The sequence below is a fragment of the Podarcis erhardii genome (genome assembly GCF_964252035.2).
Source record: "Podarcis erhardii genome assembly, chromosome: 8".
Classification (NCBI taxonomy): Eukaryota; Metazoa; Chordata; class Lepidosauria; order Squamata; family Lacertidae; genus Podarcis; species Podarcis erhardii.
In genome coordinates, this window is record NC_138499.1 from 26,361,789 (window position 1) to 26,505,967 (window position 144,179).

General features: G+C 41.8%; 3 protein-coding genes and 1 long non-coding RNA gene across 9 annotated transcripts; 1 reads left to right on the forward strand and 3 right to left on the reverse strand.

The window, feature by feature from the left end:
• Positions 1 to 1,932: 1,932 nt before the first annotated feature.
• TMEM67 (transmembrane protein 67) lies at positions 1,933 to 34,493 on the reverse strand (the record flags this gene model as incomplete). Of its 3 annotated transcripts, none has more annotated exons than XM_081874089.1 (28): positions 1,933 to 2,030; positions 4,498 to 4,640; positions 6,192 to 6,294; positions 6,834 to 6,938; positions 8,579 to 8,695; positions 9,312 to 9,428; positions 10,034 to 10,114; positions 11,173 to 11,313; positions 12,447 to 12,586; positions 13,480 to 13,579; positions 15,218 to 15,304; positions 15,691 to 15,789; positions 17,916 to 18,014; positions 18,124 to 18,180; positions 20,461 to 20,566; positions 21,043 to 21,166; positions 22,147 to 22,306; positions 24,742 to 24,807; positions 25,606 to 25,692; positions 25,928 to 26,036; positions 26,147 to 26,301; positions 26,606 to 26,668; positions 27,767 to 27,841; positions 28,528 to 28,597; positions 30,474 to 30,573; positions 31,720 to 31,813; positions 31,929 to 32,017; positions 34,277 to 34,493. In XM_081874089.1, the coding sequence occupies 28 exons, from the start codon at positions 34,491 to 34,493 to the stop codon at positions 1,950 to 1,952; spliced, it is 2,985 nt and encodes a 994-aa protein (XP_081730215.1). In that variant the 3' UTR covers positions 1,933 to 1,949. The 3 variants fall into 3 exon arrangements, with proteins under 3 accessions (XP_081730215.1, XP_081730216.1, XP_081730217.1); XM_081874090.1 differs by lacking the exon at positions 34,277 to 34,493 and adding an exon at positions 33,070 to 33,284; XM_081874091.1 differs by lacking the exon at positions 1,933 to 2,030 and having other exon boundaries at positions 4,522 to 4,659.
• A 154-nt stretch (positions 34,494 to 34,647) lies between these two features.
• Positions 34,648 to 45,437, forward strand: RBM12B (RNA binding motif protein 12B). Of its 3 annotated transcripts, none has more exons than XM_081874222.1 (3): positions 34,648 to 34,786; positions 37,384 to 42,447; positions 45,301 to 45,437. In XM_081874222.1, exon 2 carries the CDS (start codon positions 37,980 to 37,982, stop codon positions 40,251 to 40,253), a length of 2,274 nt encoding a protein of 757 aa, XP_081730348.1. In that variant the 5' UTR covers positions 34,648 to 34,786; positions 37,384 to 37,979; the 3' UTR covers positions 40,254 to 42,447; positions 45,301 to 45,437. The 3 variants fall into 3 exon arrangements, with proteins under 3 accessions (XP_081730348.1, XP_081730347.1, XP_081730349.1); XM_081874221.1 differs by lacking the exon at positions 34,648 to 34,786 and having other exon boundaries at positions 34,812 to 41,905; positions 42,298 to 42,447; XM_081874223.1 differs by lacking the exon at positions 34,648 to 34,786 and having other exon boundaries at positions 34,812 to 38,890; positions 38,930 to 42,447.
• Positions 44,413 to 59,529, reverse strand: CIBAR1 (CBY1 interacting BAR domain containing 1). Its single transcript, XM_081874918.1, has 8 exons — positions 59,382 to 59,529; positions 57,566 to 57,800; positions 55,888 to 55,956; positions 52,458 to 52,559; positions 49,322 to 49,426; positions 46,913 to 47,026; positions 45,287 to 45,406; positions 44,413 to 44,626 (listed from the first exon to the last, which is right to left on the reverse strand). Exons 1-8 carry the CDS (start codon positions 59,411 to 59,413, stop codon positions 44,552 to 44,554), a joined length of 852 nt encoding a protein of 283 aa, XP_081731044.1. The 5' UTR covers positions 59,414 to 59,529; the 3' UTR covers positions 44,413 to 44,551.
• Positions 59,530 to 90,363: 30,834 nt separating this feature from the next.
• LOC309348522 lies at positions 90,364 to 100,306 on the reverse strand. Of its 2 annotated transcripts, none has more exons than XR_014159445.1 (4): positions 99,977 to 100,306; positions 93,500 to 93,578; positions 92,576 to 92,691; positions 90,364 to 90,553 (listed from the first exon to the last, which is right to left on the reverse strand). It is a non-coding gene; the product is annotated as an uncharacterized lncRNA (long non-coding RNA). The 2 variants fall into 2 exon arrangements; XR_014159446.1 differs by lacking the exon at positions 99,977 to 100,306 and adding an exon at positions 94,203 to 94,264.
• Positions 100,307 to 144,179: the final 43,873 nt, after the last annotated feature.

A 144,179-nucleotide genomic window follows, 5' to 3' on the forward strand; every position in this document is an offset into this window, starting at 1 on the left:
GTGTTCTTTATATGAACTTTTAAGCATATGTTGTAGTGGCATTTGCCAGAGAGATGTCGTTTTCCAAGGGCCCCAAGCCTAGTATGCATGGCATTCTGAATTTAATCTACTTGATGACTCATTGAAAGTACAAGGCACAGGCAGGAACTCTGCTGCAGTGGAAATGCTCATTTCCTCAATTACTCATAAGTAAAATATGTTGGGAGCACAGCCTAGTAAATGTATTAGGAATGTGAAGTTTACTCTGCCAGAATTATTTTAAAGAGGCACTGAACGTTTTATACTGAATGGGAAAAAGGAAAGAGCCAGTTGTTATAGTAAGCATGCACACAGAAGCAGTGTGAGGAATTGATTGAAATGCAGTCTGATGGAGGCTGTTTGCATGAAGTGCCTCTTGGTGTGCTTTCTAAAATTCTCACCTTGCTCTTGCAACGGCTTCAAGGCAGGGGGAGAAATTCAAGTGGCCATCTTCACAACTGCTAGCAAATAAAAAGCAACCCTAAATAATCTTTTTTTTTAATATACAGCTTGTATAGACTAATGCATGCTCTCCAACATGAAAAAAATTAAAATGGGCCGAACTCTTTGGAAACCCAATTCTGTAATCTGAACACACTGTTAATGGTGCACATGTAAATATTGCCACCATAAATTCAGTTCACCAGATTTCAATGAGTTTGCATTTTAGTGTGCATTGCTGCAGAAAGTCTGCAGAAAGTTTTGAGAGTCACTGGTTGTAATATTCTCTTTCTGTTAGGTCAGGCATGCCCTGTTTCTAGCTCTTGACTCCTGCAGTGTTGGCCTGTTTTGTTGCCCAAGCCACATCTATTGTTTAATTAGATCAGCACATTTTTATACATGTTAGCATTTTTTCTTCTGTTGAAGGTGAAACCCTGTACTCCTTCACCTAATGGATCAGCAAAACTGTCAGCTAAAAAGCCAAAATTCCAGAATCCTTTTGTACATGAAGCCGATTGGGAAAATACACACAACATTCTTGTTTATACGAAATACAGGAACAGTAGCTAGTCAGTCATGGATATATGAACTGTGTTTTTCCACTTCAAAACTGTTTTTAAGAGACCTCCTGATTTATTCCATCTGTGGTTCAAGCCCATACAGCAATAGCAATAAGAGAGAGAGAGTGATGAGGGCTGTCCCACACAGGATTAATTTCTTCTCTCATTAAATCCTGAAATCAGGAAGTGCTTCAAATGCTCCTCTTACAAACTGGACAAGAGCAAGGCTTCTCTTGAACTTTATGAAATCACACCTACCTCTGAAACTCTGAAAGCACAGGAACTGTGTATCTACATGCAGTTTGCTTCAGTGCCTCCTGTACTCAATCCAGAAAATTCATTGTACACAAGAACCTGAATCCTCTACCTTTTGATCATTTTCTCCATACACATGCAGCTCCTACCCACAAATCTTAAAACAATGCACAAGAGATGTACACATACAGTGGTACCTCGGGTTACATATGCTTCAGGTTACATACGCTTCAGGTTACAGACTTCGCTAACCCAGAAATATTACCTCGGGTTAAGAACTTTGCTTCAGGATGAGAACAGAAATCGTGCAGTGGTGGTGCAGCGGCAGCAGGAGGCCCCATTAGCTAAAGTGGTGCTTCAGGTTAAGAACAGTTTCAGGTTCAGAACAGACCTCTGGAACGAATTAAGTTCTTAACCCGAGGTACCACTGTACACATAAAATATCTGCAAAACTAATTCATGGGTTCAGCTTTAATACTGACAGTGACATCTCTCTGTATCTTGGCATCCCTTTTAAGGCATGTGAATAATCACTATCCATTACAAGTACAAATTTATTTAATCCAAAACAGCAGTTTTCAAGTACACAATATGAAAGAAAAATTCTACACATGAATATTTACAAAGTACTGCAAGCAAATCCTTTGTGTATGCGTGTGTTCCCAGAAAGTCTTTTCATATAAGAAATCTTTCATCCACCAAAGTTTTAGATGCCAAATTCTTCTGTCCAACTGTATTACGAATGAACCTAAAAATCTGAAAAGATAAAACCAACTTCAGATGTTATGGCATAAATTGTACAAAACACTCCATGTGTAGCATCAAATCCTTATTTGACAGGATGTTAAGCTAATGCTAGATGCTCTTTAATCTCATCTAAGGTTACTGTCTTAGATTTGTCAAGTATGATCAATCCAAGTTAAGCACCTCACATAATAAACAGTAACTGGAAAAAGCTGAAAATAAGACTTGTTGTTTGGTCACCCCAACAGTAACCTGAAAGCAAGCTGCTCTTCATAGTGAGGGAGCTGTTTACAATTTATTTCCAGACCACTCTTATAAAAAAGAAACCACAAATTTAGTATAACAGAGCTTGTTATCAATTTCAAAACTGTGCTGTCAACTTCAAACATCTTTATTACTGGAAGATCTTCATAATGATTGTCCAGTTAATGTTACAATAGAGATGTGCAACAAAAACCAACCAGCCAACCGACCAACCAACCAACCAGCCAGCCAGCCAACCAACCAGTGTTTCTATGGTTTTATTGTTACTTTGGTGTTCGTTGTCAAGGGAGCCTAGAAGAGATGCATCAAAGTGGGGCTATTCTTTGGCCTGGTCTGAGGGTCCAGCTGGTGCAAAACATTGCGACTAGACTGTTGATGGGGACAGAATATGGTCAGTGCATAATTCCAGTGCTCAAAAGCTTGCACTTGTTGCCCATAAGCTAGTGGTTGAGTTCAAAGTTCGTGCATTAATTCACAAGGCCCTGAACAACTTGGGTCCAGAATACCTACTCCCTTATACAGTAGAACCTCTACTCATGACCACAATCCATTCCAGAGGCCCATCCTTATGGCAAAACGGGTCGCTGGGAGAGGCGCCAATGTGCGCATGCACGGGCAGCGATTGCCCGTTCCTGCTCATGTGCGAATGGCGGCAAACCTGCCGGTTACTCCTGGGTTTGCCCTGGTCACAACTTGGAACGTCTGCAAGTGGAGGTGGTTGAAAATAGAGGTTCTACTATATCCATATTTAATCACAGAGGTCTTTAGGGGAGTCACTGTTAGTGGTTCCTCCACAGCTCAGATGCATGGCTCGTATTCAAGAGGAATGGTGTGTTCAGTATTGGTGGCCCAATTTTGTGGAACAGGTTGAGGTCAGACAGCCCCCCCATTGAATTTCTTAAGGTTTTTGTTTTTAAATTTCAGTGGGCATTTTAATTGAAACCTGATTTTATAGTTTTATTGATTTTTACATTTTCTGTATTGTATTGCTTACACACACCATTTAGAGGTTGTCATAGCTAAACAGTATAAATGAAGGGGGAAAAACCCCAGCTTTATGACTGACCATTGTGCAGTATGTACTGTATGCCCCAGTGGTAGATGATGGGGGCCTCAGCATGATCTCATCACCAGAAATGAAGAGAAACAGCCACCAATCGTAGCAAATGCTCCCTTTCATTTGAGTCTGCCTGCAGGCAGTATGCAAGAGGCCTGCCAAGGCTAGAACTGGTTGCAGTGCCAGCACTGAATTGTGTTATTGTACTGAGATTCGGGCTCTGTTTTATAAACTGTTTTGTCTAGGTCAGGCTAATGGGCCTGATATCCTTTCGAAATTTGGAAACTAACAAGTTTAGGAATCAAAGTTTTGAAAATCCTAGAAGCCATGTGGTAAAGCATTTTAAGAGTCGGTAGGAACTACAGCAGTCGTGCACCTTTGTTGTTTGAACAATGCGGATTTTATTGGAAAGTGGGGCAGTGCTAGACAGTTCTGCACTAATTGCCAGTTTGCACTAATTGACGAGCAGAGGGTGATGTTTGCAAAAGCCTAACTGAACTTACAATATCTGCTAGCACAGTACTTGAAGCAAGAAGTGGAATGATGAGATTCTAAAAATATCCTTCCTTGGGAGAGATAAATTAGCTGGGATGATAGGCCTGATACACACATACGTTCTATCTTGCATATATTAGTCTTCAATGGTAAAAGTCATTAAATTTTACCATAGACCCTTTTCCTATCTTTTCCAATGTATTTTGGGTTGGATGCAGGTTTGCAGTGAGTAGAGTTCTGTTTACATGAAATTCCACTGGAGGGGGAGAGATGATTTTTGCTTATTTCTCCTTTCCCCTATATGCCCTGAAAAGCAGCTCTGGAGGGTTGGGAGATATTTGGGAGCAGCTTGGGAGGTGGTGCTGGTGTGGGTGGGTGGGTGGGGGGGACAGTAAAAAACATCTCTCCTACACTGCCTCCAGTAGAAACTTCCACAGCACTGGAGTCCTGTTTTGTTCCAACATGCAGTGTTTACTCTTAGGACTGCAAGTCTGCAGCACCTGTTTTGTTTTTTTAACAGTGCCTAGCAATCTTAGGAATAAATAAACAAACAATTATCTGTTATGCCTAATAATACATTTTGTAGATAACTGAGAATACAAACTACTATATGCTATCATTTTAAAAAAACATTCTCTACTCCATTCCAATAAAGAGGCTTACCTCTTGTTGCAAATACGTCAGGACAGCTGCTAAAACAAAACTTTGGCTGGCCATATCCACGATGGTGAAAAACAGCATGTCGAAGATGAGAAGTGTGGCTTCATTGCCATAATACAGCACATCACTGAAAGAATGTCCTTCATCTGCAAATAAGGAAACAATCTGTTGAAAAACATGTATAATATCTGCATCAAAAAAGCTGTACAATGGGAGAAAAGCTTCTAGAGAATGGATAAAAACAACAAAAGTAAAACAAGTAAACTGAAACAAAAAGTTAGTCTATAGATACAGTTATTTCATTCCTTTACCGTGAGAGCTGTAACAATTTTATAAAATAGCTTTGTATTGTATGACATCCCGTTGTGCACAGATGTCCATTAAGTGCTTACTGTTTAAAAATCAGAAGCGGATTACCAAGACTCATTCTGAACAAGAGGCACATTCTTACTGATCTCTCTCTCTGAGTATATTTTATTATATAACTTAGAACAACAAAAAAACAACTCCACCTCAAAATCATATGTTTAAAGATACCAAATCCAGCATGACTAAATCATGAGCTATGCACATAAATTTCAGAATTATAGGACTAAGAATTTAGCAACCAATAAATGCCATCTAAACTTTATGGTGTCTTTATCAACTACTGTTATCTGGTAACCCTTAGTTATCTGGCCAGTGTAACTGTCTCAGGAACTTCTACCAGAACATTGCAGAGATTCAAGACCTTTCTGAAAATCAGTATCTATAAAAATACAGTTTGGAGCATCTGGTTTCCATTGCTTTGATAGACTTTATGGACAAAAGTATAGTAGTCCAACTACTCTGGACATCAGCTTTGGCTGCAGCAGAACAAGTACTGAAACTAATGGCTAACACTATGACAAGTGAAACTTCTTTTGTTATGCCTGTCAAGTGCAGTGTTGGAAGGACTACAAAGTTCAAGATGAAACAGGTTCTGTCTAAACAAACACTGTGGGATAAGACACCTTTGACATCTAAGCGGAAATTTCAAGTCCTGACATCAAGTTGAGAGAGAAGGCTGGGAATGCTGTGGACATAGTGTATTTTGATCTCAGCTATCTTGATCTTGATCTCAGCCAAGGTTCTGACAAAGTCCTCCATTATATTCTTGCAGAAAAGCTAGTAGAATGTGGGCTGAGCGAGGTTACCGTTAGGTGGATTTGTAGCTGGTTGACTGATTGAGCCCAAAGAGTGCTTATTAATAGTTCCTCAAAAGTGACAAGTGGGCTGCTGCAGGATTCTGTCCTGGGCTCCTTGTTGTTCAATGTCTTGATAAATGACTTGGATGAAGGAATGAGGGGATGTGCATCAAATTTGCAGAGGACACCAAATTGGGACTAGATGAGCCGCTGGCCTTATCCAGCAGACTCATATATTCTTAGTGAAGCTTTTCTTACATGGATGAATAACTATGTTTTTTCCTATTTCAGATATACCTTCGCTTCTCCTACTATTATGTGGTTCATTTATTTGTGGGCAAATTTCATTTCTCCTAGGTACTGGAGAATTTAAACTCCATATCGCATGCTGCATTTCTGGCATGCTTCAGTAGCATTCAAGTGCTTGGTCAAAAAATAAACCACAGAAATTGCTGGGACTCTTGTAGACACAAGCCATTAGGATTCATCTGCTCACCTAACATAAAAATTTAACATCTAGATTGATAATACCATTGTAAAAGATGCTCTTTTCCATTGGTTCCATGAACTCCATTCCAAGGATTTTCTCCAGCAGCAATTTGTCCTTTACAATGTAATCCATCTCCTTATGAACCTATAAGTGGAAAAACAAAACAAACATTTCATTATAAAAGAACTTCTAAGACACAAACAAAGAAAAGCACTATTTTATTTATTTAGGGATTTATAACTCACCTTTGCACTTCAGAACAAAGAACTAAAGACGGCTAATGTAACAAATTTAAAGCAAACAACAAGAATATAGCAACTTTAGAAATACAACACACATCGAAAGCAGCGGAATAGAAAACTACAAAAAGAAAAAACATTTCAGGGAGGAAGTAAAAAAGAAAATGAAAATAAAAGGATCAGGCAAAAGACTTTCCAAAAGCAAAGAAACAAAATTTATCAAAAGGCACTGGAAAATCAACAGAGAGTAAGTAAGGTGATCTTGTACCAACTTGTTTTACAAGTGATCAACTTCTGTGGTGTTGACTGCAGGGCAGTGTACCAGCATCTGCACAGCACAATCTCTACTCTACAGGACCACACGAAAACAGAGGCTAAATCACAACCCCTTAATATCAAAAACATTATTCAATCTTTTTATTAAATGTTAATTGTGATACTTACATGATCAATAAATGAGCCTAGAAATTTATTCATGGTATGATATGCTTTGGTACTCTGCTCAAATGTAGTCGCAGATGAATTCAAAAGTCTAACAGGACCCTGTTTCTGGGGAGAAAAATACAAATGATTTTAAAATGCACACAGGGTCTCATTTGACATAATGGATGTGTAAAATAGCTGGAAATATCCGACTGCATTCACGCTCAAAGACACTTATGGCTTGCAGTAAAATACCTGATTGAAAGATACCCTTAAGGTTATAGCCCTCTTCAGGTGCTTGATATTTGTGTTAATTTAAAACGCAAGACATACTAGTTCCAGTTGCCATCATGATCAGCCTGCACAAGTTTAAGGACAATCTTTGGAAGCAGTGAATTTCCTGTTCTTCTAGAGGTTTCCCATGTGTTTTGGAATCCTAGAAAATCCAGGCTCGAAAACTCACAGGAAGTCTCTGTGAATACAGGAGGCTCCCTGCTTCAGAAAATTGCCCTTAACGTCATATAAGAGTGCACAAAATTATAAACCACGCACTGTACCCAATAATCCACTGCACCAGAAGATGGTCCTAGTAGAAGAAATTCACAGAAACACACAGCTGAAAATACAGGAAGTACTATCAAAGTCCAGTTGTGATCTCATTTTTTAATGTCTGGTGGTATGAATACTTGTTGACTGATTTAAAACATTTCTGTACAAATGTTTCATCAAAACTGATTCCAGGATGGAATCAATATTTTTTATAAAACCTAATAAAAGGTAAAGGTAAAGTGACCCCTGACCATTAGGACCAGTCGTGGCCGACTCTGGGGTTGCGGCGCTCATCTCGCTTTATTGGCCGAGGGAGCCAGCATACAGCTTCTGGGTCATGTGGCCAGCATGACTAAGCCACTTCTGGTGAACCAGAGCAGCACACGGAAACGCCGTTTATCTTCCCACCAGAGCGGTACCTATTTATCTACTTGCACTTTGACGTGCTTTCGAACTGCTAGGTTGCTAGGAGTAGGGACCGAGCAATGGGAGCTCACCCCATCACGGGGATTCGAACCGCCGACCTTCTGATCGGCAAGCCCTAGGCTTTGTGGTTTAACCCACAGTGCTACCCACGTCCCTATAAAACATAATACAATATAGCAAAACATTCACACTAGAAATTATAATAAAAAACAGCAGATACAATTATAATACAGACTAAGGGGTTGTACAAATTAAAATTCATGGGTAAATAAACTGTAGTTCTGAGGGCAACACTTAAGACCAGGAACTTAGCCAAAAATGTTAAGACATAGGCAGGCTGGTATGTGAAGGGATGACCCCTAAGGTAGTTTGGGCACAAGTCAAGAAAGGCTTTAAAGGTATGTACTAGCACTAGAACAGCATTCTACACCATGTGTCATATCTTCAATTTCAGTTTTTGGACATCAAGGTTCTGCCACACGGATACTTAAAGGACCCAGACACAAAACGATACTCATAGACAAAAGGCTCTGCTGTCCTGGGAGGCCACAGTTCACATGCAAGCATTCCACACACAGATGCACAATGTAAACTTCACTCATATCGTCTATTTTTGTCTGTGTGTGAATGATCCATATGCACACTGCATGGTCAGAAGAATGAAGATGCACTGGCAGTAAAGGACATATAAGATTAAGAAAAATAGATGTGGAAGATTCTATGTCTTCTTGAACTTGAATCCATCTGGACAAGGACATTCAGCACAGCAAGTCTGCCAATAATATACATACCCTTGTTAATGTTTCGTGGATTCTGTCATACTGCTGCCTCATCTTGCTTGAAATGGAAATCTGAAAAGTCTGACCATCTGTGTTTGGTAACAAGCCTCTTTGACTACACAGATTTTCCTAAGGAGATGACATAAAGCAGAATTGCTGGAACAACTTGAACAAGGAATGAACTCAAGAATTTATTATCCATTCCGCTGAACCTGAGCAACATCTGCTTTTACCCTTTTGTACTGATAGTTAAGTTGTAATAATAATTATTACTGCTGTTCTGCCCAAAAATGCTAATTACAAGCCAGAGAAAAAAGAGAAGAAAAAAGTGAAAAAAGACAAACTTAAAAAAATTAGGGCAAGGATACAAAGGACAAATAAGTTGGGTGTGTAAAAGGGTGGTTTCTATTTGTTTCTCTGAAACATCAATACCCATTCCGGTGTGATAGATTGTTTATAAAATGAAGAGGAGTTTCAGATGCAGTTGTTGATAAAGCATGGGAGTCAGTTCAAAATTATAAGCAAGAAAAAATATGAGGGTGTAAAAAGGATTCTAGAAAATGCAACCAATTTTATTGCTTGACCTACTTTTAAATCTCTCTCATCCCCACCCCCCAAGAGTGGCAACAGTTAAGCACATATTGAAGTACTGTACAATGAAATACAAAATAACTAAAGTTCTTGTGCATGGATTCTTGATATATAAGTGAGTTTTGGGATTCCCCTTCCTAGCTGTTTTACATACCGCTTCCCTCTTTAGGTTCATATTCATCTCTTCCATATTGGTATCTGAATGCCCATGCACAGACCGACCGTGAATATAATAGCCAAAGCATCTGTGTGACAACAGAAAGACTGAAATCTACAAGGTAAGAAAAATAAAATTCAGCATCTTAAAAGATACAGATTCAAATAGTAATATAACTTTACAGTGTTTCTTTTCAATGGATATGAAGATTCTTTGCACAAGAAAGCAAGATTCTGGACAACTAATCTATTTTGCAGTTATTGTTTATGAGTTACGTTCCACCATGATGCAGTTAGTGAGATACAATATATTTTGAAACTGGGCATATCTTTATTCTAGGCATCTATAAACCCGTGTGTGTACATCTGTGAGAAAGAGGATGTGCTTGTAGATCGTTCACCGCCCCCCTTCCCCACTTGACTGGTGGAGTGAGGATGAGAGGTCTGGGTTGATTCTCAAATAACTGTTGAGGGCCCTGAGTCTACCAAACTATATATAGTATTGTCTTCTCCTTGTTATACAAGTGAGGAAAACATCAAACCCTGTTGAGATTTCGGCAAAGAACTGGTGGAATAAAGAGCAGCAACTCTGGTTTATTTATTGCTATACTATGCTAACTGTTAGAGCAAAACTAACTACATCTTTATAGCATTCTAAAGCGTTAACATACTTCACAGAGAAAGGCACTAATTGGAAGCATAAAATGATCGAATACTTACATTGCTCATACAGCACAAGTCAACAAACTGCCTTATCTTATCTTCTATAAATCTTTCGTAGAAGACAGAAAAGTATATCACCTGTAATAAATCAGATTTACTAATGAGTTAAGGACATGCAACTTCAATTTTTCTGCTTTAGGAGCCAGTTTTAAACAGAGTCATAAGAGTATAAGCCACGAGCTGCCTGTTATGCCACTGTTTTATAAAGTCCAAGGCATTCTGCCTCCTCCAAAGAAGATGGGGGTAATTTAGAAAAGAAGCAAAAGCTGGGATGTAGTGTGTTGATCTCAAATTACTTCAGCCTGGGATGCTGGGCAGTTGTATATGTTTTGTCTGCCCCTATGTTGTTGACCAGGCATAGGCATAGGCAAACTCGGTCCTCCAGATGTTTTGGGACTACAACTCCCATCATCCCTAGCTAACAGGGTCAGTGGTCAGAGTTTGCCTATGCCTGTTGTTGACTAATCATCTAGAGGTGACTTAGCAATTCTGTTTTTTTGTGCGTTTTTTCCTTTCTTGAGAAATCTGGAAACTGCACTCTCAGTTGAGCATTCCTGCTGCTGCTGCTCCTCACCTCCTTTGTTTTTATTCTCTTTCAACTATGTGTGAAAACTGCAAGGAGAGGCCCATTCTTTGTTTTGTCTTCAATAATCTTCCCTTATCTGCAGATTCTGTATGAACTATTTCCAATAGCACATGTATTTCAAATTGCAATTAGATATTTTAAACCACTTTTTTCAAGTATCTTTTGAATTTTCCAAAGTTCAAATCCACCAATAGAATTCCAGTGGAAAGTTGATTTTCCACTGTATGTTCATAGGTATGTCACACAGCATGTATGCTCTTTGTACACACACGTGTACAAACAAGTTTTGTTAGAGCAGATCACTAACACCAATTGAGATCTTTTATGCTAATAATTGATGGATGTCAACTTCCACGTTCTTCCCAATGAAAATAGATCTCCAAATAATCACCTCTAAAGAAAAATATAGAAACACACAAATACTTAGTTTGTGCCTTTCCAAGGACATCCAATACAACCAGAATTATAATCTTTTAACAACAACAAAATCAACAAAAAATCTGTATAACTTGAAGACAGTTAAATATATAGTGGCAATGGAAAGGTCTACCTGTATTATGGCAATCACTAGCCAAAGGACAGCAGACACGCCAAATCTCAGAATACGACTCCAGGGAGCTATGTAACTTTCTGGGCTCCTTTTAAGACTGGAAGAAGAATCCATTAAGGCCAGATTTGAAAACCCCACAACCTGAAAGCGTAATTTTGAAAATACCAAAATATATCTCATTAGTAATCTGCATTAACAAAGATCTTCTAAATTGCTGGACTTACTGTGTTCTGTTATTTTAGTGTATATATTTGACCATGAGGTATTATTTTATTGATCTATACTTTTATTCAAATAAAAATAATAATTCTACGCTTATGGTACAGAAAGACTTGCAGTGATGATGCAGATGTAGTGGATTATGCTGGATAAAACCGGAAGTGGATTCTATAAAATCAAAATATAACAATTTCATGAGCTGTACTTTCAGCTCCCTTCCAAAGCCAGCTGAGCCATTGTTAGTTAGGACTTAGCAAAAATTAAAACTAGAACAGGATAATTTTAGCTCCGGAACTTAAAGATTTGACCATTCCAATGAATGAACATTGATTGTAATTCTGCTTTATGATGTCAAGTATTTAGCTGAGCAGCTTGCTTCACTTCCTGCATCATAAATATCACTTGGCAGCCAAGACCCGAATCTACAAAGTATTGTTATGGAAAAGCGAGTCTAAAATGAAGGTAATACTAGTAATAGCTCTGCAGGTTGCACAGAAACAGCATTAACAGAGCTCTTGTCCTGTTCACTAATAATATATGCACAAGACAATTAGTCCTCACCTGCCTTCTTATTATGTGTGCAGGAGAAAGCATTTGCTAACCATTTAATTCAGCTGGAACAAGTATTTCAGCTGATGCTGCATGATGAATAGATTAAAACTGATGCCTAGTTGTGCCATGCTATTTGTTTTTAAGATACAACTTCTGTGGCTCACATATATACACTAAGTACATAGATAACAGAACTAAACCTGAACTATGGGAGCTCATAATAAAAACAGAAGAAGCACAACAGCACACAATATAACCATTGGGTTGTATCCAACCAAGTTGCCCTGTTAACACACATACTTCCTATAAATCTGCTTGGGAAAGGTTGGGGAACCCCCAGAACAGTTGGGGGATTGTACAGAAAGAGCAGAGGGGAAGTCCTGCTGTGCAGGCAGAAGTCCCTGCAGAAATGGGATGACTTCATTGGTTACATCCCATCAGCTTACCCAACTGCTTTAGAAAGATCAAAAATCAAATGAATGATAATGAAATCTGAAAGTCACCTCTAAGAAGAAGAGAATAGCAAGCACTTGGAAGAGAGGATTTATTTTCCTGATGGTTTGAATTTCATTCCACTCATTTGCTATGAAATACGTTCTCCATATGCTGACAGGTGCAGAAATACTTCTTACGCCATTTTCTCCTGTGGAGAAGCATAGTTCAAACTGTAAAGATCTTAAATGTTATTTCTTTATATCCTGCTTTTCCAGCTTAAATAGCTTCCACATAGCAGCTTGCATCTATTAAAATACATTTTAACACAATATAATAAACAGTAATCTCAAAAGCAAGCTATAATATAAAAACTTATAAAATACATTAAGACAGGAAAACTTAAGACAGAATAATTGAAAATATCCCAATCCAAATAATGTAAAAGACTGAGAAAGAAACCGTAAAAAAACTTCAAACCATTATCAGTAATTAAAAGCAGATAGGAATAAAAAGGTATTTAATGCCTGCTTGAAAGCAATTAAAAATAGAAGGCCAAACATATATCCCAACAATAGTGTGTCTGTGAGCAGGGCTTCTGGAGCCAATCTTAGGGCCCCAGCCAGTTTATATAGGTCGCAAATCATTTAGTGCTTTAAAAGGAAGTCATAAGCACAGGAACATGGCCAGTTATTATCGGCAGCACAAGGGGTGGTATCCAATGCAAAAGTTCTTTTAGCACAGGGACTTCAGACTCTGCAAGGAAACTCTCCATTTTCTCCATACACCCCCTAAATGTCTTCTGCAGAGGGTGCCAGGGGCACACTGGGAGAAGAGGCGGGGGGGGGGGGGAGTTCTCTTGCACAGGTGGAAATCCTTGCGTCAACAGCGCTACTTCGTTAGATGTTGCCCACATTCAAATAAAACAGTATCTTAACTGACTATAGCTGGGATATGGAAATGTTCCTACTTTCTTGGGGCTATTCCACACATTCACGTAGAAAAGGGATGGTAAGCCTGTGGCTATCTGGATATTGCAACTCCCATCACCCCTGGCCACTAACAATGCTGGCTAGGGCTGACAGAAGTTGTAGGAACACATACCTTCAACTGCTTTAAGAACTTTTCCTTTAGGACGCTCCCAGTCAATGAAAAAGATATCTACCGTAAGTTGGGAAACAAGCAGATGCAAAAACTGCAGTGCCTGAGGAAACCATTTAATGAAACAAAAATAAACCTAAATTAGCATTTAGGACAGGAAGACAACTAATTAAAAACAGGAAGTCGGCATTCAGAATTGTACAATTTCTGTTGCAATCCAGAAAACCTGGCTGCAGAAATAGGATAAAAATGCATTCCTGATTAATATTTCCACTTCTTATATCCATCAACAGGAGCTGGCTGCATTAGGGTTGGTGGGGGCAACTCAAGATCATGGGTAGTATATTAAAGTGTAGTTTCACTTGAAAAACCTGCTGCTAGTTTGGCAATTTAACTCATCCCTGCTCTGAAACTATCACAAGTTTGTAAACAGGGTCAGTTAAAAATTAGGAACGCTTAACTTCCAAAGGTTGCTGTGAAAGAACATGTGCTTACACCTGTCCCGCTGAAAACTATGGGACTGTCACTGTGCAAATCCTACTCACATGGAGATGCAAGTTCCATTGAGTTCAGTGGGACATAAGATCATTAGAAGACCACTACTGGATCTGACCAAAGGCCTCCTTAGTTCAACATCCCCTAGCTCCAAGGGGCTAACCTGATGCCCATAGTTTGCAGTATAGCTGTGGTTAGACAGTGGCATTTCTCCCTCTGCAAAAACAGACTGGATATTGGGTTGCATCCAATGTTCTTCCTCTACTCTTCCTGTGCCCTTGAAACATCTGGAGCAGATTTTGAGAGAGCATGGGGTGCTGAAGGGAAGAGGAGAGGAGCCTTTTGTTGCCCAAGTGGAAATCTGCTGCATTAGTGGGACAGCAATGTTGGATACGAAACATTCTATTCCAACTCAAGTTTTATTTCATTTGAAAAAAACATTTTTGTTTAGCTTTAAAACACTGAAAGACAAATGTGCCCTGGCAGTGTCAATAACCCATTATTTCTATATTGTAAGGCAGCAGCTGGGGTGGGGGTATGAATGGGAGAGTGTGGCTTGCAACAGTCCTCCAATGTAGTCCATTGTAAATACTACAGTTTAGAGGCGGGGCTGAGTCTGGCTTGGATTTCTAGTCAAAATTCTGCATACAAGTCCCCTCTCAGGTTCTAGCAAAGGCTAGTCTACTTAATTTGCCTGTATCTGATGTTAGGTCTCTCTTTTTTAAATCTTTTGCTATTGGAAGACAAATAAAGAAGTGATACCTTACCACTGAAACCATTTTTCTTTTTCCAGAAAACAGAAGAACTGGAGCTTGTGCTAAAAATGCTAACCCTGATATGATTTCTCATTTAGAAGACAAAATTAACCGCAGTATCAGATGGGCAACTTAATTATTAGGGCTCTGCACAAGGCTCCCCCTACCCTTGAGATTTGGGTGACCCTCCGAGGGCTAACCTGGGAGACACTCACCCCACCATGGATCCAGTTCCAACATAGTTTGGGGGCAAGGCTTATGTTTAATTAGTTAAAAAAAACCTAATAAAACATTCCTCTCCCAACTGACGAGGGAAGGGATCTGCAGAGAATTTGCTTGCAAAAGAGTTCCCTTTGTCAGGAAGTATTGGTACCTCTGCTTAACAGCAAGAGGCTTCTCTGTATCCGACTCATCTGATGCCTGAGTCCCTCTGAGCAAGCCGGTTTCTGCTCAGGGCTCAGACAAATCCAGAGCATGGCTCTACTGCTTACCTTAAGAGCAAAAGCACATCCAATGTAAGAAACAAAATTGTCTTCTTGACTTGGTAATGGTAAGAGAACAGAGACATACTGCTGTGCCTGTGGAGTGAAGGGTCTTCATTAAATCAAACAAGCTGTAACTACATGTATGTTGAATCATATCATACAATTTCTACAACTGAATTTAAAATAATGGTTGCTTTTGCTGAAGTTACCAGAGCTTGATGAAAATTAGGATTTGGAGCATTTTTTTTTTTTAAAACTAGCTCTATTTACTACTGCATGCACATTTAAAGTTAGAGGAAAAGGTAAAGTATAAAGGACAAATACAGAGAATATTTTACAGGTACAACTTGCCTCAATGGTCTGGTGAGAAAAGCAAAAAGGGAAAACAAAACACACAAACATTTAGATGTCATATCTAACATTTATATGTACACAATTGTTTATTCATCTTTAAAGAAACACAATACAATGAAACTTACTTTGAAAAATATAAGCCAATATATCCCTGTTCCCACTGAGATGATGAAGAAAACATTTGCAAGGTCGCCAGAGTAGAACAGCAAGAACTTCAGAACTGTCTACAACATCAGAGTACAAATGTGTTAGGTGCAATGACAGAAAGGTGTCCCAACAGAGACAGACAGAAATGCTATTCTTACACAGCGTCGCTACACCTGTATCTAGTAACTTTATGCAGTGATTCAGAAAATGGAGAGGCACTTGACTTTGGAACTGTGTTTAGACAACAGTTACCCACACTTTTTACTGGAGCTTTTGTGCAATGAGCCAATGTGATGCACAGTTATATACTGCTACACTGGCCATGTGGATTTCATCACCTGCAGTAATCCTTCAGTGAACTGAGTCACACTGGCAACTTGCAGGGACAGGCAGAGGTGCTGCTTCAAAAAAAGTTGTCCAGACATGTTCTTAGGTAACAGAACATGGTTATTAACAGAAGAGCTAACTTAAATTTGCTGTGCTCTATCAGCTGATAATTAATCTTCAATTGGAAAATGTTGTTAGCTATAGCCTTAAAAATGAAATAAAAAATCACTCCCTGAAAGACTCTGCATAGTCTCTTTTTATAAAAGCAACCACTATCAAATAAAAAGAGGAGCTGCTAAAGAATAATACAATTATTCTTCATTTGTTTTGAATTCCAAGGATGATCTGCAGCCATCACTTCATTGTTATAACAGTAAGACAAAGAAAGTCAGGATTTTCCCTAGTCAAAACAAAATAAAAAAATTCCTTCCAGTAGCACCTTAAAGACCAACTAAGTTAGTTCTTGGTATGAGCTTTCGTGTGCATGCACACTTCTTCAGATACCAGAAGAAGAAGTGTGCATGCACACTGAAGAAATGTGCATGCACACGAAAGCTCATACCAAGAACTAACTTAGTTGGTCTTTAAGGTGCTACTGGAAGGAATTTTTTTATTTTGTTTTGACTATGGCAGACCAACACGGCTACCTATCTGTAACTGGAACTATGGAAGGATTTTCCCTGTCATCCTGATATGTGTAAGCATCATGAACAAGTAGTATGGATCCAGTGCCCAACTATTTATTTCCATAAGCCACCAATATAGCAGATCTTCATTAGCAGAAGACTCAACCTTCCCTGACCCACCGGACCTACTTGGTTATCCCTGACTGAACCCTTCTACTATTACTATTATGATTTTAATTTATTACCTGCACGTCACCCTACAGATCCAGGGTAGATTACAACAATTTATAATACAACGTTAAAAACAGTTTAGAACAGCTTACAATCACAAAAAGACTAGAAGGTAAAAGCTTGAAGGTCGGGTTCAGTGTTTTTGGCTCAGGCTCCCATTTTGTGCTTCTTAGCTTTTCTTTCCTCCCAGCCTACCTCTAGCCTGGGGGAGCTCCGGAAGTCAGAGGCAGAGAACAAACTGCATGCAGAAAGCCCCAGAATTTATTCCCAGCACCTCCAGGTAAGACTGGGAAAGACTCTGGTCTCAAACCCTGGGAAGCTGCTGCCATTTAGAATAACAATATTGACCAAGAGGGACTGATTTGACAAAAGACAGATTTCTGTGGTCCATTACTCCCCACTTGTCAGTCTCTGCTTCCTTAGACTATCTGCAACTTTGGCTTCATTAATCTCTGGCTCTCCTTCATACAACTTACTATGATGCGACCATCTTTCTGGTTCACAACCCTGACTTTTTCTGGCAATAAACTGTTTCCCAGTGGGTCTCCTTCCACATTTCACCAAAACCCTCCATGATCATGATCTGTAAAGATTCTCAGGGGTTCAAACCAGATACTCGGGCCGTATAACAGCCATATTCTCCCAACATCTCCCTAGATCTATTTACCCAAGTTAAACCCCAGTATCTACTCTGACGCTTTCCTCAACATGAGACATGAAAGGCACAGAAGAAGACCTACGATCGGAAACATATATCCTGCAACAGTTGGTATGGTGTAGTATAGTGGTCAAGTGTGTGTACTACTTAAGTCCTCAGTCATTAACACGCTAGGATTTAATTAACCTTTGCCCTCCCCATCCACTATATAGGAATAATAATAATAATGGCCAATTTACAAAAATTGTAAAGATTACTGGGGTTATGTACATGAAGAACTTTGGATACCTCCAAACTGATATAAAACTGTAAATATTATGTGCAAAAAGTATTATCTGCTAGGATTCCCAATCGTTCATACCTGTAGGTCAATCATGGGGCTCCCTATACGCCTCTTCCAGCCAGCAGTCTTGAGAAGGGACCATAGAACTGCCAAGCCACCCAAAACACCTAGAGCTATCTGCAGGAAAAGATAAATAAATCAAGAGTTATGCTTCTGCTGCATTTTGTACAGAAATCAGCAAGCATACAGTAAAGGAATTAACATTTGATGAGGAGAGAAAACTTACATCAGTCTGAATGCGAGCCTCTGACTGGTTCATTTCATAGTTGACTGAGAAGGAAACCTGAAGAGTGAAACAATTCCATTAGCACTCCAATAAATCATTCTATCCTGAATGCCACATTTCATGCTGCATTAAATTACAATACCTAAAAAATAAATAAGTAAAACAGAAGGTTAAGTTAAGGGTCGCTAATTCAATGTGTTGAGCACTTTTAAAAGTTTTGGCACAAGAATTTGATCGCATAAAAGCATGAAAAGAGGGAGAATTGCATTAAGAAAAGCTGTGGTTGCATAGCTTTTCCAGTAGAAACCATGAATTTTACTGAAAGGAATGAATAACACAGTCATCGACAACAGAGATACTAGCTTTGCATGAAAATTGCCTGCAATTGTATGAAATTCTTTTTAACCAAGGAATGAATATAGCGTTGGAAATACCTGCCAATATCTACGGTCTACATACAGAATTTTATCTGGGATCTGGAAGATACTACAACAGATCACTTATGCCAATACTCAGTAAGTGAACTTTGCAAAACCTGTAGCTAGTTTGGTTTGCGAATTATGGAGTTAATTTGCTTCCTAATGCCAACATTAACTGGCAGGTATTCACTTCAGGAGGCATTAAAAGTATGGATTTCAGGTAGTCTGACTTGCAGAGGGAATTAAGATTGAAGTGTACTTTCTTGATGTTTGGTTTGTTTGTGGATTGGGATATAAGAAACAGGGTAGCCTGGAGAGATAGAGAGGTGGCTCCCAGGAAGATCTGAAGAATTTCAAGCTCCCTACCAGAATTTTAGCCAGCAGGAAACCTATTAGATAAAATTAGCTTGATCTGTTCATCCTGTTTTAATTATCCTTTTGCTCTTTTGGAATTGATTTGTGTGCTTGCAACCATTCAGAAGATAATTTTTTTACCTAAGAATAATCTCCCTGTTAAGTAAGCTTTTAAATTTGGTTCATAAAGCCATATGGTCTCTGTGTGTCTATGATGCCACGCTACCTAAAGATGATGTCGTCAAGACCCAGGAAAGCTTTGGGCTGTTTGGTAGAGGCAGCCACTGGTAGCAGTGAACCAGGGTGTAGCTGGGGACATGTGACACCACTGCTCAAGCCTATCTAGCAATCACTGCTCCTGCAATGAGTAACTGCTGGTTGCAATTATATGGCTGAGCTTTTATTATTATTTTTGGCAAAGTTAAGTTTTTAACCTATTTTGGGGAAAATAAAACAAAAAACAAAAATACACAACACTTCCGATATGGGCTGCCATACAACTGGGTTTCCCTGGATATTTCAAGCAATTTTCGAAAATTGCACCCAGACACCATTTTTGAAGGATGAATCCCAGCTTTGTCCAGGAAATTCTGGATGCAGCCCTATTTAGGAACCAAGAAGTAAGAGGAGGAGAGGACATGCACATGAGAATGTAAGAAAAACCTCCTGAATCAGGCCAAATGTAATCATGCAGCTGGTCCCCACAGGCCAATCAGATGCCCATGGGAAGCCCAAATGCAGGACGCGAGTATAACAGCACTCTCCCAACCTGTGGTTCCCAGCAAGGGGTATTCAGAGACATGTTGCCTCCAACACAGCTACACACATGGGGAAAGCAGAAACTACTACTTGTTCATCAGAACCATTTCTTCCCCAATAAGTTTGAACAAAGCTGAAGAATCTTCATAGATGAATTTGCTGCCTTTTGGACAGTCATCAGGCAGGCAGGGTACAAGAAGTAAAGGACCCCTCACCATTAGGTCCAGTCGTGACCGACTCTGGGGTTGCGGCGCTCATCTCGCTTTATTGGCTGAGGGAGCCGGCGTACAGCTTCTGAGTCATGTGGCCAGCATGACTAATCTGCTTCTGGCAAAACCAGAGCAGCACACAGAAATGCCATTTACCTTCCCGCCGGAGTGGTACCTATTTATCTACTTGTACTTTGACGTGCTTTTGAACTGCCAGGTTGGCAGGAGCAGGGACCGAGGAACAGGAGCTCACCCCGTCGCGGGGATTCGAACTGCCGACCTTCTGATCGGCAAGTCCTGGGCTCTGTGGTTTAACCCACAGCGCCACCCGCGTCCCTAGGGTACAAGAAGGAAGGGCTTATTTTTATTCAGTATATTCTTACACTTTTAAAAACATGCCCAATTTTGCTGTTAATTTAAAATGTGAAATCTGTACCGTTATGGCCCTATTATTTTTGCTAGTTTGTAAATAGTGTTCATTATTCGATTCCTTGGCATTACGTACCTCACCTATACCTTTTTCATTGACTGACTGAGTTACTGTTGAATGATGCCAGGGAAATTCAAGTAATTGCTGGAGCTACATAGAAACTCACCACCACATTCTCAGCACTGGGATTCTGAACCAGAACATCACTGTATGCAATTGTAATCAGAGGGGGATAAATGGCTCCTCTCTGAGTGTTAGGCACAAGACGAATACTGCAGAAATATACACAACACAATGTTAACACGGAAATAAAAGGAGATGAGAAATTAGACACTAAACAAAAACCCAGATCTCTGATCAATAAAACTTTATTTTAACAATGGTTATAATAATCAACTGCGATGTGCATACACAAAGTCAAAAATTAAATTAATTTTAGTCTGCCTTACAGTAAAAGAACTGTTAATTTTCTGCAGTGAACCATATATACAGAATGGATTTTCCTTTTAAATTGTCTTCCACTCCCAAAGAGGCAAGATGCCATTAAATTTTAAAAGCACATTAGTTCTGAGCCAACACATGCAGGATTGCATTGTTAGTATGCTAAGTGCCTTGCAAAATTTATTACATCTTTTCTCACAACAAATAAGGTAAACAATGATAACAAGTAAATTATACGTTAATCATGGTAATGTCAAACTTATAATTGGGAAGCTATAGCGGGTAGTATCTTGTCATGTGATCTCACCTTATTGTTATTTCACTAGCAATTCTGATTATTCTTGGCTGGTTTCCCAAGTCATTTTCTTGTCCACTTAAAGTATCCACCAAAAACATTCGACGTGTCAAAAGCCAATTGTTCATATTGCTACCTTTTTTTAAAAAAAATGTAAAATTAAATTGTCAAGGTAAAAAACTTAAATATAGAACAGTAGCAGTGTAATGAAGAAATAATGAAACATGCTTTAAAAAATATTAACATGTGAAAATGATAAGTAGTAAAGAAACTAGGGCAAGTAAATTTTCAGAGAGAAATGAACATTTCCTTGTTTTCAAATGCAGGTTTACTATATCATGCTTCTAATTCAACAGGGAAAGCTATAATAAGAATGATCTATCAAAATTCTGACTCATTTCAGAATCAACAGCCTCTTCATATAAACTACATTTCAAATTCTCCTTGAAGTCAATGAACTTGTTTGGACATAACACTAAATTATGGTGTAACATTATGTGAATTAGCCTTAGGATTGTGTGCCTCCCCCCATCCTTCCTCTGCTGAGGCCATGAGAAAATCAAACAAACTGTGGTTAGTTTTAACTATGCTTTACTGAAACTATCAATTTAAAGCAGTGGTTCATGAAGCTGGCTTCTTTAAAAAAATAGTTTAGAGTTCACGTGCAACAGTAAATTGCAATTAACTGAAATCGGAAGTGAAAGCTTTTTTTTAGTGCTGCACTGGAAGAGAGGGGAACCTGAGGCTTCTTCATGTAATACTAAAATTAAGATTATTTCCACCCAGCACTCACTCTCTCTTTTGTTAGATCACCACCACCACACTTTCTTTTGTAAGATTATGGGGAGCAACAAAGAATGTTGCTTAGCTCTGGTACCACCAATTGTCAACATGCATTACAATGAACTGCAGTCCTTGGGAGAAAAATGGTTTGTGACTTTGCCGCATTATGTTCAAACAAGGTGACTGTTTACAAAAGGAGACTTGTGTGATATTACATCACAAATATAATTATAGACACAGTGAAACAATACGTTGCCAAAAACCTAGAATTATTGCATGTAACAGACGGTATATAATCTAAACTCACTGAAACTAGAGACTGAATGTTCTTACCTCGGTTCACAAACATTTCATTATACTGAAGATTTAAGTTTAACACTGGCACTGCCCAAAGGTACTGTTGTCCATCTTCTTCATCATAATATTCAAGGAACACATCATAAAATATAGGATTAGAATAATCCTTTAAAATTTTGGAAACCGATATTGTGCACTGTAGAAAAAGATCATAAAGGTAAAATGAACTAGAATAAAATATGTATCTTCACTGTTCCAATAAAATCCCTGAAAAACTCAGAAGCTGCAAATTGGTCCCCTGGAATTCTTAATAAAGTCTACCCTTTCACAGAATGAAAAGTATACATCTGCAATTGCTTTCTAGTGACCGTACAGAGAAATGATTCAATCTGCATCAAAATTTATGTTTCAGAGCAGAGTATCAGACTTGAAAAGTAGCTGCATTTCTCCTCTTAAGAATGTAAGAAGAGCGCTGCTGGGTTAAACCGATGATTTAACTAGGGAAGTATATTGTCTCCCACAGTGGCCAACAAGATTTCCATGAGGTGCCCACAAGCTGGGCTTGAGGGTAAATAGCCCTCTGTTGCTTTTATTCCCCAGCAACCATAATTCATAGAAAAACTGCCTCTGAGCCTGGAGGTATGATATGGCCATCCTAACTAGTAATCACTAAAAGCCTTCTTCTCAATGAATTTGCCTAATCCCCTTTTAAAGTCTTCCAGGTTGGGAGCCATCACTACATCTCGCAGTAATGCATTTAATAGTTTAATAGTTTCACTGTTGCTGGAGGAGACTCTTGAGAGTCCCATGGACTGCAAGAAGAACAAACCTATCCATGCTTAATAATAATAATAATAATAATAATAATAATAATAATAATAATAATAATAATAATAATTTATTATTTATACCCCGCCCATCTGGCTGAGTTTCCCCAGCCACTCTGGGCGGCTCCCAATCAGTATTAAAAACAATACAGCATTACATATTAAAAACATCCCTGAACAGGGCTGCCTTAAGATGTCTTCTGAACGTCAGGTAATTCTTTATCTCTTTGACATCTGATGGGAGGGCGTTCCACAGGGCGGGCGCCACTACCGAGAAGGCCCTCTGTCTGGTTCCCTGTAGCCTCACTTCTTGCAATGAGGGAACCGCCAGAAGGCCCTCGGCGCTGGATCTCAGTGTCCGGGCTGAACGATGGGGGTGGAGACGCCCCTTCAGGTATACAGGACCGAGGCCGTTTAGGGCTTTAAAGGTCAGCACCAACACTTTGAATCGTGCTCGGAAACGTACTGGGAGCCAATGCAGATCTCTCAGAACCGGTGTTATGTGGTCCCGGCGGCCACTCCCAGTCACCAGTCTAGCTGCCGCATTCTGGATTAATTGCAGTTTCCGGGTCACCTTCAAAGGTAGCCCCACGTAGAGCGCATTGCAGTAGTCCAAGCGTGAGATAACTAGAGCATGCACCACTCTGGCGAGACAGTCCGCGGGGAGGTAGGGTCTTAGCCTGCGTACCAGGTGGAGCTGGTAGACAGCTGCCCTGGACACAGAGTTAATCTGCGCCTCCATGGACAGCTGTGAGTCCAAAATGACTCCCAGGCTGCGCACCTGGTCCTTCAGGGGCACAGTTACCCCATTCAGGACCAGGGAATCCTCCACACCTGCCCGCCTCCTGTCCCCCAAAAACAGTACTTCTGTCTTGTCAGGATTCAACCTCAAGCTTAAGGAAATCAGCCCTGAGTGCTCACTGGAAGGACAGATCCTGAAGCTGAGGCTCCAATACTTTGGCCACTTCATGAGATGAGAGGACTCCCTGGAAAAGACCCTGATGTTGGGAAAGATGGAGGGCACAAGGAGAAGGGGACAACAGAGGACAAGATGGTTGGATGGTGTTCTTGAAGCTACCAGAATGAGTTTGACCAAACTGTGGGAGGCAGTGGAAGACAGGAGTGCCTGGCATGCTCTGGCCCATGGGGTCACGAAGAGTCGGACACGACTAAACAACAACACAGTTTCACTATGGGCTCTGCGAAGTACTTTCTTTTTACCTGTCTGGAATTTCCCAACATTCAACTTCATTAGGTAACCCATGATTCTAGTATATGAGAGAAAGAGAAAAGCTTCTATCTACTTTCTCGATACAGTGCATTCTTTCATGAGCCTTGATCATGTTCCTCCTGCCCCTAACTGCATTGTTTTTCATTTAAAGCTCTAGTGCTGTAACCTTTCCTTGCAGGGGAATGGCACCCGCCCCCAATCTTTTTGGTTGTCCTTTTCTGCACCTTCTCCAGTTTGCATGAACATACAGTGGTACCTCAGGTTAAGTACTTAATTCGTTCCGGAGGTCCGTTCTTAACCTGAAACTGTTCTTAACCTGAAGCACCACTTTAGCTAATGGGGCTTCCTGCTACTGCCGCGCCGCTGGAGCCCGATTTCTGTTCTTATCCTGAAGCAAAGTTCTTAACCTGAAGCACTATTTCTGGATTAGCAGAGTGTGTAACTTCAATGTTACTTGTTACTTCAATGTTACTTCAATGTTACTGAAGCGTATGTAACCTGAAGCATATGTAACCTGAAGCGTATGTAACTCAAGGTACCACTGTATTTAATATTGTTTTAAATTACTCTTACTTTTTGTTGATAAGTTGTCCCAAAAATGTAAGCAGCATTCAGTTTAGTTAGCGTATCTGGGCAAAGCTGCAGTTTTAAAAAAATATAATAATCAAACATTTGACATAATTTAGTGCAGTCTTTACATACCTACTACCCCCTCGAAGAAACACAAAACACAAACTGCTGCATTTATAAATTTTTAATAAAAGGTAAGCATAAGCTTTAAAAGTAACAGAATAAATATTGTGACAGTAGCTGGTCCTTTAAAAGCCAACTTTGCTTCTTTCACATTCCACCAAAGCAAATTAAGCTTTCAAACATTTCAGAAATAATCTCTCAGGACAGGCAGGTCGAACTATGCCATATGTGGATGAGAAAAAAGAAATAGCCTTAGTCACCTCAGCTCCCTCTGCTAACTTAATATATAAATGATGAATAAAAGCAAACAAGTAGTGTAAAATGTGAACAGAACACTTGCAGAGAATGAAAAAAATGATGATTAATAATCAAAGTGCCCTCTATTCAGTGTCTCTGGGCAGCACATGGGGCTCCAATACATATTCAAAACTCTGTGTGAGCACGAACTGTCAAGTTCACTTCAATAGCAGAGTCTATGTACACAAAGTTTCTCCAGACATTGAAGTAACAAGCCAGATCCAGCTTAGTTGGATCTCTGCATGTTCATTAGAACCATGCACACATTGGACTGAGCCATTTCCTCCCTCTTTGCTGACCAACATATTTACAAACTGTGAGGCCATAGAAAAAAGAGATATACTAAATACTAGATGCTCTGAAATGATGTGTCCATTCTTTCCCTCATTTGGTTCATGGCTCTAAATTTAATCCATGATGTATCATAAATAACAAACACAAGCTTACCTGCAAAACACCACCTTCTAAATACTGCCATTTAAGAAAATTTCCTCCTGCATCATATGAAGCAGCAATAAACTGCAATTTTATATTCTGTAAATGAAGATAAAAGTGCCTTTTAAAAACAGGTTTTATGTTTTAGACATTTCTTACAGCACACATGAAACAAAATTAAAATATTATTAGCATTTCACTTCCTCTTCTACAATTTTGCCAAAGAAATTTAAAATTCGGAGGAAAACTGGCAACCTGTGCAATCCCATCATAACTGAATCACACGAAGAATAAACCTGACTCAAAGTATTTTTATAAAAAAATGGTAACTTACTTTGTTCGTTCCTTTAAAAGTGAAACTAGCAGGAAACTGGGTTGTGTCAAGAACCTGTGATGCTAATCCTGGCTGGTCACCATAGTATAGCCATGGAAGGTTCTGTCTCCTGCAAACAGTTGTATGATGTTTGTTACAACTATTAATTTCTAGAATATCTTATCTATCTATCTATCTATCTATCTATCTATCTATAAATGAATAGCAAATGCCACATACCAAAATGATATGGAATGAACAGTACCATGTCCAGCAGTATTTGCAAAAACATACTGAAAAAGACCACATGCATCTGTGCTGGCAGAGCTCAAACTATTCATGTTCATCACACACATATTTCCAAGTGTTTGGCAAGATGTAAGGTTGGAGTACAGCTGCAAGGAGATAAGCCAATGACAATTATTACAAGATTGTAAAGATACTTTAAAACTGAAAATATCATCTTAGAATACCATTTCTGGTATATATTTTTTTAATGCTTTGAGAAGTTTTAAGTAACACTGGGAAGAGGCATTCTGCAGCACCTTTTACACTTTTACACTGTTTCAAAGCACCAGGGAAAACTGCAACCAGGTTTCAATACACAGATTATCCATGGAATCCCAAAATAATAAACTATGTGTATTAGTAATACTTATCAATAATCCTGTTGAAAGAGGAAAAACCTTCAAAGCTTACCCAGCAAGCCGCTGCTGACGCTTGTAGGTTTTTTGAAAACCATGCTGATATCAAGGTGATGCCCTATAAATAAGACCAGAAAGTCAAACTGGTTACAGCAAATTGTTTTGGTTCAAGGTAGAAGAGCAGGCCCTCACCTCATAGAGGCTTGTGCTCTCTTTTTAATGCTACTGTTGTTGTTGGAGGATTGAACTGCCATGGATACCAGAAACTTTATTCTGCTTTTGGAGTAATATGCTGCTAGTGGGTAGTAGGTGCTTCTGTAAATATTTATAGGAGTTGTATTATTTATTTTATTGTATTTATATCCCATTGTTTTCTCCAAGGAGCTCAGTGTTGTACATGCTTCTCCCCAGTGCGTTTTTTTCTAGGAAAATAAGTGCCGGTACTCACCATGAAGTTGTTACAGTAAGTGCTACACTTTTTAACACCCCCCAACACACCCACCAGGTGCTGGTACAGCATACCCTTGAATACCCCCTGAAAAAAAGCACTGGTTCTCCCCCTCCTCACTTAATCCCACAATAACCCTGTGTGGTAGGTTAGGCTGAGAGGCAGTGACTGGCCCAATGTCACCCAGTGAGCTCTAGAGAAAATGTGTGCATTGGAACCCTGGTCTTGCAGGTCCTACTCTGACATTCTAACCACTATACCACACTGGCTCTCATATATGTTTTGCAACACAAAACAGGTATCTGTTAGATAAGAAGCACAATAAAAGGGGGATAAATAATGAATAAAAAACAACTATTTGCTTAATGCAATGAATTATATTGTTAGATTAGCCAATTTTTGGAATAATATATAAACTTGATTATTTGTTTATTTATTGCATTGCATATTGCTGTTTTGATATAAATTGTTTAATTGAATTGTTCTTTATACTAACATAGTGTGGATACATTTGGCATGCAGTAATACTTCTGAATATCAGCTGCTGGACACCACAGGAGGGAGAATGCTCTTGTGCGCGACTCCTCCATGAGGGTTTAGTCTTATGCTCTTATATCTATGATGTACTTATATTTTTGCATTGATTGATTTATTTCTATTGTTGCTGGATGTATGTGTGTGCTCGTTTTAAGTGTAAATGTGTCACCTTGAATGTCTGCAAACACTCTGTGGCAGCATGCAAACAAAATGATTATTATTATGACTTACTAGCTTTCCAAAGCGTACTGTTGCAATTCCCTTTGGGGGGTAATTCCCAGTACTCCTGAAGCATAAACCTCCTGTCTGAAAAGATATTTTTTTAAAAAATCAAATTATGTAAATATCTACTTTTAAAGACAGAGGCTTAGAATTAGAATAGCTTTGTCACAAATGGAAAGAGGCATGAATCCAGTTAGGCAAGCAGAATCCCACTTGCACAATGGGCCTTTTCTGTGTCCTTCCCTTACTGCAGTACCATGACATAGCACCTTTTGAGGGTCAGGGGATCTGGGATGTCATGACAGGGAAGGTAGCTTACATGAGCAAACCTCCCACTGTGGGATATAACTCATACTGCTTCTCCTACATACTGTCCTATTATTTTGTTGGCATCCGTCTCAAGGAACAAGGCAGCACACCTCTGAGAGCAAAGCCAAATCACTGCAGAATCAAACCGCCCACTGTAGCTGCAGAGACTGGTGACTCTTAACTGCTGCCTCTTGCATGGTTTTTGCTGTGTTAGCAGCACCTGGGGTGCACGCCTGAGCAGTGAGGTCCTGGGCTGCCCAGAAAACAAGACCCCTGCTTGACCTCGTTTATGTGATCCAAAGGAAAGCAGAGCAATGCATGTGGCACCAACCTGGCTGCAGGAGTTGCAGGAAGGAGGCATACAAGACACCATCCAACTGTCTTAGGGACCCCACTCCAGATTTGTGTAGGGGTTATTTCCTTAGCCTTTCCTTCTCCCAAATATGTCCTATTATACTTACTAAAATATTGGGCTCAGAACAGCTACATGACTTGTTTACACTGATGAATGTTGGTTCACATCTTATACACCTAAAAAGATAAAAACAGAATGTGAAGGCATTCCTTGAAGGCATTTCATACCTTATAGTTTAGTAATCCTTTATAATGAAATAACATCACACAGGCAACACCAGAGAACAGACTTGCCGCATTTGTGAAAAGCAGACTGTACCATTTGTTCTATCAGGTGCACATATCTAACAGTTCAGAGTATCCAACTCAAATATGCTTGTGAGAGATAAGTAGAGTTATGGAAGACAAAAATGCTGCAAAAAATGATATCACTGTGTCTTGTTCCTCCCATTATGAAACTCACTATGTGATGTAATAGGATCACACTATGGATTTTCTCATGCTAGCTTCATAAGCATTGGAGGCTGCTGCTGGGTAAACTAGCAGAATGATGTATTGATTTCCCTCAGTGAGTTTCACCTGATGCTACAGATGAGATGTGGCATAGATGTGGGAATGCTATTTTTGCCTGATACCTAGCATTTTCTATAATGTCTTGTTCTCCTCATAGAAATATCTTCAAGTGGCAGCTATAGGTTTACACATATTTTTCAGCACTGAAAAAGTAGCAAAAGCATACTGAGGTTTTTTCAATGATGCACATGTTTAGGAGGATGTTGAGTTGAACTTTCTCTTCCACCTATACAGAAAAAACTACTGCCCTTATATTCCAGAATCAGCTTCCTTTTGCATGCTATCAGTAATTTCTTGAAAATGGATCTTTTTGGACATATCACTGCCAGCTTTCTAAACTACAATATAGAAAGCTAGGAACAAGTGTTGGGTTTGAGCCTCCTTGCTTCAGTTTTCCGTTGGCTTCCTCTAGTGCTCCAGTTCTGGTATTTTCAAGCCAGTTCCCCATTATGGGACTTTCCCCCCTCTCCTCCCACTGTGCCCTCTGAAATTGGCTGGTTGGGGGTCCCTCAAGAGAACCCCTGAAATAGTGTACAGGTAAAATGCTTGTGCAGCTAGAACATTTGTCATATCACAACACTGAATTCTACCAGTTCACTAACCAAGTTTAAATCCTTTTTAGAAACCTGACATAAAACTGAGGTTCCCCATTTCAGCTGTAATGGGGAACTGTGCTTTAAAGCATTGGTCTTCAACCAATGAGTAAGAACCCACTACTGGATTGCAACCCAGCCTAAAGTGGGTAACACCAGCAGGGAAATATATGGTTAAAAAACTAATAAGCTGCTTGTGTTAAAGGCAGGTCCTAAATCTAAAAATATTGCAGGAAACTGCTAAAAGGAGACCAAGACTGGAGCACCAAAGCCAACATATGTTAGAAGGAGGAAGAAGGGCAAACCACACAGACCTGACATTTAGTTAAACTATGACTTATAAAGCTGAAAATGTATCCGATCTGATTCCATTTTTCTTTTAAACATGGGAGCGCTTCAGAAAGTTTGAAATTATAGGTTGTATGCAATGCTGTTCAGCTCACAGAGCAGCGTTCTACTTGCACAACGGAACTTCCTCCTCCTCTCCCCTGCAGCCCCCTTCAAAGTCTGCTCTGAAAGAGTTGGTGGGCTCTGTGAAATGGATTTTGTGGTGCATGGGGAGATGAGGGTAAGACTGCACGCATGGAATGTTACTTGGGTAATATTGCATACAACCAGCCTTTTTTTTCTGGGGGAACGCATTCCCCTAAACATTTTGTGAATCTAAGGTTGGCCTCATTGAGGGGCACTATTTCAATATGAGTAGGAAAATGAGAGTACCCCTAAACATTTTTTTAGAAAAAAAGCACTGCATACAACCGTATTCCTGCAACTTTTTGCAAATTTGTATCAACTGCATTTCCAGTTTTGTATATTTGTGCATGAATAAAAGAATAAATCAACAACCCCTTCTCCCAAAGCAAGTCTTCAATAAAAAGAATACTTACATGTTATTTAATGCATTTGAAGTAGCAAATGACTTCCCTTTCCCATCACATTGAACACATAATGCATCTGCCAACAATGCACCATTGGTGTCTCTTTCCACTAAGTAAAAAGAGAATATGAACACATATAGTAACATGGCATATAGGTTCATATAATATCTATATGTCAATAACTGTGTACAAATGCAATGTTTCAGAAAAAAAGTTAGAACATTCAGTTGCCTAATGTACACGCCACAAATTTAAAACTTTACTGTGATCCAAAGGGCTTTTCAGTGTTCTGCACATACGCTGGGGCCTTCTAGGACTGCTCTTCCTTCCATAGGCTCTGGCGGATACTGAAAAATCATTCCAAAATCTTTTGGAACTCTCTGGAGTGAAACTCCATGTGACATAAGGGACTGATGCAATTAGAAAACCAGCTGCTTGGAAGTGCTTTTTACATATGGATGGGTCTCTTAATGCTATAGAAACCTGTCAAAATGACTCACAGGCGGGGGAGAGGTCAGGATCTAGCCTACGGACTAGATCCTGTTCCTCACTCCTGAATTAAAGCATCTAAGGTAGCAGGGAAAGACCTCAACTCCAGTCTGGTATAGCTAGTCAGAGGAGACAATGCCAAGTTAGACAGACAAATCATCTGACAATATAAAGCAAGTTAATAAGTTTATATGTTCATTTTTTGTCTCTGTTATTATCATTCTCTTACTGTTTTATTGACCTCTTGATTTTAGTTAAGAAGCCCATAGTAGAATAGCTGCAAAAACTACCTTCCTCAAATGCAGCATTGTATTTGATATTGGGTGGGTGAAAAGACTAATATATTTTTATTACTTTCTTAAGACAGAAATCAAACATATAGTATTGTATCCAATCTTTTCATCCCATGAATAGAAGCACCCTTTCTGAGGCTGTGTATGCATCATACATTTTAAGCATATGACTTTCCGCATCCTGAATCTTGAGAACTATAGTTTGTTAAGGGTGCTGAGAACTGTAACTTGGTGATGGGTAAACTACAGTTCCCATGATTCTTTTGGGGACATAATGTACTTTAAATGTATGGTGTGTACACAGCCTTGGTGTGCAATTCTCTTAAGTGCACAACTCTCTTTCCATGTATTGAAGCTCTTTCCATTCATGGACTTAAAATATTAGGTACAACCCACAAAAATATTCAGTACTGCTTCCTCTGCTGGAGAAATCAAATATTTTAACACAATGAACAGCTTCATAGAATTCTTACCCAATATCTCATTAACAGGGCATTTACATTTTCCTTCACTAGTTAATCCTTTAGAACAAGTAATGCAGTCCCATCCATCTTGAGTAACTCCACTCTAAAAAAAACACATATTAAAATATTTTAAATCTCACTGCATTATAACTATATAGTACATCCATACATTGTTTGCAGTAAAAACTGTTTAGATTTTATTGCAAGTATAACATTACCTTGCTTTCGGGACATTTTTCACAAGTTATAGAAGATCCACCATTATCAGAAACTAACTTGAATCCTGGTAGACAAGTGCATGATGTACCTGAAGCAAACACAATAACTTGTTATTTCAGTTGCTACAAACTGAAATCCAATTTGCTCTATCAAGGTTACCTCTCTGAAATATATCCTAAAAGCCCGCATCTCCATTGGCACTTTTGTGTGGTTTGATGGCTAGTAATGGACTATGCTTGGGGAAACTTGCATTCAAAGCCTAGTCAGCTGTGAAACTTACTGACTGACCCTGGCCCTGTCACTCTTTCAGCCTAATCATGCACGCTGACAATGCTACATACAGTACTGTAAATAACAATACACCACGGAGTGACAGAAGCAGTCACACCTTACAGCATGGTGTCATATCAGGGTCTACTAGTAGATCACTTGGGTTTTTTTGTACTCCCAATAGTTTTACAATAGCAACAACAAACTTTTTCTCCCCCCATCCTAATGGGACTGATGAAATGAATAAAGATTGGGGTCATGATGCGTGGATTTTTCTGTCAAAGGATAGCAAAATCAGCCGTGATTCTCAAAACAAATTCTAGAGTTCAGAGTTCTTTAGCTCTTGCGAAGATGGCAGGAAAGGCCAAAACCAAGACCAAATAGGCATTCATGAAAAAGCCTTCTCTGTAGAGAGGCATCACTTCTCTAAAATGCTTTATCAACTGCCCTGGAATAAATCCCATTACTTCTCACGTTGAGGAAAACCCCCACAGACCCACTTCATGCACAGTTACGTTCTGTTGTAACTACATAAGATGTTTGAGTATTTGGGGGGATGGACCCTTGCGGTTTATTTCACTTGGCCTTTAACGATTTCTTCGTTGTGGCTGCATTTGAATTGAAACATCAGAGGGAGGGAGACATAGGGCAATACGCAACGTTAGCTGTACAGCATCAGGCCCATTCAAATCAATGGGAACGCCATGGATTTCAATGGGTCGGCTGATGTACTCGGGAGTATGACGGAAGTGGAAAGAAATGAGGCTTTGATACAAGCGGGGAAGGAGCCCTCCCGAGGCGCTGGCTCCTCGCCAGGCGGCCCTTCCCAGGGATTTCGCCTGTAAGCCGCGCTCGCCCAGCTCGCCTCACCCCGAGAACTTTTCCTCTGCGAGGCCCCGCACTGCCCGCAACTCAGGCTGGCGATGTCAAAGTACTGCGTCCCACCGCAGCCCTGGGGCCGGTGCAGCGGGAGGAAGAAGCCCTGGCCTCCCGACAGTCCCGCGCCGAACGGGAGCAAGAAGAAGGCCGCGCAAACCCAACGCCTCACCGTCGCCATGGCTACCGAGGCCTCGGCCGCGGCAGCCTGCCTCAGCGGCGCAGCCAATAGGCTCCCGCGTCTCGGAGCGGCCGCTACGGGACGCCAGACAGACCAAAAATATCAGAGTGCGCAAATCATAACCATTCCCCAGTAGGTGCCCTATTGAATTCAACGGGGTTTGCTCCCAAGGTACAGTAATTGGGGTTAGGATTACAGCTTTAGTTGACCGAATACTCGGATCTGTCTAAAATTTTCTCGACAAATATAAAGGGGGGGAAATTGGCTTTTCGCAAGTCAGTTTTTTCCTGTTTTGTGGTCATCAAGTCAACAAACGGGTTTTCTACGGGGAAAGACTAAGCATGTCTACGCAGAAGAAATCTGCCCCAAATTCAGTAGGGTTTTTTTTCTCAGTTAAAGCGCAGGGTTGCAAATTTCAGATCAAGGAAGATGGGTGTATCGTTCATACCGGGGAATAAGTGCATTTATTTGGTAGTGAAGTTGCTTTGAGATTACTGTGTAGGTGCCACATAAAGCACAGATTAATTATAAGACTGCTGTTAGGAGCTACTGCCAATGGTGATGATAGAACCCCAAAAATTTAGACAAGCACCAATTTTTTTTTGACAAACACTAAGAAATCGGAATAGCCAACCCCAGCTCCTATTTTCATAGAATCATAGAGTTGGAAGAGACCACAAGGGCCATCGAGTCCAACCCCCTGCCAAGCAGGAAACACCATCAGAACACTCCTGACATATGGTTGTCAAGCCTCTGCTTAAAGACCTCCAAAGAAGGAGACTCCACCACACTCCTTGGCAGCAAATTCCACTGTCGAACAGCTCTTACTGTCAGGAAGTTCCTCCTAATGTTTAGGTGGAATCTTCTTTCTTGTAGTTTGGATCCATTGCTCCGTGTCCGCTTCTCTGGAGCAGCAGGTGGAAATGAAGACAAGTAAAAAATCAGCTGCTGTATTTCCACACTCGAATTCCTTTTCATCGAAACAACACTGTGCGCAAGAACTTGGATTTCCCCACTTACTTCTTCTGCGCATGTGCCATACTAACAGGAAGCGATACGAGGCAAAATGATTGGTGAAGCCTCGAGTTTCCTGCACAGCAACAGACGCATGCGTACTGGTTGCCGGGCGGCTTCCGCGGGACTCTTTGTGCGCGTGCGCAGCAGAACCATTTCCGCCCCCTCCCTGCGCACGTCCTAGCCGTTCTCTGAGGGAGACGGAGAGGAAGGCGGCTGCCATTTTGTCCCTTGCAGTTGGGCCTCTCCCTCTGTGAGGCAGAGCGAGGGCAGAGTAGCGTCGTTGCTGTTGGAGGCGAGAGAGTACCGCGCGTGTTTCAGCTGGTGTAGCCGGGCGGGCCGCGACGAGGCGCGCTTGCGGACGTGGCGAGGCCGTACGGAAGAGGCCGCGCCGTTGGGTCTGGCGAGTTTTCCCGCAGTAGCAAAAGCAAAGCGGTTGCGCTGTTTCCTTCCGTCCGTTGAGGGAAGTCGCGGAGCCTGGGCGCTCTCCGGGTCCATTCGCCCCACACGGGCCTGGTTAGTAGCGCTAAAGGGTGTCGTGTGTGTGTGTATATGTGTGTACACGCGTGTGCGTGCACGTGTGTATGTGTACACTCGTGTTTGTTTGTTGGCACGCGGGTAAGCTGCCTGGCTGCTCTCGGTAGTGAGTCTCTTAAGCTGCAGAAACACCTCCTGCCCCGTACTGTACTTCTCTCCCTTGTGGTAAAAGGGGCCGAGCGATACCCCGGTGAGTGATAACTTAAAGGTATTCAATGGTACGCGGGCAGCCGGTGACGGGGCGAGCCTGGTGGCTGCTTGTAGGGGGAGGCCGCGCCTATGTCTTCCCCACTCCGGCGTAGTGGGTGCTGTGACAGAATAATGCTGCCTTCAAACGAACACAGTTCTTTTGTGTGGACGGAAATCATTCCGGCGTGGGGACCAGTTACAGCTCTGACTTAGGAGTGGCTGATCCGGTTGGTGATTCCAGTTCATGCCCGGTGACGGTCATCATGGCTTTTGGTTTTTCTTTTTCTTTTTTGTCCTCCTAGCCACAGAATTTACGTATTGTTTTCCCACGCGTACTCGGATGGTTGGTTCATAGCAATCCCTTGGAACCCACTGGACCTTTCTGCCGCTGGCATCCCTGGGAGTGCATTGGAATGTACATGAACTGGTATGGGAGAACCACGGAGGACTAAGGAGATGCCGAACGCATTCACAGCTTGTTTTAACAAATGGTTCTTGATGGCTGCCCAAGAAATGTTCTGTGGTGGCGTGATTTCTCCTAGCCAGCATTTACGTGGAGAAAAAGGAAGAATGCTAGTTGCTCAGGATGACGTGCCTTCTCTGCACTTCACATACTCTGTACAAAGTAGATTTTTGCTCTGTCAGGATATCCCTGAGTTCTATCATGCACCAATCCCTGGGAAGAAATAGCGTAGACACCTCCAGTAACATCATTATCATGAACAGTTAAGGATAGGAGTTAGAAGTGCCTGTTTTAGTAGGAATCTATATTCTTGTTTTGTGTCAGCTTCTTTCTCAGCAAGGACTGCATAGGAGTAAAGTACACTTACGGGTTTTTTTAAATTGGGAATAACTATTTTGTGGATCTAAATTCTATTTACTCATCTAAATCTTTATATGCCTTGTCCACACCTGATAACCAAGAGTTGCTACAGTAAATTGTTAATATTTGTTTCATGTTTTGTTGTTGTTGGGGGATGGGGCTCTAGAAGTAAAAGCTTGCCTTGCGGTGAAGACTTGTCTACTTGCTTTGGAGGTCTCTGCTGGGACTGAAAAAGAATTTATAGTTGTCTTTTTTAAAAAACCGTAAAAACATGGTGGATTTTATCCATGGTGTTGGTGTAAGATCTTGAGTTACCTAGGAGTATTTAGAACAGTTTTACTTGGTTTTCTAGCATTGTTAGAGTGCTATTACACTGATGCCCTGCTTGCAAGGACATCTGGTTGGCCACTGTGAGAACAGGATGCTGGACCAGATGGGCCACTGGCCTGATTCAGTAGGCTATTCTTATGTTCTTGTTCTTGCTTTCCCACAATAACAACATATAAGAAGAATGTTTGATATTAGCCTTTTGAGTAATGAGATGTTATTAATCCCTATTGATTAGAATACTGCCATTGATTTCAGTATGATATTGATAGTGCTTTTAGAGAACTATTCAGGCTTCTCAAAAAGCCCTTGTTAGAAACTTCCAGAATGGTGGTCTATGATCTTTGCAGAGGGGGTGAAAGAAAGTAGGCCTTTTCTATGTACTTTACTGAAATCAAGTTTAAAGTAAATAAGATTTCATAGTTTGCTTTCTTGGTCGTGTGGATCAGTTATAGATGAATTGGGTTCTTGCACCGTTCCTATATATGCTCGATAATTCGGACATTTATTTTTGAGTAGGTTTCATTGAACTCAGTTGAACCTCCGGTTTTGGGCTACCCAGTTTCTGTTGCTTCATATTTATGTATTTTATGGAATTTGTGAAAAGATTGGCTTGGAAAGCGCCATGAAAATGTTTTATGAATGTAGTCAGTATATTTGAATGCCTTAACTTTTGTGATGTTTTAGTGCTCTAAAGAGATATCATAGAATATATTGTATTCTGGATTTGTGGTTGAATGACAAGCATTCGTGGTGAAATTGGAATGGGCATAAGCAGTATATTTTCCTGAATTTACTTGATTTTTGGATTTTTCTTCCAATATGGTCATCTTTACAACAACGAATTAAACTACAGGCGAACATCTTGCCACCCTCTTCTGAAAAGAATTTAAGAACAACTGCTGACTCCTATTTTTGTGTGGGACTTCAGTTTTCTATAACTACAGGCAGTGAAATGTTTGGGTTCTTCCACCCAACTGTGAAGACTGATTTCAAACTATTTTCTTCACTTGTTGCAATCTGTTTTAAATGGATACACTGGCATAAACATTGTTCACTTGAGATTGGTTATTTTTGATTTTTGTGCCTCTCTGGACTGGGAAATAATTTTAACACAAGAATACCAATCTTGATTTCTTACTAATGTTGACCATGATTATGAATATACCACAGTAACACAGCATAGTATGTAAACCTGCTTCTTGACCATTAATAATGTTTCATTTTCTTTCCACAGTTAAATTGATTTCACAGACTTTATCAAGTCTTCTAAAGGGAAAAAAAAAGGTAAGCTTTAAAGCTTAATGCTTCTTTTGTCTGAGATGATGGTTTTTTCTCCCAGGCTTGTGACTGGAAAAGGTGTACAATTCAATATCCTGATCATGGGGCAAGGATGACTGAAATTTGATTCATTATGAGGTGGGCAGTTCTACTGATAGAACATAAATGTCTGAAAATCTAAGATTTCTGTGTAAGTTGCTAGAGAGTTGTGAGACATTTTTGATCACAGATCTTTCTTGGCTTTTGCTGTTGGATGGCAAGAACATGGGACCACAGTTGTCTAGAATATATTCTGTGAAAGGTTTGCTATGTCTTATTATAGATTGTAAGAAGAGTTTGATATTGTTGCTTTTAAAATGGGGAATGCTGTTGGAACAGTGCGGAATTTCAGATTGAATAGTGTATAAACTTTCACACTAAAATAGGTTTGTTATTCCAGATGAAGGAATTATTTTTTATTTTGTAGCGCTTAACTTCCCCAGTGTACTAAAGGCTTGCTATCACATATACCTTTTTGTCCACAGGTGATTATTGCTGTGGGCTGAGCTCAGAATGGCGGTAGTCATCCGTTTACAGGGGCTTCCTGTTGTTGCGGGTTCTGCAGATATTCGCCGCTTCTTCTCAGGATTGAATATTCCTGATGGAGGTGTACATATCATTGGAGGAGAAAAGGGGGAAGCTTTCATTATATTTGCAACAGATGAAGATGCACGACAAGCAATGAGCTATTCTGGAGGATTTATCAAGGATTCACGTATAGAGTTCTTTCTTAGCAGCAAGACTGAAATGCAGACTATAATAGAAATTAGTAGGAGAAGACGGGCAGGTTCCATTAACTCAGGCGCATCTGGAATTGGCAATCTTTCAAATTTAGTTGCAGCCATTAATAAAGGAATGCATCAACCTAGCTGTAGTTCCATGGATCCGTTGGGGAATGAGTTCCATTCAAATGGATCTCGAAACAGTGATACAGATATGTTGGAACCAAACTATAATCAGCCATTTCCAAGTGTGTACCTATTTATACGTGGTATGCCTTATTCTGCAACAGAAGATGATGTACGCAATTTCTTCTCTGGATTGCAAGTGGAGGGAATAGCCATGAGAAAAGTTAATGGTAAAAATAATGGAGACGCCGTGGTAAAATTTGCAACATTAAGCGATGCCACAGAAGGGCTTCAACGTGATCGAGAGTATATGGGTTCAAGATTTATTATCGTACGAACCTCTGGTAAAGGAACATGGATTAAGTTTGGTGGAAAGATTGGCAGTCCTGTCAATACCAAACATTTCAGTCACAATTTGAATAAGGAAACATTTTCTTCAAGCAGAGAGCATTCACGAAGAGAGCCAGACTATTTGTCCCCAAGAAAACGCACCTGTTCAAGGTCTCCAGAGAGGGTTATGGCACGCACTCGTTCAAGGTCTCCTGCAGGGAGGATTACATCACGTGCCCATTCAAGGTCTCCTGTGGGGAGGAGTTTGTCACGTGCCCATTCAAGGTCTCCAGGGAGGGTTAAGGCACACCATCGGTCAAGGTCACCACGGAGGGTAAGGACACGCACCCGGTCAAGGTCACCACGGAGGGTAAGGACACACACCCGGTCAAGGTCACCACCACGGAGGGTTATGGCACGCACCTGGTCAAGGTCACCACCACGGAGGATTGTGGCATGCACCCGGTCAAGGTCTCCACAACAGAGGTTTACGACACAGTCTCATTCTCAACACAGAGAATATTATATACTCATTAAAAATATCCCACCTACTGTTGAGAAGAAAGATTTGATAAAGTTCTTTGGGCATCCAGGTGTGACTGCCAGTCCTATTATATTTTTAAAGCCAGAAGGCGAAGCAAAGACGAAAGATGCAATTATGCTGTGTGACTCATTGAAGGTGTATGAGTTTGTATTGACCTTTCACAAGGATAAATTGCTTGGCCAGCCGATTTTCATCTTTCCCATTTCAAAAGAAAAGCTGTTGTTCTTAACTGGGTCTTCTGAAGCAAAAATACCACCAGAAAGACAGCACCATGCAAATGAAAGAAGTGATAGAGATGAATATTCTGGCTTAAAGACCTGCGTATATGTGAGAAACTTTCCATTTGATGTGACAAATGTTGAAGTACAGAAGTTCTTTGCAGGATTTAATATTGATAACAGTGACATTTATTTGCTTTATGATGACAAAGGAATTGGACTTGGGGAAGCATTGGTCAACTTCAGAACTGAAGAACAAGCCCGCAAAGCTGAAAGCTTAAATCGCCGGCGGTTTTTGGGAACAGAGGTACTCCTAAGATGCATTTCTGAGGAACAAATGCAAGAGTTTGGTATTAATATTTCATCAACATCAAATGAAAAGATACAGGCTCTCCATACACATGAAAGAAGTGAACATTTTTACTCCAGTGGTTCACAAGGATCCTCTTTGCATGGGAACTTAAAGCACCTGTCTAATTATAGACACCCATCTGATGATTTTATCTGCTCATCTGATCTTTTTAGAGGGCCTCCTGGTGACGGCATTCCTGGTAGTTTTCAAGAAGGGAACTTTAGGCCTGACTATAATTCTAGTGGTGCCTCAGATCGTGTCACATTGATTAAATTAAAGAATTTACCGTTTCAAGCTTCTCCTAATGAAATTCTGGATTTCTTCCACGGTTATAAAATCATACCAGAATCTCTTTCTATTCTGCGCAATGAATATGGAATGTCTTCTGGTGAAGCTATTCTTGCCATGATGAATTATAATGAGGCAGTGGCTGCTATTAATGAATTAAATGACAGGCCAATTGGCAACCGCAAAGTTAGTTTAACTTTTGGGTAGATGTGAAAATGCCTAGGAGGCAAAGTGAAGATGTTTGCAGTATTAATAGAATAAAACTAGATTTGTGTTTTTGTTATTTGGAAAGTGATGACAAAACATCCATCTATTTGTAAATAGTTAATTGCTTTAAAATGAAAGCTGTTTGATGCAGTGCAGTTGCATCTGTTAGAAAACATAGGTTGTTAGTTACTTTTGAATATAAATAATAAGTTGAATGCAAGTTTTGGATTCTTGTCTGTAACATTCAATGGCATATTGAATGTTTTTTTATTAATTTCAGCTTAGCATTTCTTTTCAAATAAATGTACCTAAATGAAATATGTGGATGGTTAATTTGTATATTGCTTTTTTACACCCATTAGCGTATGACAGCCCTTATAAGAACCAGTCTTGTAGTTTGGCAGTGTCTTCCTCTATAAATTGTACAAATTATAGGCTATACAGGAAATATATTGGTACTACTAGAAGATAGTTCTAGGGCTGTTGGTTAAACAACCCAAGATGCATATTTTCATGTCCACTTGGCTTCCCAAATTTTTGAATAATGGTACAGTGGTAACCTCGGGTTACAGACGCTTCAGGTTACAGACGCTTCAGGTTGCAGACTCCGCTAACCCAGAAATATTACCTCGGGTTAAGAACTTTGCTTCAGGATGAGAACAGAAATCGTGCCCCGGTGGCAGCGGGAGGCCCCATTAGCTAAAGTGGTGCTTCAGGTTAAGAACAGTTTCAGGTTAAGAACGGACCTCCGGAACAAATTAAGTTCTTAAACTGAGGTACCACTGTAATTGGGTGTCCTCATACTACTGATTTACGGAGTTTAAAAAAAAAAAAAATATCCAGGGAAGAAGAAATGGTCCGTTGAATGAAAAGGCTGCTTGGATGAATATGTAAAAGCAAGAGTTTAAAGGGAAGTTGTATTATCCCCAAACTTCAACTCCCATGATGTTGGTATCAGCGAGCTTCCTGATTGATCTTTTTGAAAAAAGGAAGTGTAGCCATTTTCTATTCCATATCTCTCTGCACAACACTTTTGTTTGGGTCTTCTTCAAACTGCAGTCTTTTGTGATATTTAGGGCAGACTACTTTCAACTGCACACCTACAATGAAAATTGAGGAAGCACTACTAGATGGAGTTTTTCAAGGTTATAATGCATTTTCAATATTAAAATGCAGGGGTCATCAATCTGACATTTGCAAAGGATTTTGTGTGTGTCTCCAGGCAAGTGTCCTCCAGAGACTTAGCTTTCATTTTCAGAAAAAAGCAGGTCTCTAGCCCTCCCAGAAAGAAAGTTATGTGGCAGAATGTACAGTACCTTGAGGTAATTTAGTATTACCTCAAGGTAATTTACCTCTGTTTTAATATTTAAACATTTTTATGTTTTAAAGTATGGTTGTGAATTTTCCTTGATTTCCTCATTTTATATTTTTGTAAACCACTTTGAGATTTGTTTTTTAATCAAGCAGTGTATAAATTTTATGAAATAAATAAGTGATTTCTGTGAGATGAGAGTGAGTGTGGTGTGGCCACCTTGTATAGTTTTCTTGGTATTGAGCTGTGCTCCCTATTAGACAGCAACAACATCAGTGTATATTCAGTATTGTGGTGATCTTCACAATCAGGACCAGCAGGGCATAGCTGACTTCTTGTGGTAAGCCTAAGGTTGATGGGGTTTCTGCTCTAATTTTGTGTTATGCCATGTCCCCAATGGCAGCCATTTTGTGACTGGTTCCCACAGCACACTCTCAAAATTTAAAATGTGCTCACTGGTATGAAAAGCTTGGCAAACCTCTGGCGAATTGCTATTGTGATGGTTTATTCCTCTCCTTGGATATTTGCCAATTTCTGCACTATTTGTGATGTCTTGACTAGCCGGTAGCAAATCCCTATGTACTTTGTAAAATCGGTTGGACTCTTAACTCCTATCAGCCTCAGCCTGTATGGCTAAAGGGTTGGTTGTAGTTCAACATCATCTAGAAGGCCAGATTTCCCTTCCTTGCTTTTTTATATTGCATGCCATTGTTTTGGTTTGTTTTTCTTTAGACAACCATTTTCTTCAGACAACTCATCTTATTTCACATTGAAGCCACCATGGGGATGGATGCTTGAAAAGCTGGTGAATTACACATCACATACAAATTTTGACAGTATTCAACATTTGGGGGCCAGAGGACACCTTTAATTTTTTACCTAGTAAGAGATTTTTTAAAAAACTGTAGTCTAACACACAAACTATTAAAGTATATTGGTTCTGGCTATGTTAATCTAAATTCCCCTTGGGCTATCAGGAACAGTACCCCCAGAATGCCTAGGTATAACACTAGGCTGCTACTAATGGAACAGGTATAATCTATAATCTCATAGTTCTAACATGCAGATTCCAATTTCATGCATGTATTAGATTTGATTACATTACATCTAAGAAAGCAGTGTTTGGAAGTTTGAACTACGAGAGTGTTAGCCTTTCCATCAGGTCAAGGACAATTTGGAGCAGAAGCCTTACTCTTGGGGTCCAGCTGACCCCTGCAGTGCTTTGTAGGGGTGTGTGTGTATAAGTAAAACTTGGAAAAGAATGGAACCTAATTAATTTTACTTACCCATTCAGTAAGTGCAAAATAGACTTGATAACTTCACTTAGTGTGGGGTTTTTGTTTTAAATTGAAAGGGGTAGGGGGAAGATAGATCACTTCAAGACAACTGAACACATTAACTGTTGAGGATGGAGTATAAATTGCTTCGTTTGTTCAAAAAATATTTCTAATGGTTGTTAAGGGTGTACAGCAACCCCAGTGGTTTTGGAGGGTTAACAATCATCCCTACACTCCACTGTGTAGTACACTACATAACCATAGTACGCTACGAATGAGTGAGAGGTGAGTATTGCTGCTTGGTTATCCTGCATATGACTGAGATGGTTGTAATGTTCACTATGGTTCCTTTACAGGCAAGTTTTACATTTGGCACCTTCAGAAAAGTCTTCCAGCTTTACCCTCTTAATTGTATCATTCCAAGTCCATCTCTGTTCTGCAGGCTACAGTTAAGAATTACTGACAGAAGAAAAATGCTATTTTGTGAAAAATACAAGTATTTATTTATTGTAATTATTCCCAGTGGCTTAGATAATGCCATAATATAGTTGTATTTAAACTCAATGACAGAACTGAAATTCATGCAGAAAGACTATAGACTTTATAATACTGATAATAAAAAATTAATGTAGAAATGCTGCTATGAAGAAAAATCGGCAGGTGTGGGGAAATTTAGGCCTTTGAGACATTGCTGAACTGCAGTTCCCACCAGCCCTAGCAAGCGTAGCCAGTAGAAGCAACATTTGGAAGGCCAAGGTTCCTCACATCTGAAATAAAAAGAAAATAAATCACCCCAAATAATCAGCTGCCTTGCATTTTGTATCCCTATAGGAATTACAAGGAAAATAAAATTAAATGTAAATTAGAAGTTCTGTAATACTGAAGGCACTTTCACAAAGAATACTGAAGCAGCTTAACTGCTGCATTGATGCAGATTTTATGCCATCATCTGCATTGATGCAGCTATAACTAAATTAAAGATTATGGGGCAGGATGTTAGGAAAAACCTCAAGTAAGAATAGGCACATAAACCTGTATGCTAGCCACCCAATTTAACACTCCATGAATATGGTAAGTCGGAGAATGAAAATTTTGGAATGTTCTGTGACACCTTTATGAGAACACTAGATTATAAAGTGAACTGAACAAATCAGTGCTGTCTATTTTCACCAGCTGCTTAATTTGCTTCCATGCTTTAGCATACACCGGGAAACGGAAGAGTAACTTGGTTGCTAGGGATTGGGGCTATCTTTTCTATGAAGGTAGTTTATGAAAAGTCAAAATGTATTCTGAAACAGAATCATAGAATTGAAAGGAACCCTGAGGATCATCTAGTCCAACCCCCGGCAGTACAGGAATATGCAGCTTTCCCATATGGGGATAGAACCTGCAACTTCGGCGTTATGAGCACCATGCTCTAACCAATTGACCTATCCTGGTCTTCCATAATTATGGAACTCAATCCCTTGAAACACAACTAAACTCACTGACACAACTTTAATATTGCTGAATCTACTTTTAGTGGACCATTAAATTTCATACCATTAAAAAAATCATAATTGTCAGGTAACAGTGTTCAGTTCTTTCTTTACTGTAGTTTAAAGTCTTAATTGTGTCCATCACCGAGCAGCAACACAATGAAAAATAACAATTTGCAGGGGAAACGCTTTCTAGTCTCAAAGGTGCTCTCTTCCTTGGTGGTTTTAATGCTAATCTTCATATTCATCCTCATTGTCATACTCTTCATCTTCCTCCTCCTTTTTCAGTGGATTTCTGGAAATCTGCTACACAGAATATGACAAATCAGAATTTTAAAAATTGTAACAACAAAAAAAAAAAAGCATTAGCCTTGAATGAAGTCAATCTGCATTTAAAAATATATTCAGTATCTTATTTTTAAAAAAATATTTTTGTATACAGTATGGGTGTATGCTTGCCAGGTGATCATATAAGGCTCAAACAGGATCCAGTAGGTGTGAAGTAACATGCAGGTGAGCTTTTCTGTAAAAGTCAAACCGAAGGCAGGCCAACTTTCATACCAAATGGACAGCAGATACAGACCCTGCAGGCCGCACACTGCCTTGGCACGCATGTGTGGGGTGGGAGCGAGCTTTATATTTAACTCCCCCGCCAGCTTCCATGCTGCTTTCCTAAAGCTGGGTAAGCGAGACACTGGCCTTTGGGAAGGTGGTGTGAGAGGTGGGTGGATGGTGTCAAAAGTTGCTGGTCTAAACAGCTCCTCCTCCCTTGGCTGCCCTGCTTTGTTGCAGTACCATAGACAAAAATTCAGAAGGGAGGAGGGAAGAAAGAAAGGAAGGTCTTCCTACTTTGAGGAGAAAGGGTCAGAGAAGATGTTGATGGAAATCAAAAAGTGAGGAAATTTAATTCATTAATAATATTTCATGGAACGTAGCTAAGGAAAGCATTCAAGCTTTCTAACCAACCTGAACTATTCCAGGACAAGATTTGGATGAAGCAGTCCTCTGGAGGGGAGACTCTGAATTTGCACGGACAATATCCAAACGAGACTGATGTTCTGTTTGATAAAGCGAACTCCGAAACATCTGTTAAATAAATGTTGGTGTTCAGAATACACAGGAGACCAGGGGTTTTCAAATCTACCTGCTGTGAACCTTTTCTATATCAGTTTGTTACCCAAGGAAACACACTGTGCATGTCTGGCCCACAGCCTCAGCACCTTGCAAATGATTCTGAAGCGTGTTGTCTAAGAGTATACATCGTTCATATGGGACACTGGCCAGTCCTGTTAAGCTTCACAGTTTGTCCAGTTATAAACCTCCTCGAGAACCAGGCATGGTGCAGCACGGGTGCCTAGAGCAGAGGCCTGATCCGGCAGACAAGAAAATTTTTCTGTCCTCAGCAAGATGCTGATTGTGGCGGCAGCAATTTTTATTTATTAAAAGAATAAAAGATTCAGCATGTGGGAGGCAGTGGATGGTGCCCAGTGCCCTAATGGGGATGCAGCTTACGCCTTGGTCATCCGATCAATCATTTGATAAGAAAAGGGGGTAATAAGCCCTCTCCTCACCTCATCTGCATGAATTAGTGGCTGTGTGTATTTGCAAGAGTGTGACGGGGCCAAACTCACATGTAGCTTCCAGAGGGTTGGCCAAGGATGACTGCAGCTTGGAGCCAAAAAATGGTTAGCTTGCCCTGCTGTATAGAGCCCACAGGATTTTTCTAGCATACATTCAAACTAGAAAACAGGTGTGCTACTGCCTTATGGCTACAGATACTGGCATAAATTGTAGTAGTTCTACTTAACTTGCTGGAGTGGATGTCTGAGGCAAGGTTGCAGGGATAAAATACAGCTAAATGTTGTTTGCCTCTACGGCTCCAAACTTGTCTTCATTTTTTCTTTTTTGAACTATGCCTTACCATGAAGTAAAATGGTAGCCTAAGAGAGAATAGGCCAAGCCTTGCAGCTGATCACTACAGGGGCTGGCATGTGAGATTCCCTTTAGAAATATTCCACCTTAATAAGTTAAGATCTAAAATTGCTCTTAAATCTTGTCACTAGCACAGGATTCATTTGGTTCATTATGGCTGAACACATTGTTAAGGATTTTCAGTTATCTGAAGTTCACTGAAGTGTTGCCAGTGGCACAAGGACTAGATTTTTATTTTTATTTTAATGAAAGTTATACACTGCTTGATTGTAAAAACCTCAAAGCGATTTACAAAAGATAAAATCGTGAAATCAATAAAAAAATTACCCTACTTTAAAACATAAGTTAAAATACTAAAACACATTAAAAATTTTAAGCATCTGGGCAAGCTTGTCTAAACAGGAATGTTTTTATCAGGTGCCGAAAAGAGTACAGTGAAAGCACTTGCTTGATCTCAATAGACAGGGAATTCCAAAGTTTAGGTGCTGCCACACTATGTGCCAATTCCACTGATCTAAGAGGTCAAATGGGTGCATATTGGGTAAGGTAAACTGGTCCAAAGATATGCCTCAATAACATTAAATATTGTGTAAATTGTGTAGGGAAAACAAAAACGCAACAACCCTGCACAGCAGTACATTAGAAGTTCATGTTTCTTACCTCTAGGTCTTCATTCTCATCAATATTTTGTATAGTTTGGTAGGCAGCAGTGTAAATTTCTAAGGCTTTCCCATGGAATAGCATTTCAATTGTTACAAATTCTGAAAAGATATTCTAAAAACAAATGAAGGGAGAAAGTGTTACAGTAACTGCTCTTTATTTATAATAAAGGCAGACTAACTGGGCTGTCACTGAAGACTGGTAGCCTGATAAACTATATAAAAAGAATATGGATCATTATATAGCAGCCCTTTGCGGTTGTAATGGCAGCCTTTCGTAGGCTGAGGCTTTTCTTGTATTGGCCTATATGAGGTCAACGAAGTCCCAGCTAACTTCTGCATACAGCCAAGTACTTTGTCTTTCTCTATATACTTTTACCTCACCCCACCCCTTGCCATTCTGGCTAGAAGCCTTCCACTGTTTTAGCATTTCCTACCTGAACCTAACTGCACTTTCCCTTCTGCTGTTCAGGGAGCTGCTGCATGGTAAGAATTACTTACCTGTTTAATCACCCACAACGTTACTTGTTCCTTACAATTAATAAACAGCATGTTAGTGCTAGGAACCTGACCAAATTCTTAACTAAACAAGAAGTACACTGCTCTGGTCTCTCAATTTTTTAAATTCTGCACAAGACTGGAACAGCTTTTCCTATTTTTATAACAAGTAGAAACTAGCTGTGAGTGGGCTGTGATAATACACTTTTTTAGATAATACACTGCAGCATGTATTATCTAAAAATACAATTTTTACAGTTTTTACACTTTCCTTTAGCATTCTAGTACAAGCTGACACCTCATTTTACCCACCAACTGGGGCAAACTAGTACCCCACTGGGGTTCCTGTGAATTCCAGCAGCTGCTCGAAATATTTCTTAAATTTAAAATTAGCCAATATGAGCTACTTCATAGTTCTCCACAGTTATGGGGTCAGTCCTGTGATGTTTCATCATCATTTCCATTTCTGAAACTAAACAATCAGAGGTCTCAATTTATCCCTATTGAAATGAATGGGAAAGTAAATCTGCCAAAGGCCTAAGCTAAACGAGTCCATTCTATCCCCAGCAATGTCTCAAAATTGGGTAGTTGAAAAAAGTTAGCATTTTGCTTGTAACTGTAATTCCATTTTTTGTAAGTATACCACTTCAAGATCAGCGGAGTGGATTTTCTGTTTAGTTTATTTTTTTGTACATTCCTCCGTGTGCAAGCACACACAAAACCCTTAAAACACCACAGCAGTCTATTGACCCCTGGAGTAAATTTTACACTAGGGAGTTAATTCTGCTTCAGATTCTGCTTCAGATTGGCATTATCTTGAGGAGTAAACACTCTTATAAGTGCAAACTTGCAACACTAGTTTCTTATTTGTAATGGGTTGTCTTCAAAATTGTGCAAGCAGACTTGTGGAACGGGACTTACCCTTCTCTCCCCCCCCCCCCCCCGCAGCCCCCAAACCTGCTCCTGAGGATATGCTATATTCCTTCTGTTATATACTATCTGTTATATACTATCTAGGCATTTTTGGGCTTCTATTTTGTACTGCTTTCTTCTCTAGTGCTATCTTCTTGATAGCACAAGGAAGATTTTTTTAAAAAATAATATTTATTAAGAGTTTAAAGATTACAAAAAGAAAAAGAATTAAACAAATCAATATAATACAATACAAAAACAAAAACACTACATAAAACATTGAATTAACAAAACAAAACAAGAACAATTAAAAACACTTCCAATATTTTCAATCTTAGCTTTCATTCACTTGTTTCATTGACTTCCTCACGCCTCCCTTTTTGTATTCCACTTCAATTAACTGTTTCAGCAATTCCTTTCCATCTTCCTCTGTTTTCTGTCCTATAATTAATCTTAACATATTCTAACCTTGTTTTTTCCCTTTAATACATTAACAATCTATCTGTACCTAGTTCCTTATAACATTTCTGCCAAAGCCACATAACTTCATTCCACCATTTTTCTAAAGCTCATTAATTTTGCAATATTTCTGTAAATAATCTTTAATTTTTTTCCAATCTTCTTCTACCGATGATAGCACAAGGAAGATTGTCTACTTGGTGGTTTATAGCTTTGCTCCAATTGTGTCACAAAAGAAATAATGCTCTCTGTACATTTTTTTTAAGGGAACAACATGGGGTCCAATGTACCCCAATAATTTGTGTGCTTTATTGATATACCAATGAAAACTTTAAAATGAGATATAAAGTAAATTTTATTATGTGAAACAAGTCATTTTGAAATTATAATTGTATTTATTTCTAGCTAGGACAAGGGATAGCAGATTAATTGTTAAAATAAATGGTGAAGGAATATTAAATAGACGCTCTAAATGGCTGTTTCCCTGAGCCATTTTTTAGTTTGTTGATTTATATTAGAGTATACACACTCACTCACACACCTTTATATCTCTTATTTTTTGTTTTTCAAAGTTGTCAATGGTTTCTTCCAAGTACCGACTTGTCCGCGTGGCATCCAATGAAGCTCTTTGTAATTCACTTTCAGCCTTTAAATATAAATGATAAATAGATGTTATTCCTATAATTTTGAACAGACACTATTAATTAGAATGCCCTGGAAATATGAACCACTATAGTGGTAGCTCTCAGAACAAAGCTATTAATCTGTGTACCACTGTATTTCATAAGAGGAGCTCCCCTGGATCAGACCAAAGCCCAGTCCCTGTTCTAGTCCAGTCTCCTGTTCTCAGGGACCAACCAAATGCCCATTGAAGGCCTGCAAAGAGGATATGAGCTGGACAGCACTCTTTGTACTTGGGCTCCCTAGCAACTGGTATTCAGAGAAACATTACCTCCGATACTGGACATCACAGCTAGCCTTATCCTCTATGAATTTGTGTAAAACCCTTGTAAAGCTGGCTGGGTTGGTGTCTGTTGCAACAGCTTGTGATAGCAAATTCCATGGTTTAATTATGTGCTGTATGAAGAAATACTTCCCATTGTTTTTCTTTAATCTTCCTCCATTCAGCTTTATTGGATGACCCTGGGTTCTAGTACTGAGAGGAGAAAACCATCTCCATCTACTTTTTTCCACATCATCACCATCATATCTATTTATATACCTCATGCATGACTGTATACACATTGGTCATGCCAATTCACTGCCTTGATTTTCTTCATTCTAAAGACGCACATTTGCAACCTTTCCTCATAGGGAGTTATTTCAGCCCAATGACTATTTGGCTTAGCTTTTCTGAACTTTTAAGGTTCTAAAATACCCTAATTGAGAGGAGGTGATCAGAATTGTATACATGATCCCCAAGTGCAGTTGCACCATATATTTGTTTAATGTCATTCTGATATTAGCAGTTTTATTTTCAAACCCTTTCCTAATGATCCCTAACAGGAAACTCGCTCTTTTCACAGTTCTGAGTTATCAAAGATCTCTTTATTGGTCAGTAACTGTCAGTTCAGACCTCCAAAGCAGATAATGCGTTACACTGCATCACAGCTACCATTTCCACGGTTTGGAAAATAACTGGTCTTATGGCTCACATGCAAAAATGCTGCTAATACCAATAAAGGATTATTATTTTTTTTAAATTGCTTTAAGATGATCATAAGCTCTGGGTGGAATACAACTTGGGGTTACTGTGCTGATGGAAGACATCCAACAATTGGAACAGTTAAGGAGTTTGAAATCATTTCTCTTTACAGCCCCTGCAAATCTCCAAAGGCTTGGAGTCTGAAGGAGATTTTGTGGTACAAAAGGGGGAGGAGGAATCTCCAGAAATTGATTCCCTCCCCCTTCTGATGGATGTCTTTCATCAGTGGAATAACACCAATTGTAGTCTGCCCTCTATGTAAGGTAATAGTGTGGGAAATGCTGTAGCGATCAAAGTAATTGTAAAGGTTTCTGTTGAGTGAATGAACAACTTTAAAAAGCACCTAACCAAGTCTGAGCTGAATTTCAGGACTGTCTCAAAGACCTTTGCTATACTACAGTCTCCTGCACCAGAAAGGAAGTTAAAGTCTCTTATAATTGAATTTCTAGCATTTTTGCCTTTCTCTAAGAATTTTTTTGAAGCCAAAACAAGCTGACGACCACATGCATGTATTTTTTAAAGCAATAGAATAATGTAATAAACATTACATTATACTACTTCATCTACTTTTTCAAGCTGCTGTTTTACCAGAAAAGAACATGATTTGTCAAACTCAGAGCCTTGGAGCAGCTGATGACATCTGGTGTTTATTGGCTTCACCATGATTGTAAAAAAGATACAGTAACTTGTACAGCTGGGATGCTGATATACAAATAACTGATGAAACATAATTATCAATAGTAGAGTTTAATCTGATATTTCATCCAAAAAAGAAGACCTACCTGTGACTGAAGTTTGCAGTAAATGAAATATTTGAAGTTATGGAAAGTGCTAACACCGTGGTATTCTACAGACATAAAAGCATATTTATATACAAATAACTCAGTTAGCTCCCAGTGTCTCTTAGGCATTGAAATGAATTTATGATGGATTTTAAAAAAGAAAATCTAGAACCTATAACAAAACAGGGAGCTAAGAAAGAAGATTATTTTCCTCTCAGGAGCTTCATTGGTAGACAACTCCTTTTTAATAATGTTATCTGCTGATGTTGCTATTAATCAGACAGAATACTTTAGGGCAGAGGTTTGCAACCTTTTTGAGTCCACGGCTCCCTTGACCAACTACATTCTTTCTGCAGCTCCCCTGTGGAGCCCAGGAGTCCAGTTATGTCACCCGTTGCCTGCAGAGCTGGCAGCCTCTCACCCCTTTTCAAACACCCTCCCTTGCGGGGTGTTCCCTCGGCCTCCTCTCCCCTCTTACTGGAAGCCCTCCGGGCAGTCAGTGCTGCCACCCCTGGTCTCTAAGCTAAACTCTCCTGCCCCAAAGACAGCTGCCTCCTCACACTGCCTCACAGGGGCCTGGGAAAAGGATGCCCCCAATCTTAGTAGCCCAACAGAGACTGGTCAAAGGTGAACATGAGGCTATCACCTTACCTTAGGAGGCAGCAGTGGATGCTGCTGGGCCTGCATGGCAGAAGGGCTCCCCTTCAGCACCAGTCATTCAGCTCCCAGGCAGGCCATGCACACAGCAAGCACAAGAAAGGCCAGAGCCAGCCTGCCCAGTCTTCCACTTGTCTGCCCATTCCCAACAGCAAGGACTGTCGGACTGGCTGTCTCAGCTCTCTTGCTTACTCCAAGGCTGCCTCAGCTCCTGGCAACCAGCATCCCTGGCCAGCCCCAGAGACACTATTCGCTTGGGGAGTTTGTAGCCAGGGCCACTGCAACAAACAGCTGTGCAAGCCTTTAGGAAGCAGAGATGTGAGAGGGCATCAGAAGGAGGGAAGGAAAGAGGGATAGAGGCCAGCATTGCCTGCCGCACCCCTGACCATCGTTCAAGGTAAAACCACTGCTATAGGGACATACTAGGTGGAAGAAATTCCACTGGAGAGGCATATCTCTCACATAAATTTTGCAACAGTCATCTAGTAAAGCACATATTTGAAAGCTGCTGAACACTTGTTTGCAAAGGATACAATAATGTGCCGGTCTGATGGATTTCGTTGACGCGTCTTTTCAAGCTGAGAGAGCTGTTTCGCTTCTCGATTCTTTGCTGATAAAGTTGCTTTGAGATCCTCCTGAAATCATATATAGGGACACACTCAAAGTCTAAAGATTTTACAGAAAAGATTTCTGTTCATTTGAGTTCCTGATAACTAGCCTTCAAGTCAAAGCAGTTTTACCACACTAGCTATTCATTTTGTGCAATACCAGGTCTTGGAAGTTAAGACTACTAATCGAGATGGGATTATGTTTTGTTTTTTTTTTTAAAAAAAATAATATTAATAGAAATTTCCAATTACAACAAAATAAAAAGAAAAAGAAAACATCCGAATTTAAGATCTTATTTTCAATAACATATTTCCAGGACTTCCCCTCCCCTCCCCCTCTTGTATTCCAATTCTTACAAATAAATTCAGCAAGTTCTTATCCCAGATTTTGAACTTATTATCATTAGCCCAATTTAAAAAATATTTTCCCATCCCCTAAAATCGACCTGTTCCCTTCCACGCGTTCCCCCCTTTGATATACAATACAGATTAAAATAATCAAATATAATTAATTAGGATAAAATTATAAAATATAATTAAAATAATCAAATATAATTTTACGCCCTTTGGATTCCAAATTTCCCTCCCCCCTTTCCCGGTTGCGTTCCCAATGTTCATCAACGTCTGATGTCTTCCTGGAGTTCCCACATCTATCTAGGCCATAGTCCTTTACCAGTCATCTTTAATTTGGAATGTCCAATCTTGGAAGGAGTCTATCTCAAAAAGGCCCATTTCTTCCATCCAGATTTTTATATTTAGGAGTAAAGACTCCAATTTTATTTCTTTAGACCTTTCAAATCTGGATGTCCCAAATGTTCCCACTTCCAACTTTATCCAATTCTTGTTGTTCTTGTTGATCTCTCTCCTCCTTCCCCCCCCCCCCTGCTCTCCTGCACAAATGTTCTAATTCCAAAAGCTTCTAATTCCTCTGCAGAGGCTCTGTTATTCAGGAACAAAACATTATGCCAAGTCCCTTCCATTCTTCAATAGATAAATCTATTGTCTCCTTTAGTGTGTAGACCTCTGTAGACAAAATAGTGTTCCATTTCTGCAGTTTCCCAGGAGATAAAAAGTTCTATTCAGATTCCAAGCCAACAATACTTGTAATATCCCTCAGCTCCTCTAGGTGGATTGCAATAACTCAGTTCCCTTCCAGATCACGCCCACCAGTCAAAATAACCTGTTATTCCTTGTTTTAAACAATTTGTATCCAATTTATAACAAATGTAATCGGCAAAGTCCTCGTAACAAAGTTCTCATTTTTGTTCTTCCGCTTTGACAGCTCTTTGACAGCTGTCAAAACCTCTCTTTCTCTTCTCCCGGCGCTCTCACAAATCGCTCCCAGGATTCCGGGGGTGGGTGGGTTGTTTTTTAGTTCAATTCCACCTTTCTCCTCCAGCTCAGTCTTATAATTTTCCATCGCGAAGTTAGTAACTTTGTCAAAATAGGGTTGCACTCGATCTTAGTTGTCAAATCCATTACTTTAACTCCTCTACAACAAGGGGGGGGCTGACTTCCTTTTTGCACCTCCCCCGCTCGCTCCGGATTTTTAAAAAATTTATCCCCCTTTTTAATCCAGGTTCCAATTACTCACGGGTTATTCTTTTAAGTCCAAATTTTCAATAGAAGAAGTCAGCGCTCTCCGTCGAATGGCATGCGGCTTCGCTCGGCAGGGAAAGCGGAGGACTCAAAGCACCCCCCCCCCGTCACCCGTTCCGCAGCCTTTAAAAAGGCTCCTTCGCGGGTCGGGGGGGGGGCGCAAAAGGTGCCAGCCGAGTCACCATGTCCATGGGTTTCAGCGCCAATGGTTTTTGAGGGTCCCCGTGTCGCCGGCGCGGTAGGACCCAGCCCCTGCCGAGCAGGCTCCCTCCGGAGCTCGGAGGGAGTCTGCCATTCGGCGATGGCGCCAACCCGGAAGTCTCACTAATCAAGATGGAATTATGAACTGGAAACTGCTTTTAATGACAGGGCTGGTGCTGTGCTTTTATTGAAATTATCTGTATGCTACTAGATTACATATATAGTTTTGATTCTATTAATGTTGGTTTTTTAAATGATTTTTTTCTGTCCTTAGAAATTCCTATTTTATCTATAAGCCGTCTTGTGCCCCTGTTGGGTAGTAAAGCAGGATACAAATGAATATATAATAAAAATAATCAGAGATGGGATTTTCTAAAGAAAAGGTTCTCTAATCTTCAAGAAATGCTGTGGGTATCCATGTAATACTAGGATTAATACAAGACAATCAGATATCACATGACAAAGTTCAATATACACAGAATATATGCAATTGCCAAATAAAAGATAATAAAGTAAAAGAAAACAAGAAAAAAAACTTGATTCTTCTTATAACTGGCAACAAAAAGTTGAAAACAGAACTCCCATTTCCCCCCATTCTTAATGGCAATATTTGCACTATCTTTCCATAAAATATCATCTTAAATGCATGGGAGGCAATCCTAAATAGGTGGTAATTTCCCACTTCCAAGCCTATAGCTTTTCAATATTTCCTATGGATACACTTCTAATAAGGGATTTGTGTGCTCTTTCCCATGTCTCCATGGTTTCTTCCTGAAATTGCTGCAGCCAATTAGAAAAAGAGATACAAAGCAAAAAACTGATTTGTACGATCTCTCTTGTTCCCTAATTTATCTGCTTTTTCTTGCTCTTTGATTTGTCTGATCTCATTCCCCCTCCCTCTCTCCATGGTTTCTGCCCCAAAAATGGGAACGGCTGAGTAGCAAACCCCCAAATATGAGTAAGGAAGTCAGCTGCTGTTCAGATAAGTGAATCTGCCAAGCATATAGCAAGGTTTGGGCATAAGTGTGGATAAGTGAATTTTGGTATAAAGAACATGCAGATAGCGGGACCTGTGTGTATTCTGAATTTCAGTCTCATAAGCGCAAGAGCTGCCTCTGTGGTGCTACATTTTGAATAGGATTCTGAAACTGCATTAGTTCAGAATGTAGTTGCTAGATTACTAACTGATTCACACCATTCTTGTGCTGTCCTAAAAGCATGACATGAGGTCAACAGAACAGCCTTTTCCTGCTCTGGTTTCCAATCAATTTTAAGAAGCATACTGTGTTTGATCCTTCGGGTAGCATAGCCACTGACAACCATATCCTCCATGAAGCTGTCTAATTCTACTTCACTGGATGACCTTAGGTTTTAGTGTTATGTTCAGGTATGTAAAGTTTAATTATTGATATGACATTTTCTTGCTGAATTTACCAACAATTGATTACTGAAATACTAATTTATGAGATCAGAAGCATCAGTTGAACTTGCTTAGTTATTTACCTTCCTTGAAAAGAAAATAAACATGCAATGGAAAACAAAATCCATCACCTACTCTCTTAAGTTTTATGATGGTCCCATAACATTTCAGAGGTTCAACAACTTTTGCTTCAAGTCTTTCTACCTGTAAAAAGGAGCAATGAAGTATTATTTTAACTTTAAATTTTGGCTATCAGTCTTAAAACTGGTTTTGAGGAAATTCAAACACACAACTAAGGAAGAGGAAAAACATACTACAGTTCTACAATAAGAAAATTCAGTTTTCTTTTTAGTATCTCACAAATTACACCTGCATTTTTACTTTAAAATACAGTTGATTAATTATCTGCCTTTTAGCTGAAAGAATAAATTGAAATACAAATGACATCTCTCAAAACACTCACTACACTTGTCTTTTTGAAATATTGAAAAAAATAAGCAGGGTAGGAAAGACAACATTTAATACTGTTCCCCTCATTCCCATTTACAGTAATAAAGCAGGACCAAAGTAAACACAGGTAAATAATGTGTCATTAAATTTCAGCACCATCTGGTAAAATTTGCCCCTATCATCTGAAGATTTAGTTATTCAATTTGATTAAAGTTTCTAAATGAGTTTTTTTCAAACACGGGGTATTTCTGCAAGAAATGGTTTGCTGGATGATATGAGGGGGAAAAGCAGAAAATGGCATGGCGATTTGTGAAACTATTAGACATGACCATTTTGAGAAATGCAAGACAGAAAGGTTGTCTCCATCCACCTTCATAGACTAGCTGCAATTTGGATCTTCTACCACAGTTGCTATTATGTGAAATCATGATGTGACATATGCTATCTGAACACTTGTCTCTTCTTTTTGTGTTTATTAGATTTGAAGCCAATAAGGCAGGCACTTTTCTTGCTCTTTTGCTTAGTAGTGTTATAAGCACCTTATAAATTACGATGATCAAAAATAAAACAGGAAGAAACGGCTGTCATGAGACTAGCATTAGATCTATGCAAGATATTAACATTTATTATTTTGATTACTGGAAACATTTCCAAGTCATGTCAGCTTTGCAATCTGTCTTTGCCTTTCCAAGCCTAAGAACCCGACTAGCAACTGTATCATTCTTTAAGGGGAAAATGTGCAGGGTGTGCACTCATCTCAACCGTGTTGAACGCAGGTCAGAGTTCAGAAAAGAGCACATAAGAACAGAATAATCATTTTAAAATGGCAAGATGGAAGAGCAGTGGTGTAACGGGGGGGGGGGGGGGAGGAGGAAGCAGCAATGGGGAAAAGAGCAGTATCAGCTTAGTATGCAGAACCTGTTTTTGAGCCTACACCTGACAATGCCTTTTTTTCAAAAGTTTTTTACCATCACGGCAGGAGTTTATTTTATTTAAAATACTTATATACCACAATTCATGAAAATAGATTCAAGGTGGTCATGAGTACATTGCAGCTACAGTTTCAAAAATGGCCACGGTCACTTGCAACGGGTAATAGTGCTAATTCTCCAGTGTTTATATTGTTAGCTGATCAGTGGATTCTGTGGTTTCCTTGGGCTGCATCAGAGCAAGAAAAGATGCACTTGAATCCCCCTGAAATCAATGTGAAAAAGTTAAGACTAACTTGTCTCCTATGACCTTAGCACAACTAACATACTCTGGATCCAACCTCTTATTCTTAAGTGCATAAAGTCAAGTGCAAATAAAAGTAATAGCTTATAATTTAAAATACAAACTTTCCACCATGAAGTGCATTGTATACCTCTGCGTGGCGATAATCTTGAAGTTTGGAAAACTCATTTGCAAAGTTTTTCAATCCATTCCTTAAACTTGGTGTTTCTGTAGCTGCATAAGCATGAATCTCATTTACTAGAAGATCTGCTTTGTCTCGCAGTCTGGCAGTTTTTCGTACATATGCTGCAAATATTTGGCACAATTCACCAAAATGTTTTTCCACTTTTGACACAGATTCTCGTACTTGACGAGTCTGGTTGTCCCTAGACAAAGAAGTTAAAGCATTATGGTCAGGCAACATTAACAACAGCCTAAACAACTCTGGTAATACTACAACAATTATTTTGATCTCAGTTCATTTGAAGAGAAGAAAACAACAAGTAAGTGTTTGGTAAGTGTTTAGGGTGAATATCATTGATTCATAGAATTCTAGAGTTGGAAGTGACCATAAGGATCATCTAGTTCAACCCCCTGCAATGAAGGAATCTTTTTCCCCAACGTGGGGCTCATAACTGAGCTATTGCTGCTGTTAATCTTCTGTAGCTTTCTCAAGTACACTGCCCTCTCCATCAAGTTTGAACAGCATATAGGAATATAAGTGTTCCAAGGTTCCCCAGCTCCTGGGATTCTCCAAATGCCACATCTGATTATCTGCTGGAAGTAATAAAAACATTCCTGGGAGCTCAGTGATGAACAATATATTTAGGGCAAGTCTTCAGTTACCTGTATAAACATGCCCAAGTATTTCAGGGTTCAAAAACCTAAGGGGCAGTTTTCTCAGCGGTGGCCCCACACCTTTGGAACTGCCTCCCCGCATTCCACTAAGTGATGTATGCCCTTTTCAATGCTGGCTATTAATATATAAAAACACATTTATTCAAGTCTCCATTTGCTAAACCATGCTGCTATTGGTGTGCGCGTGTACTTTGCAAATGTATATTCAGATGGTACCATATGAGGGCTGTGTGCCCTGAAAGATGGGTTAAAAACCTTTCTATGGGCGTAGCCAGGATTTTTGTTGGGTGGGAGCAGAACCAAGTTAGTTAAGTACAGTATATTTATTGTTCTACTTGATGGGGAGGGGGAGCTGCCCCCCTGCGCCCCCTTGGCTATAGACACAAACCTTTCAAATACATATTAGAGCTGCATTGCAAAAACGGTATAGCTCATTTTCTAAAACCCAGAAGGATTACATATTCCTTAGTATCTAAAACGTGTGTGTGGATTGGAGAAAGGAATGAGTCATTCCATCTTCCGAGGGCGATTTCGAAGCGGTCGCAGGGACAGCGAAGTTGGGGTGGGTGCTTCTAGCGACGGGGCGCCCGAGACTGGGGCCCGGCTTCGTTTCTCCTCCAAGCTTTCCATTGCGCTCGGATTTGCGCAAGGAGAACTTGCTGCAGAGCTTTGGGTCTAGCTCCTCGGCCCCTTAGGTTCAGCGGGACCTCCCAAATACGCGCCCCCAAAGATTTCAGCGCCGAGCTCTAAAATACGCGTAGGGTTCCTGAGCGCGTGCAGAGTGCCTTTCCCCCCGTGGCCGAGCCACACTCAGGGATGAAGAGAAGGGCGTGGGCCACTTGCTTCTTAGGATGCAAACCCGGGGACCCACTGGATGGGTGTGGTGGTGGTGGGGGGATCCCCGAGTCAGTCAAACCTACCCCCTCCCTCCCCGAAACCCCCAATTAGGGGGAGGGCGCGGCCATCGCGCGTCCCCCCGTCCAGCCCAAGGCGAGCATCCTGGTTCGCCGCGCCTCCCCCCGACCCCGGTCGGCGAAGATCCCTCGCTTTGCGGCCAGCAGCCAAGGCGGAGGGGAGCTTGTCCCTCTGCCTCTCCGCAGAGCCGTTACCTGGCGTCCAGCCCGCGGCCCAGCATCAACATGGCGGCGGCGGCGGCGGCGGCAGAAGCCGCAGCGACGACAACAGCGGCAGTTAGCGGAAGGAGCCCCGGGCGCGCGCGCTCGCTCGCGGCTTCCAGCCGGTTCCCTTGGAAACCGAGGACCGCCCACCCAGCCAGCCAGCCGGCTGCGCGGCCTAGCCTCGCCCACCCGAGGGGAGAGAGGCGGCCTAAGAAGCTCGCCTCCCTTTCGCTCCTCGGGAGGGCAGGGCTCGCGTCTCTTCCCTTCAGTTCGGGGGGAAATGACCGCCGTTATTTTAAAAGGGAGCCCTTTCCGGCAGTACTTTTAGAGCAGGGGGGTGTGGGGAGAGCATTTCCAAGATGATGATGATGGACTCCAACTCCCATCAGCCCCGGATATGGTGGCGAGATGTGAGGAATGATGGGAGCTGTAGTCCCAACAGCGCCTAGAGTACCAAGACCACAGTGAGCCCTCTTTCCTCAGTCATAGAATCATAGAACTGTAGAGTTCCCTGTGGATCATCTAGTCCAGAGGTCTGCAACCTTTAAGACAAAAAGAGCCACTTGGACCCGTTTCCGAAGAAAAAAAACCCGGGAGCCACAAAACCATTGCAACATTTAAAACAAATATATCTCCGGAGCCGCGATCTGACAGCGGGCGGGAAGGTGATGTCGGGACGGTGCATGACTAACGCATGCACTGCCCCCATGCGACGTCACAGCCAGTACAGTGCCCGCCACAGTGGGGAGTGTTGGGGCGCACAATGCGCCTCCTCCCCTCACTAGTATCCGCCCCGGAGCCACGGCAAAGGTGTAAAAGAGCCACATGCGGCTCAGGAGCCGTGGGTTGCAGACCCCTGATCTAGTCCAACCCCCTGCAATGCAGGAATATGCAGCTGCCCCTGTAGGGAACAAACCTGCAACCTTGGCATTGTCAGCACCAGGCGCTGCATAACCAACTGAGCTGTCGTGAACGCAGTTGTTTATTTGTCACTGTCTTTATGTCGCCCATGGCAATCCAAAGCGACCTGCAAACACTCCAGCCAGCTACATGAACCCCTCACCTCGAACAGGACAGACAAGAGGACAAATGAAGGAGGGAAGGGGGCTCTTTGCAATCTCTGCAGCATCTACCGTGTCTTTGGATAGTGCAGAGCGATCCTCAATTATTTTGCCATCTGGAGCGAGAAGGCAGGTGACCCAGGGAGTGGAGGTCACTGTGGCTGTAGGGCTCTTCCTCCTCTCATTTTCCCATCTGGGTTGGTGTAGTGCAGGCAAAGGCAAACAGCCCTCCAGATGTTTTGAGACTACAATTCCCATCATCCCTGACCACTGGTCCTGTTAGCTAGGGATGATGGGAGCTGTAGTCCCAAAACATCTGGAGGGCCGAGTTTGCCAATGCCTGGTGTAGTTTTTCAGGCACTCCCAAACTTGGCCCTCCAGATGTTTTGGGACCACAGTTCCCACAATCCCTGATCACTGGTCCTGTTAGCTAGGGATGATGGGAGTTGTAGTCCTAAAACATCTGGAGGGCCAAATCTGGGGCTGCCTGGAACTTTAAATGGTCTTTGGGTGGCTAGAGAGAGTGATAGCAGCACAAGGCAACTAGTGGTGGTGTGAACGGTTTCTTACTGTTAAAGCCACCGATTCCTCTCACTTGCTCACCCTGCCCTTCTCCCCAGCCTAATGGCGTGACAGACAGAAGGGGTGGGGGTAAACAGAGCAGAAACCACCATATTTTCCAACATGATCTTATTTCTGTTACCTATTTTTATTTTAACAAAATACATATACACTGCTTGATTGTGAGAAAATCTCTTAAGTGGCTTAGCTATGCAGTAGAACCTCAAAGTTAATCAGCACAAAGCTGATCTGAACGTCAAGAAAAGTGCATGGTGCAGTCTTCATTGTACTCTGAAACTTCAGAATTCAGGTGTGTCTGGACATAAGCAGAAAGCTCCTTCATGCAAAATACTTCCAACACATGACTCATTGACGAGGGCCTGCTCGTCATCAGAAATAATCAGTCTCACGCCAGGATGGATTGAAAGAGCCTAACAGCCTAAACGCTGCTGCAGCCCAGCATTTATTTTGAACAGTAAAAAACTTACAACATTGTATCAACCCGGCAGATAAAGACAATACCATACATGGATGTCACCCCATCATCAGGCTATACTATGTGGAACAATCATTAGTCTAGCATGAGGTGTTCATGCGCTCATCATGCCCAGCACAGCCTGCCCTGCCAAAAGGTCAGGCTGCAGTAAATTTCCACCCATGCGCCCATCTTGCCACATAGGCACAAACAACCATTTCCCTACAACTCATTCGCATTTCATGTGCAGTGACTTTCAGGGGGACCCTAGAAAGGCTTTAAAAGGAGATAAGACCATGCAGGAGATGGTTATTTGCCCATAATAGCTGAGTGGGACCTCCCTACTCAGAGGTGATGTGTTGCTGAATACTATTTGTTGGAGAGCAACAGCAGGAGAAGAATCATAGAATCATAGAGTTGGAATAGACCCCCTTCATGGATCACTGCCTTGCCTTGGTGAAGGGGCTTGAATAACTCAGAGAAGCTATGAGCTATGCTGTGCAGGGCCACCCAAGATGGACAGGTCATAGCCGAGAGTTTAGACTAAATATGATCCACCTGGAGAAGGAACTGGCAAACTACTCCAGTATTTTGCCAAGAAAACTCCATGGACATAAAAAAGGAGAAGCTTTGAGAAGAAAGTGAGAGTTTCCAAGGCATGCTCTGGTTCCTGGGGTCACGGAGAGTCGACCATGACTTAGACGACTAAACAACAACAACAAGAGAATTGACAGATACAAGGATATCAAAGCAAACTAATGTTTGTTTTGTTAGTGAAGTTCAGTCTATGGAGGCTGCCATTTTTTGGGGGAGCAGTAGTGGAAGAGGGAACATTTAACCTTTCCCCTCGCAATCCTTTCCTGATAAAAAGTGTCCTTTCCCTATTTGCTCTGTGTCTCCCTTCCCATGGGACAAACAGAGGTTTTGATTGGGAGAATAACCCTTCTGCACCACTGCTCCAAAGAAACAGTCTGCTCCCCAAAGCTGCTTTGCAGAAAACATTGGGAGATGCAGTCATCACAGATCTCCCAAAGAATATGTACTTTGGTTCTAAGTGTCCTTGAACTGAAATTTGGACAGTGCACACCTGTTACCAGACACAGGACGAAGTTTGCAACAAAGCACTACAAATGTTGCATTTTGAGCATTTGTGGCAGCATTCAAACCTTGAATGGTGACAAACATTCATGTCCAACTCACATGGGTTGGGAGCCACCATACACAGGGTTTGTAATCTCTTTTCCTGCTGTTCCAGATTCCCAGTGCTTGTATGCATAGGGCTACTGCGGGCCCTACAGCAATAGAACTCTCTTCCTCTAAAAACCTGCCAAAAGTTGAACCTGAACATTTTCTTGAAGTCTTGGAAGGCAGTTTTGTTTGGATTAGTTGCTTATTGCTGTGGATAAGCAAACAGTAGGTGGTTTTTAATTTGGTAGAATTTGCATTTTTACAGTATGGCTTTCTTTACAATAACTTTAATTTGTTTTATGGTGTTTTTAATAATCTTGATTGCTTGGGGCTGAGTGAGCATAAAATCCACACGGGCGAATAAATGAGCAGAAATCACGGTAAGAGAAATTACACCACTTTCTGCCCGCTCTAAACTCAAATGGGAATCAGACCCAAGAGTTTTCAGTGCCTAGTCCAAGCCCAGATGGCAAGTGCTTTGCTCACAAATTTTTGAGATATTGCTTTTAATTTACTGACCTGAGCATTTTCTTTTTCGAAAATGCATATTAGCTTAAAAAATATAGACTTAATTTTATTCTTAATTATCAGAATATATCATTTCAGTATCTAAAATTGTAGAGATGAAAATGGTAGCTTTTAGCAAGTGACTCAATTTGAAAGTTGTGAATAAATTGGAACCATTAAATGATAACTCACATTTTAGGTGTGTGTGTCTGTGTGTGTGTGTGTATTCCAGGTATTCTGTACAGGAATTCCATTTTGCTATCATACATCCATGCGGTTCTGGCAGTGCTGATGTCTTGATTCATGGTTACTGTTATTTCACCAGCCTTCTGAAAAGGCAAGGCTTCACAGCAAGATTTTCATCAGTGAGTCCTTGCTTAAGATGACAGGCTGCATGTAAAGGTGGTGTTTCCCCTTCGCATCAACACTCCAGCACAGTCAGCATTGGTATTTGCAGTCTTTATTACATATACAGTGGTTCCTCGGGTTACAGACGCTTCAGGTTACAGACTCCGCTAACCCAGAAATAGTACCTTGGGTTAAGAACCTTGCTTCAGGATGAGAACAGAAATTGTGCGGCGGCAGCATGGTAGTAGCAGGAGGCCCCATTAGCTAAAGTGGTGCTTCAGGTTAAGAACAGTTTCAGGTTAAGAACGGACCTCCAAAACAAATTAAGTTCTTAACCCAAGGTGCCACTGTATACAAGAAACAGCTAAAGTTCAGAATTACGCACCCGAACCCGTTGAGTCAGATTCAGGGAGTGGCTTCCTACGATTCCCGCGCCAACAAAGTAGGCATGGGAATCACACAAGACGTCTTTGATCCTTACATTTCATTTCCCTCCTTATCTGTGCTGATTTGAAAGCCCCCTCCTTTCCTGAGTCTGAGCTTCCTTCCTGAGCCTCTGGGTGGTTGCAGGGCTCTTCAACATCTCCAAGCCCCTATTCCGCCTCTTCTGTCCATTGCTCGTCCGAATCCTCCTTGACACTGCATAATTGCATTCTATAAAATCTGGGACATATGAGAAGTTTCAAGTAGCAGATGAACTTGGTACTATTGTTTATTAGGTAAGGCCAAGGGACAAAACCTGATGGTTTTATTTTGGAGACCTTTCAAAACTTGAGTGGTTGAAACTGGTCATTCTCTGTAGCAATAATTGGCATGCATTGAGTTGATATCTACCAAGCCATAGTTTATTAACAATACTTTTGAGTTTGTACTATTACCATAACACACCCCTGCCCGTCCTGGAAAAGCTATGCCTACTGAATCCCAAAATGGCATTTGCCAGAGAGCCAGTGTGGTGTAGTGGTTAAGAGCGGTAGTCTCGTAATCTGGGGAACCGGGTTCGCGTCTCCGCTCCTCCACATGCAGCTGCTGGGTGACCTTGGGCCAGTCACACTTCTTTGAAGTCTCTCAGCCCCACTCACCTCACAGAGTGTTTGTTGTGGGGGAGGAAGGGAAAGGACAATGTTAGCCGCTTTGAGACTCCTTAAAGGGAGTGAAAGGCGGGATATCAAATCCAAACTCTTCTTCTTCTTCTTCTTCTTCTTTGGCAGTTGTATCGCAAAGACATTGGCCAAAAGTTTCAAGCCTCCCTTTCCTAAAATATGAGTTGCCACATTTGGAGGAAGAATCCTGGAAGACAGTGGTAATGTTGCATGGTAGCATTGCATATTTTCATATAAATGTAAAGGAACCCCTGACCGTTAGGTCCAGTTGCGGACGACTCTGGGGTTGCGGCGCTCATCTCGCTTTACTGGCCAAGGGAGCTTCTGGGTCATGTGGCCAGCATGACTAAGCTGCTTCTGGTGAACCAGAGCAGTGCACGGAAACGCCGTTTACCTTCCCGCTGGAGCGGTACCTATTTATCTACTTGCACTTCATGCTTTCGAACTGCTAGGTTGGCAGGAGCAGGGACTGAGCAACGGGATCTCACCCCGTCGCGGGGATTCAAACCGCCGACCTTCTGATCGGCAAGTGCTAGGCTCTGTGGTTTAACCCACAGTGCCACCCGTGTCTCACATGTCATATATGAGATGTAAATTATGCTGAAACTTCCCTTGCGATAGATGGGATGGGGAACCTGTGACCCTCTAGATGTTCTTAGACTGTAAGTCCCATCAGCCTCAACCAGCCTGATCAGTGGTAAGGATTAATTGGAGGTGTAGTCCAAGAGCAATTGGAACAATTGGAAAAAAAATTGAGGGTGAGCATTGTAATTCAAATGAGCATTCTGGGCAGTGTAGGTTTTCCTTTCACTTACCTGCTCTGAAATGTACAAATTCACAAGGATGGCCACTAATCTCAGTCTTACCCCTGTATGTGCAAAATGAGAATGGTAACTCTGGTCTACCTTGACGATAAGATTCCCTAAGGATTGCTGACATAATATATGAGCAGCAGTTTTGAACATCTGAAATGTGCTACACAAATGCTAGCTTTTAATTTCATATCACTTTTTAAATCACAGGAACAGTACCAAAGTCAAAGAGCAACAAGAGAAGCATTTATTTCCACAAAATGTAGACAGTTGCCAGGCTAGGGTATATTACGCTACAATATTTGACACAGCACCAGATTAGCAATTAGATAACAATTTCAATCTTGTTTAACAGTGTTCTATCCGATGGGTCTCCATGACAGGAAAATATTATTGATTGGACCATTTTGGTCATAGTAAACAGAGTTGTCTTGAAGGTGATGGATTTACCCTGGTCAGTCAATAAATAATATATCTTTCCACAGTCTGGTATTGCTCTAGTCTTTTACATCAGTGTTGGGCAGATATGATGTTTTGGGAATTGGCTTTTTTATATTAGAACCTCAAACTTTATCACTAGGGTTCAATTTCAAATCTAGGTGAATAGATTATTGTCAGGCCATGAGGCAACATTATTTAATTTTTCTAGATGTAGTGAGTTTTGTGAGTTTTTTTGAACCCTCAGATCAAATCTGAGGCTGTGTACACATTTTACCTTTCCAGCACATTCAAAGCACATTCTTTCCCCCAAATAATTTTGTGTACCATAGTTTGTTAAGGTTTGCCAAGTATTGTGAGGGGTAAATACAGTGCCCAGAATTATTTGAGGGAAAGAATGGGCTTTAAAGGCATGGTATGTATGCAGCCTGCTTTTCAAGTACAGTATGTACAAAACCTTTAGAAACAGCAGGAGTCGTATAGCTATGCATGTACTGTATGTAGAAACCTGTCCCACAATCTACCCTCTTGTTCACTTGTAAGGAAAACTGCAGTATCATCAAGTTTTAGAAGCTCAAGAAGGCTCATCTGTCTGTATTTTTTGGTTTGTGCATGTGAATATCCTTTGTGTGTGAGTGTATAGAAATCGTTATCCTGCATTCCCATCAAATTTTCTGGGTGATTCAGCCAGGCATTTCTTACATTCTTCCTGCATCAGAGGTTAGGGATCTATGGCTCTACAGACATTGGTCTCCAACAACATCTGCCCCAGCTAGCACGGCCAATGCTGAAAAATGATGACCTGCTGCTTCCATTTCATATCCAAGATGCATTAATAGAAGTATGTTAGCTTACGTGGAAAATTTTGAAAATACAGTTCCTATTCTTAGCATGCTCTCAAGATTTATACTCCTTAAAAATGTGTGTTAATTTAAGGGGTGAAATTGTTCGACATCAACTTTCTGTTGAATTAACTGATAGCAGGTGTCACTAGATGGTGCTGTTGGATAAGGTCTTCCAAAGTCTCCTTATTAGCTGAGCAAATAGCCAGCATTGTTTGTCCAAAGTTGAAGAGAGTGCTGGGTGGGAGGTCTTGGGAAATGTCTGAGAGCTTGTCTTGGCTCCTGATCAGAGTAAACTTTGAGCAGCATTTGCACACGAGTATTGCTGCCGAGCTGAGTTTCCTGAAAGAAGACTGCCTGCATGCTGTTTGTTATACTCTTCTGAGTTGTGACTCTTGTCTTTTTATTTCCTTTATTTGTGATTGCATTTCTATCCCAACTTTCCACTAAGGAGTTCAAGCTGGCAAATTTAGCTCTTCTTCTCCCCATGGTGGAGTGAGTCTTTGAACCCTGGTTTTCTGGGTCCTAGTCCAACACTCTAACCAGGTGTATCTGTTACACCTTCAATATGTATGCCACTCTCAGCACCACAATGGTATCTTCTGTTAAGTAGAAGAGCTGCAAGACCTAGAAAGTACCATCTTTCCCCATATAAACCTGCCCAGACCATAATATTATTGTCTGAAGCTCTCCTCTTGGTGCCATCTCCAGGAAGGTCTGAAGGGTGGTGAGGAAAGAACAGGCCTTTCCTGCAGTAGTCTCCATCTATGGAATGTTCTCACCAGGAGGTCCGCCTGGTCTCAACTCTGTCACCTATTTGGTACTAGGCAAAGATGTCCTTGTCCCCATCGCTGAGTATTTGAGCTTCACCAATGACCGGATGATTTTATTCTATGTTTTTAATATATTTATGAATTTTTATTCTTGTACTTACTCTCACTGTAAATCACTGCAAGGTTTTTGTAGTGTGAAGCGACATATACATTTAATAAACCAAATATAAACCTAACCTAGAACACCTGCTACTAGCGCAGAACGTAAAATAGAAGTCCCATGGTCTTGGATGTGATATCTGTAATGTTGGGTGTCCCCCTCTATCTGACCTTTGCCTCATTTTCTGTTAGTATAAAATGTCAATATGAGAAATGATCCTGAGTCAATAAGACCATTAGTGGAAACACCCTTCTGTGAATATATAGAACACAGGGCCTTGCATATTGATTAGCAGTGTAGCTGGAACAAACTGTATGGAACTGTATGCAAAGGTGAGTCAATGCAGACAAAACCCATCCAACTCTTCAATTCTTTGTTTCTAGCCCACATCCTTGTTTTTTTCCATTTCTTTCATTCTTTTACTGAATGCAACAGTGCAAAATGAATGCAAGGTTAGCATAAATGGCAGCATTATGATCTGCCAACGAAGCCAGTTGGACTCGCAATTCATATTTACAAAGGGTGAATATATTGCTGTGCTAGTTCACTTTCAAAACCCTTGCTATTGTGCTATTGGCATTACAAGCAGATATGCCAGGACAAATATTCAGAACACAGAAACCAGGCTGCAGCCCTAGAAACAGTTACATACACACACATCCCTTTGAAATCAGTGGATATTGTCTATCAATATACAGAATTGCATTCTTTAGGACAGGTATCTTAAAATTTTTCAGGACCCACTTAACCTAAACATTTGGGGACCCATATACTGTATTTTGCTGTGTATAAGACACCCCCGTGTATAAGATGACCCCTATTTTTTGAGCCCCAAATTAAGAAATAAATCATTGCAACATTCCGTGTATAAGACGACCCCCCAATTTTAAACTTTAAAAATCTGGGAAAAAATATAGTCTTATACATGGAAAAATACAGTAATAATCTTTTACCATCTTAGGGACTCCTTAGAGTTTGCTCCCTAGCCTTGTTTCCTCCTGAAGATGCCCCACAAGGTAGTGAAGGTTTAGGATCAGAGTTTACCATCTAATATTTCTGTGGAATACTCAGGCAACAGAGATTCAACAGTAACATTCTGTTTCAACTATTCAAACACCTACTGAAAACTTTTCTATAAACCCAGGCCTATGCAGGTAATTAAGAATACATCTTTCTACAATAGTTAGTTGATGTTGTTGTTTTTTTTTTAAAATAAATGGTTGAACGTATTATTGTTGTAAGCTACTTTTCTAATGAAATAGTGGCATATAAATATTTTTTATAAATGTTGCATGTTGAGATAACACTGGAGCGTGCCTCTGGGCATGAAGTCAAATTGCTGCTTTAGCAGCATTGAAATGACCTCTCCAGGACACAAGCCTGAGCAGTGTGTATGGAGGTCCTGGGCTGTCCAGATGTCAAGATCCTCATCTTGGACTGATGTCGTCCAAAGGAAAACAGCAATATGTTTGACACCAGCTTGGCTGCAGGAGTTGCTGGAAGGAGGTGTACTAGGCACCATCCAACCATCTTAGGGACTCCTTAGAGTTTACTCCTTAGCATTGTCTTCTCCTGAAGATGTCCTGCAATGTAGTGGAGGATCAGCATTTACTATCTTCTAGATAGGCTACCTTCCCAGATTAACGAGCCCCATCTGCCCCTCACTTCCCTCTACAGCATATGTAGAGATCGCCTTCTTGACCGTTGGACCCACTATTGGTCCCATCTGTTCAATCCACCGGAGCCTGTCATTGTATGCAGGAGAAGTCCCTAATTCACCGAGGGTTTGAGACCCATCAGTGACCCTCACCTGGTTTAGCTGGCCAGTCAAAGCTGTTCCCAGGATGTGGCTGCTGTCACATGCTGACAGCTTCCAGGAGTCACAGGTGAGAGCTGAGTGCAGGGTGGGGACCAAAGGTGGACAAACTATCCCAGAAGGAGTATGACATGCCCCCCACCAGGGGTACTGCCCCCTCCCCTAACACTCCATGCACCCCTATACGTATATATATATTTGCATGGTAGTAGTGGCTTTGTTGCGACCCACTGCAGCCAGTTAGTGAGACCTAACCCACCATTTGAAGACCAGTGCTTTAGCTCACTTAACCTCAGCACTGCAAATTTCACCTAAACCCAATAATCACAATTCAACACAATGTTGAAATGCACTGAAGCCTAATTCAATTTTTTTTTTTTTTGCCTAAGCATGCCTTTTACCTCTGTGACCAACTTGTTAAAGATGTTCTGTTGGTGTAGGATGTGTTCATCAATCAACTTCTAGAGGGCAGCAGAAGACTGCATTTCAGCAGTATAAACACTGCCTATGCATAACTATAAGCGTGGAGGTTCCTATCCTAACCACCCAAGTACAGTAAATCAATGCATGATGTAAGGAACTCTACCATTTCCTTCTATAAGAAAAGGGCTAGTTTCTCCCCTCTCCCCCAATTAATTCACTCTTCACTCTCTTTAAAAAATGACCAAGTGCTCAATTGGACTTCTTTTATCAATCTTATTGTTTCTTAAATTGAGTGAAATGGACTATGCATATAAATCTTATACTTCCATTTACTGTATGAGTAATGAGGGCTCAGTTGAGTTGCTAGTGGGGGGAACCCATAGAATTCATTTAGAATACATGCAAAAATAGCTTCCCCTCTCTCTTTTGTTACACGCAGTAGAATACAAATAGTTTCTGTCTACACATTAAAGACCATCAGGGGCAAAGGGCAGGGGGAGTATCTATCAGATTTTTAAAAACTGCTTGTCCTGAGTCAGTATCATCCTGGAAATCAAATGCTATTTGATTGAAAACGAGAAGCCCACTTTGATTTTATAAAAAAGATGGTTGTGTGGAGAGAAAAGGCTTTGAAGCCTAGAGACTGCCTGCTTTTCTTCCCCTTTCCCCCCAAACACGAGATTTTCTTTTACCAGGTCTGACCCTGCAATACTATCAAATGCCAATCTAAATTCATAGGTAACTGTCTATATGATGACAACTCTAATAAACAGCTGAAGAGCTCTTGAGTTTTGTGCTTGCTATGCGGAGGGTGGGAGTGGGGGCAAGTTCCCTATCACAGCCATACCTGCAGACATGCAGTCCCACAGAAACTCTTCCTATTAAGGGTCAAAGTAAATGTGGCATTAATTGCATGACTGCAATTAGCATGCACTTCTTTTCTTCTTACGTAAACAGCAGCCTGGGAAGCCTTGTAACCATTAATGACATTTATCTTTCTTTGACCCTTGTTTTAAATGCTAAAGCTTTGTACTTTTTCTGGCTGAGCGACAGTGGGATTTTTAAAAAAGAATCGCAGGTGAATGTAGAAGTGGGACAGAATGGTATTGTGGACAGAGGAAGAGATTGCGTTTGGTGCAGATTTTAACATGAACCTATCCAATTTGCTCTTCCTGAAACAATATGCAAACTGAAACACAACTGTACTTTGAAATTTGGCCTTCTCTGGATCTGTTGATGCAATTCTCTTTCCCAAAAAATGTGAGCATGGATGCATTTATTAGAGAAAGTGTGCACAGGAATGCATATATTGGTGAAAACACACAAATGCATTGTATCTGAGAAAACTGCTTACAGAAATGTGTAGAAATGTGCAGAAATCATCCATCCGTAATTGAGAATGAACACATGTGAAAGCAACATCGAAAGAGACTGTTCTGACCACCCCTCCTTGCTCTTAGTCCAGAGAAGAAGCCCAATTAACCTTCCCAGTGCTGTAGGGGAACACGGCCTCATTTATTTAAGCAAAGTTCATGTGCGTGGCCACCATTCACCCCTATGATCCTACAAACAACATTTGCAAACATCTCAAAGAGCACACAGCAGGCTTTGATGCTAATTGGAATAAAAGATGAAATTCTACAAGCTCTGGTGGTTCTTGGACTCGTGTGACTTTGGGGGATGATCCGCATCAAAGGACTTGCCGAAATGAAGTTTAGCTTGGGTTGACAAAGAAAAGGCAAGATATGTATGTAAAGCCAGGAAAACAAAGTGGCTTGGAATGGCAAGCACAACACAACACACAGATGATATGTGCATTCCTGTCCCTGTCTTAGTCCCGGTTTGATTGGTGTAGCTTGCCAGAGAAAGCTTCCTTGTTCATCCGGATTTGTAATTTCTCTGTGAAAAAGTACGTCTTTGGGACCTGTAAGAAGCCAGAACGAAAGAACAGCTCTGCTGCATCTAAATATTGTGATGAGCATTGCTGCCCTGCTTAGTGGCTTCTTGGCCACTAACGCTGAATGCTAATTAATAGGCAATCAAGGTTAACTTGCAATTCAGGTCACGCTTACTTGCCAGGGAGTTGAGTCTGGTCTTTTTACCTGGGAGGGTGTGTGCCAAGAAGGGCACACCAGAAAGCTCTCCTTTTATATTACTGGGGCTATGAGTTGCAGAAGAGAAAGAATATATGCAGTATATGTGCAGTATATGGCACATTTCGCCCCTCGTGGCTGATAGCAACTCAGGTGGGGACAATCTGCATGTGTTAACTGTTTCCTGCCATGGCTCTGGTCCACCCCCACCCCCCGTTGATTTTAGGGAAGTTAATGACACCGTATAGTTAAAGCTATGGTTTTCCCAATAGTGATGTATGGAAGTGAGAGCTGGACCATAAAGAAGGTTGATCGCTGATGAATTGATGCTTTTGAATTATGGTGCTGGAGGAGACTCTTGAGAGTCCCATGGACTGCAAGAAGATCAAACCTCTCCATTCTGAGGGAAATCAGCCCTGAGTGCTCACTGGAAGGACAGATCCTGAAGCTGAGGCTCCAGTACTTTGGCCACCTCATGAGAAGAGAAGACTCCCTGGAAAATACCCTGATGTTGGGAAAGATGGAGGGCACAAGGACAAGGGGACGACAGAGGTTGAGATGGCTGGACAGTGTTCTCGAAGCTACCAACATGAGTTTGACCAAACTGCGGGAGGCAGTGGAAGACAGGAGTGCCTGGCGTGCTCTGGTCCATGGGGTCATGAAGAGTTGGACAAGACTAAATGACTAAACAACAACAACAACAATGACACTAGGAGAGCCAATCACAACTCTCCAGCATCACATGAAGTTTTGCCTTAACTGTAATTGGTTTAGCCAAAGCAATACTGATCTGGGAAGGTAGCCCATCTAGGAGAAAGAAAACTCTGAGGTTTACTCTGTTACCTTGCATCCAGGCCACTACAGAGCCAGGGGGCAGCTGGGAACCCTTGGAGGGTTAAGCCAGCCAACGGGCTCTGCCAGGAACTAGCTGGTTTTTTTGTTTGAGTTTATAACTTTATTCTAACAGGACTCCTGCCCTGGGCCTCAGACCAAGCTCTGCATGGACCTGCTTGTGACTATATACATTTGTGAGAAAGGTTTTGGGAGTAAATCCTGAGGAAAACCCCATACTCGCTGCCTTGAGGGACATCTTCAGGAGAAGAAAAGGCTAAGGAGGAAACCTTACAAAAATCTGGAGTGGAGGCCCTGAGATGGATGGCGTCTTGTATGCCTCCTTTCGGCAACTCCTACAGCCCACCCGGTGCTGAATGTATTGCTCTGCTTTTCTTTGGACCGCATCAGGGCAGCCCAGGACCTCCATACATGTCAGGGAACTGCCATCGGCTCATGGGTGAGAGGGGAAAAGGCGGATGGATTACAGAGAGCCCCCAAAGATCGTGGAAAGCAGCACTTCCTCAGTGGAGGAAGGCAGCCACGCCTCTAGTGGGGAGGAGATGCAGAGCTCGGAGGATGCAAGGCGGTGCCAGGACACCTTGCCTGAGCAAAGCGGGGAGGAAGGAGGTCCCCCGTTACCCAAGCCTTCCTTGCGCAGTAGGCTTCCGCGCAGAGAGGGGAGGCGCAGACTGGGGGTCAAGAAACTACTCTGCTGGGGAAGGTTTAAGAACTGCCCACTCTCAGATTCTGCCAGTGAATGAGCAATACATGGAATAGAGACACTCTGCATTCTAAAGGTCCCCCCGCCCCCAATAAGAAAGCTTTAGAACAGACTAGTGAGGCATATTGCCTGATTGCTCTCGAGCAACCACCCGATACCCCTAACGATACACACTGCCCAAGCTTGTTGCCTGGGGAGGTCAGTTCGGTGCTGCTAATGCATCAACACAATGCGGGAGGCAGCAGTTATGAGTTATCAGTCTCTGCAGCCAAAGCAGGCGCTGTGATTCTCCAGTGGTTTGTTCCAGCAGCCTCCACAAGTACAGTAGGCTACAGGTGTTTAGCCCTGTGGCGCATGGAAGGTGATGATGAAAATGTGCCGAAGAGGCTGGAGCTGCTCAGCATGCCTCTCATCTCAGAACAAGTGATCCTAATCACATTAGATGATTAGAATCTGCACAGGGCTATAATTTTTGCAAACATGGTAAATATTTGCAGCAGGTCTGCTGATTGTTTGCTAGGGAGGATCTCTTTTTTATTTTCTTTTTGTATGAGCATAATCTCTCTTGAGTTTGTGACTGATTTCATCACTGACCCTCGTTTAAAGGCATGCAAATTTGCCACCCAACAGAAATTATTATTATTTAACTTTTTTTTAAATAATCCAATTTATTATGGACTGCAATGATGATCATTTACATTTTAGACAACTGGGAAAAAGTTCAATTTAAGTGCTTAGCATGTATGTTAATATTATTTGTCCTACCACCAACATTTTTGTATCAGAGCTGACATGAGAAATTATGCTCTCACATTTAAAATGCATCGCTACAATTTGCCATAAATTATCAAAAATAATTTATGTCAACACCTTTGTGTTATTTAATAACTTGAAGATTTAGATGGTCCTAACATGGCCGCTTAACCCGTCCGGTGGTGGGAGACGTTTGCGGCCCGGTGTGCTGTTTCCCTGTCCTCCTGTAGCCACGCTGTCCTGCAAGCCTTTGCTCCACTCCCCTGGCCGTTGTGGAGGCTGCTGGGTTCCCACCAAACCCGGGGGGGGGGGAGGGACTGTGTCTGGGCACAAAAATTCAGTTTTGCCTTAATCCTGTTTCCACTGAGTTCAGTTCCTTTTTGCCAAGGCTTTGCTTTATTCAACTGTTGCAATTTTCAGCCTCCATGAGACTGACACGAAAGCTGTCATTTTGGGTTTGAAATAATTATGCGAACAAACATTCAGTTCCATATCATTTGGCATAAGAAATAATGAAATGGGAAGGGGTGGGGGGGGGGAAATTGACAGAAAGTTCCATAACACTCATTTTGGACCCTGTCTTTGGCTGTGCTGTTGCACGGAGTGTATGATGTGTTGCCTAAGGCAAACTATCTCCTTGTTAAGAAATCCACAAGCTACGTTAAGCTACCAGCTGATCTTCTTAAAGAACCAAACCTAATTTCGAAGGCGGTGACATTTCTGCTGGTGTTTAGAATGAGCAGACTGATTTAACAAAGAAAATGTGCTTAAAAACCAAAAACTAAGGAGTTCATAGCGGGAAGGATTTCATAGCAGGGATACAAAATGCATTCAAGCCTTTAAAATTAGTTTTTTTTGGGGGGGTGAGTACACAATTGATTGCAACTTGCAAATGAATTGATGGCATGAGGAGACGCAGCAGAGGAAGGTGATAATGATCACTTGACTAACTTTTCTAATAATCCTACTGGGGAAGATATTGCATTAATGCTGTCCAGCTGTGAGCAGGGAAGCAAAGGTTACGGAGCGTCTTCTCTTTTCAAAATCTCAGAAAAATAGAAGAGAAGAGAGATGGGGTGTAAAGTTTATGAAAATTCTAGTTCTAAAAATTAACAAATGAGAGTGAATGAGGTGCGATCCCACTTCTTGAATAATCATGGGAGGCTGCAAACATTAAGCTTTCTTTTCCAGAGCACCCCAACTGCAGAATTTTATAATAGTTGCAAACTCACCAACGTTGGCCCTCAAAAGTCAGCACCTAAAGCCTCTCCTCCTTACAGAGAGGAGGAGTTGTGAGAGGGAGCCATTTCCCGCGCTGGCAGGGGGCGCTTTGGCCCCTACCCAGCTATCCCGGCTGCTGCGCCACACCCCCAGGCAGCCAACCAATCAGGTTGAGGCTTGGGGGCGAGGTTTAGCCACTCAAATGCGGCCGCGGCAGCGCTTCCTGTTCATTCTGCTGCTGGTTTTCGTTGGGGATCATCAGGGGGAGCTTTCAGTTGTATTTGCATCAACAGGCTCCTCCCACTGGTGGTTAACCCTTGATAGACTCACCCCTCCCCGAGTGGGTGGAGTCACACTCTGTTGTTTTACCCAGTGCCTAAGCCAATACAGTGGTGCCCCGCAAGACGAATGCCTTGCAAGACGAAAAACCCACTAGACGAAAGGGTTTTCCATTTTTCGAGGCGCTTCGCAAGACAAATTTCCCTATGGGCTTGCGAGTCTTGCGAGTTTTTCCCCTTCCCCCCCTTTTTCTAAACCGCTAAGCCGCTAATAGCTGCTAAGCCGCTAATAGCTGCTAAGCCGCTAATAGCGCTAATCCGCTAATAGCGCTAATCCGCTAAGCCGCTAATAGGTGTGCTTCGCAAGACGAAAAAACCGCAAGACGAAGAGATTCGCGGAATGAATTATTTTCGTCTTGCGAGGCACCACTGTACCTCTCTCAATAAAGCTGTGGCCTTTTTTAGCCCATTAACCTAATATAATGTGTCCATGTGTCTTTCTTATTCTCAAGCGGGTGGTGGGTCCTTGAATAACAACTGCAAATGTGGTGGACACACACTCCAACATATTCAGGAACATTTACTATCTGGATAGGCATTACCACCAGTCGCTTCTGCACACTGGGATGGAGAGGCCCAGGGGCAAGGCATCAGTGTGGTGCAACTTCCGGCTTTAGAACTTGAATGTATGTAGCCATGACTCAGCCAGAGGGAGGTCAGGTAAGTGATGCAGCCCTGCCGTGCTGTCCATCACTGCATGCAAGGCCAAATTTTATGTGAATAATGTAATCTCTAGTTTGGCCCCTAATAGGAGGTGCAAAGGGACGCGGGTGGCGCTGTGGTCTAAACCACAGAGCCTAGGATTTGCCAATCAGAAGGTTAGCGGTTCGAATCCCTGTGACGGGGTGAGCTCCCGTTGCTTGGTCCCTTCTCCTGCCAACCGAGCAGTTTGAAAGCACAAAGTGCAAGTAGATAAAGAGGTACCGCTCCGGTGGGAAGGTAAATGGCGTTTCCTTGCACTGCTCTGGTTTGCCAGAAGCGGCTTAGTCATGCTGGCCATATGACCCAGAAGCTGTACGCCGGCTCCCTCGGCCAATAAAGCGAGATGAGCGCCGGAACCCCAGAGTCATCCATGACTGGACCTAATGGTCAGGGGTCCCTTTACCTTTACCTTAGGAGGTGCAAAAAAGTGTTTTAGTGGGAATTTTGCAAGAGGGAGGCCGAAAGGCCCCACAGGCTGGGGATTTATCCTTGCCCTGGACGTGGGGCCAAGCACTGCTCTTGGTCAGTTGGTCCTATGCCCAGGGGGATGCTCTCTGGTTCCTGCCGCCATCGGTCAATTTGGTGGCAGAAGGACGATCCGGCCTGCAATAGGCCATTTCACAGAGGAGGCCTGGAACCTGCTGCACTCTTCACTTGTGATTCTCAGGAACTGGTATTCAGAGGTATACTGCCTCAGACAATGGAAGCGGCCAAACAAACATTTATTGAACTGGTATATATTTTACAAGCTATTTGGTAAGTCCGCCTATCCTTAAACAAAACAAAGGTGTTGCATATTCACCTGAATTCTTATTTCCTTTGCAGATTTGAATCTCCCTGTCTCAAAGCTGAAAGAAGTCACTGGAGCAACAGCAGAAAAAAACACACAAATTGATTCCTTGTATTATCTTGCACAAATTAACATAGAGGAGATGTATCTCCCCCTCATTTAATTCTGTTTTCTTTCTAAAGGTCAGCTTTTGAAATGAATGTGAATTCTTTCTCATCTGACTATAATTATTTAAGGCTTAACAACAAATCTATTCTTACAGTCTCTTTTGTCTTGGGTTTGAATTGCTTGCTGTTAAATGAATTGCTTATCAGGTTTCTTTTTTCTTATTCTGCAAATCATATGTGCACTGCTGTCAGACTCCTGTCTATTAATTGGTGGAACTGAGATCTGAATGCAGATGGTGAACCTATTAATAAATGATGGTTGGGGAAATACTTATTGATTCATACAGGAAAAATTATATATACATACTTCTGCGTCGTTTTGGATAATGTGGGGTTTTAATCCTCCATTGATTTTTCTTTATTTGCAAATTAAGCTTAAAATACGTATGCTGTAATAGAAAAAAAAAATGCCCTGGGTTGCAGTTGCTCAGTTTTGAGGAATAAAACATACCAACAATGTTCTCATTAAGGCAGCAAATTAAACAATAGTGAGATTGAGCACGTTTTGACTTTTGCACAGATATAGATCCAATTTGTTTATTACATTTAGGCTGCGAACATACCACACACTTAAAGTTTCCCCTTGAAACCAAGGATTGTAGTTTGTTAAAGGTGTTGAGAATTGTAGCTCTATGAAAGGTAAACTGCGGTTCCCAGGATTCTTTCTCTCTCCCTCCATCTGTGTGTATGAGAGAGAGAGCAACCTTTAAATGTGTTTTCAATATATGCTGTGCACACAGCCTTATACCCCTTATATTCCATCCAATGAGCTCAAGAAGGCATACATGCTACTTTCCCCACTCTCAGTTTTAACCACCACAGATACTCTGTGAGGTATGTTCAGCTCAGAGATGATGACTGCTCCAGGATTGCCAGATCAGTTTTATATTTGAGTGGAAATTTGAACCCTGACCTCCTCAGTCCTTATCTGACTCTCTGACCACTCTGCCACCATGAAACCTAAACATACTGGGTTGTATCCAACTAAGTTGTCCCACTAATGCAAGGACTTTGGCCTGTGCAGTGGGACTCCCTCTCTCTGTATAACCCCCATCCTAAGTCTGATAAGGAGGGTTCAGGGGAAACCCAGAAAAGATGTTTCTAGGGAGGGGTGCGCTTGTGAGTTGAAGGTGCTCTGTATGTGTGTTATTTTAATAGTAAAATAATTACACAGTAGACATGTGGGAAACCTTTCAGGCAGTCTAGCAGTTTTTCTCTGGTTTCTGGCTCTGATACTCTGAGTTAGAAATAAATAAAATAAAAGCTGCAGCAACTGAATGTGCGAAGGGTTTAAGACTCCTCTTGGTCAGTCTTTTGTATGGTTGGAATATTCCCCCTCTCATCTTGCTCTAGCCGCTCCTCAGTGTGGGTTTCTGTGACATGATACAAACTCAAGAAATAATTGGTCACAATGCAAAACTATAGTTACTTAGGGTATTAGAATCAATGCCATTCGGCAAGTCACGGTTTGTGACTGACCAGCAAGCAGGAACTGTTATTATGGTTTGAAGTTGTTTGGTATTACAAACCAAACCATTGTTTTTGGGACCTTAAAGGCCACTTTTGGAGATAGCATCAAGTGGAAGCGGGAAACCATGGTTTGTCTGTATGCTTAAAACACAAATCATGGTTTGGTATCCACAGTTGATTCAAAGCACAATTTTGTGTTGCATCTAAACCACCAGTTTTTAATAGGTTACATTTCAGTGGGATCTGCCCAGCTATAGGTGCAATCCTACACTGTGGAGACATAAAACATAAGATTTGTTCTGGTGAGCTACAGTTCTCTTTCAAAGAAGATTAGCTTTTCAAATGAGATTAGCGGTTTTAAGCCTGATCTCTGCCTGCAAAGTAAAGATATCATTTCTGAAGCTACATGCCTTCTGCATGAGGAATTTACACAGAATTCTCATGTTAGAAATGAAGAAGCCCTGGAAGCCGTACATGCTGAAAATAGAAATCACTGTGACCCCCCCCTCAGTAAACCTGCCCCCCAGAATCCTTTTTTTTGTTTAGATTGAGCCTTATCACTCTTGAAAGTGAGCTCTGTCACTGCTAGAGACCTGCACCGATAAGGCTGCAGAGACTCTTGTGCTAAAAAAGAAAAAAAGAAATCAGCACAAGAAATCTGCAGAAGGGAGATAGGCCAGGCCAGAGAGCAGATACCATCAGCTCCTGACAGAACCATCAACAGCCTGAGAGAACTGTTGGATCAGCCCCTCTCTCTTTCCCTCTCTGGGCCTACTTACACCTGCTTACTCTGTCTCCAGTGCAAGCCAAGCATACCCTCCAACATTTCTCTGATGAAAATAGGAACGTCCTATTCCATAATCATATTATTAATAATAATTTTACTATTTATACCCTGCCCGTCTGACTGATTGCCCCAACCACTCTGGGTGGCTTCCAACATACAGTGGTACCTCGGGTTACATACACTTCAGGTTACATACGCTTCAGGTTACAGACTCCGCTAACCCAGAAATAGTGCTTCAGGTTAAGAACTTTGCTTCAGGATGAGAGCAGAAATCAGGCTCCGGTGGCGCGGCAGCAGTGGGAGGCCCCATTAGCTAAAGTGGTGCTTCAGGTTAAGAACAGTTTCAGGTTAAGTACGGACCTCCGGAACGAATTAAGTACTTAACCCGAGGTACCACTATATATGAAAGCCTAATAAAACATTAAGCATTAAAAAAACTTCCCTATACATGGCTGCCTTCAGATGGCTCGGGGGTTGGATAACGTCATACCCTCCAACATTTATCTGATGAAAATAGGGAAGTCCTAAGGAAAAGTGGGACATTCTGGGACCAAACCAGAAACCGGGATGGCTTCTGTAAATCCGGGACTGTCCCTGGAAATTAGCGACACTTGCAGGGTCTGCAACTGCTGATTTGGGAAGCAGTATATACACAAGGTTCTTATGAAATGCTGCATTTTGATGCATTTCCCCCCCATCTTTGATCTGAACTGAGAAAAAGAACAACCTGTGTTTTAAGCCCATAATGCGTACAAAGTCTGCATGTCTTGAGGGAAGGCAGAAGCAAGGGAGACCAGGCCAGTGGAACACGTGCTATCAAGTGGGGAATGGGAAGCAATGCTGGGCTTCTCCTACCCTTGTTCCCAGTGTAGATGTTTATTCCCACAGCCCTTGTTCCTGATGTAGATCTTCAATCACCACTTCTTCTCTGGAAGAAAAATAAATTTATGCACTTCTATCATGTTGCTTCTTACTTGCCTTTTCTCTAAATTACAAATCCCCAAATGTTGTCACCATTCCTCTCAGGGGAGTCGTTCCATCTCCTTCAGCCATTTCAAGTTCTCAGTGAAATCAGATGAACAGTAGTTACAAACCAGTAGCTATACATTGTGGGAAGGATTCAAGTTTAGGTTTGCACAGTTAAGTGAGTTAAAGTGCTCTGTTGTCCTAGCAGAACAAATCCACTTTTTAAAAAAAGAACTGGTCTTTTTGCAGCTAGGAAAGTGATGGGGAAATGCATTGAAAAATGTGTAATAAACAAATCACTAACAGGAAGATGTATAAGGACCTTGCAATGAAGACCAGGTATAATCTAACCTTTGCATAATCTTTGTGTGAGCAAACCATGCTGAATAAACAGGTCTTTTTGAATGGCCCTTTGTTGCAAACTCTCCATGGACCCCTCCTTTCATACTGTGTCTTATTTAGGTGTCATAATTCTGTTGTGACTTTATCAGAGCCTCGAGTCCAAAAGAAAGGGAAATTTGTTTGGAAGACCATTACATAACTGAGTGTGGTTGGGGTATGCGAATGGGTAAAGCAGCTGGGATCTGTGACGGAACCTTTGTGATCCCGCTGTGATCATCCTCTCCTATATGGAATTTTATAATTGGAATTGTAGGAAAAACATAAATTAAAATGATGACAAATGATTTACCTCGCCTTTTATGTTGTTGCTTCCTGGAGTTTTATATCATGGCTGTGCAAAAGCTCTATTTACCAAACAGTGGGTAGCCTGTGCCCATTAAAAGTAATAATCCTATGTACTTTTTTGTTTGTTTGTTTAAAAATTAATTTTCCCTCATGAAATTGGAGACCTTGCATAGTAACAATATGACCTTTTAAAATTAACCCACTTTTTCTTACGTCTTTGTTTGTTTGTTTCTTCTTTGAGTTTGCACTTTAGGATTTCTAAGGAATAAGTAATCCTAATCTTGAATCCTGGTGATGAAAACTATATTATTGAAATGTCTGAATCACTTACTGTGATATGTAGATCAAAGATTGGGCAAAGTGCTATTAATAGTGAATGCTGGAAATTACTTTGAACCTGTCACAGGCCAGCTGGCAAAAGAGAATGGCCCAAATCTGTGACTGTGAGGAAAAACTGGAATTTTGAAAAGATGTACTAGAGAAACCCGTTTTGGCTGGGGAAAATGGTCCTCCCTCATCCCCAGGGGAAATGTGCTTTAACCACTGTGGGACTGGAGCAGAAATATTTAAAAGGAGATAGATAAATAGATGAAACGCTAAAACATTATGTAAGATTAATCAAAGGATCATTAGGCAAGTATCTCAACACTGAAGAAGTACTTTTACATTAAATTCTATTGCTTTAATTTTTTAAAAAAGATTGTACCATTCAGGTACAAAGGTGATTGGCTGTTTTCTCTCCATAATTACTAAATAGGTCCATTGGACATTAAGTTGCAGACTCTTGAATTTCAGCCAAAACTGGGTTTTATAATTCTTTAATGTCTACAGTGCAGCTGGATAATGTTAAGTTTACACATGCCCAGAGTCTAATGCATTTATCTGTTCCAAAATTGATTCTCATTTTTGCCATTACTCTTATTGGACTGTGTTAAATAATAAACAGCCAGGTGTCAGCAATCTGAACAATGATGCCTCTGCTAAATCTTCTGTGGATGAAGGTGCACCTGCCAGACATATTTCCAAGAAGACACAATAATTTATTCTGGTTAAATGGCTTCTGCACAAGACTAATTAGCTGCATAAAGAGAAGGAAGCTGGAGTCCTTGGTGCCTGATGCAGCTCTTGGATCTGGCCTTCCAGGTAGGGATTTGTAACTGCACAAAAGCTCTTGTTGCTTTCAGCAGAGTTGTTTAAGCTCCAGGCACCACAATGGTGGCAGTTTCAGTATTACTGGTAAACTTGACTTTAAATGAGGGGTGGGAAATCTGTGGCCCCCCCGCTCTTATTGGCCACAGCCAGTGGGGTCATTGGTCAGGGATGATGGGAGCTGGAGCCAAACAACATTTGGAGGGCCACAGGTTCCTGGTTTAAATAGTGTTTTTTATTTGGAATTAAGTGCCCAGTCCTCACACACAAGGGTCTCTTCTTCTTCTTTGGCGATGACTCGTAGCCGAGTAAGATTGTCTTCCATGAACACGGTTTTAACACAGATAGGTAGCCGTGTTGGTCTGTCATGGTCAAAACAAAATAAAAAAATTCCTTCCAGTAGCACCTTAAAGACCAACTGAGTTAGTTCTAGGTATGAGCTTTCGTGTGCATGCACACGTGTGTATCTGAAGAAGTGTGCATGCACACGAAAGCTCATACCTAGAACTAACTCAGTTGGTCTTTAAGGTGCTACTGGAAGGAATTTTTTTATTTTGTTTTGACGGTTTTAACAGTCTGTAAGTGACTGTGGAGGCCAGTTCTGGATCCACACGTCCTTCCACAGTGGGGACGTAGGTTTCCGGGTGGGAATTGATCATGGTGAGAGTTTGCGAAATGTGCCTTCCTCTTAGCACGTTTCTCCCTTTCGTCCTGAGTTTGAGTGTCTTCAAAGCCTTTGGTAAAGGCTGTTCTCCAATTGGAGCGCTCACATGCCTGTGTTTCCCGGTTGTCGGTGTTTATACTACATTTTTAAAGATTTGCCTTGAGAGAGTCTTTAAACCTCTTTTGTTGACCACTGGCATTCCGCTTTCCATTTTTAAGTTTGGAATAGAGTACCGGTAGTTGCTTTGGAAGACGATAATCAAGCATCTGCACAACATGACCAGTCGAACAAAGTTGATGTTGAAGAATCATTGCTTCAACACTGGTGATCATTGCTTCTTCTAGTACACTGGCATTAATTTGCCTGTCTTCCCAAGTGATGTGTAAAATTTTCCAGAGACACCGTTGATGGAATCTTTCAAGGAGTTGGAGATGGCGTTTGTAAGTGGTCCATGTTTCACAAGCATACACTAAGGTTGGTAGTACAATAGCTTTGTACACAAGCATTTTTGTTTCCCTGCAAATGTCCCAGTCCTCATGTCCCGCTCTACATGAGCTGAGGCACTGCCTTGACAGTGCTTAGGTGCTATGTGGCACCACACCCAATGTGACTCTTTCTGTGGTCAAATTCAAAACTGCCCCTTTTTCATCTGCTCTTACAGCATACACACTATATGGCAGAAAACTGGTCTCAGACTCTACTACCAAGGCAAGTGCCCATGACTTACATTTCCAATATATGAAATACTGATGATCTGCTTAATGAGCCATTGATGAACACTGTGAACAACTGAGCCATGGAAATGCTACAGAGAGAGCTCCTTTGCATGTAATTTCATATCAGTTTCTTAGGAATGTTCCTCTGGAATGGAAGGCTGAATCTAAGATGCACTGGAAGTAAAAATGTCATTGCCTTGAGTCCTGTGTGTATATCCCTATAAATGTATGAAATCTTGAGAGTTTCAAGTTAAGTGGGCTTAAGAGACTTCTCCATTACAAGTTAATGCTTTCTGTCATAATTGTAGCCTAGAGACTGGACTTTTCCAGAAAGACCTTAGGCTGGAATGGCAGAAACATTAATAGTGACTGCAACTGGATGGAGGGAAGTGCCCTGGCTTGAGATGTTTTGGGCTAGAAGAAAGGATCAAGATGGTTGAAGTTGAGGAACAGCATAGCCCAAGGTCTTACATGCTTTAGAAGCAGGAAAGGGGTCTTCAGATCCACTGCCTAAGGCAATCTGGGATCGCTTCCCTATGCATCTCAGAAACGTCCTTTGCCCCTTCCAAGCAGGGAAGTGAAATCATGGCCCAGCAGTCAGAAGGAATAAGAGTGGAACAACACAGGATAGGGAGTCTGCCAGAGGCATATGTTTGAATCCTTTCTTATGGGCACAATTGATTGGAAAATAATAATACTTCCTTTCTTGTCCTCCTCTGCTTGCCTCTGTGCTGAAAAGGACATAGATGAAAGGTGACAGAGGAAGGCATAAACAATATGAGAAGCCTCAGACTAGTCCTTAAACAATATGGAAATGAATGGAAGATAATGGCATTGAAATCCCGAGGCAGTCACAAACTGTGGACTTAGCAAAGTACAGAGGTTGCCTATGCATTTTAACATACCAGAAATCCTTGGCTGGTTTCCAGAGTATGGTAGTAATCACCAAGGACATTTTTATGATTGACATAGTGTTATTCTACACTGTTAAAGCCATCAGATTGTGGTAGGAGTTTTAACTATGGCAAGTTTTAACTCTGGCAAGTGGCATAAAGCAAAATAAGCAACTATCTCCCAAGTTGTTGTTTTACTTCCTGGTTGGTTGTCATGGAAACCTTAGCAATGGCCTACTTGCCAAGGGAGGAAAGGGGAGGCCTGTAATCACATTTCTGAGTTTTAGAGCACCAGGCGTGTCTGTTGAACCTCCCTCGTGTCCTCTGAAGAATTCTGTTGGGAGTGCAATCCTACGCATACTTACCTAGAAGATGGGCCCCACTGAATGTCATAGGACTTACTCTGGAGTAGACCAGCATAGGACTGCAGTGTTGGATGCTTAGCTGGCCAAGGTTGCTGTGTTTTGACAGCGGCAGGCCAGGACTTGTCTCCTGAGATCAGTATAGCTAATTTGACAAATCTGTCTTTAATAAACAATCAAGGATATGGCGAACGGGCAAAGTTTCAGAAGAATGGGCTGGAAGAGCACTGTCAATTTGGCTTTTAGCCATTGTGAGAAAGGAAGGTTTGTGTGTGTGTGTGTGTGTGTGTGTGTGAGAGAGAGAGAGAGAGAGAGAGAGAGAGAGAAATGTCCTTTCAGCTTTCTCCCCCCGCCATATGTATCAGCATTTGACCTACCTGTGACCTCAGGTCCACGTGCTTCAGCCCCCCCACCCCAAAGCCAAATGAAGCGATAACTGTAGCTGGTCAATAATCCCGGATTTAACTGACCCATGAGACACCAGCATTTGTGTCCTGTGGGTGATATCTAAATTAGATGGCAGTCAGGTATGTGTACACTGGCGCGGTCATTAGAGTGGGCAGATGTGCACAGCTAATGGCTTACCGAGAGGATTGCTACAGGGGGAATTCCTTGAGAAGCTGCAGCAAAAGTCGCACTTACAGTCAGAAAAGGTCCTTTTTTTCTCTCCAAAGCATCATTTAACCGCAGCGAAACACATGGTTGAATAAACAAAAACAAAACAGAAACCTTGCACCACAGGGTTCATTTTAGATGTGGTTTTTAATCTTTATATGTGCCTCTTGGGTTGTAAGGTCATCCGAAAACTAGCGGGGCGTTTTTTCCTCTCCCTTTCTTCTACACCAGCAAATACCGAGGACTTAAACCACAAGATTTGGAGAATACTGCGGGGTCCTATTCACGGCTGCACTCACACTTTACACATGTAAGCAGAAATGCCCACAATCTCATTAGACCACTGAAAACTTGCCACAGTTACAAAGAAAACTAAATGCGCTGCTGACCTGTGTGCCAGTATCTATGCAAATCTGAAGCAGAAGCTGAGATTTATATATGCTTTACATACCCCCGAGGAAATACCTATTTTATAGCACTGATGGTGCAGATGTAGTTGTCTCTGTGAAATGTGAGTGGAATCTAATCAGGGTCGGTGGTGGTGGGGGAGAGAGAAACGCTCTATGTATTCAAAACAAGCAAATGCCTACGCCACCCCTTAAACCTGCTGGCACATCGGAATGGATAGAAATGCCATCTCTGAACTAATTAGGCGCTTTATTGTATACCACGGCTATACATTTGCATGCCTGCCTTAGCAGAATCTTATTCCCTTCCAGCTGCACTGAAGAGACAAAAATAAATCTTACATTTTGATGGTATAATTGACAGCATGACAAAGTTTCCAGCACGAGACGGCACAGTCCCTTTGGAAATATTTGAAAATGGAGGTCCGGTAATTTCTCCCCCCCAAAAAACAATTCTATTTTACAGCTATGCAAGTTTTTAAAAAAGGTGTGGGGAAAAACAAGCACGCAAGATGGCTTTGGGGGAAAAAACCCCCCACCCCTAATAGAGCCAGTTACAGCAATCAACAGTCTGCTATTGCTGAGGTACATCTGTGCGTTTTGCAATTGGAAAGTGATTATTATGCTTCAGACACTGAACTCATGGACTTCTGTTTAACTGTTTTATTGTCGTGCCATAAAAAATCCTCCATACCTGGCACGGTTAACATCTGAGCAATCCTAAACATTCTAAAATTAGATGTATATTCAGAAGGTGTTTGAATAGCTCCTGGAGCACAGGCAGGGGCAATTATGTACAGATCCATGAATAAAACATCTTTTTGAGGGCATGAACAGAGCAGAGGCATCAGTGGAAAAGAATAGAACATATGCAACGATGAATCAATAAGGAAATTTGTCCTTAATTTACACCCCACACAGGATCACTGTACTTGGAGAGAAGTAGAATTATTCACAGCAACACCCAGCGAAATGCATACAAAGTTACAGTGCAGATATTTTAATCCATAGATTTCTATGCCACCTGCAAGTGGGAGCGGGGAAGAATGGCAAACTACCACTGATCCTTCACCGAATGGATCCAAGGAGACAGATGGCCGAGGGCTTATGCTGACAATCAGTTCAAAGAGCACCACAATGGTCAGGGCCAGCTTAGGATTGGAAGGTCATGGGCAAAGTGCCTTCTAATAAGCCACCACTTAAATTAATGGGTCCCAGTTGGAACAGTACTCCAATACTGGCTGGGAGCCACCATTTTAACTCCTCACATAAAATTGCTCAGTCTCTATCATCTATCTCTCTCTCTCTCTCTCTCTCTCTCTCTCTATCTATCTATCTATCTATCTATCTATCATCTCTCTCTCTCTCTCTCTCTCTCTCTCTCTCTCTCTCTCTCTCTCATCTATCTATCTATGCATGCAGTAGTGTCACTCCAGAGCATTGTGGGAAATTGAAAGGCTGGCATACCCAGCTGCCCAGTGTGGAGGGCCTGGTGAAGGTGCTAGGATGCCAGATTCTGATGCTGAGACTGACTTTGGCATTTTAGTCCCCCCTCATCCTGCTTCGTCTAGATGCTCATCAGTTTCCTGAGAGTATCTTTCTCTTTGCAGGCTGAGAACTAGTGTCACAACATGGCACAAGACTTGAGAGGGAATGTCACCCTTTCTTATTGGGAGAAGAGCCACAGCTTAGTGCTAGTGGATTTTCTTTTCATGTAGTGAGTCTGTGGTTCGATCCCCAGCATCCCCACACAGGAGACCCTTGTACAGTGGTGGAGCTTCATGCTCCGGAACCGGGGGGCAGAGAGCAGGAGGGGGCGGGGCTGGCGCATGTCCCGGGGTGGGGCACTCCACCCGCAGGGGCGTGGCGCATGTCCTGGGGGCGTGATGCCTGTGGGGGCATGGCACCCAGCATGGGGGGGGGGCAGCCACGATGGCATCTCACTGGGATCCTGTTGCCAGGGGTGGTGCGCTCCCCCTGCACTCCTCTTCCTCTGCCAGTGCCCTTGTATGAAACCTTGGAATATCACTGCCAGTCAGCGCAGACAAAACCCTGGGCTGATGATCTTATTTAGAATAAGGCATATTCCTATTGGAGAGTACAGAATAAACAATAAAACTCTTTCACTGAAATATGAGACTTCAGTCTCAGAGTATTAATTAGAAGAATACACAGAAAAAAGCATCTTAAACAAAACCACTGAAGTTACATTGTAACAAATAATAATAATAATAATAATAATAATAATAATAATAATAATTCCAGTGCATAACCAATGAGACAATTCTATAAACAATAACTTCATAATTATGAAACATACTGAGCCCCGTTCTTAGTTATTTAGTCCATGACAAAAAGAAAGTGTACTATAGCAAAATTGCCTTGCTGCACAATTGAAGTGTGGACTTCTCTTGCGACTGACCTCCAGATCTGTGCCTCATTTCTTGCAGAACAGAGGTGGGTGTAGCACCCTGGATAGCTCCATGAATAGCTGAAACACAAACTCAGTTGATGATGCTTCCTTCTCAAGCAAACTCAGGCTGAGCCTTAAATAGAGCTGCAATCCTTTCCTGGTAGCCAGCTCCACTCGCATTACACAAAGCGTCTTCAGTTAAAGGGACCTAGCCTGCTTTAACAGTTGTTCATCCTGACAGCACAGGGGAGAGTATGTTCTACTGGGACTTCTGGGCTTGAGGCCTTGGAATCAGAAGACAGCAACATAAAACATAATATCCTCAGGCCAGAGAGGTGCATGCCAAAGAGCACCTCTCGTGCTGGAATTTCTAGAGCTGGGGGATGTGAATGTCTGGGATTGGTTCTGAGAGTGATTCTCTCTCACCTTCTGATGTTCTTCCTTGGTCCATGGCCTTATCCTTTAAATATGGCTGATGGTGGAACATGCAATTCTGTCAAGGTCCTGGTAAGAATGAAGTTTGTCTGGCTACCATGATTTGTTGGTCCCTGGTTGTATGGGTATTGAGGTAAAGGTAAAGAACCCCTGGACGGCTAAGTCCAGTCAAAGGCGACTATGGGGTGTGGCACTCATCTCACTTTCAGGCTGAGGAAGCCAGCATTTGTCCACAGATGCTGGTCCGGGTCATGTGGCCAGCATGACTAAACCGATTCTGGTGCAACGGGACATTGTGACGGAAGCCAGAGCACATGGAAACACCATTTACCTTTCCGCCACAGTGGTACCTATTTATCTACTTGCACTGGCATGCTTTCGAACTGCTAGGTTGGCAGGAACTGGGACAGAGCAACAGGAGCTCACCCCATCATGGGGATTTGAACTGCTGACCTTCCAATTGGCAAGCCCAAGAGGCTCAGTGGTTTAGAGCACAGCACCACCGTGTCCTACACTGAGCACACTGCTGCCACAGTTCCAACCCCACTTTCCATATGTTCCACATGCTCCATAGCTGGTCACCTGAACAGACTTACAGTTTGGTAAACATTGCAGCAGTGTGCAGAAATAAAGAGCCTGGTAAGACTGCTGGCCAAAAGAATAAAAGAAAGTTAAAGTTAACAAAGCCATTCTGAGCACAAGCTCACATATGCCCATTATGGAGTCATGAGGTCAAGAGAACAAAGGAGTCCTAACAAGAGGCCGAAGAAAGAAAGACTGGCTGGAGAAGGAGGAGAAAGGAAGGAACACAACCTACATGATAACAAGTAGTTATTAAAGAAGGAACCAACAGGAGAAATAAAAGGTTGCTTTTTTGGTCTGTTGCTCACCACTGATTCAAGAAACTGACTACAAGTCACTACAAGCATGAACAGCTATCTTTAAATCAGGGGTGCCCAACTTTTTCTAAAGAGGGCCAGATTTGATGAAGTGAACGTGCATGAGGGCCAACCAAAGTTGCTGAGCTTTTTTAGGATTTTACCCAGGATGTACTGCCACAGGGGCCAGATTAAATCGACCAGCGGATCGGATTAGGCCCCTGAAATGAACTTTGGACATGCCTGCTTTAAATGGATAAAAGTATTTTAAATTATTATTTATTAGATAAAAGAAATTATTTGTTATGTCTTGAGCAATCTCTCTCTGTCTGTCTTTTTTAACCCCCCCATAACTTTCTAAATAACAAATGTATTTCTCTTTGTTTACAAGCACTGAAAAATCCCTCAAAATTTGAACTTTGAATACTGAGTCATAGCATGGGCCCTTCTTTTTCCCCAAATTTCCCAAGAATTTGGGAACTTTTCAAAGGAATCAAGCACATTCTTCAACATTTTGCTAGAGGCTGTATAGAATATCAGTGCAGGCATCTGAGATGAAGGATGCACATTCATGGCTTAGACTCCTCTGTTCTTCCTGTACTCCTACTGAAAAAAACACAACAGAACTGAGGCAGCAGCCTCCTCTTTATTTTCCATATAATTAATCTCACTGTGAGGTACACTAGCTTTGTGCACTAAAAAATAATAATACTCTCTGCGTATAGTGTTGCAAATGTTGCTCTGGAACAGAGGAGCAGAGGAAGAAATCAGCTTTTGCACATAGCATTCACAGAAATGTGCTCTTGAGTATAATTTATACTTGATTGGACAGAACATTTATTTAAAAACTTGGAATCGATAAAGTCAGATCTGTATCTCTTGTTTGGAGAAACTTCTTAAAGTCTACTTGGAAAATGTTGGCTCTTTAAGAAAGAAACTAGAGACATGAAAATCTTCTAATCTTTGAATTCACAAGGCTGGCTGACTTAGCAGTGTGTGTGTGTGTGTGTGTGTGTGTGTATGTGTGAAGGAACCTTCCATCAAACAATATTCTGTTAAAAGTTCTTGTTTGGTAACATATAGCTGCTAGGCAGGGAAATAAAAACCCTCATGAGTGTTCAGACTGCAATGCTTATTTCAGGGTGGGTTCCAAGCCATAAAATTACAAACAACAAATCAGTAATCAAATCAACACTCCTCTTAAAAGCTAAAATGCGGGTTACATAAGCACAATACATACAATTGCAGTTTACATCCCACAAATGATTACGTGAATAGCCAGGTCTTAAGTTGTCAGAAGAATGAGACCAGTGATGGAGCCAATGAGCAGAGGGCATTCCACAGCCAGGATGAGAAAGCACAGAAGACCTTCCCCCATGTCTAGCACATAATATACAGCTCCCACAGATGGAACATAGAAGAAAGCATCCCTCCAAATGATTTGAATAGGCAGGCAAGAGACTAAAGTGTGAAGTGCCTACTGAAGTATTGGGGGCCCAAGCCATTGTAGCTTTAAACATAATCACAGGCACCTTGAAATTGGACCAGAAATGTTTAACAGCCCATGGCCAGCTCTTCAGATAGAGGATGCATTCAGTTAGGTGCTTGCCCTCTGTAAAGTAGGGCACTGGACCACCCATAAAGGACAGCTAGTGTTTTGTAAGGGATAGTATGTCAGACTTGGCATGGGGGACCTGCATTCAATTTCCCACTTGGCTATGACCTCGGGCCAGTCATTATATATCAGTCTAGCGAGAATAAAAATGGGAGCAGCCCCATATACTGCCCTGATCTCCTAGGAGGAAAAGCAAGATAAATACGTCATAAATAAACACATTATTACTGAGAACATCTCAAGCGCTAGCCATGTCAGTCTGCTGCAGCAAAAACAACAAAAGAGGTTGTTTTGGCACCTTAAAACTGATTTATTGCAGCCTAAGCTTATGTGGTCCAGAGGCCACTTCATCATATTTTCTGACAGTCCCCTGGGCCAAGATCCAAAAGCTCTAGCACTGAGTATGTTTTCAAAAAAAAAAAAAAAAAAAAGATACCCAATGCCAACTGAGTTCCTCTTAAAGGGTGATAATAACTTATGCTTCACTCATTAGCCCTTACATTGTAACATTTTTCAATTTCTACAAAGCTTGGATAGCAATCTACTGATGAAAGGCATTATGTTCCTTAACAATCTCTCAAACCACTCTGTCCTCCATTTGCAAAAGATTTTCAGTAAAACATTATTTGCCTAAATAATATATAAAAAGGAATGAAGTAGAATTACACTGTCATTTGAAGTTTCATTACAATGCTATTTTCTTGAGCAGCATTGATTGACCCAATGACGGCTTTGTCTAATTTCTGCAGAGTTGTTATTAGAGCAATTTATTAAAATTGCATGCATTGATTGGAGCCACAAATGATTTCTTGCTAATTATGCAGATGATGTACGAAGCTCATTTCAAATTCCTTTTTGAACTTCAGTGAACAAAAAATGTCAAAACTAACATATGGTTGTACTGTCAAAGGCAGAAGTAGGCTACATGCTAGTGACATGCCTTTGGCCTGCCAAAAGGAAATTTAAACACACACACACACACACACACACACACACACACACACACACACCACCTTCCACTTCATGGGTTCCTTGAACCGTTTTATCATAATGTCTTGGGTATGTTTATGCAAGTTGGTTGTCTTCATAAATTCTGTCCTGTTGGAATGGAGATTTGCCTTAGGAAAACAGAGAGAATCAGGGAAAGAATCAGAAAACTTCAGGTTTTACCAACCTTAATTTCATATTAATACGTGTAAAGAAAGTAGATTCAAATATTTTTGAAGAGCAACGAATGAGAGTGGAACCATATATTATGACATAGAGATGTCTCCTCCGAACAGCAACCCCTAATAGCTTAAATTTATTGATTAAAACAACTTGATCTATTAAAAAGGTGCAGATTAACCAAAGACAGAATTTAATTTTTTAAAATGTCATAGTCAAGATACAGTTATAAATACTGCAGATGAGAAACACTTTCTTAAAACAGGAGCACTAAAACTATTGTTTCAGTACTGCTACAGAACTGATCTTTGTCTCCAGTAGATGTGAGATGGTTAAAGTTTACATCATTCAGTTGCTGGACAACTGTTGGTTCAACTCATTAGCTCTGGGAGCTGGAATCATATAAATTGGTATGAAATGAAAGATGTGTCTGGTGTCTTGGTTGGTGATGTCATGAAAGACACCAAAGACTTAATATTTAGCCAATCTCTGTATATTTTTCTTACCTCTAGTTTGTTCCGAAGGTAACTGAGAGCAGGGAATAATAGGTCACAGAGGGGGAAAATTTTGCATAGTATTTCTCCTCATCATCACTAAATATCTCACCCAGACTGGCAAAATGGTTCATGTGTAGAAGGCAGATTGAGGCACTTGCTTGTTTGCTCATTCACAGATGTGTGGAGTATTATATTGATGCTGATTCTGATTCTCTACACTGAATAACACAAAGTCTTAGGTGGCAACCTTATATACACTTACCTGGGAATAAGTCTCATTGAACTCCATCGGCTTGGATTAAAATTCCAGTTCAGCCACATACTCAAACATTATAGCCAAGCTAAATGTGTCAAATTTCATAAGAAGATCTCAGTCAAGGTTGGAAATCACATTATATTTATTTGTACCCTGAACCTTCAACCTGGTAGTGTTCTCAGGACAGCTTGTACTAAAATATGGATATAGAAACTACAATATAACAGAAACTAAACATCCGTAACTTAAAACAGTGACAAAACACAGTAGTTCAAATTCAAGATGTGTAACTAGAATAATACTACTTCCAGGTAAGAAGAATGGGAAAAGTAAGAAGGTATTCACCTGGCACCAAAATGAGATCAGAATAGGTATCAGTTGGCCTTCCTGTGAAAAGGCTATTATGCTCATGTTTCGCTTATGCTCATAGACATCTGGTTATCCAATTTGAAAACAGAATGCTGGCCTAGATGGGGTTTTTGCAGACGCCTTTTTGTTATGAGAGATTCCAAAGGCAGAGTGCCACCATCAAGAAAGCTCTCTTTCTTCAACCACCATTGCATGCTCTTTCATGGCACCATCAACCAAAGCACCAGACCCATCTTTGAACTCATACTTCCCACTCACAGCTCTAATGTGTTGAACCAACCACTATGCCAGAGGCACTCACACAAGAGCTTCAGATGATGACCTCAGTGAATGAACATACATATGGGAGAAGCTGGTCCAGCAGACATCTGGGTCCCAAGCCATGCAGAGATCTCAAACACCAACACTTTGAACTGAGCTCAGAAATGGACCAAAAGCTCAATCTTCACTATGGAAGCCCAGATTTGTATGCCGGCTGGTTCTAGGGCAGGAATGTCAGAAGGTTTTCCATTCTACCCTGCATTTGTGACATGCATTTGTTTGTATGCCATTGCAGTTCAACTTCCACCAAAAGCTACATTATTCATCTAGTTGTCCTGTGTGGCAAAAATTATGTGACACACAAAATTAATTATGTAAATTATGTTGTCATTACTTTATTCCACCTCATTCATTTCAGTGCAAAGGAAACACCATGCAAATAGGGGGGAAACCCACAATCAATTGTTTGCAGACTGAAAGCAACAGCAAATACCAATATAGGTAGTTGGATAGATTTCCGTTCCATTCAAAGGACAAATAAGTGAACATTGACCATTTCTGCTCCCATTTCCAGTGAAATTCGCTACTCTTCCTACTCTAGGGCCTAGAATTGTTCTAATGACTGTTGCAGCTCATCTGTGATGCAATAAAAGGAGAATGTGCCCCTGGAACCCAGGCAGAGAGAATTCCTTTTGCTCATCACATAAAGTGATGAAAATGGTTCCATGTTCCAGAGTTGAACTCTGCCACTGAAAACAGGCTTTGAGGTAAAAGCCCAGTAAATCTTTACTCTAAGGAACCACAGTTCCTCACATGTAAGTGAAGCAGGAATAATAAGAATGAGAATAAGAATATCAGTAAGAATATCGATAACAATAATCCCCCACCTCTGAGGATTTTACCAGACATAAGACAGAAAGACATAAAAGAAACACACAATAGAAATGATCAAGAATTTTACAATGAAAGTTGGCGCTCCCAGAATAGCGTATATTCTCCTTGGTGTCTGAGGTACCAGAGTGAAGCTCTAAATTACCAAGTCCAATGAATTCCTAAAATAAGAAGAGGCAATTCAGAAACACACACACACACACACACACACACACACACACACACACGGAGACGATGTACCTAAAGTGGCAGGAGCTCTTGCAGAGTCACACATTCCTGCTTCTCATTAAGCTTCTTCCTATGTCCTTTTGTAAATCTGGCAGAACTACAGAAAGGTGCGAAGGGGTTAATCGCTTGGTTTTGCTTAAAAATTCCAAACCACAATGAAAACATTTTAGCACCTAAGAGCAGAGATTGTGGGTGAAGAAGGAAGTAGAAAAAAAAGCCGAAGATACATGATTTATCACTCCCCTCACAAATAAAATTTATTCATTGCATCCACCAGCCATCACACAGATGGTCAGAAAATTGGCTTTGTGTAGAGATGTGGATTCAGGCATGAATATTAATATGAGACAGATGTAAACGCATATTAATATGCACTTGCTTTGCATGGACTGACATTACAATATTTTCATTAAAGAAACCGCATTTGAAATGGAAAGTGAGGGTCACCTTTTTATAAAACATAAAATGGTATGGCACAATGTATTTACCATCTCCTGAAATGGCAACAGAAAACAAACAAAAGAAAAAGTAGCTGCCACAATTTAGTGAAGGCTGCACAAAAACGGATAGAACAGAAAGCTCTTGATTTGTACTTAAATTCTATTTCGTGCTTTTATAATAATTACTGCTCAAGGAATGTGTTCTGTATAGAATCTATGTGGAGTCTGTTTCTTAAGCAGCAAGAAACACAATAGAGCTCATACATAGGAATGTCACTTGAATACGCATCACCTATGCCTGAACTTGTACAACCCTCTAAGATGGTAGAGGGTCATCAGATTTCACTGTGTGTGTGTATTTGTGTGTCTGCACAGACACATGCACAGAAATTAAACAGCGAGGAGGAGCAAGATTCAGGAATGTCCAAAGGCCCACTCTTGAATGTTTTCATGATTGAATTAGAAAACAAACCGTTACATTTGAAAAGCATTATTGTGGCTCTTGGGATGCCAGTGGCGCTGTGGGTTAAACCACAGAGCCTAGGACTTGCCGATCAGAAGGTCGGTGGTTCAAATCCCCGCGACGGGGTGAGCTCCCATTGTTCGGTCCCTGCTCCTGCCAACCTAGCAGTTCGAAAGCATGTCAAAAGTGCAAGTAGATAAATAGGTACCACTCTGGTGGGAAGGTAAACGGCGTTTCTGTGCGCTGCTCTGGTTCGCCAGAAGCGGCTTAGTCATGCTGGCCACATGACCCAGAAGCTGTACGCCGGCTCCCTCAGCCAATAAAGCGAGATGAGTGTCGCAACCCCAGAGTCGGTCACGACTGGACCTAATGGTCAGGGGTCCCTTTACCTTTACCTTTATTGTGGCTCTTATCCCTTACATATCATTACAGCAGTGTGAGCGGCATAGCAGTGGTGTGACTTTGTTATACTAAGGAGGGCAATCCCAGGGCATTTTTCAGCTGGAATTCACCAAGACTCAGTTCTGGCACCTCTCAGCTGGGCGCTATTGCCATTATAAGAGAACACTGGAGGTGTTTTTTTCCTTTTTTCCTTTGTTTCCTAGAAAAATAGCACTGGGCCATCCTAAGCCAAAATCTCCCAGGGTGAGTAAGTTAGGATGTGGCAAGTCTCTAGCTCTGGCTCAAGTCCCTAACTCCAGCTCTGCTGAAGATACACTGGCACATCTTGGCTCAGCTTGGGGCTCAGTCATTGAGCAGAAGTCTCAGCAACAGGGGTGTTTCAGGGATGGTAACTGAATGCTCCATGACTTATCTGTCAGCACTCACTAGCAGAGTGCTATTGAATTACTAATACAGGGGATGATTTCTTCACTCCTTAAAGTTCTGTTGAGTGGTGGACCAAAGCACTTGTTTACATTAAATTGCATTTGCCATTTTACTGCCCATTCACTTAGTTTGGAGAGGTCCTTTCGGAGCTCTTCACAATCCTATTTGTGTTCTAACAACCCTGAACAATTTAGTGTCATCAGCAAATTTCCTCTGTTCTCCCTTGTGTCATCTTCTAGAATGAGGGCTTGACGTCATGTGTTAATAGTGCCACTTGCAATCCTGGTGTTGGTTTTTCTTATTTACTACAGGTGTGAAGGGTTTTTTGTGTGTGTGGGGTGTGTGTGTGTGGGGGGGGGATTTGCAGCATGCAGAGAGAGAAGATTTAATCCTTTCCTTCGTCATTGCAACCATAATGGAATATTACAATTCAGTTTAGGTAGGGAAAGCATCTGTTAGCAGGGAGAGTGTAACATACCTGAAGTTTAGCAGTGACCTGGATACAGACTCAAAGGCTGAATGATGCCTATGGAGGAAGCTCTTGGCCCAAGCACCACCACTGAAAAAAGACCCCTGATCTCAAGATGCCAGAAACCTCTGGAGATGACAGAGACTCCTGAGCTGAAGATTCCATAGCCTGGGTTAGAAACTGTAGCTCCCAAGCCCAGCAAGGGACCGACATAGTTGCCTCCAAAGGACTCACACGCCACAGAGCAGAGCCTCAGTGCAGGCAGCATAGCTAGAGAGACAATGGAGCACTGTGCTGTAAACCAGAGGCCTGCCCCTTTAAGGCCTTCCACTTTTCAAGGAGTGGATGGGGTCTGAAAGAGGTTCTGGATGTGAAGCAATAAAAGGCACAGCGAGTTGTTCACTAGAAGCTCTTCTTTGTGCTACCGTTCCACCTTGCCCCATGGGACCCAAACGGAATGGAGTGGTTGGGTATTTTTGTGGAAATCGCAGTGGAGAAAATGAAGGGTCAAATTACCCCTCCTCAAATGCTGTCATTCTGATAAACATCCTCTCCACAAATGTTGTGGACATTTGCCCAAGTCATAAGGACATAAGAAGAGTTAGGATGGATCAGACCAACAAAGGCCCATTGAGTCTAGCATTCTGTTCTCACAACGGCCAACCAGATGATGATGATGATGATGATGATGATGATAATAATAATAATAATAATAATAATAATAATAATAATAATTTATTATTTATACCCCGCCCATCTGGCTGGGTTTCCCCAGCCATTCTGGGCGGCTTCCAACAGAACACTAAAATACAATAACCTATTAAACATTAAAAGTTTCCTTAAACAGGGCTGCCTTCAGATGTCTTCTAAAAGTATGGTAGTTATTTTTCTCTTTGACATCTAGTGGGAGGGCATTCCACAGGGCGGGTGCCACTGCCGAGAAGGCCCTCTGCCTGGTTACCTGTAACTTGGCTTTTTGTAGCGAGGGAACCGCCAGAAGGCCCTTGGCACTGAACCTCAGTTTTCGGGCAGAACAATGGAGGTGGAGACGCTCCTTCAGGTATACTGGACCGAGGCCATTTAGGGCTTTAAAGGTCAGCACCAACACTTTGAATTGTGCTTACAGGAACCCCACAAGGAAGACATGAGGTTAATAGTGTTCACCTAATTGTGATTCCCAGCATTCCCCAGTATTGAGACATGGTGTCAAAAACTCACTGCCTACAGAAAGGAAAGGAAAGCATATCATCAGGGTCTATTGATATGTAAATGCTAAGTGAACCTCTTGCAATCATGTTTCAGTGGCAGACAATCCCAGTCTCAGTCCCCAGGATCTTCAGTTAAAAGGTTCAGGTAAGCAGGTGATGTGACAGACTGCCTAAGACTGTGGAGAGCCTCTGCCAAAATGGACAATATTAGCTGGGCTAGATCAACCCCATCTGTGGTTTACCCACATGCCTTAAATGCATGTTCTGGTTGTAGCCAGACTGTGTTCCAGAGGGAAGGAGTTAAATGAGAAAGATTACGATAGTAAAATGGGGAGCAGTGATAGCTAGAGCAGTGTTTCCCAACCTTGGGCCTCCAGCTGTTTTTGAACTACAATTCCCACCATCCCTGACCACTGGTCTTGCTAGCTAGGGATGATGGGAGTTGTAGTCCAAAAACAGCTGGAGGCCCAAGGTTGGGAAACACTGAGCTAGAGTTTCTTTCTTTATTTAAATCCTGCCTTTTTCTGACAAAACCAAGGCAACTCACAACAACATATTTAAAAATGCAGTTAATACAATATTTCTTAAAGAATACACATGGGCAGTGCACTTCATCAGCCATATCCATTAAAACAAGCGTCACAGTTTTAATTATATTAAAGAATCCCATTATGGTACTGTTATGTATTCAGTGGTCTGTGTTTGCCTGAGCTTGAGTCTGGACTAAGGAGTCTGAGCCCGTGTTCTGATTTGATACATGATATCCAATCACAAAATATTTCAGGATTTGGGCCTCTGCCATTGGCCCTTAAACTCTGAGTCAGGATTCGCAGCTTGTAAGTTTAGACAGCCAATCATGTTGGGAGTGGGAGTGGCCCAGGCCTTCAGAAATGTATATAAGCAGTTATTTTGCCCCTGCTGTCCAGTTCTGTTAGTTCAATAAAGGTTCTTGCTGTTATCACTGTGTCTTGCCCTGTGGGAACCCACGTAGACTTCAGATACTTTCTGAATGTATAATACATTCCTTAATCACTCACTGAGGCAAAGGCCATGGCTTTGATAGTGAACATGTGCATTCTTACATTAAAGACAAGCCATTCCCTTTTGTGAGAGGGGAGCTTCCAGTGTCCACAGCAGAAACCATGCATATGAAGAGAATTCCCTTCTCATACGGGACCATGTGAATGATTCATTTGTTAATTTATTAGCCATCTTTTATATGTGTCTCAAGGCGATTGGCAAACACACCCCAACAACCAGCTGAACCAGTTAAAAACAGAACCTTCTGAAGATAGGATTAAAAACAATGCAAAATGGATTCCTTACCACCCAGCTGGAAAAGCTTGTTGAAACGAAAATGTCTTCAGTTTCTAGATGGGTGCCTGGCAGCTAGTGAGCACACCCCTCTGAGGAAAAAGGGTCAGAATTTGGGACTTCTTAGTGTGTCCATTTGGTGTCATGGTGATGGTGGTGGCACTCGCCCTTCCTCTGACAGGAAATGCTCTGGGGGGTGTGTGACAAAAAATGGGGTGTCGAGAAGGGTCAGTTGGCGGGAGAGTGAGAAATGTCCCTATCTGAGGACTGTTGGAGGGTATGCTTTACTAGAAGGACAAATTTGGTACTGTATAAGGTAGCTTCTTGGGGCTGTCCTGCCACTTAGCTTCACATGTTCAAAAGCAAGCAGGTTCGTAGTGATAGGTTCATGACTGTGTATCTGAAATGGACAGGGCAGTGAAATCCATGCCTTATTGTGTGTGGTACACACCCACCCACCCACCTCCCTTTTCCAAGACTGACTTGAGCCCTGATTTGGGCAGGTGAACATGACTTGCATCCATTTCCTTGAGAACAGCTAACTAGCCTTGACCAAGTCCCATCGAATCTAAGGAACACTGACTAGCAGTACAGCTTGACTTAAAACAGCAGATTAAATATTTTTTAAAAATACTTTTCCCCCTACTCCATTGGTTATTAGAACCGATAAATATTTCAGTGTTTACCACCCTCTCTGTTAGTTAGTTATTAAATTAATTAGTTGCCTTATTTTGCAAAAGTAATTCAAAGTGACTTACAACAATGAACAAATAATATAATAATAATAATAATAATTTATTATTTGTACCCCGCCCATCTGGCTGGGTTTCCCCAGCCACTCTGGGCGGCTTCCATAAAAACCAGAAATACACTAAAATATCACAGATTAAAAACTTCCCTGAACAGGGCTGCCTTAAGATGTCTTCTGAATGTCAGGCAGTTATTTATCGCTTTGACATCTGATGGGAGGGCGTTCCACAAGGCGGGTGCCACTACCGAGAAGGCCCTCTGCCTGGTTCCCTGTAGCTTTGCTTCTCGTAATGAGGGAACCGCCAGAAGGCCCTCGGCGCTGGACCTCAGCGTCCGGGCAGAACGATGGGGGTGGAGACGCTCCTTCAGGTATACTGGGCCGAGGCCGTTTAGGGCTTTAAAGGTCAACAAACCCATACACATTTCGTTGTTGGCATCTGTTTGTCTTGGGCCAGCCATAAAACAAAACAAATAAAAACCTAAAAGTCAAACTTATATTTAAATGGCAGGATTAAAACATCCCACCCAACCAAGAGATCACAGATAATAAAAAGTCCACGGCCAGAAGGAAAAGAAATGTGCCTAAATATGTATATATTTCTGGATCTTTCGGTTTCATCAAAAGAGTTTATAATGAATTTATTTTTTTAGAGAGAGATTTACTCATATACACACATCAGTGAAGAATTTATGATCTGGGTATTCTATTTTGTATAACTTCCCCTTTGATCAAATAAAGAAAAGCTGTTTGCCATTAATTCCTCACAGTAAAATGCTTACCTGCACACAAGAGCAGCTTCTGCAATATTTATGGCTATGGAAAATATGTCAGCTTCAGTCATGTAAGAATTCAGGGGAATAGGATGTTGACACAAATTCCAGTGCCTACCAGCTAATAAAAAACAACAACTGCTCTAAAATTGCTTCCTGAATAACTCCAGGCTTACCCAAAGCGCTCCCAATACACTAACAATGTTTAAATATGGAACAAGGCTCTTTTGCAAATCATCATTGGCGGGGAAAGAGTGAGGAACAGAATTGCTCCACATAGTCACGGGCAGTAAGCATCTGTCTGTCTTAATTATACTTTACATTTGACGTTCACCATTCAGCCAGGATTCACACCCTTGTAGTCTCTCCATGAGTGAGTAGATGCAAAAGAAAAGGACTACATGGAAATAATACATCTCAAAACAGCACGAATTACAAACAGCATCCTAAGAAATACTTGCTCTAACCCAACCTAGCATTCAGAACTCCCTGGGGAATATCTGCTCGAAACTGTATCTGAATTTGAGTCAGAGAGTTGAATTCAATCTTGCATTGAAATGCTGATTATTATTACTGTCATTTTGTTCAGCCATTCAGTGTGCGCCCTTAAGGCACCAAACCGCATAGCAATGTTGCTATTTCTTTCTTTTATATATATTTATTTATATATATATATATATATATATATATATATATATATATAAAACACAATTACAGAAACAACACAGGATAGATCAATATTGCAGAAATTTATAAGCACAGATATTAAACAGGAGTAAAATATATTTTCAGATGAGTTCACAGATTTGTTGATGAGGTAAAATGGCGATCATGTGGGGTTTTGTTTTTCATTCAGACAGCAGAGCTTATAAGAAGGTGGTTACAGTATCAGTTTTATGCGGATGAACTGTCACGAAACTGGCACAGAAGAACTTATATAACTGCCTTATAGTGAGCTTTCAATGTATCGGTCGCATCCACATCATGCATTGAAAGCACATGGCTTCCTCCAAAGCACCCTGGGAATTGTAGTTTCTGCAGGGTGCTGGGAATTGTAGCTCTGGGAGGGGTAAACTACAATCTTAAACTCAGTTCACATTTCTGCGGCAATTTGTGAATTTTAGTTAAAACAATTCATCAGCATTTTAGGGCAAATATCTCCTAATAAATGTTTTGTATGTATGCAGTTTTGACTAACATACACATTTTTGCAAGCAATCCCCCCAATTTGACACATTTTTATATGATATTTTCACTGTTATTTGCATTTATGTGCAGACTTTACACTATCATAGGGATTTTTGTACACACTACTTGGTTAGAGTACTGCAGTGCAAAGTTCTGAGATTTGTGAATTTCGAAGGATGGCTGTGTTTTGGTTCACATATAGTTTCAGAAAGTGTGAATTAGGTGAGATCAGATTTTTTTTCTCCATCCCTAATGACAAAAAGTTATAAATGTGCTTTAAGTTTGTTACATGGCTGGGGCTGAAGAGAGAAAGGGACAGAGATGTCCCTATAACAAATAAAATAATTTTAAAAATAAATTAAATAAATTAAAACACTCCAACCATAAAATACCCCCCCCCCAATGCAGTGTGATCCAGTATGTTTTATATGCTGAACCTAGGCAGCTAGAATTATCACTGCATTCAATAAAGTTCAATGGAGGTGCACCCCAGGAAATTATGTATAGGATTCCAATCATGTTGTTTCTTATACATTGGGCATTTATCTATGTATTGCTGCTCTGTGGATTGTGTCTACATATAATAATAGATCGACACAACCGCTTGCATTTTTTTTGACTCTCCTTGCAGGAGTGGCTATGAGAATTGCCACAATGAACTCCTTTCCTTCAAAATTTAATTTGCCATTACAATTCTAGTCTGTACCCTTGTTTTGTGATTACTCCCTTGTGGGATCCTGGTTGTTTAGTGAAGTTTGGTCATTGTATAAGATAAAATGTAGTTGTTATCATCTTCTGCAATGCTAACGAAATAGCAAAATTAGTCCTAGCAGAAGGAAAATACAAACCGGCCACAATAAAACGGGCGTGAGCAGAACAGAATCAAGCCTGAGGTTGCCTAAGATCTAGAGATACTGGGTTTAGAAATGAAATTAAAAAACAAGTTACTGCAAAATGTGGGGTATAGAAAGATTTTGTATTATGGTGAACGGCAGGTGAATCCTAAACATATCTTTGGCTATTGCAGAATTTCAGGGGAAGGGGGTCACTGGTGATAGGTGAAAGGAGCTTTCCCATGGCATTTAACACACAATCTTCTGGATTTCCTCGTTTTTCCATGCTCTTTGCACAGACTCATTTTCAAGATTAATACATGCTCTTGATGGCAAGGGCCTGTGCTCTTCCATAATTAAGTTACCCTCATAAAACAGCTACGATTGGTAACTTGAAGGAACCCAAGTGAATGAACCACTTCTCCGAATCTGCATGACAATATTGAAAATTAAACCCAGTTAATAGAAAAAAATGCTAAATCAATTGCCATAAAATTTAATGGGTTTATAGCAGCCTTAACTCAGTAGGACTGAATTATCATGTTAATTTAATTTCCATTTCTAAATGAACCAGAAGGCACAATAAAGGTCAATTAACCAACTACCTTATCTGTCTTTTTTCCCTTTTACTGCCAGTTTTAAATCACAGGAAGCCCCAAAGCTCTTCTAAGAAACTCATTAGTTTTCTCTTAGAGAGTCAACAAAAACTAGCTCTGAACCATGTGCTGAGAATCATTCCAGCCATTGCATCACAATGCTGCAGCTATGTAGGATTTAGTGCATATCTGCACATCTGCACAATGCTTCCTTCGGGGCTCTGATACGCCGTCTCCTCAAAGTCCACATGCATCAGTTGGCTACACTTTGCTGATGGGAGCAATTGCAAGAACTAGACCAGGCTGCCCAGCCTTCAGTACTGGCTTTCCACTTTTAATATATCTGTGAGGAGGGTAGGTTGGTGTGTTGACCCTGGGGAAAAGGGATATACCCTTTAATAGGGGCACTATTTCTGGTTGTACCTGCAGCATCCAACATAAGGACATTAGAAGTGGCCTGCTGAATCAGACCAAAGGCCCATCTCATCTTGTTTTCCACAGTGGTAAACCAGATGCCTATGGCAAGCCCACAAGCAGGACATGAGTCTCCTTAGTGTTAGGGCTGCTATATGTCCGGTTTCCCCTGGACATATCTGTGATTTGCCCATTGGAAATAGCATCCGGACAGATTTTTTTTTTTTTTTGGGGGGGGGGGAAACTCAACAACTTTATATGAAAAGCTCAACTTTTGTGTCTGGATTTTCACTTTTTGAAATATAGCAAACCCTACCCAGTGTTGTCTTCAGTAACTAATTCAGCGGTAAAGGTAAAGGATCCCTGGACGGTTAAGCCCAGTCAAAGGCTGGGGTTGCGGCGCTCATCTCACTTTCAGGCCAAGGGAGCCGGCGTCCTGAAGGAGCGTCTCCCCCACCATTGTTCTGCCCGGACACTGAGTCCAGTGCCGAGGGCCTTCTGGTGGTTCCCTTGCTGCGAGAAGCCAAGTTACAGGGAACAAGGCAGAGGGCCTTCTTGGTAGTGGCACCCGCCCTGTGGAACGCCCTCCCATCAGATGTCAAAGAGAAAAACAATTACCAGACTTTTAGAAGACATCTGAAGGCAGCCCTGTTTAGGGAACCTTTTAATGTTTAATAGATTATTGTATTTCAATATTCTGTTGGAAGCCGCCCAGAGTGGCTGGCAAAACCCAGCCAGATGGGCGGGGTATAAATAATAAATAAATAATCATAATCATAATCATAATCATAATCATAATCATAATCATAATCATAATCATAATCATAATCATAATCATCATAATCCACAGCTTTCTGGGTCATGTGGCCAGCATGACTAAACTGCTTCTGGCGCTACAGGACACCGTGACGGAAACCAGAGCGCAAGGAAACACTGTTTGCCTTTCCGCCACAGCAGTACCTATTTATTTACTTGCACTGGTGGGCTTTCGAACTGCTAGGTTGGCAGGAGCTGGGACAGAGCAACGGGAGCTCAGTGGTTTAGGCCACAGTGCCACCCGCGTCCAGCCCTAATCCAGTAGTATGGCAGTTACAGTGTTGTACTAGGACTGGGACTTCCCACTTGGCCATGAATCTCTCTGGGTGACCTTGGGCTGGTAACCAACTCTAAACCTTTTTGTGAGGATAACGTGGTGGGGGTGGAAGGCCACACACACCAGCTTGAGTTAACTGGAGCAAAGGTGGAATATAAATCTAACAAATAAACAAACCAAGAAATGAGCACTGCCTCTGAACATGGCTGGGATGCTGCAGTGTGGACATGCTATTAAAGTAATGCCTGTGTATGTTTATTGTGGATTATTCACTGCCTTATTCATGTTGTTTCCTATAGTGGCCAACCAGGTACTTCTGGTAGCCCCCCCCCCAAAGAGCAGCAGGCAATAGCTCTGCTCCATTTTTGCTCCCCAGAAGAAAGTATTCACTGGCATTCTGTGCTAGGAGGAAGCCAGCATATGAGTATTTGCCACCTCACAACTTCCTTAATCAGGTGGGAAAGTCTTATAGGGCTCCAGTATTCATTGGCAAGGGATGCAGGTGGCGCTGTGGTTATACCACTGTGCCGCTTGGACTTGCCAATCAAACGGTTGGCAGTTCAAGGCCCCGCAACAGGGTGAACTCTCATCGTTCGGTCCCAGCTCCTGCCCACCTAGCAGTTCAAAAGCACACAGTGCAAGTAGATAATTGGTACCACTCCAGTGGGAAGGTAAACGGCGTTTTTGTGCCCTACTCTGGCTTTGCCAGAAGTGGCTTAGTCATGCTGGCCACATGACCCGGAAAAACTGTCTGCGGAAGTGGACAAACGCCAGCTCCCTTGGGCTGTAAAGCAAGATGAGTGTCGCAACCCCAGAGTCGTTCGTGACTGGACTTCATTGTCAGTGGTCCCTTTACCTTTATTCATTGGCATATTTTAGCAGCATGGAATCTTGCCATGGCAAAGGCATGGTTTTTATACTTTTGTAGCAAATGTGAATAATTCCTTAATGCTTACAAGCTGTGCTTTTTCTCTCATTTTCCCACTCATATTGAAACACTGCCCCTCAATGAGGCCAAACCTAGATTCACAAAATGTTTAGGGGAATGCGTATCCCTGTGTCCCTCCATAAAAAAAGCACTGCTTACAAGAAAGCAATAAGAGTTACGCTGCAATCGTATACAGTTTCATAGGAATGAGTCCATTAAGTAGGCGAATACAGAACTGTAGTGCAAGTTTATATGTATCCTCAAGCCAAGCACTGCACAAAATGTTCCCAATTCTTAAAGTAAGATGTGCAAATCACAATGATGCAACTCTCCCCAATTTGTACAATTGATTCTGGATACTATTTGGTGTTATAGAATTAAGGGTGACATTTCAGCACATCTTTCTAGAACATTCAAAACACATCTGATGCTCACCTGCCTTTGCTTGTTTACTTCTCGCAAGAAGCTCCAGGTTTTATTATGTTTCTGAGACAAGTGCAATGTAATGTATGTGTGGCTGTGTGTTCATTTTCATTTACGTCTGTCAGGAAAACTGGAGAAAGATGTTTCTCATTACCCAGCAGGGAACATCTGCCCATTTTTCAGACTACAGCTTTCTTCAAGTACAGTATTTAATATTATATTTATGCATCCAAAAGCACACACCAAGAAAAGGTTTACAAGGAGGGAACTAAAATGTTATAACTGTTGCTGAAAACTGTAAACAAAAATGTGTACCTAATGAAGGAATATGCCAAAGTGATGCTTCTTGGCTTGCAGTCAGGACATGTGCCAGGTAACAGATTATTCCCTTTTTGGCAACACTGCTGATATATTGCACCAGAGGCAGGAGCATTGACTTCACTGTATGTGCTGGGAACTGAAGATCCCAGGGCCAAATGTGGATTTCTGACAGTAGTGCAGTTAGACCCTGGGCAGAATGGTTTTACCTACTCCCTTTTAAGTGACAATATGTTTTACTTTGCTAGTATTCCAAGGCAGAGTAATGTGCATTACTCCAACTATAAGGGTCTTAGACAAATTCATAGAGGACAAGGCTGTGAATGGCTACCAGCCACCATGCACTACCTCCAGCATCAGAGGTGATAAACCTTGGAATACCAACTGCTAAGGAGCACAAGTGGGCAGAGTGTGGTTACTCTCATGTCCGACTGACAAGCTTCCCATGAGTTGGACACTATGAGACCCCGAATTCTGGGCTAGATGGAACTTTGGCTCCCTGAGGAAGGCAGGTTGCAATCCACACGTTTGCCAACTCAAAGGCAAGAGAGGTATGCAAACCTAAAGGAAAAGCTAATAAACATGTCAAGGGTCTTTGGGGAATGGGGTGTGGTCTGTCTTTACTGTGTGAGAATGATTGTGCCATGATGCACAAAGGATGGCCTTCACTGCAATAGCTATTGTTTCTTTTCTATTCTCAACTATCTGAATGCCCAACAAACAAAACCCAATATTCCTTCCTTCCTTCCTTCCTTCCTTCCTTCCTTCCTTCCTTCCTTCCTTCCTTCCTTATTAACCACATTTCTATAGAAGCCCTGTAACACTAGTGATTTCGTTGGTTCACAAAGGAATAAATGCATAAATAAACAAATGATCTGCATGAATAGAATTGTCTTCACCTGTCATAAAAAGACCACAAAGATGGTGCCAGGTGAACATCTCTGGGAAGGTGATTCCATAACTGGGGTGCCACTACTGAAAAGGCACTCTCTCCAGTGCCTACACACCTCATATGGTGGGACCAGTAAAGAGGATTTTATAGTTTGGGTACGTACATATGGGAGAAACCTTTATGGCTAGGCTGATGGGAATCGGAATCCAGTAACATCCAGATGTTCATAGTTTCCCCATCCCTGCTTTAAAAATTAAAACCAGCACTTGGGTGTGGGAGCTATAGGTATGCAGTGGACAAATCGCAAACATAATGATGAAAGCAGTAAGTAGGGAAAACGCAGGTCTGTTTCACATATTTGAGAAAGGTGAATCCACTTGAAGGTTGTTTTTGGGAGATTCTGGCATGATGAGGATTACATGTCACAATGATTGCTTTCTGTTCACAGCACTCCTGTGCCATTTTTGGACCTCGTTTCCATTCCTTCCTGGAATCCATCTGAACAGGGGCAAAGGCACTTACTTTCTGTACAACACAGGGTATGCAACTGGAACTAAACAGCTGTGGAATTAGTGGTAGCTGTGGTAGGAGCCTCCTTAGTAAATCTTCCCAAAGTAGCATGAACTTCAGACTCACACATATGTTGGAATGCTCATAACATAAACTCACCGAACTATAAAACATACTTGAGGGTGATTCTACCGTGTAAATAATGAGTCTTGTATATGTTCTTTGTTCAAGAGGAATATATCGTTTTCACATTCTTACTTCCCTGAGTGGCAAGGCAGACATTTACAGACTACAGATCCATCTGGAGGAAAGATCACTGGAGATTTAAGCTACCATAATAATTGTTCATTTACAGAAGAACAACTTAACATTCATTACATGAGTGTAGATATAAGCACATAGCAGAACGTGCCAGTTCCAGTGCTGAATCAGCACCCGAAAATCCCCAAAGATGATTATCGGAGGACACCTCTATGCAGCTACTTCAAAGTGTACATCAGTGTGAAGATGCCTGAATACCAGTACCCAATTTGATAAGAGCTGAGGCTATAACAAAATTCTGCTCCCTGTACTCTCATTTCGTTAATATGCCTCTTTAGACTGTTTTCAACCCCAGCAATTCAAACGAAATGCTGATGGCAGTCAACACTGACCGAGTATCCGTGTTATCACCATGCTTTTTAAAAGCCAGTGTCAGAAGGCATTGAGGGATAAGAAACCTCTGTGCTGGTGAAAAACAGATGGGTTGTAATGTCATAATATACTTTTGTTCAGCTAGGCAAAGCAGTTCACCCATCCCCTACATAGACATCTAGAAGAGGAACACAAATAGATGCCTTTTCTCTCTCTTTTTTGGACCTAATGGCCCCTTTTTTAAATTTCTCAGCTGGGGGTTGCCTGCTTACATTTTTATAGTCACTTGTCCTTTTCAACTCAGAGCAGCACAGCTTTTGTTGGAAAAACAAAAGAAAGTGAGCTGTAGCTTTTGGTTGAAAAGATTATTAATAATTGTCCGGGTGAAGTGACTCTCACAGTCTGCATGCACTGCCTCTTGTAGCTTTTGTCAAGAAGCTTTCTGCATCGCTCCAATTTGGGATTGGGGTACAATCAGATTTATACAGTTGTTTCTTCTTTGTGTCCTGTATAAGCCTCAAGAGTCCGATTCAGCTGGTTTATGCGCTTTGGAAGGCTGTGTGTTGACAAGAGCACAGAGGACAGCTTGGTTCTACGTAAGCTTTCAGAGTCAGAATTCTTTACTGAGTATCAAGAAGAACGATAGACACAGAGGTGAAAGGTTTATGGCACTGGAGCGCCATACCTGCTCTGCTGCCCACATGAAGCTCTTGCACAACTGGGTTTCCAACAATCACATTATGCAACTGTTTTTAAAATGGTAAACACCAGAAGCCGAGGGCCAGATTAGGATTAGGATGGCAGCATGTTGTACCCCACCTGTTATTTACCATCTAAATTTAAAACAAACATGGATAAAACTAAAAGTTTAGCAATGATGTAATTTGTGTCTTTCTTACACAGTGCATCCTGTTCCACACTTACACTTACCCCAGTGAGGGAACATTAAATAAAGAGATGAGAAAAACTTCATCTGTTGCACTCTACTTGCAGTGTAGTTGTTAAAGACACGGGAGCCCTTGCATTGCAGCTGTTAAAGACAAAGTTTGCCACCTACTAGTCATGAATATATATACAGTGGTACCTCGGGTTACATATGCTTCAGGTTACATACGCTTCAGGTTACAGACTCTGCTAACCCAGAAATAGTGCTTCAAGTTAAGAACTTTGCTTCAGGATGAGAACAGAAATCATGCTTCAGCGGCGCGGCAGCAGCGGGAGGCCCCATTAGCTAAAGTGGTGCTTCAGGTTAAGAACAGTTTCAGGTTAAGAACAGACCTCCGGAATGAATTAAGTACTTAACCCGAGGTACCACTGTACACAATATACAACGTAGAATAATGCTAATTGGATAAGCCCTACATTGATAGAATATTGTAACACTAATTGGATAACCTCCAACTTGGCCATTGGAGCTCTTTGAGAGAAGGGTGAGATATGTGATAAATAAACAATTCACTAGAAAGTATTTAAAGGTAGATTGTACAGATAATTATAATTTGCCCAACTCATTCTAACTCCAGATTTAGAATTGTCACTCCAGAGTCGAGGCTCCATGACTGTAGAGGCAACATGGCTGTGCTTTGTTCACTTATTTCCAAGACTGCCTTCTGATTGTGGTATCATAAGCAACCCTTCTCTAAGTTCTACTATCTTGCCATATGCAGCCAGTGCAAAATACTCTATCACAACCAGGTTTGATGTAATGCTTGAATAACCTGTTCATGAATATTTGGCTACCCAGAAGGGAGGCCAAACTTCTCAGATCTATTTGTGATTAAGAATTATTTGGTCAGCCATATCCCATAGCTGCTGAAAGTCTCTGTAGGTGCTTCAGAGCATTATACTCAGCACTTAATGCCAGTCTCATGGCATCATGATGAAAGCAGGAGTAATAAAAATGTGCTTATTCCTGTCAAAATTAATCTGTTAATTGGAAAGTTTGTGGTGAGCTGTTCTGTAGTTTGTATCTGTGGAGGAAACAGGCTCTCTGTTTGGAGGGAAATGGAGCTGTTTTCCTTAAGCAGCGAGTTGCCTATTGTGTAGGTAATTACAAGGCCTACGCTTACCTGGCAATGAGGTAGTATATATCTAAATACCTGAAGTGAAGGAGAAAAAACAGAAATGAAAGCCGGGGCCCCATCTGCCAAGCAGTAATGACTGTGCTATTTGAAGACAGAAAGGTTTGTCTGAAGCAGCTGGTTTCTCTCCAAGTGACCTTTTAGCATTTCTGCTTTTGCCGTCTGACAGATGTGTCAACTCAATAATTTCAAAAGCCCCTGAGTAAATAACCAATTGTGAGCAAGGATGACCCAAAGCGATGACAAAATGGGTGTGCGCAGCACATTACGGAGCATAATACCTACTGAAAGAACCGGGAACATTATCGAAAGGAGAAAAAACATTTTACTCTTATTTTTGAGTAAATGGGTTTTTCTGCCTGCAGATCAGTTCTCTTCGGGGAGGGGGAAGGGCGGAGAGAAAAGGAGAATTGTGGAGTGAATGGAATGGCATTGTGATGCGTTTGCCCTTGGAAGACTTCTATTAGCTGGTTGCGGGACTCAGGTGGTGTGTCAGAACACAAAATGGAGTCCTGCTCCCTCACTCAGCTCACAGCTGGGGGAGATCTACCGAGGCCTACACTAATTGGCTTGGTGAATGACTGGGGAGCCTCGGAGAGGTGATTGCAATCAAGCCAGGTCTGATAGAGTTTAAAGTCTTCCAGGGAGTTTTCTCCTACTGAGTTTTCGCCACAGACCTGAAGCCTAACAAAGGCAAAAGTTGCTGCCTGGAGGATTATTTTAAAACCCTGGGCACTTGGAGAATTCAATGGCCAAACCTGCTATGTATTAAATAACTGTCATTCATATCAAAATATCTTCTCCCGTGCTTTCAGAGAACCCTCCAGGAAAAGTAACGTTCACTCTGTTTAGTCCCATTTAGCTTTAACTATGCACTTTTAACTGGTTTTGCACAAATGTGTGAAAGGTGCTCCACACCCAGGTATCAATTGTCATACGAGTTTGATGGCCCTTACTGACAGAGAGAGGCATCATTTCCTCAGTCACTGAAAGAGACAGTCAGGGCTCGCCCATTTGTTCCGTGCCCAAAAAGCATGGGTCTGGGTGGTTTCCGACTTGCCTCGTGCTTTCTAGGCATGGATTTAAGCAGTTTTGCATTTGCCCCACAGCTTTCCCCTGGAAAACCCACTCTTTACCATGGAAAACCTGATTGCCGTTTGGTCCAGATCCGCAGTAAGCCAAAGGTTTTCCTGGGGAAAAGCAGTGGGGCAAACACTGCTGTGGATGAGCCCTCAGAGCTGAACAAGCAAACTGGCTCTCATTTCCCCCCCCCCCCATTTAAACTGATAAAAGGGTGATAGATTTTAAGAACCTTTTAAAAAGAATTTCCAGAGCAATGGGAAGTCTGGACCAGAAGCTGGAATATAGATTATTTCACCCAGGGCTGACATTTTTTTCCATTGCCCCTGCTCCTGTACCTTAAATAGAAGTCTGGCACTCAGAGGTTTATCATGTATTTTTCAAGGAACAGGTCTGTTAAAAAACCCCCAGCATTGCTACCTTCACAGGGACGCGGGTGGCACTGTGGTCTAAACCACAGAGCCTAGGGCTTGCTGATCAGAAGGTCGGCAGTTCGAATCTCCGCAACGGGGTGAGCTCCTGTTTCTCGGTCCCTGCTCCTGCCAACCTAGCAGTTCGAAAGCATGTCAAAGTGCAAGTAGATAAATAGGTACCGCTCTGGCGGGAAGGTAAACGGCGTTTCCGTGCATTGCTCTGGTTTGCCAGAAGCAGCTTAGTCATGCTGGCCACATGACCCGGAAGCTGTATGCCGGCTCCCTCGGCCAATAAAGCGAGATGAGCGCCGCAACCTCAGTGTTTTCCATGACTGGACCTAATGGTCAGGGGTCCCTTTACCTTTTACCTTCACTTATTCTGTGCCCGTGTATTGTTTTGCCCTTCGGATCTTATCTTTTTTTTTTTTTAAAAAAAATATTTTTTATTAGTTTTCATTTGCCACATACACATAAACATAAACCTAAACAAAAAATAAATTAGAAAACACGTACACTTACACATAAAACAAGAAAAAGAATTCATGGATCTTATCTTAACACAGTGGAACAGAACCACACGTGTGGAAAAAAGTGGGGGAGTAGAGATGACTTATCATGTTTTATCGTGTTTTTAATATTCTGTTGAGAGCTGCCCAGAATGGCTGGGGAAACCCAGCCAGATGGGCGGGGTATAAATAAATTATTATTATAAATTATTATAAATTATTATTATTACTGACTATTCACCATGTTAGAGAAACAATTTTTTAATTATTATTATTTTTTAGTTTCTTCTCCCATTAGATTCACAAAATATTTCGGGGTATGTGTCCCCTTAGGAAAAAAGCACTGCCTAGAAGCATCACTAGGGTGCACTGGTCAATGTGGATAGGTTCCCAGAGGACTGTTATCTTAACTCAATATCCTGTAGCTGCAAGGAAGGTGCTGTATAGGCCACTGGAAGAGTGGACTTCGTGTTCATCATTGTGCATCTTGGGTTGGTTCAAAAGGTGCCCTTTCCATGAACAGAAGGGACCTGGATTCAGCAGAACTTCCACAAATTGAAGGTAGGGGAAGAATTTTCACTTATTTCTTCAAACCCTTGTGATTCCCTTAACCATCTATACTGCTCCAGGGCAGATCCTCCAGACCTCTGGAACAGATTTTTGTGGGGCGAGGGATCTGTTGGGTGAAAGGAAGCTGAGATTTGAGACCACCCTATTCTGCGAGAGAAACTGCACCCAAGGAAGTTTCCCCCCAACCCTTGATGTTTCTTTAAATTATTATTTAAAAGATTTACAGCCTGCCTTTCACTAGTATCTATACTAGGGTGGAGTACAATCCTTTAAAAAAAACACCCAGTAGAACCAAAACTCAGTTCTTGTGAGCATCAGTAAACAAAAGGATGAAAAACAGCTAAACAGAGGTGAAGGCTAAAACAATAACTCATTAAAAGTCTTATTAGCCTGAGTAAGCAGGTATGTCTTTTCTAAACACCAGAAGGACAGCAATATCAGCATTTGATGTACCTGTTAAGCTGCTTTGGGGCCCTAATTGGGTTGAAAGGTGGTATAAATGTTTCACACAAACAAACAAATAAACCAACCAACCGATAACTGACGTTAAGAGAGTGATGGCTACAAAACCAGGAGCACCTACACTAGGTTCACCAGGTTTTCTCTAAAATGGCTAATATAAATCAGGAATGTACACAGCCTATCTTGAATCCTAGATGTTTTGCAATGTGAAGAGGTAACATTATCATCCATCATTAAATCCACTAAGTGTCAAAACTTATCACCTTGACACTTTAATGATCCTTAAGCTGCCCTTGTGAAAGCCTGGTGCCATGACAACCACTCAAAACACAAGGCCCTGGTACTGCTGAACTTCTCTTAATAAATCAGGCATAATTGGCATCTATGCATTATAATAAATTAAAAGTTATTCAACTGGAATGATTTTATATTGTACAATATTAAGTCATTAAATTGGCTGTCCTAATCTTTCCTTTGTGGTAGAATTCCTTGCATGGTGGGGTGGTGGGGTGGTGGTTATTTTTAACATGGAGGATTTTATCTAACCTTGCACTTAAAAATGAAGATCATTAATGGTGGTGCGGAGGGAAAGGGCAGAAAATGTACTGAATTAATGTAGAATCTGTCACCTGCTGACACCTGGGCTCAATTCCTGGCTTAGTTTAGTCCCTCTCCTCTCCCTCCAGAGCCATGAGGTACTAATAAGAAGTCGACTAATTAAATTAAGATGCTAAAATTAATTTTTCATCTCGAAACCAGGAGGGAACAATCAAGCTGGCATGTTAACCCTTTCTTTTCCTTGCACGTATACTTTGTGTTCACACTGCAAGGGGAGGTTGTGTGCAAAAGGTGTCGATCCACATAGGTCACGAAGAAGCGACTAGAACATCATTGATTACGCTCTTTCCTTTCCTCTGCTATTTATTAACAAATGAAACTTGCTAAGACACCCAACAGCAAATACAATAATAGAATCCTAGAACTGTACAGTTGGAAAGGACCATGAGGGTCACCTAGTCGAACCTCCTGCAACGCAGGAATCTTTTGGTCCACCGTGGGGCTCAAACCCACGACCCTGAGATCAAAAGCCTTATGCTTTACCAACTGAGCTATTGTAAATGTTAAATAAAGCCTCCCACCCCCAAAGGCAGAAAATAAGTCACATAGTCCAACAATAATAGGAGCTGAAACCACAAGAAGCAGCAAAGATGCCCTTTGTGAAGGAATACACAGTCAAAAAGCTATTAAAGAAGGCACCACTTCTTTACGGAAGGCATTTCAGTGATAAGGGGTCATGGCTGAGAAGGCCTTTTCTCTTGTAGCCCCTCACCATATCTCAGCTGGATATGCAGAGAAGGACCTCTCTCAGGGATTTCAGTGCATGGGCACATACATACATACATACATACATACATACAAGCAGGCAACTAACACAGCTACAGTCATACCTCATGTTACGTCCACTTCATGTTACGTTCTTTCAGGTTATGTCCCGCGGTGACCCGGAAGTACTGGAAAGGGTTACTTCTGGGTTTCGTCGCTTGCGCATGTGTAGACATGCAAAATGACATCATGCGCATGTGCAGAAGTGGCGAATCGCAACCTGCGCATGCGCAGACGCGCCGCTGCGGGTTGTGTTCCTTTCATGTTGTGAACGGGCCTCCGGAACAGATCCTGTTCACAACCAGAGGTACCACTGTATACTACAATAACAGCTTTATGGATCAGTCCAAAGGTTTATTGAACCCTGCCTTATGTTTCCAACAATGGCCGGCCAACCCTGACTGGTTGGTAGTGTTATGGACAAAGATCCAATGTTGGGGTGACCTTGGGCCAATAATCATTTGTCCTTTTATACATCTCTATCACATGCCCTCATAGACCCCTTTATTTAAATAGAGGGATTGCTGAGCTCTTGCACCTGCTAAAAATGACTAGGATGAAGTAAACGCAGGATGGAGCCTTCCTGTTTATTTACAGATTTTAGAAGCAACCCACTGTTCAAAAACATGGTGGCAGTGTACCAAAAAACAAATAAAAAAAAACAAAGACAAAGTTATAACAATAAAATACATTAAACCCACCTCTAAGACCACCATGAACAATACCACTCAACAGCCTGGTTGAATAAAGAAGTCTGGGTGTATTCCAGAGGGTGGGTCCTACCACACTAAAAGCTCTGATTCTTGATTTGCCGGTGTGGAGGGGGTGGGGGAATAGGAAGATCAAGGCATAATTGCACCATCTAACTCTTACTTCACTACACGCTGCCAAACAAGTAGCTACAGTTGGTTTTCAGCATGACAGACTTTATTCGTCAGAAGCTAACTAGATTGTTTGAGTTCAATTGGATCTAACGGTGTGTTGAGCTTTGGTGACAGAAATGCATAACTCCTAGCTGTGACTGTAGAGCCAGTGGCAGATCTGTGGAATAACCTGTCTCCCATTGTGCTGAATTGCCACTATCACTTTTTAGCCCATGAAAGGATTGTGCTACTCTGTGTATGAAAAATGCATTCTTGAACCACTCTGAATTAGTTTTTAATGTACTGTGACCTCAGATTGCCCCAGGATATTAATGCTAAATGATTACTTCTGAATGCTTTTTGAATAGCTGCAAAGAGCAATTAAACGTGCCATACATCACACATGACACAGTTAAATGCCTCTTCTGGTCAAGGAACCTAAACAATTCTTTCAAATGATGGTAATTCCATAGTACTGGAGAGAGAAAAAAGAGCACTTGTTACCATAAAAAAGACATAAATGGGAGTAGGTGATAACCTTTGCCTGAGGTTGATCAAAGAGAAATGAATTTTTTATGGATATCTAAAAGGAAGATGATTTCTGATCACTGCAAAACCAGTGTCCCATTACAGTACGCTCTCTTCATTGTCTGAGGCAAGGAGAATAATGGAGATAAATCTCATCACGGAGTGGCATATTTCCAATTTTATTTTGGTGCGGGAAATAAAAGGTTGAGTATGAGCTATTAAATAAGTACAGAGTGTAGCTAATATTAATAACTGGGTTACTTCAAATTGCAATATGGCAGGATATCTGATAAATCTTGCATAAATAGTCAGGGGCTGTATCCAGACTTAGTTGGAGTAGAGCCACTGAAATCCGTGGGACTTAGGTAACTTAAGTCCCATTGATTTTAATTGGACGGACTCTAAGCATTACTGAATCCAGACACAGTCCTGTTTATTTAGTCACACAAAATTGGAAGAGTGCAAAAATTTGAGCTCTTATATTTAGCTTGTGCAGAGCTGGCATATGGTTTAAAATATAGCCGGCTGGGAGAAATGCTAATAAAAAATACTAATACAGTGGTACCTCTGGTTATGTACTTAATTCGTTCTGGAGGTCCGTTCTTAACCTGAAACTGTTCTTAACCGGAAACTGTTCTTAACCGGAAACTGAAGCACCACTTTAGCTAATGGGGCTTTCTGCTGCTGCCATGCTGGAACAGAACACGATTTCTGTTCTCATCCTGAAGCAAAGTTCTTAACCCGAGGTACTATTTCTGGGTTAGCGGAGTCTGTAACTTGAAGCGTATGTAACCTGAAGTGTATGTAACCCAAGGTACCACTGTACAACTCACAACTCTTGACTTGCAGCTGAATCACTGGAACACAGGAAGCTGCCTTTTATTAAGTCAGCCCATTGGCCCATCTAGCTCCCTATTGTCTACACTGACTGGTAGCAACACTCCAGGGTTTCAGACTGGGGACTCTTCCCACCCCTGGAGATGGTGGGGATTGAACCTGGGACCTTTTGCATGCAAAGCATGTGCTCTACCACTGAGCTATGGCCCTTCCCCATCATGGAGTGCAACATTACCTGGAGGGCCAGAGAGTCCCAATGCCTGCTAGACAAAAGGAAAAAGGTAAAGGTAAAGGACCCCTGACAGTTAAGTCCAGTCGTGAATGACTCTGGAGTTACGGCGCTCATCTCGCTTTACTGGCCGAGGGAGCCGGCATTTGTCCGCAGACAGTTTTCCCGGGTCATGTGGCCAGCATGACTAAGCCGCTTCTGGCGCAACGGAACACTGAAACCAGAGCAGCGCACAGAAACGCTGTTTACCTTCCTGCCGGAGCGGTATCTATTTATCTACTGGCACTTTGGGGCATGCTTTTGAACTGCTAGGTTGGCAGGAGCTGGGACCGAGCAACGGAAGCTCACCCCATCGCGGGGATTCAAACTGCCGATCTTCTGATCAGCAAGCCCAAGAGGCTCAGTGGTTTAGACCACAGCACCACCCGCGTCCCTAGACAAAAGGAAGCCCTCTGCAACTTGGGACTAATGTCTGGATCTGAACTTGGCTATCTGCTAGGTTCCATGCTCCTTCTGACTGTTGCTTGCAAAGCAGCGCTCTAGCTCTGAATCCCTGATGCAGATAAGTGCCACTGAGTGAGGGAAAAGGTTTCATTAGTAGATGGGAAAAGCAGCCATCTAACGTTCAAGTCATTAAGCCTGTTCTATACTGTTGAACAGGGTAGGCTGAGCAACAATGGTCCCATTCACGCCTCAGGTCACACCCGTGGAATACATGAAGATGAGAGTGTGGGGTGTGTGAGTGGCACTGACCCTGTTATATCTACCCCAACCTCCAAGCGTTCAGTGGAAGGTGTGAATGGGGCAGCGCACACATCCAGTTGTATGTAGATGGGCTCTGTCTGCACAGTTCGGAACACAGGGTTCCAGATTGTGTGGAAGAGCCTATTGGCATACAAGCATTTTTCAGGTGTTGCTTGGTTGAAGGGGGAAACTGTGGTGAAAGGCACTGTTGGGTTATGCATTTAGCTCCATTCCCAAAACCATGCAGTTCCATTCATTCTCACTGTGTTGGGGCATAACCTCTGACTCGGCTCTTTGCATGGTGGCTGCACCTGTGATCAGGGTTCTCAATACACAAGGAAGGTATGCCCCAAATAACACAATGGTAATGGTGGGGGTGGGAGGAACAATAGAATTGTTCTTTTCACCATGCCCGACCCTTCCACAGGAGCAATGCCAGAAGAATGCTACAGAGAGCCATGTACTCACCTCCCGTTGAATGCTAAGAGGTTGGGTATCTGTGGCCATACCTAGTTATTATACTGGTTTATACACTGGGTGAGACTTGCTACTTAAAACATGTGCCTGCACAAGGGAACCTATACTCTCCCAACGGGGAGAATATTCAGAGGGAATCCTTGAAAGCACTCTACTTTTCTCAGGAAAATGGCTGTTCCGAGTCTTCACTTCTGTTCCTCCCTTTTAACTGCCTTCTCAAGCCCCAGTAGCAGAGGCAGACTTTGACCTTTCAGATTTCAGCCTTGCGCGAGCCCCAAATTTGTGCTCCTCCCACCTCTCACCTTCCGTTCTGTGCATGCACTATGTCATAGCTGTGGCGCCCTGTGGCGCTCCTCTTGGATTGGTGCCCAATGCAGGGGAACCAGTTGTGCTATCCTAAATCCACATCTGCCAGTAGTTACATCTTCAAACAGTGTGTGGACTCAACACACGGAGAGTGGAACAGGATCATGCCCATTGTCCACACTCCTGGTCTCCCTACATTGAACAGAAGGTTGGAAGAGAGGTTAGGTATGTACAATTTATACTCACCTTGGCAGCTTTCACATGATCAGGAAGCCTGCATGTTCCTCATCTTCCTTTCGCAGCAACAGATTTAGCCTCCAGCTTTTCTTTTTGAAGGTGTGAACAGGGTCACAGTTACAAAGCATTAGCCTTTTAAACACTATTCTCAACCTCCAACTCATAATTTTTAAGGCTGATATCGGTCTCATAGTCTCTCACACTATCACTTTTCTCTTTCAAATGACTAACTTTTGAAAAAAAATATCTTTCAAGCCACTATAACTTTATTATTTTTTTATTATGATGATTATAAGACGGTGGTCGAACCGAACCCATAATTCTCAAGTCCCTGATGGAGACTTACATAATGGAAGGTACAATGAATGAATGTTGTTAATTTGAAATGTGAAATTATAAATCAATTACAGCGATGGCAAAAGCCCTCTGTGACATGCCACAATTTACTTTCAGTGGCATTTAAACCTATTGCGCATGCTGAACAATCTGTAATAAATTATGATTTTTTCCCTTGCTCCTGAAATGAAGCTATAATGATGGTAGTTGAATTCTTGTACTGGGAAATAAGGTGGCATTTAATTCCTTGAGAACAAATGACAGTCACAAAAGAACAGTTAATTATTCTCAGCTGCAAGAGAGAGCGAGCAGGAGAGAGCACTCAGCTGAGATTTGTGTGTGGTGTCTATTCTTAACTAATCTTTAACTAAGGCTGAGCTGCAAGGGAAATTTTCTTGGAGTCCATATGATCAAGTGCTACAAGTTTTACACTTTTCCTGCAATGACCGCTCCCCGCTTAAAACAGGGGGCGCCCTTTGCGTGGACGCACGCAGCCCTGGATCTGGAGCGGCCCCATCAGCATAGGCTTGGCTTTGCCTTCCCTCAGGTGGGATACCTGGAGGTCTCCACCTACCTCAGTCAGTTGTCCAATCCCACCTGGGGGAAGCGTTGCCAAGGAGACCAGGCCAGGTAGGGGAGGGATTACCTGCCCACACAATAGAGGGAGGATCTTACCTGGGAATCCTCACTTGGCTCCAGAGCTTCTCCCACCCTACCCACCCTCAGTTAATGTCTTATTTTGCAGGTTAACTTTTCTTCACAGGTTTTGCAGGTTAACCTTTCTTCACAAGTATGTGGGCGCTGCTACGTTAAGGTCGCTGTTAACGGGCCGGAAAGGAATTTCCCTGCATTGGCAGGTTTCACCTTTCCCGTAGCAAAACGTCACAACTTTGGCGGTATCAGGCCTTGGGCGGAATCCTTTAGTCCATCTTCCTCTTTGCGGCGGCGATACCAGGGTTCCCCGTTAAAGGGGTTTCTGAAGGGAGGCTTTGACCGTACGCCGAAAGGTCGTCATTGCTCTCCTCTGCGGCGGCGGCGGCGTAATGGGGGCGGCTATCTCTGCTTGAACATATGTTCTCCAGAGCTGGCCCATCCCCCCCCCACACACTGGATAACCCTGAAGCTCCCTAGGTCCCCGGCTGGGGACTGGGGAGGGAGAACGCCCAATACCTGAGCCAAGGTCTACCCACATTTGAAATTTAATAAAGTTGTGGCCAATTTAATCCCATAGCACGTTGTCTTGAGTCATTATTCCACATGACGGGGGGGACCGCGTGGGATCTGGGGATTCCGCCTGTCCACGCAAACTCCAGAATACTTTCCTAGTAGCAGCACAAATGAAGAGACGTGACTGAGGGCAGATCTGCACTATGCATTTGAAGCACACTCAGCACACATTTAAATCACACGTCTTCCCCCACAGAATACAGTGGATGCTCGGGTTGTGAACGTGATCCATGCGGGAGGCATGTTCGCAACCCACAGCATTTGCAACCCACAGCGCCATGTCTGCGCACACGTGGGTTGTGATTCGGCACTTCTGCGCATGCGTGACTGCCGAAACCCGGAGGTAACCCATTCCGGTACTTCTGGGTTTTGGCGCATCCGTAACCCGAAAAAACGCAACCTGAAGCATCTGTAATGTAACCTGAGGTATGACTGTAATGGGAACTGTAAAGCTGTAATTCCCAGCAACCTCAACAAACTACAGTTCCCAGGATTATTTTGGGGAAGCCATGTGTTTCAAACGTGCATTGAATGTGCTTTAAATGGATCTACCCTCAGTGTTCAGGGTTCCAGTTTATGAGGACAGTCCAGGTACATCTGGCAGGCTGCCTCAATGCAGACACGCCCCCCCCCCCCATGCATGAAGAACATTGGGGGAGAGGCTGGCATGAAGCATGATAACAAAAGCAGGCAGACGATATGCAACCACACTTCCGCCTATGAATATTGTCACATCTCTAGCACTTCTGCTGCATACTAGGAGGGAGAGGAGGAGGCAGCAGAGAGGTCAGTGCAATGCAAACAGACTGGGGGAGCTAATTCAGTACACCCGCCAGGGTGTTTGCTCCACCCCAACCTTACTGCCACCTTGCCTTTCCCCCTTTAAATTCTAGTATGCAGCAGTGCCATGGGCAACTGGAGGTCAAGAAAACTGTGTGCTCACTATTAGAGAGCCAGTGTGGTGTAGTGGTTAAGAGCGGAGGACTCGTAATCTGGTGAACCAGGTTCGCGCCCCCGCTCCTCCACACGCAGCTGCTGGGTGACCTTGGGCCAGTCACACTTCTCTGAAGTCTCTCAGCCTCACTCACCTCACAGAGTGTTTATTGTGGGGGAGGAAGGGAAAGGAGATTATTAGCTGCTTTGAGACTCCTTAGGGTAGTGATAAAGCGGGATATCAAATCGAAACTCTTCTCTCTTCTTCTTCTTCTTCTTCTTCTTCTTCTTCTTCTTCTTCTTCTTCTTCTTCGCTTCACCCCCAGTAAACCAGCTGAGAATCCACCCCCTGGAGAATTTTGGTGAAATGGTTCCCCCTCCCCCCATCTTTCTGTCCACAAATAGGGCAGAGAATTTCAAGAAGTCATTGGTGCTGATTTCTAATGAAGACAAATTTAAACTTTCCAAATAGTATCAACAAAAGATGCCCTTGTAGCCCATGGCACTGAGGGGGAAACTTCTGCACATGCTCCATTGAAGTGAATGGGGTTTGCTCTTGTGCATCTTCCATACCTCACCGCGAAGCTTGTGCTCCTTGTGCTTCCTTCCTTTGCCTACTGGTAAGATAGCCACATTATTTATCATGCTGTCATTTTGTCACTGCATTGAGCTGAATCTCTGGACGTAGTGACAAAATGAAGCCATGCTAGATCTGTGCAGGAACTAGGAAAGCAATTCATTTTATTTCAGTTTGGATAGCAAACCTGAGATTTATTAATGTAATGTAAAATGTTAACTGGCAGGTAAAAGTAATCCTCTTAATGAACATGATTAAAAGAACAGTTGGAATACAGAAATTGCAGTGTGTGCAACATTGAGGGAATTAATAGACCTTAAAATATTCAAAGAATCAATTAAAAAAAGCCTCTTCAGGGTTTAAAGTGAGCATAAATATATTCAACTTGAAATAAGTGCCAGAAAATTAAAACACACACCTTTGTTACGGGGACATTTAAAATACCTTTTGGGGACACTATACATTCAGAAATGTTAACACATGTTAGAGATGAAAGAAGGTTTTGAGGAAAACATGGCAATACAGTTTCAAAGTAAAGGGTAGGATTCAACTGTGTTTCACTTAGTGTAAACACACTGAAATTAATGGACCTAACCTAGTCATGCTCATTAATTCAATGGGTCTAGTCTGAGTGAACTTAGTTGAATACCATGGAAGGTTTTTGAATTTAATGTTTACCTCAAAAACAGAATTTGACAATATTGTCTTATGGCCCCTAGCATGGGCAGGAGGAAAAAGGGTAGCTAAGGGAACCTCTGAGACAAAATCCCATGCCACTATCCAGTTCAGGAAACCTCCAGAATTGGGGAACAAAGGTCCTTATAGCTAAGGTTATGGTTTTCCTAGCAGTGATATATGCAAGTGAGAGCTGGACTATAAAGAAGGCTGATTGCCGAAGAATTGATGCTTTTGAATTATGGTGTTGGAGGAGACTCTTGAGAGTCCCATGGACTGCAAGAAAATCAAACGTATCCATTCTTAAGGAAATCAGCCCTGAGTGCTCACTGGAAGGACAGATAGTGAAGCTGAGGCTCCAATACTTTGGCCACCTCATGAGAAGAGAAGACTCCCTGGAAAAGACCCTGATGTTGGGAAAAATTGAGGACACAAGGAGAAGGGGACGACAGAGGTTGAGATGGTTGGACAGTGTTCTCGAAGCTACCAGCATGAGTTTGACCAAACTGAGGGAGGCAGTGGAAGACAAGAGTGCCTGGCGTGCTCTGGTCCATGGGGTCATGAAGAGTTGGACATGACTGAACGACTAAACAACAACAAAAATGTAAAAATTTATTTGATTGATGCAGACCAAATTCTGTATAGAAAATTAGAATTGTAGAATTGTAGATCAGGAGTGCCTCAATAACGATGAATTCTCATAGTACCATTGCTGCAGTGCCAGGAGGGTGGTTTTTATTTTAAGTGATGTTTCAGAATACTTGCAATTCAGGAAGTATTCGGTGTGCAGCTGTGTGTCTGTCCAGGGTGCTGAAATGGCAACCTTATTTGTTGAGTTTGAACTCAAGCTGCAATGCTATGCATGCTTTCTTGGAAGTAAACCCCATTAAACATAGTGGTAGGTGATGCCAAGTAAACATGTATAGATAGGATTGTGCTATAAGATCTAGGTCAGATAGTATCACACAAGTTAAAATATTTTATCCCCCAGATATGTATACAAGGCTGCCGTTATTATTGTTAAAATATATACATTTATTTAATAAATTTGTATACTGTTTTCCAAGAAAAAAAATCTTCCCAAGGCAATTTACATCCATACTGAAAATCATATGAAACACCACAAAATTCTCAAAATAATATTTCAAAACATTACTAAATACAAAGAGGACCAACCCTAATCTAGCATAACACATAAAAAATACTAGTTCTGTAAATCAGATTTGTTGATAAAGGCTACATAAAGAGGCAGGTATTTAAGGACCATTTAAAAACCCATGAAAGTACATTGCAGAATTGTGGGGACTTTCTTTATGACCAAGAATCTCAGCTGAGCTTCAGAAGCAGATCTTAACAAGTAGGCATTTCAACATGAATGATTAGGCTGTCTGCACAACACCAATCCCAAGCAGTAGGGTTCAATACAGATTTATGTAATAGGGCTGTTGGAGGCTGACATCCTTACTGCTGAATGGGATGGATTTTGCCACAGGAAGCTGAGGGGGAAGATGGCAGGACCCTGATGACCAGATGGGTCAATTTCCATGAGCAAAGCCAGAGGTGGTTTTAGGGTAATGTGACCGGTGTAGCCTCATTGGATGATGAGCTGTAGGGAGGGCCATGACAATGCTGTAGAATGGCGTGCAAGAGGTGCTGGATTTTAGCCACCACTGAAATCTGAGAGCCACTGGCAGATCATTCGCCAGCCCTTTATAGATGCTTAACTGTGGATCAAACCCAGCATCCAATGATTTGGAATGTAGTGTTATAGTGATGACACCTGTGTTTTTCTCGTCCCGGAGGATAAATCATGGTGACCGCCTGCATTGATCAGAATGAAGAAGCCAGAACAAAAGTGATTCCAAATATGTTTCCCAAGTGTTAGCAAAGGCTGGTATCCCATCGTTGATTTGGTTAGTGCAGGTTCCTCAGCCTCTCCCCTCCAGATGTTTTTGGCCTACAACTCCCATGATCCCTAGCTAGAAGGACCAGTGGTCAGGGATGATGGGAATTGTAGTCTCAAAACATCTGGAGGGCCAAGTTTGATGAAGCCTGGCTTAGTGCTTCCCTATCTGAACATATTCTCAAATGGGAAGTACTGCTGGGGCGTCACATTGACATAGTGGTGGTGTCTGGTGGCTTCAGAAGTTATTGTAATATGCTTCACATGTGTCCATCCTCAAAGAACATCCTGATGTTTCAGCTAGTACAGAATGCAGTGTACTGTCTCTTAATAAGGGAAGAGCGGTAGAAACAAATCTAACCTGTATTCATTCAGTAACTGCGCTGGTACTCTGTTATCTTACAGGTGTTGTTTGATCTGCAAGGCCTAAGGCACTTCAGCATATTTTATTGAGTGCCCCTTCCTTGCCTACCAAAATAAGCAGAGAATGTGCCACTTATCAATCCATAGTGTTCAATTTGTTAGTGTACCTATGGGGGATTATTTATGGTAGCAGCAATATTTTAGGACTCTCTGTCAAAGGAGGCCCATCAGTATTTTCCAAAAAGGTTTTTAATAACTTTTGTTGTCCGGTGCAAATTTTAGAACTGTTAAGTAACTTAATAATTGGTGTGTAAAAAAATTCCTACCCTTTTTGTAAAATTATGCGCAGATCATTTAATAGAATAAGGTGGAGTACTTTGACTGCTACATTTAGGGAGTGGGGAATGAGTCTGTCAGCTTTGTTACAGGGAAAGAAATTTTCAAAATTCTCAAAGCCAAAGAGGGTTTTATACAGATTCACATACACATACCCTTTGTATCCCTTTGTTCATAACATTGAGCTGCATAAAGTATAGCCAAAGAGCACTTAAGTGATTATTCTGATTGATGGTGTGATTGTGAGGACACTCCCGGCCCATTAAATGGGAGTAAAGAACCTAGATTGATATGGGCTTCTGAAACACACCCATAAATATTAATAGAAAGAAAGAAAGGTGAGCCTTGCTTACCTTTTATAATGTGATTAAAAAGATTAAAACAAGCCAAGAGTTAACTAATCTGCATTGAGAGATCATGGACACCTTTTCCTAAACCGTGATGTAAAAAACTGTTAGCTGCTGCGAGAAAGAAGCAGCAAAGCTTTTTTTTTTAATACCAGAATAAAAGTGTGAGATCTCTAAAATGCATTCACCCCCACAACCAATTTATTTGTTCTTGTTCCTTATCTTTTCACATGTGCTACACTTTCCTCAGTATAGCAATTTAAGAAGTGAAATACATCAGCTTTGATTATATTTCCATTAGAAAACTGGTTAAAGTGCAGCTATAATTGCACTGAAGAAATTAAAGAGACCTATACTACCTTAGCTAACTAGATTTTTCATTACCTTTTGAAATAAGAAGGGGACACTTTAACTGCTAGGCAGCCCTTGATTGCCACAAGGGGAGTTTACTGAGGGTAAAGCTAGCCGCTGGAGGATTCCGCGGCTTTTCCCTCTGAATGCAAATGAAACATATTGAGCACTACAAGGAAAAAAATTAATAATAAAAATTGAATATAAAAGCTATAAAGTTCAGATTACATTCGTTCCCCAGTGCACAGCAGTTCCGCATGCTTTCAATGTTTAATGTCAGCTAGACTTATTACTGTATATTTTGTTTTGAGCGTTCTGCATGCTACCTCCTCTTTTCGGAAAAAAAAAGGGGAAGGAGAAATTGGAGACGGATCAAGGAAGGCAAAGAGGAATAAAGAATGGAGAGGAGAGATCCGATCCAGGTAACAAGTGGTACATGTATGGAGCAGGTTTCCACATAACCATAGCTGGATGGGAAACTCTGCATCCGAAGGGATGCTGAATGAGTGGTCCATCCCGATACATCTGGGCTGAGGATGTGTATGTGGTGCCCTGTGAGGAAACCGGCACGAGTTCTGAGCAACCCAGTTCTTCTTGTCAGTTTGCATTTCTTAGTGCAGAAAGTATTGGATCTGATGTGTAGAGATCTTTCCTATTCTAATTAATTCAAGAGGGTTCTGGAAGCTTCTCTGTGTGACAGAAACAAGCAGAAGGTTCATGATGTGTGGGTTATTCCTTCCGAGAAGCTGAGTACAGCTGGCCTAAACTGGGTCTCTTATCTCTTTCTGTCAAGGTCATGCTGACTATAAAAGTAGGGCTAGAAGGAGCCTGGGTTTCACTTTCCCTTTCCCTGTACAAAGGTAATGGCCACCATCAAGCTGTTAATAAGCAAGCATAGGGGTGTGCTGTAAGCATAATTGTAAAAATTCTGCATTTCTGATACACCTCATTCTTTCCAGAATACAAGGAACAGATGCCAGCAAGAAACGTATATCCTTGTGGGAGGTTCAAATACCAAAGGAAATCAGAGGATAAGTCACTGTAACTGATCAATAAGTTACAAGTTCATTTGCTGGGCATTTGAAAGTATGTTGCCCTCTTGAAAAGGTCCATGTAAGATCTTCTTATCTGCACATCAACATGGATGCTGATCTGTGAAATTGTGCAGAATTCCTCAACAGGGCTGCAATGCTCCTCACTCTGGTCAAGAAACGCAAGCCAAGTCTGAAGAAGCATTTGCTGACAGTCATCAATGGTGTATTTCATAGCATTGACTTCAGAACCATCACACACTTCATTTCTCTACCACGAGAAATATCTCACCATGACAGACACCAAGCCAGTTAAGCACAGCTTCTGAATCCTGCCACATACAGGTTTTCTGTCAAGCTGCAAAGGACTTTTCTCCCGAAGCAGTAAAACACAGCACCAAAGCTCAAAGAGCACCAGGCAGAGAGCGAGGGAAACCGTGTCATATTGTGAAGCCACTTTTCTGGGGGGAAACAAAATCCTTTGAAGCATTTCCAGCCAACTCCTTGGAGAGGCAAACATATTTTCTGAGGCATGATTCTAGGTTAAAGAACGATGTCCCACACTTGTTTACAAAGCAGCACAACAGCTGTTGCGAGCCACTTGGCCCCCCTTTGGACAGACAAGATGCATTTGGATCCATTGCACTGAGCCGTGGAGGAGCCATCAAGCAATTTCTCAGCAGAGATCAGCAAGAGGCGGCGCTGAAAGCATCTCCAGTCTCGGGTAATGACATGAGGCGCGTTTCTGTTCTGCTTCCTTTGTTTCTCAAAATCATCATTATTAATCATTGGGCAGAGGACTTTGCAGGGAACGCAAACGGTTTATTATCCTAGGCCCAATGTTTATGTTCTTGGAGTGGTGTGGGAGCCACTTACACGTGGCCAGGTCTAGTGATCGAGTGAAACATTATGAGGAAAGTGAGAGCTAATTCCACTCACGTGTTAGCTAGCTGCAAATGTCCTTTAAAATTACAACAGCTCCCATGGAACTTTGCCAGGTATTTTTAAAATGCTCTTGGTGTCATGCTCCTGTTTCAAAACAGAACGTCAGTGGCTCTTACTTGAGAGTAAGGAGAAGTTCCTTATTCAGGCTAGTAAGGGTACAGGCTAAGCAGCAAGCACTGGGTCCAGAAGTTGTGATTGCAAGGTGCATGAGCAAGAGATGTACCAATGGAAGCAACCAAGATGTCCCCAAAGTCCCATACGTGCTGACTCAGTCGCTTCAGTCTGCAGAATTTGCCCTTCTGCAAGCACCACACACTGTCTGTTCTCTTTGTAAGGAGTCTTTTCTTTAGTATGGCAGTGCCTGTGCTTTCAAATTCCTTGTCTATTGACATTAGGCAAGCACCACCACTGTACTCCTTGAGACATCTGCTTTGGCAGGCCTATCCAAACACATAATTTGGTGACATCTCTTCTTGATGTGCTTCAGATGTTGTCGTGTGTTTAATTTTTTTCCAGCAGTTTTTAAGGGAGGAATTCAACGTCACACTGTTTTGAACGTTCCATCAGTGTAAGCGTTTCAGCTTCCCAGGTGGTGCAACCTCCCCCCTCCTCCCGCTGCGAGCTATCCTGCAGGTTCTCCCACCCCCACAAGTCGATTTCAGGGGCCACAAATATACTTCTCTGCAAAAGACAGAGAGGACAAAGCCTTGTTGCTCAAGCAGAACTCCTTGCGTTGTGTGGCTTTCCTTGACAGGGCTCATCAGATGAATTCCACCCTAAATATTTCAAATATTATTTTATTTTTAAGTGTATTTCATTACCAAAAAGTACTTTGGGAGAAAAAATAAAACAAACAAGCAAACTAACAAAAATGTTGTATTGTTTATAATATTCAGTTGGAAGCTGCCCAGAGTGGCTGGGGAAACCTAGCCAGATGGGCAGGGTATAAATAATAAATTATTATTATTAAAAATAAGTCCAGAAGGTTGGTTCTGGGTTATGAAACAAGGCCTTTACCTCACTCGCTTCAAGGCTGTGGGAATCTTGCCCCTCTGAGTTGTATGTTTTCCCCTCCTTAATGGTTTGCAGTAGAGATCTAAAAAGACTTTGCCTTGATTCTTTTTAAGGTAAGAAAAGGCTGACTTTTTCTTTTTCTTTTTCTTTTTCTTTTTCTTTTTCTTTTTCTTTTTCTTTTTCTTTTTCTTTTTCTTTTTCTTTTTCTTTTTCTTTTTCTTTTTCTTTTTCTTGGAGATTCTGACTATTAATTTTATCTGTTTTGATACCTCTTGTAAGTAAACAAAATACCCATCTGAACCCAACTGTTCACTTGAGCTGAGCTTTGCTGAACTGGCACCATCTGGGCCCACCAGTTTTTACATGGCTAATTCCTTACAGCTGGACTGGAGTTTTTGTGATTGTATTAAAAAAGCACATCCAAACGACTGTACTTGTAATGTGCCAAAAGGAGGAGATAACCAAAAGATTACTGCATAGCAGGGGGCCTGGACTAGATGACATACAATTCTATGATTCTATAACCATAAACCTACAATAATTACACATTTAACCTCATCTGCCAACTTTTGCCACTGGTCCTGTCCACCACTGGTATGCCGTCCAGAAAATATTGTGGCCCTTGGGTTGAAAACGTTTCCTTCAACAAAATTTCTTCTTCACTCATGAAGACCATTATGAATGAACTTTAGTACTTGTGTTCCTCAAAAGGGTTTATAATTCTTAATAACGTAAGAGGGGTCTTCTGGATCAGGTCCAAAGCTCATCTAATCCAACATCCTGTTTTCACAGGGGGCCAACCAGATACCTTGGTTGCAGTTCTGTGTCCACTTGGACTCAATGGAACTTATCCTGAATTAGTATTGTGCTGCTGCTTATTTTTCATTTCTCACAACACCCCTTTGAAGAAGAAGAAGAAGAAGAAGAAGAAGAAGAAGAGTAGTTTGGATTTGATATCCCGCCTTTCACTCCCTTTAAGGAGTCTCAAAGTGGCTAACATTCTCCTTTCCCTTCCTCCCCCACAACAAACACTCTGTGAGGTGAGTGAGACTGAGAGACTTCAGAGAAGTGTGACTAGCCCAAGGTCACCCAGCAGCTGCATGTGGAGGAGCGGGGAATCGAACCCGGTTCACCAGATTACGAGACTATCGCTCTTAACCACTACACCACACTGGCTCTCAAGAAGGCCATGAGCACCTTGGTTTTCATGGACAGGGATTTGAATGAACAGATAGGTAGGTGAATTTCAGGTATTCCAGCCACCAGGATTATTACAGTAGCCCCGTTAAAGAGCAAACAATAGCAGAAATATCAGTAACATTAAAATATCCTGTCCTTTTATGCTCTGCACTGTGATGCATTGCAAACAGGGCCTCTTTCATCACTTTCCCCTAACAACACCCCCCTTCGAAACAAAGCAAACTCAGATGAAATGCAGTAATAAATTTCCTTCTGGGAGAGCTGCTTCTGACACCGATCTCTGTCTCTCAGTCAAAGAGACTGACAGCAGGGCCTTTGGAGCCTACAAATCAAGTGTGGCCAATTATTCTTAGTCTGGTGCAATATCACTTCCCTTGCCTTCCTCCTTATCAGAAAGTGGTCATTGCCCAATTATTCATTACCCATGGCATGTGACATACCAGCATGATATCTTGACATTACTCTATGGTTACTATTTCCTACCCCCCCATGTGATGTTCCTCCTAATACTGCCACAGTCTGGTGCGTCTCAACAGCATCATTCTCACAAACAATGCAGGAGGCGGTAACCCTGTGTAAGATGGGGACATATATAACGGAGTGCTCCTTCATGCCAGAAAATGAAAGAATAGCCCTGCACATAGGAAATGAGATGTCAGAAAGAAGATCAGGATTCTCCCTCTGCCCACCGTGGGGGAACAGTCTGTCTGAGGAGCCATCACCCTGCTATAAGGTTCTGTGGTTCTAAGTAATACTGTCTAGACACCAGGCATGCCAACTCTGTGGGGCCAAGGTGTCTTTGCCCCCCCTCAATATTTGTGTGTGTGTGTGTGTGTGTGTGGGGCTCCCTCAGTGTTGAGGGGGCAGAGGAGGCTGATTGTTGCGTGTCTTCAATGGCTGGCTCCTCCTGAGCACAAGAGAGGAGGAGCCGCTGGGCACTGAAGCCACACAGTGCTGGGCTCCATGCTCAGCCACTTCCCAATGATGTGATGCCTCACATGCCCCATGCGCATGACATCACACTCTTCCACGATTTCAGCTATGAGGGAGAATTCTGGGAACTGTAGTTGGTTAAAGTTGCTGGCTACACAGAGCTACAATTCCCAGCATCTTTAATGAGATTCTCTATGACTGTTAAAGAGTGCTTTAAATGTATGGTGTGGATGTGACTGGAGTTGCGCCAAACAACTGTTATCTCACACTTTCCAGGGGGTTTTCTCATCACTTAAGGTAAAGGTAAAGGGACCCCCTGACCATTAGGTCCAGTCGTGTCTGACTCTGGGGTTGCGGCGCTCATCTCGCTTTATTGGCAGAGGGAGCTGGTGTACAGCTTCCGGGTCATGTGGCCAGCATGACTAAGCTGCTTCTGGCTAACCAGAGCAGTGCACGGAAACACCGTTTACCTTCCCGCTGGAGCGGTACCTATTTATCTACTTGCACTTTGATGTGCTTTTGAACTGCTAAGTTGGCAGGAGCAGGGACCGAGCAATGGGAGCTCACCCCGTCACGGGGATTTGAACCGCTGACCTTCTGATCAGCAAGTCCTAGGCTCTGTGGTTTAACCCACAGTGCCACCCACGTCCTTCTCATCACTTACCTTATTGCAAAGATTCCATTTTTTAAAAATGAAGTGGGTTTATTGTGCAAGAATGCCAAATCAACTTCAATTGCATGGCCCAATTTTGCTGAGATTTAAGTGAATCCTCCCTGAAAATAGCAACACTCCAGAAGAGCGCTGTGCTCAGGTGTTTGAAGAGTGCTAGCGTATTCTTGATCAGCCTTCTGATCCCCAGGCTAAACATACCCTGATCTGTTGGTGAGGAGCGGGGCAGTTATGGAAGAGGACCTCTGCTTCTCTCCAAACACTTTATTATACTCCCCGTGTGTAGCGTTTTATCACACGTCCCTTAAACCACCATAGAAATCTTCCCAGCAGGCAGTTCTAGTGTTTGGTAACATTAATCTTCTTTACAATGCCAGGACTGGGACCATAAATGATTTATTGCAATTACCTGTTCTGGTAAAGCGGAGCTCAGGTGAGGCAGCCGTAGTTGTAGTTAAGGGGATGGATTCTATCTCAGAACAACCAGGGAGAGAGAAAAAAAATATATTGGGTTGCCTTTGTGTACCTGCCTTCCTATATCGCCTCTGACATTATTCAATTAAACAGAAGGGGAAGCGTGCATTTTAAAAGACAATGACTTACTGACACCATCAAGAAGCACTCGGGTATTCTCATTTATCCTCCAAATGCCACAAATTCAAAATCCAAGCCTGAAATGTACAATCTCTGTGGTTTTATCTTAATGACTCACCATATATATACATGGTGTTATATATAAAAAGCAACTTACATTGGCTGCAAACCTGAAACGGACTGTATATTTTCCCCATTCAACTGTCATTAGTTGTTTGTTTATTTGTGTGTGTCTTGAAAAGGTTGTATGGACAAAAGTCCATTAATTCCTCCCCTTTTAGAGGGGACAGGTTGAGATCTTGTCACACACTGAGACTTGGAGGCCTACTAAGAGCCTGCAAGTCTTTGAGTGACCCAGGGGGCATGTTCCCATGTTGACCAACTCCAAGAAGGATGGTGTGTGTATTCAATCCTGTTATAGTGAGCTTTGAAGAATAGTGAGATGTACTGTTGCTTTCTGGGCCTTTTCAAAGTCAATGTGAGGTCAGTCCAAGGAGACCCCTCACCCTTCTCAGGCTCCAGAGTGGGGCAGGTGTGGAAAAAGTGGGTGAACCTAATATTGGGGTACCCAGTGAAGCTGAATGTTGGATGATTCAGGACAGGCAAAAGAAAGCAATTCTTTACATAGCACATAATTAAACTTCAGAATTTGCTCCCATAACAGGCAGGGGCAATGTCAGTTTGCATTTCTTAGTACAGAAAGAATTGATCTGATGTGTTCTGCTTCATTCAATAGGGTTCTGGAAGCTTCAAGAAGCTTCTCTGTGTGAAAGAAGATTCATGATGTTTCGGTTACTACTTTAGAGCAAGCATGGCCAAACTTGGCCCTCCAGATGTTTTGGGACTACAATTCCCATCCCCCCTGATCACTGGTCCTGTTAGCTAGGGATGATGGGAGTTGTAGTCCCAAAACATCTGGAGGGCCCAGTTTGGCCATGCCTGATTTAGAGAAACAGAGTATAGCTGGTTTAAAATGGTTCTGTTATCTCTTCTGTCAAGGTCATGCTGACTATAATAGTAAGTCCAGAAGGAGCCAGAACTCATTTTATTTTTCTATCTCTTTTCCTTCCGGTGTGGTTCTGTATGCTTAGCGTTAAAGTTTAGTATTATAAGTTATTGTAAGTTTAAGTTACGTCTGCTGCAGCTGGATTTCTTATGGACAGTGCCAATCCTGAATGTATTGGATTTGTGACCGTTATGCTCATTTGCCTTCAGTAGCAGTAAAGGTCTGCTGCATGAAATATTAATTGTACCTGGTCTATTTTTTGGGAATCCTGCAATGTGTTCTAAGTTTTTCCTCCGCATGACAGACAAACACCAACTTGGATAGCTTTAAAAGAGGGTTAGACAAGACTATCAATGGCTGTGTCAGAATGGCTATGTTCTGTTTTCAGTGTTGGAGGCAGTAAAGGTAAGGTAGAGGACCCCTGGACAGTTCAGTCAAAGGTGACTATGGGGTGCAGTGCTCATTTCGCTTGTCAGAAGCTGGGACAGAGCAATGGGAGCTCACCCCGTCATGTGGACTTGAACTGCTGACCTTTCAAGCGCCAAGCCCAAGAGGCTCAGTGGTTTAGACCACAGTGCCATCCTCATCTCGTTGGAGACAGTATGCTTCTGCATACCAGCAGCTGGGAATTGCTAGTGGGGAGTGTCCCACACTCCGGTCCTGCTTACTCTCAGTGCAGATCACTGCACTTAGTCATGCATTTTCTAGACCAACTGGAATGATGTTAAGTACGCACCATTGGGCTAGGTAGGTAATGGCATTAACACCTGCAGATATTTTAAAATGTCAATGGCTTTAAAAAAAACAACTCCTCAAGAGCAAGGCAAGCAAATCTAGGCATGTGAAAGAAAGAAAGAAGCTGTGTGAAAAGGCATTGTGTGGAAGATGAAACCAGACTCACATTTTATTGGTTGCATGGAATCAAAATGCTAGGCTAACTTGTTAGCTATAAGTTTTGACTTTAAACATGACATGAGGAGAAACCAATTATATTTAGTGATCACAGCATGGTGAAATGGAATCTGCAGCGGGGAGAGAACAGCTCAAGTGCCCTTCCATTTGCTCCATTTTAGAGATTGTGGTCAGTATTTTTGTGCGCATTCATAATTTTTCTCCCAGTCTGGGCAATGATAATAAATGTAATTACAGATTGGGCAGAATTGACTGTAGCTGTCCAAGCTCGGTGAAATTAACATAACAGCTAATGTAATGAATATGTCAATTAATTCTTCATTGTAACAGCCTGTGTCTGTTGGTAACATTAAAGCTTGATAAATGAATACGGTTGTTGAAATTAATTGTTGCACATGTAATTTAGTGATGATAGCAATGTAGGCCAAAAATGCTCTCTTTTTTTGCCCTGGGGTCAATCCACTTACTTCATTTGATTAAGTTTGAGTATACTCTGGCATAGGCCAGAAGCCTTTGTCTCTTCTTAGAATCATTCCACAAAGTGCAATTCTGTGCATGTTTACTCAGAGTAGAGATGTTTGAATAATTTGATCTTTGGGAATTCCTTTATAGCAGGGGTAAGGAATCTATGATGTTGCTGGAAACCAAGTCCCAACAACCTGCACCTTTGGACTAATGTGTAATCTGTATCCACTGGATTTCACTATTCTTTGAATGCTGTGACACAGTTCCAAACAGTTTAAGTATCAAGACATGCATTTAAATACATATTTTGAGGGGATTTTTTTAAAGCTGCAGACTAATGTGGAGTGGAAGGAATTATGAGTAAAAGCGCACAAAAGTGACAAAGACTTGAAATGGATTCATCCATCCCTAATCCAGAAGCAAGTCACTGACTTCAGTGGGATTTACTTCCTCGTAAGCATCCATAGGACTGGACCTCAGACTCAGATGAAACTGAAACCCAGAAGTGTTTATAAATTCTCCTCTGTGAAATGTGCCAGTGAGTCAAAAGTGGGTTCTGTTCTTCTGTATTATTAATTTGTATGTTTGTCCCCATCTGGAAGTACTAAGCTCTGTATCTGATTTCAAGAGTCTCAAAGACAGGATGTGTTTGACAAATTAGAAGCCAATAATTTGCGTGTAAATTAAGATGAATGAAGGCAAACTTTAACAAATTAAAAAACGTACAATAATATCATTATATTCTGTAATGAAATCATTGTGCTGCATAAAGTAAACCAGAGATGATTATATACAGAGTGAACCCCCCCACCCCACCCCCACCAAACTAGATGCAACAACAATTAAAAGTCTCTAATTGGGTTAACTGTATACTCAACAATGCTTTGTTCTAACGGGGTGGTGCCAGTAACACAAGAAGAGCAAAAGAAATAACCTTCTCTTCTGACATTCCCTCTCCAACAGTGGCTAGTTAGATGCCACAGGAAAGCTTACAAGTAGGACATGAGGTGGGTGACCCAACCAGTCCTGTATCCTGTCTCCAATCAGGTGCCAATGAGAAGCCTGCAATAGCCCTCTCCCAGTTTACCCCCAGTTTTTTGTATTCTGAGGTATTCTGCCTCTGAGGCTGAATATGGAGATTCTATTTAGTAATCCTAACTGCTTAAGACCACGTTCACACCATGCATTTAAAGGCCTTACGATATGACCATGAACAGTCATGGCTTCTCCCCAAGAATTCTAGGAAGTGTAGTTTGTTAAGGCTGCTGAGAATGGTTAGGAGACCCTATTCCTCTCTCTGAGAGAAAATTCTCAGAGCAGTACAACAACAACAACAACAACAACTTATTATTACTTATACCCTGCCCATCTGAAGTACATTAGAAGATTCCATGGAACAAATACACGTATAAAACCACAACCGAAACAAAAAGTATGAAGAACAACAACTTGTCCACTAAATAAAATAATTTGTCAACAAGCATAGAAAGTGTTCTGCTGTTGTCATTCTCATTACTGGAGGTAGGCCCACCACTTTGCTGTTTGGGATGCTGCTGCCCTAGGGAGACTATGAGATTTATTAATATTCATTGTGTCAATGAACATCAACAGCTTGGCAGCAACAGCTTTCTCTTGGTGGCAACTATTATATTTCTACCTGGATTTTTCTTATTTCATGGCATATTTTACTAAGGTCGCTCTCTTTCTTAGGCAGACACCACCACCACCACCACCACCATTATTATTATTATTATTATTATTATTATTATTATTATTTAAAAAGATTCTCTAATTCACTCCCAGTGGACTTTCCATTGCCCATATAACAGGGTTGAAAAAGCATAGAAATCTGTATAGAACTGTATAAATCTGTGCAAAACTGATTTGGATTTACATGCTTTGCAATGTTAGCAGTACAATCCTATGCATTTTTTACTCCCAAATTAGTCTCACTGTGCTCAACGGAGCTCACTTCCAGGGGAGGGAACACAGGAATGCAGGCTAGCTCTAGAGTGTTGGATGGCGATGCTCTTAAGAGAATGCAACATCATGTGGGGTAGTGATGATCTGTAATTAAGATCCTCACTCCCCTACAATCTTTCCCTTTTCCACACATATCCAGCCATTCCACTTGAGATGCTGCCCAGACCTTGGATAGAAAACCCACTTTTTGTTTTTCTCCTGTGGCCCCAGCGGTGGTCAGTTTCGCCAACCCCTAGGTATGCCTCTGACAGCATACTAGTTGTCTTTTGGAATTGTGTTAAGTTGTGGCAGTTAATCATACGAACATCTTGCTATATGGCAATAAATTGAATCTGTATTGTCCACGCTCTCCTATTCCGTAATCAACTCTATGTAAAGAAGATGAGATGAGGCATAAATCCAAAAAGGTCACATTGGGGTCTATCATCACGTGGGCAAAAGATGCGAAGAAACTTTGATTCGACATGGGCAAGCTAGTGCAAATCAATGGTTCTATACTAGATTCGGAAATCCCTCCAGTGAAAGTCCTGCGTCTTGGACAGTATTACTAAGAGATGGGGCGGAGCCAAAGCTAGCCATATGGTGAATGCCATAACCAGGGCAGACCTGTCAGGGCCAGGCATGCGGGGAAGGCAGGCGAAAGGAAATTGTCCTGAAAGGACAACATGCATCCCGCCATGAAAAAATGAGGACAGAGGGCTGTGGGCAATGCATTGTCCAGTGACTGACACTTGTGCTGATCGGAGACAACAGTGAGAACTGAGCCATGTCTCTGCAAACTTGATTATGGCGGATGGGACCCCTTCAATGGGGTCTTAGGGAAACCTTGCCACAATGCAAAACGTTCACATCTAATATGCTTGATCAAAATGCGGCCTTATTGTTGTGAGCAGATGACTAATATCTCTACAAGGGGGAAATGGCTGTATCCATGCAAGAATCAGTATCTCTCAATATGATAGGAAGAACTCTCCATTGCCCCCAACGCACACCAGTAAGGCAGTAACGTAGCTCAAATGTAAGAGATCTCAGGTGCAAAGCATGCGTTCCTTCCCACCCCATCCCTGACTAAGTCTATCCTTTGCAAGAAGCTCAGAAATAAATTTATCGATGTGGAGATGTTTGACAATGATGAACGCAATTGCTCTCTGCAGCCAGTGTTTGCAGTTGATGCTGTCTTTCACACTGTTGAAACTGTAATATGCAGAGAAGCCAAATGGATGGTTCAAATTACGCTTCACTGCAGAAAATAGGAATATGAAACATGTAGAAACAAGTTATTGGGCCATCTAGCTCAAGCTCCCCAGTCTGGTTCTTTTGAGAGGTTTTGGACTATGTCACATCCATCTGGACCAGCACAGCTGTAGCTCAGTGGCAGAACACAGGCTTGGGGTGCAGGAATTCTCAGGTTAAATTTCTAGGTAGGTCAGGGAAATAGTTTGCAACTCTGGAGAGCTGTTGCTGGCCTCCAGTGGTTGATGGACTCCAGTTCCCATCAGCCCCAGACAACATGGCCAATGGTCACCAATGACCAATGAGCTATCATTTCTGTTGGGTTCAGTTCTGGAACCCCCTCCAGCACCTTAACTGTATAGCTTTCATCATATACTGAGACAGCCAGCCAGGTCGTGTATCTATAGTTGTAACCACTGGGAGGAGTGCAGAGAGAAAAAATGTCATGGTGCGTCTGCATCAGCACAACCAGACACATTCATCTTCCCCAGCTGCAACAAAACATGTCTGTCCTGTATCAGTCTCTACAGCTACAACAGGCGTTGTAACTCTCCCACGGTTTGACTTCACGCCTGAAGGCGCACCCCTCCATTGTCCTGCTTGCATGCCTGTTCCTGACTTCACCCGACTCCCTGCCCTGCACCCAGCTTCAGCTACTACAGACTGCCTCCACGTTGTGCCTTTGACCACGGACCGGACTTGGACCTCGCCTCTCAGGTAACCCACGGGACCAACACACTTTATAATTTGATCTCTTTTATAATGGGATATTCTATGAGAGCCAGTGTGGCATAGTGGTTAGAGTTCAGCCTAAGATATGGGAGATCAGGGTTCAATACCCCACACAGTGACTTACAGTGGTGCCCCGCAAGACGAATGCCTCGCAAGACGAAAAACCCGCTAGACGAAAGGGTTTTCCGTTTTTTGAGGCGCTTCGCAAGACGAATTTCCCTATGGGCTTGCTTCGCAAGACGAAAATGTCTTGCGAGTCTTGCGATTTTTTTTGCTCCCCCCCTTTTTCTAAGCCGCTAAGCCACTAATAGCCACTTAGCCGCTTTGCCGCTAATAGCCACTAAGCCGCTAATAGCGCTAATCCGCTAAGCCGCTAATAGGGTTGCTTCGCAAGACGAAAAAAACGCAAGATGAAAAGACTCGCGGAATGGATTCTTTTCGTCTTGCGAGGCACCACTGTACTCGGTGACTGTGGGACAGTCATTGGCTCTCGGCCTAACCTACTTCACAGGGTTGTTGTGTGGATTAAATGAGGAAGTCAAGAACCATGTATACCACCTTGAGCTCCTTAAAGAAAAAGGTGGGAAATGAATGCAATAAAAACATAAATAATTGTTGCAATCTGCTGTGAGACCTTATGCTGAAGGGCGAGTCAGAAACATCACAATAAAATAAATTAATTCCTCAAGGTGTAATTTACCAATTGTGGAATGAAAGGAGAGCAATCAAGTAGCATCTTCCCAACATTTAACAATGCATGCGATGTCCATGTCCAAATGCTGGAACACTGTGGGTTTGACTTGGAATATTTAGGAAAGAAAGCAGAGCTGTGGATCTGAGCTGGCCAGCCAAGGAATGGTATTAGATGACAGGCCTCCTTTCCTTTTCTTTGAGCCAGCCTAAGTGGTGAGAATGATTGTGTGTTGTTGAGAGCAGATTTATATAAAGGCACACACATCTCTTAGCTGCCTCGTCGTCTGTTCATTCCATATTGCTAAGTGAAAGACATTACGAGAGAAATTCACTCAGATGAAAATAGCATTTCGTGAATGGCGGAGTGGGGAGACGGCGGAAAGCTATTCTGCAGACTTCAAAGCAGATAAAAGTATTTGGAAAAGTTTTATCTTTATTTTATAAGCGTATCCAGAAGATTGGATAAAATGGAAACAGTGGTCAGAGGACATTCTGGTTTAATGCTTTTTTTTCTGCTTAGTGTACATACATAAAAAGAAAACACAAAGCAAAAGTGAAAGACTTCCACACTTTGCTAGAGTTTATGGTTAAAAACTTGATTCCCATGGAGTCATTTCTGGCATCCATATAAATCTCATTTGATTTCTTTACAGTGGTCCATTACTATGGCTTTTAAAAATAATTATAATCTCTGGCCCTCCTTTTATTTTTAGATTGTTGACATCAGTACCTAAAATGAATTGTGAACTTTCCTGGGGGTTTGGAGTTGTATGGCATTCAGAACCTGACCTAAAGACCACAGTCCTAGATAGTAACTTGGGAGTAAGCTCCACTGTAGATAGTGGGACTTGGGACACAATCCTATGCATGTTTACTCAGACATAAGACCTACTGCTTACTCTCTAGTACAGTGGTACCTCGGGTTACAAACACTTCGGGTTACAGACTCCGCTAAAGTAGTACCTCAGGTTAAGAACTTTACCTCAGGATGAGAACAGAAATCACGCAGCGGCAGCGGGAGGCCCCATTAGCTAAAGTGGATCTCCAGAATGAATTAAGTTCATAACCAGAGGTACCACTGTAAATGTATTTAGAATTCCAGCCTTACTGCTCAATAAACATGTAAATGTTTGTCTTGTAAGTCTCTCCCAAAGAGGTTTGAGGGGGGTAACAATTAAGTTTGTTAGTTTGGATTCTGGAGGAGCGTGTGACACTGGACGCCAGCATTCTGAACTGGTAATAAAGAGACCACCTTGATTCCTGTGTTCTGGTAATGACTGAGTACTGTATATTGTATGATTTGATTTAATTGCTCTTATGCTCCCCATATCTTGCACTATGGTCAGAAGCTCATTATTGTTTTATTGTAACAGGAGCTCAGACTCATTTTGGATCCATCTTTGTCATTGGAAGCCCAAGTGGCATCATGGCTCAGAGCCCAAATTGCCTGCTACGATTGTTCCAGGACGGGGATAGCTTGACTCCAGTGGGCAAAGCTCCAAATAAAATTGCTGCAATGCATTAGACATGGAGCTGCCCTTGAAAACAGTATGGGAGCTGTAGCTGCTGCAGAATGCTGTCTCGAGAGTACTAGCCTGGCTTTTCTTGTTGAGCACATATAAAGTCAGTATGGAATAGCCGTACTGTATGCCAAGGAGCCTGCTTCAAGATGGTAACTCTAAATAACTTAGAACTCAGTTACCTGAAGGAGTACTTCAAGGGCAGTCCCATGTAGAACACATTGCGGTAATCCAATCTGGAAATGATTAGAGCATAGCTGGCAAACCAACCAGAGCTGGACATAGCCACTCCTAGCCATTGAGGCTCCCTGAATCTCCAATGACAACATTTCACCCAGGAGTACCCTCAACCCACGAACTATTTTACTAGGTCTGTGTCTCCCGTATTGCAGGTCTTCAAGCACAAGCTAGAAAGCTGTCTACTGGTCTGGATGACTTACAACACCCCCGAACTCTGTGGTGTGATGGATTCACAGCCCGAGAGAACAAGTCTATCCAGTCAAATTTGGATGTTTCTCAGCATACAATGAATATTTGCTTAATACACCCTGCCTCCTCATTGGAATATCCATGTTTTCCATACCATTTCAGGAATTATTATCCCATACATTTTTTCCCCACCAGCCCCCCTAATTATATCATCAGAAGAAACCTTGTGAGTTAGGTTAGGCTGAGAAAAAGTGGCTGGTCAAAAGTTCACCTGCTGAGTTTCATGACTTAGTGGAGATTTGAACCCAATCTTGGTCAAACACTCATATCTACTGCACCGGGGATGAGGAACCTGTGGTTGCTGAGAGGTTCTTGGACTCCCAACTCTCATCAGGCCAAGCTATCATGGCCAACAGTCAGGGATGATGGGATTAGTAGTTTAACAATTTCTGCAGGGCCAAACCTTCTCCATCCTTGTACTACATTGCATTGGAGATAAGCAGGGCAAGAGAAAGACTCTGGCCTATTTATGTATCTACAATGCAGATCACACGTGATTGTCTCTGTCGTCACTTGTGTCAGGGTATGGACAGAAGTCCAGGACCCAGGAATATGGTTTCAGACAGGATTCTCATATATTTTCATGGAGCAACAGATAGCTGCATTTAGGAGACTCTTCATGCTTGTGTGTAACATTATAATTTATGTTACAGATAGGTAGCCGTGTTGGTCTGCCAAAGTCAAAACAAAACAAATTCCTTCCAGTAGCACCTTAAAGACCAACTAAGTCAGTTCTTGGTATGAGCTTTCGTGTGCATGCACACTTCTTCAGGTATCTGAAGGTATCTGAAGAAGTGTGCATGCACACGAAAGCTCATACCAAGAACTGACTTAGTTGGTCTTTAAGGTGCTACTGGAAGGAATTTGTTTTATTATAATTTATGTGTAGGATTTCCTCTGAAAGAGAAAAAAGGTGTAAGTATGTTTGGTATGTGAGTCTGAATATATCTGAAATTCCTTGAGGCATTATGAAAGGAAGCAGTTGAGAACTAGCCTTTCCATTCAGCTGATTTATGAATTTTATTCTTTTACTCATCTGGAGGTCTCTTGTCACGAGAGGCATGCTGATCAAACAGAAGTGTCCCTCTCACCAGATCAACCTTGATTTCGTAAGACTGCCAGACATTTAGCTTTCTTCAAGCTATCTGGCTTTCTTCATCTTGAAATAAACACACACAGAGAGATGAATAAGTATTGTGCATATATACTAATAATAAGCAACTCGCCATTAACCATGAGTTTATTTCTTAGAAATATTCGGAGTCTCTAAGGAAGAAATATGTGCCGTTTCCTTCCCATTGTCTCGGGCTTAATGCATAGGGTGTAATAAAAGTGTTATGAAAATTAGCTAGCGTGCTCTTGGCAACCATGCTTATTGTCATAAATAACTCAGCTCTTTAGATTACACATACATGTGCGTAACCCCACCAGCTCCCTCCAAAAAAGATCTAATGCTCAGTAAGCTGTGTTTTAATTAGAAAAGTGCTAACTAATGAGCATCTAAATCCATCCAGTAGTGTGTTTTGGTATTAACTCAGAAATTGTAGGGTTTTATGAATTCATGTCAGACCCTTAGGGGTACATTTTCAAAGTGCTGCACAGACTTTTAGCCATGCAAATCCCATTAAAGTCAGTGGGAGATGTGTGGCTAAAACCCATGCAATGCTTTAGAAAAGATGTAC

Coding starts and splice junctions, on each gene's coding strand:
- RBM12B (XM_081874222.1), top strand. CDS start 37,980: ATGGCGGTAGTCATCCGTTTACAGGGGCTTCCTGTTGTTGCGGGTTCT.
- CIBAR1 (XM_081874918.1), bottom strand. CDS start 59,413: ATGTTGATGCTGGGCCGCGGGCTGGACGCCAG. Junction 52,560..55,887: donor CCATCATAAAACTTAAGAGA/GTAGGTGATGGA, acceptor ATATGATTTCAG/GAGGATCTCAAAGCAACTTT. Junction 45,407..46,912: donor ATGAGAATGAAGACCTAGAG/GTAAGAAACATG, acceptor TTTATTTAACAG/ATGTTTCGGAGTTCGCTTTA.